The 144,179-nt window shown below is 41.5% G+C and overlaps 4 protein-coding genes across 5 annotated transcripts; 3 read left to right on the top strand and 1 right to left on the bottom strand.

Moving 5' to 3' along the window:
* Positions 1–5,296: 5,296 nt before the first annotated feature.
* Positions 5,297–6,741, bottom strand: LOC139435396 (golgin subfamily B member 1-like). Its single transcript, XM_071206042.1, has 2 exons — positions 5,986–6,741; positions 5,297–5,944 (listed from the first exon to the last, which is right to left on the bottom strand). Exons 1-2 carry the CDS (start codon positions 6,739–6,741, stop codon positions 5,297–5,299), a joined length of 1,404 nt encoding a protein of 467 aa, XP_071062143.1.
* Positions 6,742–28,652: 21,911 nt separating this feature from the next.
* gapdhs (glyceraldehyde-3-phosphate dehydrogenase, spermatogenic) lies at positions 28,653–40,295 on the top strand. Its single transcript, XM_034102152.1, has 11 exons — positions 28,653–28,703; positions 35,631–35,689; positions 36,037–36,133; positions 37,207–37,313; positions 37,844–37,934; positions 38,020–38,138; positions 38,250–38,331; positions 38,456–38,607; positions 39,212–39,374; positions 39,626–39,723; positions 39,822–40,295. Exons 2-11 carry the CDS (start codon positions 35,661–35,663, stop codon positions 39,889–39,891), a joined length of 1,008 nt encoding a protein of 335 aa, XP_033958043.1. The 5' UTR covers positions 28,653–28,703; positions 35,631–35,660; the 3' UTR covers positions 39,892–40,295.
* Positions 40,296–49,305: 9,010 nt separating this feature from the next.
* On the top strand, positions 49,306–55,252 carry tmem147 (transmembrane protein 147). The gene is made up of 8 exons (XM_034102435.1): positions 49,306–49,408; positions 50,177–50,279; positions 50,615–50,684; positions 50,801–50,866; positions 51,063–51,199; positions 51,300–51,384; positions 52,176–52,297; positions 54,376–55,252. The coding sequence occupies exons 2-8, from the start codon at positions 50,203–50,205 to the stop codon at positions 54,494–54,496; spliced, it is 678 nt and encodes a 225-aa protein (XP_033958326.1). The 5' UTR covers positions 49,306–49,408; positions 50,177–50,202; the 3' UTR covers positions 54,497–55,252.
* Positions 55,253–58,251: 2,999 nt separating this feature from the next.
* Positions 58,252–127,635, top strand: sult2st3 (sulfotransferase family 2, cytosolic sulfotransferase 3). Of its 2 annotated transcripts, none has more exons than XM_034103272.2 (6): positions 58,252–58,430; positions 124,718–124,926; positions 125,125–125,251; positions 125,370–125,464; positions 126,609–126,789; positions 127,147–127,635. In XM_034103272.2, exons 1-6 carry the CDS (start codon positions 58,295–58,297, stop codon positions 127,260–127,262), a joined length of 864 nt encoding a protein of 287 aa, XP_033959163.1. In that variant the 5' UTR covers positions 58,252–58,294; the 3' UTR covers positions 127,263–127,635. The 2 variants fall into 2 exon arrangements, with proteins under 2 accessions (XP_033959163.1, XP_033959162.1); XM_034103271.2 differs by lacking the exon at positions 58,252–58,430 and adding an exon at positions 104,254–104,472.
* The last annotated feature ends 16,544 nt before the right edge of the window (positions 127,636–144,179 follow it).

Below are 144,179 nucleotides of genomic sequence, written 5' to 3'. Positions count from 1 at the left end.
ACTCGAACACAGGTAATGATGACTCGGACTCGGACTCGACTTGGACACTCCTTGGGTGACTCGGACTTGGACTCGGACTCGACTACGACTCTCCCTTGGTGACTCGGACTTGGACTCGGACTCGAAGAGTGGTGACTCGAGGTTGACTTGGACTCGTGAATTGGTGACTTGACTACAACACTGGGTTATACAGTTCAGCTTTGATTCCATCATCTCATTAAAACTTTTTTAAAAGCATATTTTAGTTCTGTGAAGGGATATATGCACTGTACTTCACTTTAATTAATATTGTATGCTGAAAAGCATGTAACGATCACAAAGGGAGTCGGAAACAGTCTTCCAGTTATTAGGCTTTAATAACTCTTCTTATTCACAGATGATCACAGGTTCATGTACTTGTGGGTTCAACCCATATAGACTGTATAAATGGACGTAGGGTCCGTGACGTCACCCATAGGATTCTGCAGAGTTGCCGAGAAGCCGTTAGTAGGCGGAGTCGGCCACTAACGGCTCGACAGTGACGTCAGAGTTCAACTCCCGCCTGCTCCAAATAAGGGCAAAGAGGCGGTGCTGAGGCGGGACCTTCTGCCACCGAGCTGAAAGTTCCAGAGCTAGCTGAAGCTACCAAGCTAAGCTAACATGCTCCCCATCTGCACACTCCCGTCGCATTTTACGTTTCTAAGGTAAGCGGACATGAAACTATTCAACAAAACTATAAATAATAATCTAAGTTATTGAGTTTTTAGCATAATACTTCAGAATCTTAAAACCCCTTAACGTTTGTATGCAATTGTGCTAAATTCAACACTGGAATCAAGCAAATATTAATATGTTTGCATGACATTAGTTATTTATATTTTGATATCACTTAATTACACGTTTAATACATTTAAGTCAAGCTAAGGTACATGTGATGGTAGCAGGGCTGTCAAGTTTTGAACAGAGTTCAGAGTGAGATTTTGGCAGCGGCGGGGCTTTGGGTGGGGACGGTGGTCTTATCTGATAAATGACACATAAATTCATACAAATAAAAACATATTTATTTCATTCTTAGTGAAGGGATGTGTGTGTGTGTGTGTGTGTGTGTGTGTGTGTGTGTGTGTGTGTGTGTGTGTGTGTGTGTGTGTGTGTGTGTGTGTGTGTGTGTGTGTGTGTGTGTGTGTGTGTGTGTGTGTGTGTGTGTGTGTGTGTGTGTGTGTGTGTGTGTGTGTGTGTGTGTGTGTGTGTGTGTGTGTGTGTTTTTTGTTGTAGGTGTTGGTGGCCAACCCTCTCCGCGTCGGCATTAGAGTGAGGGAGCACTAGAACAAGTTGAGCTATTTTAGTGAGCCTCCCAAACTGGCTCAAACCGGTCACCTTTGAAAAAAGGAACCAAGAGACTGTATTACTCAAATGCTTTGCTTTTGATTTCAATTGATTATGTGTATGTCATGTGGTGCCAAATATTTCTTACCTTGCACTTGATTGAGGACATACTCCCCCAAAACTCCTCAACATTAAAGGTGGTGGGATCTTGGGGCATGGGGATATCCATCAGCTGATATTCCAGGAACTCCTCACACACCTTGTCCTGTTCCTCCGGCCCATGGAAAGGTAGTAGTTCCTGAAATCTAAAAAGAGCACCATGTGTAAAGAACTGATTAATGTATTCAATCAAAGTATTGAAATCCTGGAAAATGTTGAAACCCTTACCTGTCTATTAGTGCTGGGGGGAAACGATTATTTCGAAAACGATTAATCGGGCGATTATTTGATCGATTAGTCGACTAATCTAACGATTATTTTTCTGTTGTTCAATTCATAAAAAACGTATTGTAAAAAAAGTAATGTAAACATTTTTTTTTCCACGATACTGTGTCTCAGGGGATCTTAATATTTAACAAACTATTAATGTGTTATACCAGATTAACGGAAATAATCTCAGCTAACTGACGATACAAACCATGTTTACCAAAACAAAACACAAGTCTCATAAGAAGCATCGTGATAGCCGTTTCAGTCTCCATTGTGTTTGAAGTGCGATTGCGAACTGCTTGTTGCTTTGTTTACACACCCACGTGTGTGAAGCGACGCGTCGACGCGGAAATATGTCGTCGACGATATTTTGAAGTCGACGCTACAGCACTACTGTCTATAAAGTATAGGGCAGAATGTCTAAATCCTACCCGGATACAGCCATGTTATTTTCTAATTGGCTGTTCGATAGTTTACATTCTTTTGATTGGTTGATGCGTGGCTACAGTGATTCTGTACTAGTTTGTTTACAAAATTGCGGTACCCTGGAAAGAAATCTCTGCGTGAGAAATACAAGGTGTGGCGTGTGAGCGTGTGAATGGAGTGGAATGCGTGTGTCTCACGCCAAATGCGTGAGACTTGAGAGCCCTGTGGTAGCTAGTTAGTGCTCTTACCTGTGAGGCCTCCTCCAAACAGCATAATAACCAGACTGTATTATTCAAACTAAGTACCAGTTCTAGATCCTTGACTTTAGGCAAACAATTCAAAAGACAACATTTATTTAAAGACCAATCTTTATTTGAATGTGCCTCTTAACCTGAGATATTAGTTATACAGTAATAGTATTGACAATCTAAAAAAACTGAGCAACTCAACAGTCAACTTTATATTTCTTATTGTCCAAAGCATTTATTATTTTCATTTTTCCCCTCTCATATTCAGTGTGGACGGATTGAGACAGCGTGGTGTCCAGAGAGCAGCAGAGACTTCAGGGAGAAACCTCCGTGTGATGGACGTCCTGTCTGTTGCTTTGGAGATTACTGAGGGTCTCTCCTCAGCGAGGAGGACCAGCCCTGATGGAGGAGCCCATGCTGGGCATAGCTGATACCAACTGCACAGGCCTAGTCTGTCACTTTATTTGACTAAATGTGTTTACTTATACATTTAATAGGTTTACCCCTTCTGTCCATATGTGCTTTATATAACATGTTTGATTACGTTTTGGTTCACATTTCAATAAATTGTATTTGTATTTGCATTCCTTTTGTCCATTATTCTTACTGAAAATGTTAGATTACACATTCACATCTGACTGAAGATTGGCCCCATTTATTTGTGACATTGCAAACAAAAGTAGTTTCTTAGTGAATGTCCTGTACTGGTCTTGAAATCTCATAACATCAGCTTTTAATGTTCCTCTTTGATGTTCTTCTTGACCCTCAGAGAAGGAGAAAATGTTGTGTCTTTCAGGCATGTCCTTTCCTAACAAAAATGACAGGAAACATAAAACATATTATTGCAGAACAAGTGTGTTATTTATGAAAGAGGTGTGTTTGTGTGTTTAGGGGCTGTAGATATAATTATTTTGTAATTGTAATGTTTTTTTTTTATTTCAACAGTGAGCTACAAAGACGATCAGATTATGAATGAACAGTATGAAGTTCATCAACATTGAAATATATGTTATTATCAAAACGTAGTGCAACTGTAGAAGCTTGCTCTGTTGTCTCACTGAAAGAATAACTTTTACCACGTTTTTTTCAGACAATATTGAGAGATAAATAGTAGCAGTTCTCACTATGTGTTAAATATCTTTGCCTTCAATACATTAAATTAGAAAGCTCACAAAACCATATTTCTTTAGCCTTTATTTATACAGGTGTAGATCTCATTGAGACACAAGGTCTCATTTTCACACAATCATATTGCTTGTTAACATCTAAATGTGACTTTTTGCATGGAAAAACCCCTCAAACCCCTTAATGGAATGTATATCAGTGTATTCAAGTCAATACTTCATTTATTTAAACAAATATCTTTCTTGATTCTTTGTACAGTATGAAAAATAGAGTCTTTGTACCTGTGCTGAAGTTCACTGCTGTGAGGAGTCCATTTCTGTCTCTCACTCTCTGGTCCAGCCTGTCTGCATCACCTGGACACCTTAAACGAACAGATATATATATATATATATATATATATATGTGTGTAAAGTACCATGTGTACAAACAATATAACTGATTCTCTTCTGTTGAACATGTTGGATTGTGTATTGTCCGAGTCAGGGTCCTTTTTATTTTACTGTAACTTTGGAAGTTGTGTTACCAATGCTTACTGTTTATTTGATACCAATTTGGTAATGCAATTAATAAAAACAACAAGGTTTGGGTTCGTTCTTCAGATGACTGTGACGTTAACGTGTAAGCTCAATAATGAACTCCAGCTCAACCAACCATATTGTAATATCTAACCTAATCATCTTGAAATATGACATTATTATTTGTAATATACACACATCTTATTGTGAGGTTGATTTCACATATACACTACTTCGACATGAGCTTGTCTACATACTTGAGCATAGCCAATTTAAATTAACCTTAGCGATGCATACAGTTCCTACGTATAATAAAATATCTCTCTAAGTTACAAGGATGACCTTATTTCATAACCTCAAACAGAAGCCGTTTGTTCTACACTGTAGAACAAACGGCTTCTGTGTTAAGCGTTAAGTGGGATAATACTGTAAGTATTATCCCACTTAACGCTTAACACTTGTCTATTTAGTTTTAACCTTTATATATAGAGTCTATGGTTTTAACTTGGAGACTACGATTAGCATCGTTAGCACCGATGTAGCTACCACTCACTTACACGCTAACCCAAGCCTTAACATTCATTACGTAGCTGAATCAAATCATAAACACATCAATAAGTACTCGAATTTCACTTACCGCAACAACCGCATTCATGCACCGTCTGTTTCAACCGCAGAGCGAGTCACAATAGTCCGATATATAAGCATGAAGAACAAACAACCACGGCCGGCTTCAAGTTGTGTTCCCTGGATGAACTGAGCAGGCAGAGTCCCTGTAGCAGAGAGACAAGAAGCTAGCAGCAGCAGTCACTTGACAGAGCTGTCACTCAATGTGACCACGCCCTAATATATGAAAAAAAAATCACCCCCCACACAGTAGTCATGAAGGGGGAATCTAACTATACAGAGAATATGGTTTTTTTAACCACGATGTAAACATGTTTATTTCTGCTGTAAAGTTGGGCATTTTAACAGCCTGCTCCTGGCCACTAGATGAACTGCAGTGTGTGGCACTTCCGTATTGGCGTCCCGGCTCTTCCCCAGAGTTTTCCGCTTGGTTCAACCTCACACTCACTCCCACACATACCCATATATATATCAGTGTCTACGTCACAACTTCCCGCCCTCCCCCGTCTGCTCCCCCAACCACAGGCCCGCACCTCAACCAGCATCACTGTGCAGCTCTATGATTGGCAGAGAGACGGGGGATGCCTGAGTGACACCCTCAGCATCCTATACAGGGTCGCTACACTACCCCCCTACTACAAAGTTCCTCGCCCACGAGGAACAATTAAAACTCAGCACAAACACTACCCCCACCCTCTCCAGTACTCTGCAGGGACAAACACACTGGCTGTCCAGTTTTGGGCACCGGCCTTTCTTCCGTTGTGGGCTGTAGACCCAGACCAGCTCCCCGTCCCGGAAATGCTGCCCTCTTGTCCTGGTGTCCAGAGTTCCGCTTCTGTCCACCTCGTCCAGTCTCAGCTCCAGCTCCTTCAGTTCGCCTCCGAGTCTGAACCTCACAGAGTCCAGGGTCTGCTCCGCCTCTGCCTTCATCGAGGCCTCTCTGTGTTGGGCGTTCTGCTCCATGGTACTCCTCTCCGCTATAGCTACGCTTGCCTGCTTCTGGGCCTCATCCAGCTGAGATTTACAGGTATCCAACTCTGCTTCTGTCCTTTTCAGGTCTTCTAGAGTTTTCGAAGTCTCCAGTTGGGATTGTTCTAGCTTATTCTGGAGCTCGTTGTAACCTTGCTGCAGTGCCTTAGCGTCTCTACCCATCTCGCTGATCCTCTCCTGGTACTTGATGCAGTCCCTCTGCAGCTGCCGGACCTCCAGCTGATTCTCCCTCAGCAGCTCCTCCAGCTGCCGCGCTCTGCTCCGGCTGCCTTCCCTGACCCTCTGAGCGGACCTCAGCTGCTGCTCCAGCTCCCTCTGCTTACCAGACTCTGCTTCTGCTCTGAACCTCTCTGTGCTTGCCTCATGTCCTCCTCCAGCCTGGCGGCCCGGTCGCTCTCGCTCTGCGCCTCAGCCTCCAACTCGGCCCGCTCCCTCGCCAACCGCTCCACCTCCCGCTGCAGCTCGGCCAAGTGCTCCCGGTTGTCCGCCGCCTCCTGCTGGTAGTCTGCGATGCTGCCGTTGAGCTGGGACAGCTGGTTCGTCAGACGCTCCTCCAGGTTGTCCTTCTCGGCTTCCAGGCTCCTGAGCAGCTCTTTCAACTGCGCCTCCCTCTTGGCACCCTCCTCCACCAGGCTCCTTTCTCTCTCTTTGCCCTCTTGGAGACACTTCTCCAGAGAGGCCACAAGGCTCTCCTTCTCTTTACTCTCCTGGAGATCTCGTTCAAGAGAGGCCAGCTCCGCTTTGAGTCTAGCCTCCTGTTGCTGCCGCAGTTCCCTCTCTGCATTGACAGCTGCTTCCATCTCCCTCATTTTCTTCTCTAATAAAACTTGAACACTTTCAGTCATTTCGGTAACCCATACAGGCTTCTCCTCCTCTCTGCAGCTCCTCACAGCCGGTGGTACCGGCCCTCCGTTGCTCCTCGCCGCTACACTCCACACAATCTCTCTCTCCACAGCCATCTCCAAGGCCGCCTGTAAGGACTGTGGATGCTGCAGCTGTACCCCAACCCTCAAGTCCGCAGGGAGGAGAGCCCTGATGAATTGATCACGTGCCAGCTCACTCTGCACTCCGGGTGGCATGTGTGCATCAGGGTTTCCGTTAGCCGGTAATTACCGGTTTTTAGCTGGTAAAATTTATAAAAAACCGGTAAATTCAAAACCTGACGGTCAAAATGTCTGGTAATAATTAGGGAGGCTCCGATCGATCGGCCGCCGGTCATTATCGGCCGATATTCACTCTTAATAGTTTGATCGGTGCTCTCTATAAAGGCCGATCAGGAGAGCTGGATCTGATCGATATGGACATAAACGCGAGTGAAGTGTAACCGGAGCGAGAGAGAGATCAGATCAGCTGCTGAGTCTGACCGAGACACGCAGCTCTGCAGGATCACCTGAAGCCCCGCCCTCTGTTTAGCGAGCTGCATGAGAAACTGACGTGCTGTCAGGAGAGAGAGAGGGAGGGAGAGGATCCGTTTCTCCCGTGTTATTATTCAAAGTTGATGTAAACTTCTGAATAATGTACGTTATCTACTACAAGTAGTTTGTTTGAATGTAATAATTATGTTGTTTGTTGTTTGTGGAATCATTTATTGAAAAATGAATCTGAATTTTTCGATCTGTTACGATTATAAACTGAAGCAATATAAAAATGAGCCCCGTGAACTGAGTTTTAAACTGAAGCATATCTGCTCATAGTCCGGTAATTACCTGCTAACGGAAACTCTGCTACACAACTATTATTATTATTGAAATATGACCGGTAAGTTTCAAATTAGTCCGGTAAAATAAATTCTGCCCGGACATTTGACCGGCGAGAAAAAATCCTAGCGGAAACCCTGGTGTGCATATGCCCTCCGCGTCAGGCTCTCCACGTCGTTAGCCAACGCACGCAGCGTCTCTCCAGACTTCCTACAGCGGTTACTCAATTCGTTCCGGAGCAGCTCTGGCGGGAAACACTGTCCAAATCGCCTCTTCAAAGCCCCCGCTAACGCTTCATAGCTGTGTCGGTCCTTAGGGCTAAGTAGTAGCAGACATGAAAGAGCCTCGTCTGTGAGGCACAAAGCTAGCTGTAGTGCTTTAGTCTCTATTGACCACCCCCCGGCATGTGCAAGTAGTTCAAATTGGGCATGGAAAGCCTCCCAGTCTGCCTTACCCGAGTATTTGGGTGTTTTCACGGACACGGCGGCTGCTACTGGTTGATGGGCGCCGCCATTGTTGTTTACATCCAGCTTGGAAATGGCGCGAAATGCCGCTGTAGACGGCGACATTCCCGCGTCTCTAGCCATCTTCACCGACGACTCTCTCAGGCGCTCTCTCGCCTCCCGTGCACTCATGAACTCCCCACTCATGTCCTTCGACCACCCGCATGCTCCATCTTCCACTCCATCACTACTTTCCTGCTTCACTCCCATCTTGCTGAACTTTTCCATCTCCGCTAGCTTACCGGCTAGCTCCGTGACGCAGTTACGAACTCCCGTCAGGATAGATGTCCTCCGTTCGAAAAGTCACTTCTGGCACCAATGTAACGATCACAAAGGGAGTCGGAAACAGGCTTCCAGTTATTAGGCTTTAATAACTCTTCTTATTCACAGATGATCACAGGTTCATGTACTTGTGGGTTCAACCTCACACTCACTCTAACTCCCACACATACCCATATATATATCAGTGTCTACGTCACAACTTCCCACCCTCCCCCGTCTGCTCCCCCAACCACAGGCCCGCACCTCAACCAGCATCACTGTGCAGCTCTATGATTGGCAGAGAGACGGGGGATGCCTGAGTGACACCCTCAGCATCCTATACAGGGTCGCTACAATCATATATATTACAGCACGATTTTTTTTTTTAATAGATTTGAGTGGTTCAACATTTCGGGTCGCGATGTATTGCCCCGCCTCCGAATCCCTGACTCACGGCCAGTCTCCCGTCAGTCAAATCAACGGTGAGGGAAAATAACTCTAATAACTATGAACTCTTTAAGAGCATTTTACAACTCAAAGGCCCTAATGACTTTAAAGGTCCCATGTCATGGCCATTTCTACTGATCATAATTCCATTGTTGAGGTCTACTAGAATATATTTATACTGTGCAATTTTTCAAACTCACATTGGTTTCTCATACAGCATCTCTGTATACTATGTGTATTCACTCTCTGTCCTACACGGCTTGTTGGAGCTCCTTTGAGGGTTTTTGACTCTGCAGACCAGAGTACATGTATGTACATAAAAACCTTCATAACACACAAGGGGACGGGTAATAACCGGAAAAGCATGATATGGGACCTTTAATAAGGGCTGTTCAAGTGTTCGTATTGGGTAGTTAATTTACCAAAAAAATATATATCCGCGGATATACAGTCCTCTCTTTCCCAATGGAAATCAATGGCAAAAAGTATTTTTGGGACCAAATGACGTCACCGACTGACACGGAAGTGAAGTACCACTGTTTGGCCACTACAAAAGTTTGCTCCAATGCCTGCACTCTTTCTCAGGGTTTGTCTCTGCGTCTGAACTGCCAAGTACTGACAACCTAAAATCTATACAATACTTCAAGCGTCCTGCTGTTCAATACGATACAAATGTTTTTTTAGTCCATAAAAACCAAAGCGATAAGAGTTCAGAAGAGCTGGGGGAAACTTTGGGAGATGTATTCAAATTTGACTATGAGAGGTTACTTTGCAATTTGTGCATTTGGTCCGTTGACTTGCTTTGAAGTACAAAGTGTGACACTTTTAGCTATTTCCTAACAGCATAAGGCTTTTAAATGTGTGGTCATGGACAGTGTGATGCAGAGTAAAGCAGTAGCTTAAACACTTCAGCCAAAAAGTAATCTTCTATCTGAATATGATGAGAAAATTGGTAGAACCCTTTGGTCCCAATTACAGCCCAGAGCCTGTGATGAATAATATCAGCTTTGCACATCTGGACAGTAATTTTTACCCAATCTTTCTCACTGCGCTAAATTGCTGGATCTCAGTGAATTGGAAACATTTGAAAAATGAAATTGTCAAGGCCTTGTCTACACTCCGTTCAGCTGCAGTTTGGGCTCTGCCTCCACCTCGGCTGTGTGTTTGGGGTCAGTGCCCGTTGGAAGATTGATTCTCTGCAGCAGGTTTTACTACAAAATTCCCTGATAAAAACTGCAATCATTTTTGATTTGTTTACATTTCAGTGTCAGTGCCAACTAATCTACATATTCTAAGCATAGCAACATCTTACACTTGTTTTCATTGCCTTCTAGCTAGAAATTATTATAACGCAATTTATACCTCTTTTGTTCTCAAATTGCTGGTCCATAGTAGGTGAGCCTGAAGTAAGTATTTTTACAAGCCCTGGCTGCAAAAGAGGCGCATAAACAAGCCAAACTATAGGGAAATCTCCTAAAGATCTGTTCCATATTGTATAGCTTTTTCACAGAGTTTATTTGTGCAAAACGCTTGCAGCCTGCAAGTCAGAATCTAACATTCTGAAGTATGAAACTGAATTGGAACGGGCATCTCGGTCCAATTGTTTCTTTTTAAAATAATTTTAGCAGGATTGTACATTGGCAGGGGCTCAAATGGAAAAAGGGGCATCAGTCGCAGGAGTGTGGTTGGAAATTTAACATCCAGGACTGTCTGCATATTCTGAGCGACTTAGGAATTTTAAATGTTCCTCACTCTGCTGTATTGGTCATTTTACAGGACCAATAACACTTGAGGCCTCAATGTGGATTAGTTGTCTTTGTCCCTGTGGAGAGGTTACGTTTCTTTGCTATAAGAGTGTTAACCTGGCTTCCAGCATTTTTGCTCTTTAGCCAATTCAGATTCCTGTGTGCATTTGTATAAAATACATTTGTCATGGACACAAACTGAGTGGATTTGTTTGGTCCAGATACCGTGCCAACAGGTAAGAAGGGTTCAGGTTAGCACATTATCTGATTTCAGAGTTGGTGATTTAAAATAAAATTGGTGGTAATGTGCTACAGCTGTGAGTGCTGCGGCTCTAAAGGCTCTCAGTTGTATCACTATATCACCAAATGTTCCGACAGACTTCTACAAATGCAACACAGTATATCACAAAGTTGTAGGTAGTGATATGCAACTTCATTTATAAGTTACTGGCACGAAGACAAATGTGACAAAGTTCAGATACTCATGCACTGGTGAAGTGCTTGGAATGTCTGCATGGACATGTATTTTATAACTTATATTTATAACTTATTTCTAATATTATATTTTTCCAAGATATATTAAAAGGATCTCATGAAATATGTGAAAAATGACATCACTGAGGGGTTAAAGACCAAGATTTATGGGGAAATATCCAATCCCCGCATCTCCATCATATAAAGAGAAGTTGTTGAGTTGGGAAGCAGCTCCAAAGAAGATACTCTCAGAAAAGGAAATACATTTGTACTTGGAACGACTCCAGATAACTCATAATTCAAAGGACATGAAGGTCCAATTCATGCTACAGTAGCCCAACAAAGCAGAGGAGATGAAAAATGTGAAATGTCTTTGAAAAGGATCGGGAAATCTAAGAAAAACAGCACATTTATAATCCTGCACTGTCAGCATCTGCCACAGATTTGAGCTGCTGTAGTTGTCCGTTACTCTAGAGCAGGGGTCTCAAACTCAAGGCCCGGGGGCCAAATCCGGCCCGCAACTTCATTTTATGTGGCCCCGCAAGAGCTTGCAAAGAATATAATACGTTTATTATACGGTTACATGCCACTTTACACCACTAAACTACATGTCCCACAATGCATCTCGTTTTGTGACATGCACACTGAAGAGACTTGCAATTATTTGCCCTGGACTTCTGCTTTCAGACGTAGTTAATTACTAAGTTATTATCCTATCCGATAATAATCCAATTCAGAGGCAATAATGTAATACATTATTTTATATATATATTATATATTTATATAGTTACAACCGGCCCTTTCAGTGCAACCTTTATGCGAATGTGGCCCGCGATGAAATTGAGTTTAACACCCCTGCTCTTTAGCCTGTGTACTTTGCAAAGCTCACTTTGCTCTAGGAAGATCTAGTAGAGGACTTGTACTGCGTGAGATGAAGCTGTAACAAACTCGCAGTGAGCTTGAAGTGCAGGGTACGCCCTGTGGACTTTGTGTGCCACGGATTTGTTGCCACTTCCACGAGCAGTTTACCCAGGCAGTTAGAGCAGGGTTTGTGGTTAGGGCGGAGGTCAGAGCGGCACGCTGGGCTTCCCTATAGAGGAGCCACTCTGGGTAGGAAAAGAAAGGCCAACCCTCGGAGGCTTATACCATAACAACATTTGATCTTACATATCACTTGATAGCATAACAATGAGATCAAAAGCTTGTAGATTGTAATTGTTTTATACATAGTTTCAAACCGACGGCTCGAGCATTACACCACGCTGATGTAACCCATCTGTACCGCATGAACACACAGAATTGCCCATTTGTCTTCTTACCTACGTGATTCGACCGGAGATTGTGTTCATGGTAAAAAAGAAGGAGGAGAGAGGTTGTTGTTTCTTTAATCACACGGTTGGCGGCTCTCAGCCACCAAACCCTAAGTGGCCCTCGGCAGGACATTTGATCTCCATGGCGACTGGCTGTAGGTAGTGTGGTGGTGTAACAGTCCGAAGGTTGGGGGTTCAATCGCAACCCCTGAAGTGTTGTTGGGCAAGATACTTTATAGAAGTTGCTCCTGATGCCATGAGGTTGCGGTGAGTCACCATTTTTGAGAAACCGATAATGACCTCTGTTTTCTACCACCATTGTCTGCTGACTCATCACTCCTCTTAAAGGGCCGGTAGGGTCAGAAAGCGATCAACGGCTTTGTTTCTGCTCAGTATTTGTAATTGGTATCATTGAAAGGCCCCCTTGCTTGATGTGTAACCCTGTTTCTGACAGTGTGCAGGATGGCCTGGTTGCTCCTGTATATTTCAGCACTGCATCAACAACACCCCAACACAGGATGGATGAGTTTAGTCAGGAGCTAGCAACACACTCTCTGCATTTACTTGACATATGATTTCATTTATCTTACAAAGCTTTATAACTTCTTTTTGCATCACAGTCGGCCATTAAACGTTATCTTGTTGTCAATGCACAAGCGCACACTCAGAAACATATGAAATAAAGCTGAGGTTAACGGGGGAAAGGATTAGAGCCTTCAGAAATCTTTTTCTCATAAGAAGAACTACCGACTCCTGCACATACTCAAACGAAAGAACAGACAGGAAGAGAGACGTAAGAGAAGCCAGAACCTAATAATGAATGAAAGACGCTTGAAGTAAAGACAATGATGGAAGTGACAACCAAATATATGTATTTACTTTTAGTAAGTGCTTATTCCGGCTTTAGCACAATGGGTGCCATGGTTGCAAATGTTATGTTGTCGTACACGAATTTGATTATGTTTGGAAATAGGAGAATACATTGAAAACGTTTAGAGAAACAGCAGCATCGGATTACGCTGCGTACAGACTGGATTTAAAGTGAATTGACCTCAGCAGTGAAATAGTGCAAACATGCCCCTGCAGATGTGGAGTGATGGGATTTCAGGTCCCAATAAGTTATGGAATGTGCTTCTGCCACTTGTCTCTGTATGGACCATAAAGCGAGCGTCTCCTCTCTGGACAATGGGCCCCCTTGTGAGAGAGGAAAGATGTTCAGGGAGAAAGAGCTGCCAACAGAAATAAAGGATGGAGGAGATGGAGCGCTCTGCAAAAACGTGGAAGCTTTTAAATGAAAGAAGAATAAGATCCTTGCTCCGCTGTGAGACATCAATCAGTCCTGAAGTCTCTTTCTTTTTGCTACAATAACAAATGATAATATTTTGGTCAGCATAAATTAGAAGCTCTACAGAACACTGCAGAATGTTTTATTTCGTCTCCATGACAAACATGTTAAGTGGTAGTTCTAAATGTGAGACTTTTAATATATCTTATACAATGTATAGATACATCTAAATAGGGAGTGACGTTAAGTCTTGGCTTTCTACTATTTCTCTTTTGCCTAACTTTGTCTCTTCTGTGTTGTTAAAAAGATTTGACTGGCTCCAACAAGTAATCCTGTTATGTATATTCTTGCCTCTAAAACTATGAATGTTGGAACTTGCAGTATAGATTTAGTCAACATAAAAGTTGCCGGTGTCATGTTCAGTTGTTGACAGTTTTACAGTGTAAAAACAGTCAGACGCACTTCAAGGATTAAATGTACCTTTGCTGAGCACAATGAAGAACAATTATCTTTAAATAGCTATCACTGTGATGTAAATGGTTTGCTTAATGTAAATACTTTTGAATAATGATACAGTCAGCGTTTAGATTGGTTCACTTTAAACCACGCTTTCACTATACACATTTTATGCCATTGATGACGTTCTCCCGGGACAATGAAGGCTTAATATAAAGCACAAAGGAAGTGCATAACCCATTGCACAACCAAAGCAGGAAGAATATATCGCTTTAGTTTCCCAGGTAGCTATCAGTAGCTATCCCCAGGTACCGGAAATGCCGAACATTGGAACAACCGGATTAACTGTGGAAACTCTACGCGGCTAATGCAAGAGAGCCCCATTGACAGAGAAGGCAAAGAAGGCGCAGAGGGAGAACGATAAAAACCGAGGTAAAACAAGAGCGAACATCATTCACTCATTGGACTTGAGAGGGTTCCAAACCGGCATCCAGTTGGCATTCCTTCTACTCGATCAGCATGTAACGGAAAATAAGTAAAAACGGAAAGTGATCCAGTTGTCTTTGTGCAATGGCGCCAATGACAATAATACCACTTGAAAACGTGGTCTTTCTTACACTATAACACACAAATATGAAGGTGGTATAAATCTTCTCATCCAACTCTCTGAAAGAACGTTATATCATACTGAAAAATCCAAGTACAGCAAGCACTGAAAACCCAGGTGGATGGGTGTAGGTCAATAAGCATTAAGCAACAGTTTGACAGTTTGCGGTCTTGCTGTTGTTTTTAATGGAGGGAGTTATCACTGAGGTTTCACAGCAAGGCTGCGAACAGTTCACGACAAAAACAAGCTGGAAGTGGAAAAAGTAGTGAAGGAAAGTTTGTAGTGGGATCCTTATGGGAACAAATTGGCTGCGTTAGGGGAGTTTCCGTTAAGAGGTGTAGATTCAAATATGCTGTTTAGTGGCAGCTGCAGCTGACTGGTGGTTATGGAAACAAGTGAGCAATGCATGACACGCTTTTTATCAGCACGACATATGGTTAAGGCAGCAGTTTTTCTATGACAAAAAAGCACACGTGAGCGTGCCCAGTCAGGTCAGCCATTTCTGGTGAGGTTATTAGTGAGGACGGCATTTTCTTTTGATTCGCTAAGGCATATTAATTTGTCTTGTGTCTTGCCAATGGAATACAACATAAAACCTGTATGTTGCTATTGAGGATGGTTTACCAGGATTTTCAGGATTATTCTTGCTCTTCTCTTCTCTATACTATACAATTCTCTCACGTCTTTTATTGTTACCCCTCCCAACTCCAATGTCATACAGGGAAATTATAGGGCTAGTGTTGCTGCTATATGGCTGTGGGTCCGAGCACTGGGACTAGTGCCAAACCTACACCAAGCTGCTTTCCTTTTTTTCCTTTTTCTTTTCTTTGTTTTCTTGACCCTTTTGATAATGTCTCTCCTATTTCTATCATAGGTTAGGTAATTGGTTGCTACCTTTAGAGACGTACAGTATAATACCATGATATTTTTGCACATAGGTGAAATAGTTATGCCAAGTCAAAGTGAATAACAGTTGGTGCAAAGCATTACATCTGTTTAAAATTAAAAAGAGTTGCCACATTATGGAAAATTCTTTGCTTTGACCGATTGAATGTGATGATTGTTTCCAGTCATTATTTTCCCTCAAGGTACGTAGCACCGAGTTAATGTAACTTTTACTTTGTACTTCTGTGACGTTATATACCTTACATTTTTTCTTCTTTTCATTTAATCTATCACCAAATTTATGTTTTTTCAGTTATCACTAATTACTTTCCTACCCGTCAATCCACAAATCTCCTTATAGCTTAAACTAACTGCAACAAACTATCATTTTCTCCCTTTGAGGTTGGTTTCAAATATGAAGTTGGAGCATATTTAGTGATGGAAACCACCAGAAGTGCTAAAAATACCTCTGCCAGTCTGCTAGCCACGAGGCTCCATCACACACTCATTACCACACGACCTGAGGTTGGGAGGAGAGGAGAGAGGAGGGGATGTGGTCAGGAGAGAGGCACGTGTGTGTGTGTGTGTGTGTGTGTGTGTGTGTGTGTGTGTGTGTGTGTGTGTGTGTGTGTGTGTGTGTGTGTGTGTGTGTGTGTGTGTGTGTGTGTGTGTGTGTGTGTGTGTGTGTGGGTGTGTGTGTGTGTGTGTGTGTGTGTGTGTGTGTGTGTGTGTGTGTGTGTGTGTGTGTGTGTGTGTGTGTGTGTGTGTGTGTGTGTGTGTGTGTGTGTGTGTGTGTGCGTCTGCCTGTGTCTGCACAGAGTCAAGAATGGCTGTGGTCAGATACATTAGTATTATATGATATTTCCTATGGTCTCCTGGCATTTCTGAATGACGGCACATATTGCAGCCTACTGGGCTATTATTGAGATCTTGCATCACATCATTTCTGAAGAATTTGCAGTTTGTTTGTCTGGACAAATCCCCCTCTTCTCTGAGCCCCCTCATCATCTCTCCCGTTCTCTCTGTCCTCCGCACTTCCAGCCTCCTTCCTCTTCCCCTCTTTTCTGATTTATTCCCCTGTTTCTCTCCATCCGTCCGTCCGTCTGTCTGGTGTTCTCCGTTCCAGCTGCCGAGTCCCTCCAGGACCATCAATCCTTCTCCTCAACCCATACCTGGCCCTTGTTCAGCAAACACACACACACACACACACACACACACACACACACACACACACACACACACTAAGCATCCACACGTGTACAAATATAAAGCCCTGATGTGCACGCATGCAGACACATGTAGTATGTATGCACGAACAAGCACTAAAAGATACACAGGAACACACACACATCAGGAAGCCAGAGGGGCAATCTGATCCTTCAGTCGACCTTGGAGTGAATCACACAGATGGAACTTCCAGGTTTGGTCCCAATCTGAAATCAAGACTAGCAAGACGATGTGCGGCTCCGTGCGCTGGCAGCAACACGGTCTGAGCTCGGCCCACGGACAGACACTGTCCTCCCCCACGTCTCACACCGGGATTTTTTTTTTATTTGAAAAAAAAAGAAAGAGATGGAGAAGAGAAATAGAATTGTAGTCTTCACTAAGTTATATGATGCAGTGTGTTACCTAATTGTATTTATTTGTATCAATGTACTGGTCATAAAAACACACACACACACTCCCACACAAACATATAAAAATAATGACACATGACATGAGTAAAATAAAATATGCAAGAATATAATATAAATATAAAATTAGAGATTCAAAATAGATTAAACACATCTTCATATACACATATAATTGATACAAAGAATATACACCAGGGATCAAACAAAGCAATATTGTGCAGATGTCAGTGATATGAGCATATTCACATTAGGTTTGTACCTGCGGTCAACCTAATCGTGGTGAACCTCATGAAAGATTAATTTGTGTGTGTGTAAAAGTAATTGGTATTAATATTTGGTAACTGAGCCATTATATTTCCGTTAACGTAGACTGCAGGAGAGGAATTGTTTTTTATTTCATTTATTTATAGTTATATTTGGAAGTCTTGAAATGCTTTGCAGGTTACATTTTTTTACTGTAAATATGTGTGGACCCTTATCCCTGCTGTTGCCTGGCTGGAATGTTGGGAGGCAACCTGCCACAAACAACATGTCACAAACAACATGTCACAAACAACATGTCACAAACAACATGTAACGGTGCATAACACAACGGATCTCTCTGTTCTCGTTATGGTTGTGTTTGGATAGCGTGTTCGGACCTCTGCTGGACGTCTGCAAGTGATCATTCTTGTCATGACCCCAGTTTTTAGTGTGTCTGATGTATTTTGAAGTCTTTCTGGGTTCTCCTGCCTGTTTGATTGTCTGTCCTGGTCTAATTAGTTTCACCTGTTCCCATCAGCGCTGCAACCACCTGACCTTCTGTGCGCCTTTATCCCCTCATTATTCAGATTATATTCAAGTCCTGCTTTTGACTCCAGTCATTGTCCTATTCTTGAGCATTGTGCATTGTGAAGTTCTGTCCTTTCCTGTTCGGGTTTACCTCGCCTTGCATTGTTCTATCTTGTCTGGGCTAAGCTTTAAATAAAGGTATTTTCAGTTAAGTGTTTCTGCGTCCCGCATTTGGGACTTACCGTGAAAATCACCATCCAACCGCTTGTGTTTGATGGAGGAGGGAAGATGTTCGTCCATGAAAATCAGTTTCTCTGTACAACATAGATCAGGTGCAGCAGCTGCAGAGAGGAAGCATCGCTCGGTCTGTGAATTAAAATCCCTTTGCTGCTCGTGTGCGGCACCATGGGACACGACTAACAAGAAGACACATCTCTTCTCTATTCTCAGTCATTCAAGGTAACACGAACCAGAAGTGTGAATGTTCACTTATTTGTTGGATGCTTGAGGCGCGGAGATGTGAGAGCTGTCCCACACACACTTGGTCATTAGTCCCTCTCCCCAGGCGTTTAGAAGTGTAAATGATTGTATTTGGACATTTAAACAGGCAATTAAGGGAGTTGTCTGGGTAAACATTATCACATATTTTGGCACATTTCCATGTCAAAGAGCGCAGAGCAGCCCAATGCAAACACATGACATCAGAGAGAGACACTTACAGACATCTGTGTCGAAAGAGTCTGAGACATGAAGTGTGAGACAAACAGGTGAAAGAGACATACATATAGATATGTTTCTTGGTTGGCCAGCGGCTCAAGGGTGCGTTTAATACACTTAATAATAATATACCTTTTTTAACAGTTCCTGATTTACTAAGTGGGAGAGGTGATAGTGCCGAGAGAGAAGGAAAGATGAGGAGTGAAATAAAGAAAAGAGGTCACATACAGGACCGGGTGTTGATACGCTCAACATCAACATTGAAAGAAGAGAAGAGACACAAAGGGAAAAATACAGGAGAGGAATTGGAAGCAGAAAAACAGTGTAGAGGAAAGGAAAGAGGAGATGAGTTACATTTAGCTGGGTATTGTGGAGAATTACTTGAGTTAACAGCTGTTTAAACATAATAGTATTTATAGCGCTTTAATAGCATTGAGTTAAAGATTGGAAAAAACATCTAACCCTATTTAAAATGGAAAACAGACTCAAATCCATAATGCTGTCACATATAGTCAACCCCTTGATTTGTTTTTACAATACTTTATACAAGTTTTCTATATATCCTTTATTGTTTTAAATTGAAATAGCCCTTAAAGAAAAGAAGCTAGGTTAGTACAGAATGCCGTCTCTTTGAATATATATATATTCTAAAAAAAAAATTCCTTTGGTGGTTTCTTTTATGGAGGAGTACAGTCATACATTTCTCCTTGAATTCATACACAGCGTGTTATTGCATGCAACATTTAAAGAAAATGCATATTAGGGATAAATACAAAGTGCATGAAGTAATTTTGTGGAAACAACCTCTTCTAAGGATTTTCTAAAGGGAAAAAAAAGAAAAGCTTAGATGTATGAAGGCCTGATGAAGCCTAGACATATCACTTTTTACTATACCTTAAAAGCCAAAGCTGTAACTTATGGTCCATAGTAATGACATATATCAATTTCAAAGAAAATGATATACGTATACATTACCTTTTTTTCCTTTATGAATACTGTGATAACACACTTTACGGTGAGACAGTTTTGAAAATAATGTATTATTTGTAACTTGAGTTATTACATTAATACAACTAGCAATGATTTTTGAAGTTGTAAGCACTATGAAATGCTGTGGTTAGGATCGGATTGGGATTGTCAGATTTCTACAGCTGTGGAAAAAACCTTAATAAATAATATGTTTAAGTAATTTAGCAATTCTAGTTTTGGTGTTATAACTGTTCTTACAAAAGTATGTCTCATGAGTCAATTCCCTTGACTGTGGATTTGTACGCTGGGTACTTTCAGTCTAAAAAACACTCATTATTTATTCTGGTAAGAGTTTGCTCGTCTCTGTCTCTGACTCCTTCTCTCTCTGTTCCTCCAAGAAACGTTGCTCATCCCTCCAGAGACCCACCTGATGTGTTTGACATGAGGTGAGCGAAAGAGAAGAGACACGTTGTACTCTTAAGAATGTCCTCCTGACTTTGCCATACCACGTCCTTCACTCACAGACGCATCACATTTCCCCCTCTCTGTCCTCTGACTCTCCATTCTTCAAACCGTACCACTCGCCCAAACCACTGGATGACTGAACTTTTGCTCCTGCGCTCAAAACAAACCGCAACAAGTGGTCGTACATACCTACAAACACACTCACATGGAAACACAACGTTGATGTAAGCACTTCACATCTCCCCAACTGGAAAGCCCGTTGGACGTAGAACATGCAGTTAAATGCACAACATATATCACACACATTTCCCCCACGCAAACACACACCTGCTCGGAAAATAACCATCTTTTATGCCAAAGGCGAATATCGTCATCATAAAAAAGGAGTGAGAGACGGGAAGGAATTGAAACAACGAAAGGAAGTGGAAGATCAGAAGCAGTAACGAAGATAAGAAAGTGAAAGGATGTAAACATTGGAGAGATTAAGCTCTTCTTGTATAAAGTCTTGCTGTGCTCATCTAGTGTAAAAATACACGTTTTTATTCACTGCAACTTAGTTCAAAGAGCACTCCACCGATTCAGTACCATACTGGAGGATTATTTTATCTAACAATTTTACTCTACTTTATACTTCCATGAAATGCTATTTTATACTTCCCGACTACATTGTACTTTTTACTCCACTACATTTATTTAACCCTAACAGTTACTAGTTACTTAATACATTTGTAAACACATTATACAGTAATGTAATACAGCATTAGAGCCATTCAGCATAACAAGTACTTTTGATACTTGAAGTACATTTAGCTCGAAAATACTTCAAAATGGTGTCATTGTACTTTTACTTGTTGTACTTTAAGTATATTTTAATGCTTACACTTTTGTGCTTTTACTTATAGTATAATCTTTAATTCAGGGATTGTACCTGTAATGGAGTATTTTAAAACCATAGTGTTTGTAATTTTGCTTAAGGACAGGATCTCTAAGTACTTCTTCCAAACTGCATGTTATGCAAGCAGCAGCTAATTTAGCTTCGAGTCTCAAACATCGATGAGAAGCAGCCTGACTCACTCTCTTCATCATTTAAGGACATGTATCAGATGTTGCACCTTCTTTCAGGAGCCAGAGAAGCTTTTATTCAACTTTATTCACATATGCTAAAAGATTTTGATGTGAAAAATCTGTGGAGCTCACTTTTACTTTATGTAACTCTTGGTGCTGTTCTTGTATAGTAAAATTAAAAATAAAAACAAAACCATAAAATAAAATGGTGGCAGAATTAGCCAAATCCATCACAGAATAGGGTTTACTGCTGGGAAAACCTTTATCTCACCGGTTACTGTCATGCAGCTAAACTGAATTCCTCTAGAATTCTACATTTGCTCCTTTTTACCACTAAATTCCTGTTACTGTTGTTATGTATGCACCATTATACACCAAAGCAAATTCCTTGTATGTTCATTCCTAGTTGGCAGCAAACCTGTTTCTGAATCAATATTCTTTGCCTTCCGTGTATGAGTGATAAATTGCCCGCTCAACAGTATTGTATCACTCTGCCAGGTTGTCAAATGCATCGCTGTGGTAGCTCAGTGGAATTGGAGAGCAGTTTATTTCACAATACCTTGTTGCCTTCACAGTGAAACCCGGCCAAAGAAAGGCAAGGCTCAAACCTCAAAGTCCCACGCAGCGCTGAGGCTGATTGTAGAGTTATTACAGGCAGTCTATCTCTCAGATAGACATCGCTGTGAGAAGAACTTTACAGTTGTTCCAGAGCCAACAGTGTTTGTAGGAAGCTGCCAAATCCAGGTTGAGGATTTCAGATCAGATTAACAGACATCCTACTGCGGCCTCCAAGGGAAACAGAGCACTGTGTGATGAGGTGACACTTCCAGTCCCTCAGTGGCAGGCCAAAGAAAACAGGGAGAAAGGGAGAGGAAGTGAGGAGATATATGCAGGAGAGAGACAGGTAGGATGAGAGGAAGGTAGGAATGAGACATTGATCTCTCTCTGCTCACTGTGGAAATAATCTGAATTATTCCAGAACATCAGAAGAACATTACATTACATGACATATCATTTAAATGACGGTTTTATCCAAAGTGACGTCAAATGAGGCCATTCAACCATGAAACAAATTTAAAAAGCAAAAATCCTGCAAGTACATGAGCTTCTTATAAGACAAATCGTTCTATGTGCTACTGTCACGGAGGTGATCTCTGGGCCCATAGATCTCGGCCTCCGTTACGTGTTGTATAGCTTCATTGTTGTTGATTATGTTCCCCTGGTGCCCTGTGTTGTCTCCTCCCCCCTCACCTGTGTCTTGTTGGTTGATTAGTCTGTGGGTATTTAGGCTCTGTGTTTCCTGTTTGTGTGTGGGAGATCCTTGTTGCTGGTGACTGTGTAAGATTGACAGTAAGATTGAGGCTGTGTCATGTACCACAAGGAGTAATAAATGCCCACACCGAGTTATATTTGAACTCTCCTTGCTTGGTCGGGCCGCTCAACGGTCAGTCTGTACCTATACAGAAGTAAGATAAGTGAGAATTTAGCTATTACTCAATATAGTATGAAAATAATAATAATGTCCATCTGAGTTAGCACTTACATTCTCTGCATCGAGCTTCACATTTTTCAGATGCCCCAGGTTGGTTTTCTGCTGCGGTGAATCAGGAGGACATGGAGAGCAGCACCCAAACCACCAGAGCCCCACATCCACACTGAAGTGAACTAAACGCTCACCATAGCTCACATTTCCATCCTCAATCTTTCTTTTTTACTTTTGTTTTAAAATATATTTACATCTTTAATTAAAACAGGGCTGGGTTAATTTACACAAGAGGGTATTACAAATATACAGTTTCAATTTGGAAGGGCCTACACGACTTACTGTACTCCATATGTTATCATTATCATCCTCCATTTGTACCCAAAGAATATGAATACTATGCTACAAAAAATACCACATCATTGTTTCAGATTGGTTTTCACCGCATGCTTGTACATATTCAACTTTAATGAGTTTATAAATGCATTTATAATCAAATATTTGATTGTGCTCCTTGTAGTATTTAAGATATGTATTCTCTACACACATGGGATATGGAAATATGTAGAAAAAACAGTATGTGCCCAAATAATTCATAGTGTGAATCATTTTGGTCTATTTTCAGCCAAAATGCTTCAAAAATGTTTAACGTTCAAAATGTATTGCGGGCAAAAAACCAGGCTGACCTGCTAACAATAATTAGCTTACTTGTCAACACTTAAGAATAATTTGGCCAAAAAGATATGTCTCAGTTGTTCATTTGGACATGAATATATGTAATTCCTCTTAAAAACAAAAGGCTTGCAGAGTTAATAATGGTGCTCTGCATAGTGTTGTTAGGTGTGTGTTGCCCTCTGCTGGACAACAATGCAATGCAATACACCTCTCTTTGTTTTCCGTGTTGTGGCATTAATGGAACATTTCTGTCACAATGAAGACTCATCTATCAGTTTTAATTGCAACAACAGTGTGTTCTGTATTGAAAAAACTGGTTTGTATTATTAATTAGCCATTTATAAGTATTCTGTTAGCTGTTCTGAGGGAAGAATCTTAGTCAACCATCCCAAGGATTCAAACCATGTCTTCACTTTTTACCCATGTGGCTACCGTCAGCTTCCTCCACTTTCAGGGTCTGACAGACAGTTAGGAACATTGTTGAAATGTTGCATATACGGTATGTATAAGTGGTGTCAAAGGTTTGAATATGACTTAAGAAGGCTACTTCACCCCCTATCCATCCCATCTTTCCTTTTATGTTCCACTATATATTTTCTTAAAAGGCATGATAGGCCATAACAAATAATTGTTGTAATGAATGTTTTAACTTTGGCTAAAATCTGGCCCTTGAGGCTCTCTGTCCAGACTTTGTGGTTTACTGATGCTAAGCAGCTCTTGGCATGAGTGTAACTCTACGATTAGTGCCCCTTTAAACACTTATAATTCACAGCCTATGAAAATATTATTAGAGAGGGCCAGCTCTCTGCCTGAGGGGGTCAGGAGGTTGTTTTAATGGTACCATGGGCTCAGTGTGTTGAACTGTTGGAGCTCTCGGCATTAGTGTTGTCTTAAATCACTTTCAGTGGGTTGAGAATGTGAAGAAAACTACAACATATAATCATGTGTGTATGGAGTAATGTAAACGTGGAAATTATAGGCCTAATACTGTGGCTATTAAAGACACGACATAACTGGAACATGTGGACATTCTTTTAAAAGTTTGTATTATAATGACAAATGGTTTGTTTTTCCAATGTTGTGTGTGAGACTGAATTCTCATATGTTCACATCTGCACACACACCTCTGCTCAGACCTACATTTCCTGTTAAGTAGTGGTAGGAGGAGGTGTATATGACACTTTTGTCCTTCAGCTGGTGGCTCATTTTAGCCGACAGTTTACATAAGGAAGCTTAAATGTCAATAAATACTTTGTTCTGCTACACAGGTGTTTTCCGTTTCCATGACTCAATCTTTGGTGTGTGGATGAAAGAAATAATGAAAAATAACTGAGAAGAGGTTCGACTTTATGATTCGACACCAAAGCCAAAAAATGCAATAAAGCTTTTTTTACCTTATCATCACATACCAGATGAATAAACAACCCTTATTTGCGTTCTTCTTTTCTTATTTACTGGTAACATCCCGGAGTCATAAAGTCGACTAACTGGACTTTGCATTTTGCAAGGTGGATTCAAAAGCGTATAATGTTTTTTCTGTTAGAAGTGTTATTTTAGAATCCCTGACAAACGTGTTAAATTACTTTTCACAGATTTATAATACTGTTATGAGCCAGACAAAACACACAAGACATGGTCCATATATGAAAAGTATCTATAGCCTGATGAACATCTGCCTTACTTCAAAATAGTCAAAATAGGGATTTTCAGTTTCACAAAAGAGATGTATCTTAAAACACTGATTACCTTTACACCTTGATGGTTTTGTGCATTCATTAGATACTACTTTACAATTTAATCACTTTAATATCTGTTTCCAGATAGTAGATATTAACATGTTATGTTCAACTGAAGGTGACTGGACACAAACTCTGTACCTCTAATGACGCTCCATATACTGTAAAGGCAAGTTCGCCCTCTTCTGTACAACAATGACATTGCATGGATAGTGTAACTGGGAAATGATGGTTATGTTCACATACTTATTTGGTTATTAAAATGTAAATCGATCTTTTTCATATGGGTGTTTTAGAGTTGTACCCCCATCTAGTCTCTAGTAATTGTGTGCTCAAAGTGCACCAGATTGAAGCATTTTACTGTAAAATGTTAAAAGAAATCTTTCCGGGGGGCATACCCCCGAACCCCCCAAGAGGATGTGATGTCCACCCCCCAATTAAAACATGTTCATACAACAATGAACACATTTGAAACCTTACGTATGTCAATACGTTTCAGTTTTTCTAGTGTATTGGTCTGTTGTAGAGATTTTTCATTTATTCTTTATATATTATATTGTGTATTGCTTGGAGGGGGGAGGCACCAAAATGTCTAGGGCCGGCCTTGCGTCCAACTGACGGCCCACAGCTGAATAGGTAAGACTGGTCCAGTGTCATCCGCCATGCAAGGTCAGGGAGATAAAAGTCTTCAGACAAACGTCAGGGACATCTTTCTTGCTGAGAATATGTTGTCTAGGAAACAACTTTGTTTCTATCGGTAAATACACATCTGAGTTGACAAATATGACATGTGGGGTTCCTCAAGGCTCCATCTTGGGGCCTCTTCTCTTTAACATCTACATGCTACCACTGGCTCAGATAATGAAGAACAACAAATAAGTTACCATAGCTATGCAGATGACACACACATTTACGTAACAATTTTACCAGGAGACTATGCTCCAATTCAAACACTGAGTAAGTGCATTGAACAAATCAATGACTGGATGTGTCAGAACTTTCTCCAATTAAACAAAGATAAAACTGAGGTAATGGTTTTTGGAGCCAAGGCAGAACGTTTAAAAGTTAGCGCTGAGCTTCAGTCTGCAATGTTCAAACCAACAGATAAAGCCAGAAATCTAGGTGTAGTCATGGACTCTGACCTGAGTTTCAACAGTCACATTAAAACAGTTACTAAATCAGCCTACTATCACCTAAAGAACATATCTAGGATTAAAAGACTAATGTCACAGCAGGATTTGGAAAAACTTGTCCATGCCTTTATCTTCAGTAGACTCGACTACTGCAATGGTGTCTTCACAGGTCTCACTAAAAAATCTATTAGAAAGCTGCAGCTGATTCAGAACGCCGCTGCTCGAGTCCTCACTAACACTAAGAAAGTGGATCACATCACTCCTGTTCTGAAGTCTTTACACTGGCTTCCTGTGTGTCAAAGAATAGATTTCAAAATACTGCTGCTGGTTTATAAAGCACTGAATGGTTTAGGCCCAAAATACATTACTGACCTCCTGCTAAACTATGAACCATCCAGATCTCTCAGGTCTTCAGGGACTGGTCAGCTTTCTGTCCCCAGAGTCAGAACTAAACATGGTAAAGCAGCGTTCAGTTATTATGCTCCAAATATCTGGAACAAACTCCCAGAAACCTGCAGGTCTGCTGCAACTCTGACTACTTTTAAATCCAGGCTGAAGACTTTTCTTTTTGTCGCTGCTTTTATTTGAACTATTCATATCTTAAACTGCACTGTAACTTTTATCCATGTACTTTTTCTTGTAATGTTTAATTGAACTATTTATATTTTAGACTGCACTGTAACTTTTATCCATGTATTTTTTTTCTTAATGTTTATTTGATTAGCTTTTCTTTTTTAATGCTTAATGTCTTTCATTTTTTTTTTTTTGTAAAGCACTTTGAATTGCCTTGCGTTGAAAAGTGCTCTATAAATAAACTTGCCTTGAAACTTGCCTAGGACTTAATGCGCCATCCAAGTTATACAATTGAAGATAAACAAAGTTCTGGTTTAGGGTAGATATCGAGAGAATTTGGCTGTGTTTCAGAAATGAAGATCTATTTAACCTTCACCGTTGAACATCACATTGATCTTCTGCAAGCTTCATGCGTTTTAATTGATATGCTTCCCCTATTGCTAAATTCCCCTTCTGCATTTGTAAGAACTTCTGTCTTTGCCAATCTGAACACTTTCCACATTTGTTCTAGTGTTTCCACTGCAATGAATCTTACAAACACAAAAGATCCACTGAGAAAATGAACCATCGTAAAACCTTCTCTGTGCTGCATGTTTATAATCCACAGTGTGCTGACAGTCAACAGAAACAGTAATGTCAAAGAGTGTTGTTAGGACAAGACACAGGAGGACTGCCTCTAGAACAGCTATGCACAACATAGTCGACAACATTGTCCAGCCGATGGCGCCATAGATGTATTCCTGATCGAGAGTGGACCCTGTGATTGTGCAGGAATAAAAGAATTATATTTGGAATTACCAAAACATAAGTAGCCCACTGTGATGGTGATTGTTTTATTTCATAAACTAAAGAAAACGAAATAAAATAACATTGATTTAATTCAAAATATAGGGCATGGGCAAACTGAAAGAAAACGACGAGCATGCCATGATTTTGACAATTTATTTTCATTTTCGAAATGTTTTGCAGAGATACTTATAATATCTGCAGAAACTATCTACTGTTAGATTGATTTCTATGATAGATAGATAGATAGATAGATAGATAGATAGATAGATAGATAGATAGATAGATAGATAGATGGTTTTATCCTATACTTTACAAGGCAGAGATTCAAAGCCAATGCAACAGGGGATGTGCAATGTGTGCAAATCATATTGGTCAACGACTTCCTGCTCACTGCACTGCAGGGATCTCCCCTGTTACAGCAGTGCACGCATCCTCCCTCACGTAGGCTCGTTCCGTCTAACACGTGCTGAAACATGAGGAGAGGAGGGAAAGCAAAGAAGAAAAATAGAATAGCATGAAAAATAATAGGATATCATTCAAAATAAGTCTAATTTAGATATACTCTTAAATATTATTTGTATTGTTAGCTCTTTTTATATGTTTGTGTTTACTTCTGTAACATTAGGTAAACAAATTGGTGTCACAGAATGTAGAACGTGTCTCCATGGGATCCTGGTTGGTTTCATGATTGCTTATAACAGTGCTGCATCCATCCATATAGGCACACACACACATCCACACACATGCTGCATCCATAGGTGACCCAGTCTACAGTCCTTTACAGTTCACTGCACAGTGTAGGGCTAAACATGTGGTCTGTAGAGGGTGATCAGCCACCAAATAGACTGCATTGTGTTATTTTGACTATTGTAATCTCCAGCTGCTATAGTTTAATGTCTCTATTAGCTACATATAAAGGCTGTCCATGCATAATCTTTGATTCTTCTGTATTTCATCCCATGCATGTGGCCAATCCATCGTGGAAAAGGGGCAAAATGCTTCATCATTCCCCACTTCCACACTGGCATCCTGCCAGTGTCTCTGTCTGTCCTATCTCTGGCTTGTCCTTCATCTCTCTGTCTGCTTGCCTGTTTTTCTCTCTGCTTAATATCATCTTTCATCATCACACCACCCTTGTCATGTATTAGTTTATGAGTAAGATGTGTGAAAAAGTATGTATTCCCTCTGTAGTTACTATGGCAGCCGTGACCAGCCGCTCGTTCAGAATGGAGCCGAGCAGCATCGGATGAGGTGACGTCACGTCGTCAGGACGACCAGGCTTCCCGAGGCACGTGTCTTGTATAAAAGCGGAAGGCGGCACCTAGTATTGCGCACCCAGACTCAAGAAGCATCAGCAGGAGGTAAGCTCAACACCGATTTACCGTAAACTGCACTGTGTATAAGCCATTATACAGTAAAACAAATGTGATTTGATAGATGACGTTACCAGTATTTGACACTACTCAGACTTCACTACGGGTTTATATGTTAGCTTATGTCTGTATACACATGTAGGCTAGTCGTACAGTAAGTAGGTTAACTATGCCGCTTTAAATATACATATGTACCCTTATCCCGAGACTGAAATTATTAAAAGCTGTAAACGATTTATAGCTCCAGTAGCCACCCTGGAGCCATTACAGTGCATGTTTTAATCGGCCATGTAACCGTTTACAGTGGCGAGAAACAGCCAGGCGAGAGGATGAGAGAGTGATGTCACATTAGCTTATATCACATTTAATGTTGCATTGGTGAAACAGCCTAGCAGTAAGCACCTTTTATGATGGTCTGCAGGAAGAGAAAAGCGAGGATGATAAATGGATGCGGAAATGGCCTTTCAGTCAGGAGAGAGGCTGCTCGTTGTTCTCTCTACTTGAGTTTTTCGTTGCATCATATAGCCAGCATCCACATCCTCTATCTATAAACTCCCAAGAGAATCAAAAGCAATCGTGCCTCATTGTGAAGAAAAGGTACATAATATGGAGCTGTTTCATAACGTTTAATTCATTCATCTGAAGCTGAGCTGTTTTACTGAGTGCGTGACGTGACATTGGCAGCGCCTCCCATTGCTGCATCTTTGCGGAAGTGGATTAGTCTCCGTGTTATATAACCTCAATACAAAAATATATATGTCCGCGTTTATCACAGAAGAAACGTAACAATATTCCATTGAAAATAGCTATACAGTGAGTTTGAATGTGTTACATGTAAAAGCTGTAATTTGACTGCAGGTACATTTTTGTATTGGGCTGTAATGGACGAAATGTACGGGAGTGTACGTGCATGAAGGGTAAGCTACGTGCTTTCCCCAGACTGCATGATGAAACCTGTCGTTCCGCCATTAGATTTCAGAGATGAGTTGTACTTGACGGGAATTACAGATCACAGTGATGCAAGAACCGAAACGGGGGGAAATGAAATAACCTTGGCTTTATTTAATGTCGAAAGATGAGAGAGGCGTGGTGCAACAGGCTTCAGTGATGGCTGTGAAGGGCACAGGAATGTGGTGTCGCATTATTCTGTCGCAGTTTGACTCGACAGACCTGTTGACGCGGTTCGCAAAGAGGCCTGCACTTTTTAAAGCAGCAATACCACGCCAAACTAATTGCAATCTGTTAAGCCAATCAGCCTTACAGTATAAACTATTAACTCTTTATTGCCTTATTTAGTATTCAGCATTATTTATAATAATAAAAATAGTGTACATAATGTATTATTACTGTTGCAATGCCTATTTGCTTGCAGTTACTTCCATACGTCCCATGTAGGTGTTGGTACATGCAGATGCAGCCATGTCTGGCCTTGTCTCCCTGTTGAAGGTCATCACTGCAGCTGAGAAGGTCACAGCAGGCCCAGTGCTGCAGCAGTGATGCTGACCAGCTGCTAAGCTGTATTCTTTAACTATATATTTACTTGAAATTGTGTTTTCCCCCACTGTACTCGTGGATGGGGAGTAAGGCCTCTTATCTCAGGCTCTGGGTGACTGAAGGTCACTCATAACAGGCCCAGAGCTGCCAGGGAAGATGCTAGTATAGTCAAAGCTGTAGAAGTTTCCAAACTGAAGGATCTATTATCATAGTTTCGGGGAAATTGAACAGCAATTTGCCATGCATCAGAATCTTTTTAATTTACATAATTTATCATTATAACCCCCTGTGTATTTAATTTATCAAAAAATTATTTGTATTGCACATGTATAACAATGAGATTATCATTACATGTTCAAGTATATCAGTGATTACAGTCATGTTATTAAAGAGATATGGACAACCCACATACACACATCGTGATATATGCAAGTATGAGGGTCATGGGGTGTCTATTACATTGGTGATAGTTATGGTCGTGACTCTCAGGTTCTTGGTGTTACAAGTCGTTTTGTTGTTCTTCTATTAGATTAAAGTCTGCACGTGCTACTTATGTTGGACAGAAGCTCCTACTCTTTCTTCTGTACACACTTAAAGGTGGGGTAGGTACGTTTCAGAAACCGGCTCGAGTGCACTAAAATTTGAAAGTACACAGCCGAAAAGAATCCGCCCCTTCCTTCAGACTTCCTTAGAGCACCTCCTCCAACACACATGAACGCGCACATGACGTCAGCAGACGGGTGAAAGTGGCCGCCTGTTGCTGGCGAGTCATTGAAGTACTGCTGCGATGCACGCCCAATGACGGCACGCCCAATGAGGGTATCTGTATCTTGGGAAATGGAAGGCTGACAGACAGGGCGGCAATCCAATCCGTTTAGCCGGGCCGGCTAAACGGATTGTACTGATTGGTTGTACTTTTTACAGTACACGGCTTCCACAGATTTTTTGTCAAAGCACTTCAGATATTCATTGCTATCGGGATGTTAAGAGCATTCCATGGAATATAACAAAGTGTATCTCGAGCCGGTTTCTGAAACTTACCTACCCCACCTTTAAGGGAATGGTTGTATAGATGGGGAAGAATCCCTCATACTCAAACTCCTGAGAATATTTCATACAGTCATTAGTTCCTCTTGTGTTGATTATGACTTGTTTTTCACTAGATTAACACACGTTTTCCACATAATGTGATGTGGTTGTTTCAAGGCCAAGGTTAACATGAGTGTTCCTCTCCATTCTGCTCAATGATCAACCAGCCATCTTGTCCAGGATGTGTGTCAGAGAGAAGGATCTCAAGAGTGACACAGCACTTTGCACCTAACTGTCACACAGGAAAAGGGAAATAAGCCCTCCAGTAGGTAAGGATAGACGTCTGGGACAAAAGCAGCCCTTACTTGTGAAACAAAGCAGTTTTGCATAGCTTTTTTTATACAGATATTGATAGGGCCAGGTGTTTGTACAGCAAGAACATAGCAAACGCAGCATAACACTGTAGAACTGTAGCTTGAGGAAAAGAGGCCAGTCACAGGGTCTGAGCACGAAGGGAATCTGTCATCTGCCTGCCGACAAAAGCTCTTACCGTGAGTGAGAGTGTCGTCCAGTATCAGTATTACCTCTGCAGAGCGGTCACATGTGTCCCTTATATTGAATCCTTTGCATTTTGATACGACACACCTTTAACTAATTCATGTACATACATACATGTATCATATCACCTTCTTTATCATCTATTCTTATCTTTGATTATCAAAACGTATTCATTCGTTAACAGTATTAGCACTGAATATAGTGTCGGTTTATCAGGTTATTTTGCCACTGGTGAATTGTCCAATAGAAAGATTGAACTTAATATCTGCCTATTCCTGTCAGCAGGACGCCATGCCTGCTGACACAGCCGACACCCTGGGGTGGTGTGTGTGTGTTTACTTGATGATGTGATGGCATTGGACATTTAACTGACTGGTTAATAGCAGAAAGTGACATTGCCTCAGAGGTGACACTGTAAAAAGGGCAGCAGCAAAAGAAGAAGAGGAGGTAGAGGAAAAGTTTTGAACACAGAAAGATTGAATCGATTCTATTAGAGTGTTTGTATCTAAGAGGCGTAAAGCATGATTTGTGATTCAGTCTGTAATGTATTTCTTTTTTAAATTGCGACCAGAAAGGCGGGCAAGAAGGGGAAAGCTAATTGGATAGTCTGCCTGGCCTTTAGCCAATCAGCACTGCAGTGGAAAAATACTGGAGGACGAGGGTGTGACAGAAGGAGGAAGGTTTTCAAACGCAAAAGACACTGAAAGGAGAGCGGGGGAAGGCAGGGGGAGTGGGAAAAGGGCAGGAGCTCTATCTTTACTCTTAAACTCTTTAAAATGACCCACTCTATACCAAATAAGTAGCCATGTAAATGGTTTATTTATTTAATCCTCTCAAAACTCAGGTACATATTAGGTTAGACTGGAGTCCACACACTATCCAAAGGCTCTTCAAATACTGTTACATAAAAGAGAAAAGAAGAGGTATTCTTCCCCCTCACATGTCTAATATATTTAGTCTCAGCTTTAGTATTCGACCACCTGATGCAGAATTATTTTTCTGCCCAACTAGTCATGAGTCATCCTTCCCCCAGTGGTCTTTACGGTGGTTACACTCTGTTTGTGTGAGGAAAGTGGGTCGCAGCTCGGACAGGGGGGACGAGGGTTGTGGTGCTAAATGAGGGGGATCAGACAGACAAAGAGTGGCGCGGACAGGAGGGGGTAGGGAGTTGAATTGTAATGATTAGTTTGAGTGGTGTGGGAAAGGGGGGGAGGGTCTGATATTCTGAGTGTCAGCTGATTTCAAGCTGCAGCTAACAGCATGTCACTTCATTGCTTTGCATGCACAATACTGCCTCTATGAGCTGAGACATGTCTGTGTGAGTGTGTGCTGAATGCCAGATCAGACTGATTGCTCTGCAGCCAAAAGAGACAAGCCTCCAGTGCTGAAGAAAGTTTACTGCAATTGAAAACATGAATGTTACTCGACATTGAGAAATTGGATGATTTAACAGTGCTGAACCAGAGATTGAACAAAATGTACACTATCAATGCCCAAGTACATTTAGCACAGTTTATACCTAAACTAAATGCAACTTAGCACTACATGGGGAAGCTGAACAGTGGTGCTACGGTTTCATTCCTTATGTGCATTCATTAAAACTGCATTGGCAAAGTTGTTTTGGCTTCTCGTATAAATGGGTAAAAGCCAGACACTGTTGCTAGGCATCAGGGGTTGCACACAGATGTATTCAACTCACATTTTCATAGTTTAGCCTTAAACAATTGTACTATTATTCTCTGTACACTGCAAACTAGGGAAGTTTAATTATCCATCAACAGATCTCTCTAATGTGGCCATATTAGTCTTTGTCCAGGCGCTCCCCATGCTTTAGTGAATCAGAATAGCCTTCTCTTTTAAGTAGTATCATTTGTCAGTAGAGCAACCATTTTACATTGAAAACCCAGGGAACCGGCTCTGTGTAAAGAAAACGGAGAGAACAGAGAGAGGGAGAAAGCCACCAAGTGAGACAAATGGTGAGAAGTGCACAGGGGGGAGGAGAGTTCTGTGAACACACAATAGGACATGGTGGGAAAGACATAGAAATGTGAGAACTGCATGGTAATACTGTATGCACCCTCTTTCTTTTCTCTCTACCTCTCTCTCCTTTGGCGACCTTGTATAATAGATGCTACCAGCATAGTTCAAAATGGCTGCTCAGCTCTAAACAAAAGGCACATGAGACCAATCAAAAAGCAAGCACATACACTACAAATCACCCTGTTGGAAATCTGACAGTTGAAACGGTGGCAGACAGTTCAATAAATAGATTTTAACTGGCATCAGATTGGCTTAAAATCCCAATTAAGAACAAGTGAATACATTAAAGTAAAATTGCTCCAAGCTTTATGGAGAATTGTTCACATTTGAGAGCGCGTGTGAAAATGAGAGAGAGATTTATCCTAATTTGCTTGCCCATTTTAGTCTATTTAAAGTGCTCCCACAATGCATTTCACCAGATCGACATCCTGTCCTACAGGCTCCCAACTGGGACACACACGACTCACACTCAGTGAGATGCATACACACAACAGATTAGGAGATTACTATAGTCTAAAACGACAACCAACCAAAGTCAAGGACAATCAGCGTTAACCTCGGTCACTCGACCACTATCTGTTCACCTGTATGAGTAAGTGTTTGGGTACATGTTACAAACCGGTTTATTGACCTTTAATACATCTTAAATTAATTTGTATATTCATTCTAAATTGTGTAATTGTCTTATAACAATAAATAGTAAACATAGCTCAATTTGAATTGTAAATGGCCATATTAGTTATCTATGCCAAAAGGTGCAAGTCCCAAGACATGATTTGCGAAGCTAAATAAGATATCAGAGTGTATATCCCTTCGAGCACAAACAGATTCAAAGACAGCAAAGGAGAAGAAGGGGTGGAGTCAGAAGATGAAGGAGGAAAAGGAATTAAAGGAGAAGGGATGCAAGTGGTAGAAAAGTAGAAGGCGTGGACAGACGAGGCGTTGAGAGGAGAACCGGCAAATGAGTGCACAGCATGAGAAGGAGAGGAATGCAGAGGGCAAAGGAGGTCACATAGTTGAGTTTGAGCCAGGCTTCCTCTGTTCAGTCGGCAAGTCTTTGTTTGTCAAGTTGCGTGCATTACCTACAATTTCTCTCTCCTTTCATTGTTGTCTAAACATCTCCCTGCATGATGTAAGACGCCCCCACTTTTGTTTGTTGAACATAAAGCAGCCTGTACCGTCACTGATAACAAACGGTCACACCCAAGCTGGTATTCTAACTTTGACAGTAGTAACCAGCTCATCTTGACATTATAACTTCAGAAACAAACCCTCATGTATACAATGCAATACAGCTTTATTTATATAGCACTTTAAACCTCCTCTCGGTGTTTTCTTCCTCGCTGTAGTGCTAATGCGCCACACCGCGCTTCTATTATGCTGTGAAACTACTGCTCCCTGCCCGTCTTCATGTTATTGTAGGAGCTGACGCCATGCAACACATTTAAAACATAGAAAGTAGTCTAGATGATGATATTTGTTGCACAGAGAATTTTGAAATGCTTTAAGCTACATGCACAGGCCTGCAGTCGATCAGTCCGCAGGGTTTAATGCAGAGATTTAATTTCACTGCTGTGAACATGTTGGATTGGAATCCTCCATTCCCCCAAATACAGACTTTTAGTCATTTCTGGAGCCTGTCCAGTACGGAGCGCAGATTGGACATGGTGACAGCTGCAGTGATTCCTGGCACTGTTCATTCATTAGACTGGATGTGTTGCATGTTTTTTCCATCAATCGGTAGCTGTAGTTCTAATGCCCTTGGTCCCTCTGTTTCTTTCTTGTATCTCTCAGGTATCTCAATCCCTCTAAACAGCAGCAGCCATGTCAGACCTCTGTGTTGGAATCAATGGGTGAGTTTAAAACACACACAAACAGGACTGATTTTGTGATTGTTAGGTTACGATGTCAAGTAAAGCAGACTTTTGTAATAATCAATCAATAATATCATAATAATGGCACAGGAAAAGATGAACTTACTCCGATTAGATGTCACAAAAAAGCCTTGAAGTCAGGTTTTATTGTCAATTTCATCATAGCTTAACATCAGTGGAGCTGTAGGAATACAATAGTGGAAACTCATGATTTCATGTGTTTTTATAGAAGATTCTTGTGAGGTCGGTGACATTCTGAAAAAGCATACCACCATTTTTGCAAAACAACTATTATTGATCCCCCTCCCTCCTCTCTCTCCCTGCAGATTTGGCCGTATTGGCCGCCTGGTCCTGAGGGCTTGCCTCCAGAAGGGCATCAAGGTCGTGGCCATCAACGACCCCTTCATTGACCTGCAGTACATGGTGAGAAAGCGTAGATCTACATATTTGCATACAAAAAATTAACAACAATGTATTTAAATTAGGGCTGTCAAACGATTATATTTTTTTTAATCAGATTAATCACAGCTTAAATATTAGTGTAGTACTTCGTGACCACAGAGTGTGAACGTTGTGATCAGCTGTTTTAGCGCAGTTCTCCAGTGAAGGGGGGAGTCTCCCTCCGCAGCCGGTTGGCGTAGTTTTGGCACAGTTCCGTTGTACAGACCGACGTTAACAGCAGCCTGTCTGTGCACACGGAGACCGACTCTGTCGTCCGGTGATCTAACCGCCTTCTGGAAAAGCTTCACAAGTACGTCGGTACGCAAATGCGCTTTGTGACACAAGTGACGGTACGCATTTCAGATTACGCACATAACCTGCGTACCAGTTATGTGCACCCCTGTACCAGAGCCATATTATTACTATTATATGGCTCTGCCCTGTACTACAGCAAAAGTATTCTGCGTCAGGACTTCCTGCAACAACACCACGCCGTTATCAAAGATGTTCTATTGAGAAGACGATCACTACGTGACAAAAGTTTTCAAAACCGTGGGTACTGAAATCAATCTTACTAACTGCTGTCTGTGCAATTTACTCCACGCGAGTTGGCGGACTTTATTTTGCTTACTTTAACATCATTTTTCATGGTGGGGCTAAGCCATTTCTTGGTATGGGTGTAGCCTACCCCAGCCATACCCTGGCGCTGCCACTGGTGGGGTGTATGGGGCGGGCCATTCTGCACATGCGTTAAATGCGCTAAATATTTTAACGCAATTAATTAAAAAAATTAATTACCGCCGTTAACGCGATAATTTTGACAGCACTAATTTAAATATCACAGGAGTATCTTAGAACTAAAACATATGTATATTACTCACTTTTATTAAATTATAACATTGGGTTGAAACACAAGCTGTAATGCTTTAAATGTTTATTTCTGAATGGGTTTGGTTAACAAAATAACAAACCGAAAACTGACTCATAGATTATGTTTTTAATTATACCTAAATATACTAATTATACTAAACTTGTGTTATCTTCCCGCCTCCAAGGTCTACATGTTCAAGTATGACTCCACCCACGGCCGTTACAATGGTGAGGTCTCCAAAGAGGATGACAAGCTCATCGTCGATGGCCAGGCCATCTCCGTCTTCCAGTGGTAAGTGTGGGTGATGTTTAGTGGTTAGTGGCAAGCAGATTTATTTAATATGATTTAGTGCCAGTTTCACCTTCTGTTATTCAGTATCCTAAATAAAGGCTTTGTGCTGACTCAGCGATCACACATGGGAGCTGGCCCTCCACCCGTGGTGCCGGCTGTTGTTTTAGTCCATTCAGCAATGGTGCTTCCTCATCTGCAAAATGCAACGCCATCAGAAAGGATAGTTAGAGAGTCCTGATCCTCTGAGCACTGAGCGTCAATTATTATTCAGTTCTCACCAAATAACATACTAAATATGGCAGGATCTGAACCTTAATTGCCTAGGTGTAAAAAAACTAAAATGTTTCATCACTGGCATAACATGATCCAAAGAGGCTCTGTAGTGTTTTGGTGTTACTTCCTTTTGTTAACCTTTTTATTTTATTAGTATCGACTCGGAAAAAGAGTGCATACAAGTGTATCAAAGTTTTTCTTCATCCTCCCTCTTCTTAATTTTCCTGATCATCATTTTATTTTTCCCTTGACTACAGCATGAAGCCACAAGAAATCCCCTGGGGCAAAGCTGGAGCCAAGTACGTTGTGGAGTCCACCGGAGTCTTCCTCAGTGTGGACAAAGCCTCAGTATGTACCCACATGCACACACATAGAAACAGACGGCCTAATGTCTCGGTTTCTAACCTGTGCCCTCTTCCTTCTCCGATCGCAGTCTCACATCCAGGGTGGAGCACAGCGCGTGGTCGTGTCCGCCCCCTCACCCGACGCTCCAATGTTCGTCATGGGAGTCAACGAGGACAAATACGACCCCTCCACCATGACCATCGTCAGGTGTGTTTGGATATGGACCTTTCATTTTTCACAAACATGCTCATAGATTTGGGAGGAGCAATTCCATTACATTTGAGTCCTATACTAAGTGACCTGTCTTTCTGTTGATAGCAATGCCTCCTGCACCACCAACTGCCTGGCCCCCCTGGCCAAAGTCATCCAAGATAACTTTGGCATTGAGGAGGCTCTCATGGTAAGTCGCAGTGTGTCCAAATGTTATACTGTAAGGACTTTAACATAGAAGACCCTGTATTTTAACTCATGAATGTGTGTCAGAGTTACTGATGTTCTGTTTGATGTGACACTCCTCTCTTTAGACTACAGTGCACGCGTACACAGCCACCCAGAAGACCGTGGACGGACCCAGCGCCAAGGCCTGGCGTGATGGCCGCGGTGCCCACCAGAACATCATTCCAGCCTCCACTGGTGCTGCCAAGGCTGTCGGCAAAGTCATCCCCGAACTCAACGGGTAAGGACACACACATCTTGATATTGTTACTTGGCTTAGATGAAAACTTAATTCTGATCGGTCAGTTTGTACATTCAGTGGCCTGCTCACCATCAATAGCAAACTGCTAGGAAGGACACTCAGATCAAGGGACCTTTGGCAAAAAATAAATAAAACACATTTTTGTTTTTTGTTACTCCATCAGAAAAAATACTTTTTGATATAAGCAAATAGCACGCAATGCAATAAAAAGCAGGAAAGAGTTTGAAGACTCATAAAGTAAACACTAAAGGAAACAGCAGAGGAAGACAAACAGGAAGTAAACCCTAAAGGGAACATGTTATGGGCAATGGCATTGCTTAAAGACAGTTTAATGTAAAGGAAACTGTGAACAGTCTTGGACAGTTATGTTGCGGAAACCTCAATCAGTTACATAAAGTTACATTGCTATAGCTGCCGTTCAGTCTTTGGTGCGCAATTGAACAGATACTTTTTTTTAAGTCAGGGTCCTGCTCACATTGTCGGGATACTTTCGCAATAATGACCGGGCCGCTGCATATTATCCCTTCCACTACATGCAGTAAGAAGAACATGTCTATCTCTTTTATGTCCGTCCTCTCTCCAGGAAGCTGACCGGCATGGCCTTCAGGGTGCCCGTGGCTGATGTGTCTGTGGTGGACCTGACATGCCGTCTGACCAAGCCTGCGTCTTACGCCGATATCAAGGCAGCCTGCAAGAAGGCCGCGGAGGGACCCATGAAGGGAATTCTGGGTTACACCGAGGACCAGGTAACACCCAGAGTTACTTCACACACACTGTGAAGCTAATACATGGCTCCCAGAACTACAATTGTGAATTACCGGTAGCAACGATTCGACAAAGAACTTCAGTTCAGTCCACGTTATGTGCATTTGTCCATTTTATTTGGATGCATGGATAAAGATGAACAATTTACAAGATAATTATTATGATTCATTTTGCATAAAAGGTGGAAATGGATGTTTCCTCTGTGACCTCTGATTCACTTTGTAATTTGCAGGTGGTTTCCTCTGACTTCATTGGCGACACCCACTCCTCCATCTTTGATGCTGGTGCCGGTATCTCCCTGAACGACAACTTTGTCAAGCTCATTTCCTGGTATGTTTTCAATTGTCTTGATCAATAGTCTACACAGTTCTATCATTTACAAACCAAACAATTTATTCCTCTTTCTTCTGTCCGCTCCCTCTCTCCAGGTATGACAATGAGTTCGGCTACAGCCACCGTGTCGCTGACCTGATGCTGTACATGCACTCCAAGGAGTAAAACTTCCTGGCCAAGAAGGAAGTCAGAAAAGGGACCATCCTACCACACTTTCCCTTCTCTTTTACACACCCCACCCATAGCAAATTCATAGCATCACGGCCCCTAACTCTACTACATTAAACGTAGGCAGCCGCTACTGTGTGTTTGAGTGTTCTGAGTTTATCTGTTTTCCTTTAACGATAATCGGTCGGTGACAGTATTTGTGTCTGTGTGCCCCCTCTGCACCTCCCCCTGCCTCTTTAGATGTGTCCTTATGGCTCACTACTATGGTAACTACTGTATTCATCTCCCTGTTGGTGTGTTTTAAAGACTTCATCACCAGTGGAAGGAGGAAGCTGAGGGGAAGAGCTACTGTAACTCGGCTTAAGAGTAATGAGACAGAAATAAAACTTCAAAAACCTCAAGCTGTCACGTTGTCCTGTTTGTATTGGTATTATCTGTTCACTGTGTCTCATGGAGCCATAACACTGTCATAATGTTGTAAAAGGTCAGACACGTAAAAAATATATAATTGAATACATAAACAAATTATATTCACAAGAACTTTAAAACGTTGTGCTTTTACCTAATGAGTATAAAATAATTGTTTTTATTATTGCTAATCAAATTCAAACATAATTAATTACTTTTTTATTGTTTTTATCCTTAATTTTCTAATTGTGTTGGCATAAGTTTAATTTGCCCTGTTTTATTTCCACCATGCTACATTTTAAAATAGTTTTGACTACTTATTTAGGCTGGAGACATTGGAGCAATGAATGGACCTGAAATAAAGAAAGGGGGCATAGTGAAGTAGTATCCTACCTGAAACAGCGTGCTCCCAATATTTATTCTCTCCATTTTCTGCATTTGAACTGTCACCTGTCAAACTAAGGAAAAAACATGAATAATTGGGTTACATAGTATGTGGAAAGCACAGCAGTTTGCATAGTCATACGTTAAATTACTTCGGGGGGGGGGGGGGGGGGGTGTAGCAGGAACCTTCAGAGTCACCTGCTGCCTTGTACTGCAGCGGGACTCAGCATGAAGGCTGCATCCTTATATAGAAGAATTGCTGCCCTGCTGTTTTTTCCCGCTCCGGCCCAGCGCCGTCTCTCTATACTGCGATGCTTCGGCCAAGTTACTCGCTATTAAAAGGAAATTATATGAAAAGCTTAGAACATTTGTATAATGATTTTTGCTGCAGTGCCCCCTGCTGTTTGATTGGGTGCACTAAAATAGGAACAACCCATTCAACAAGGCTGTGGAACTAGCATATTTTCCCATGCATGCATGGAGACTGGACCGTTTTGAATGTAGAACATTTGAATGTAGCTTTCAGATGAAAACAGAGCTTTCCCCTGCTTCCAGAACAAAATGACTCGGGGCGCATCTGAGATTAGAGAGGGTGCAGTGGTAAAGTGCTATTTTTATAAGTGGGGAGTGGGCTTAACACCCTCTAGGGGGGTCCTACATAGAGGGGTCCGGGGGCATGCTCTCCCGGGAAGATTTTTTTTTAAATACTGAAGTTAAAAGCATCAATCTGGTGCACTTTGAGAGCAACATGAAGAGATCTATGGATTGGATACATCTCAACACCCATATGAAACAGAACTATAAACAGATTTACTTTTCCTTTATGGATATTTTACAAATCACTCCCCTTTTAAGACCGAAATGTCTACATGCATAGCAGAAGATGGCATCTTTTTTACAGGAATATTCCAGCCAATCTCTGTTTTGAAACCATGAGCTGCAAAATGAGCGCCTTACCCCACTGTACAGGCTCTGTTTTGCGAGGTCCTCTGGCACTTGCGGGCCGCCGAGGGGTGGCGGTGTTTGGGGCAACGAAGACGGCTCCTCCGCCTCCGTGGGCGAGGCGGGCAAAGCCGGCGAGTCGGGCGGGAGGACGTTAGTGTCCATGACAGTGGCCGCGGGAAACGTAATGTCCCCATGATCTGAACTGTTATTACCTGCAATAGATGCAGTGTTACTGCTGGCGATAAGGACTGGTTGTTTTAACCATTTTCTGATGTCCACCATTGACTGCCGTGTAAGCACCTTGCAGATGATGAACGCTCAGAGGAGACTCGGCACGTCACATTTGCACGCCATAGGACCCTGACCAAGCGTCGCTCCTGGACGTTCAGGGAGTGACACTGTGTTGGCACAGGTCATGCACACCTGACATAATAACGTTACTTAGGCTACTGTTTAAATTGACCAAATAAATGCAGCAGACAATGTTATTTAACCACAATTACAATGTATTACTATATTCTTCTTCTTCTTCTTCTTATTACTATTATTATTATATATGTAATATCTTTCACTTTTAATTTTGTTATTTTTTTTTACTTTTAATAAAAAAAAAAAATTCACTTTTAATTTTTCAAATGAGGGTGCATAACGACTCAACTGAGGGTGCAATGCACCCTTATGCACCCCCGTAGAACCGGGCCTGCCTGCTCCACACATGAGTTGGGTCCACTTTATGTTTTATCTCTTTGTTTTTGTAATCCTTTTTGTCTTGTCATTTGTTTATTCCAAGGCGACATGCAAAGCAGATAGAAGCCAAACAAACTATGGTACTCTGGTTTATTTGTCACCACTCCAAAATGCCAGTGTTTCCCATACTGTAAATGTGACTTGCTATTGGGTATATTGGATCTAATTACTTATTGTTGTCCCTATTTGCACGGATATTTTGTTTAGGGAAAAACAGAGTTGTCTCTTTGGGATAAAGAAGAAAAAACAATAAGTTGTCTCATGAGGAAATCATGAAGGAAGAATAGGACATCGTTTTTTCCATTTCCCCAAAACATTGTTAATCATAGTATTCATTCACATTATGTACCTTATGAACACAGAACAGACTAAGATGGACACTAACACACTTCATTTATGTGTGTTACTCATGGGGCCAATTGATCAATATATTCAGTTTACATTTGGCACTAAGTAGTTTCAACAAATGAGAAGTTAAAGTTATTTCTCCTATGATTGTAATAAAATGAAGACCCCCTTTTATGGCCTATATTAATTTCTGCAATAACCATTTAATGAACTCTCTAAATAACAGTTTCAATTGTTTGTATTGATGAGTTTCCCTCTGCTCAAGGAGCCTTTGGCTTATAATCAAAATTAACCGAGACGGAATTCGTACACAAAATACAAGCTTCAGGTGATAGAGCTTATTCAGGTCACGGAGAAATTGAGGCATGATCTGTGTTGTCAGATTATCATAGGCAAAGCTGACAATGTGACAACAAGCATTTCTATTCATCATAGAATTGGAAGTCTACTCTCCAGCTCAGAGGATGAACTGGTCAGAGGCCAGACTGTACTACCAGAGGAACCACGTTGACTTAGCTGCTGGGAACATAGTGGATATTTCTGGCCTGAATGGGTTTTTGTTGAACGTCAGTCAAGTCTGGATGGGTCTACGCAGAGTCCCTCTGAACGACTCAGCGTGGAGGTGGATTGATCCAAAGTGAGTATTCTGACGCAAATATCATGTAATATTGAGGAGATAAATTGTAGTTGCTGAGCGAGACATTATTCATGTATTTTCAGAGGTGGAGAGGGGGTCTCAGGAGGAGACTTCTCACAGAGGGTCCTCTGGGCCGATGGAGAGCAGAGCGACCACTGTGCACTTGTGGATGCAGATTTAAAGTGGCACAGTGTGAGATGTTCAAGTACACATCCAACGAGATTAAATATCATTCCCAAAGAAAAGACTGGTACGCGGCTTCTGATTCCTGCAGTGATCAAAGTGACAGTTACCTGGCCACCATCACCATGGATAACACAGGCAAATTGAAGTCTGCTGGCTGGATCGGGCTGCACCGAAAAGCTGGTGAGACCTGGAGTTGGATCGGGGATCAGCAGTCTGACTTCAGAAACTGGGCCCAAGGAGAGCCCTTCTACGCCGACTGTGGCTCTTTTGATCCTGTAAATCAAAAGTTTCACTGCAAAGCATGCTCCACAGAGCTTCCTTTTCTCTGCTATGATGACAACCTTGTGGTGGTGAACGAGAACAAGACATGGGAGGACGCCCTGAAGCACTGCAGGAAAATGGAGAGCCCATGTGAGGACGAACCGAGCCCCTGCATCTACAAACACGACCTCCTGAGCCTGGAAGTCCTGGCTGACTACAACTACGTCAGAGATAGGATCTACAAAGCCACCACTGATGAGGTTTGGGAGTATGGTGGTGGGTTTTCGATGCTGGCTTGTGACCATTTAGAGTGAAGCAATGTCCACCATGTATACCCGGTTGAAGTGCTCGCAATATACAACCTGTCATAAAAGAGGGATGATTTCCCCCTATGTAATAGTTTATTTCAAAAATGTTAAGACCTCTGGAAATAAAAATATCAAATATTTCTAGAAACAACATGTATTTGTATTAACTCACAGCCCCCCAGATGTTCTTGCAGTTCTTTAATAGTCTGAATTATGAAAGACAGATTCATCATGAATAGGATATTAAGAACTTTTTTTCTATTTCAAAGTTTTCAATGTTAATGTTTAATAATTATAGCGACAGCAGGACACAAACAAAGTCGCTGAGAGGCTGAGGCCGGGCCTGTTTGATGTTGTATGACATGCTAAAAAAGTACTTGCTGAGATCAAAAGCTCTGTTTTGTAGTATTGTAGTTTAATGACAAAAAACTCGGTGATCAGACATATACATTGTTATAATAATCAAAGCAATCGTAAATCTTGCGGTCAACAAAAAAGTACAACGGCCCTGTGTCACCCTCTCTTCCACACACACACACCTCACGCAGGTGAACAGGATTATAATGAGTGCCGCCCATATCCATGTGACCCAAACCAACCAATCAATAGTGATCAAACAAATATCTTAAAACATAAAGGATTACTAAACACGTTTCATGGCTCCTACAATAATTGAAGGACAGAATAAGTAGTTGATTCATTAATTGGCTTATTAATTGTTCTACCTTTTGAGATATCATTTAAATGCAAATGTATTCACTGTTATAATAGCTCTTTTATAAGCACAGGTGTATTGTTACTAAGTAATATAAAATAAATGCAGGGGTGCCTTAGTCCTGTTTTTTTATGGTTGTTACCTTTTGCTAAAAAATAAACTAACCGTTAGCTTGTTTTTTAAAACTGTATCTTCAGCTTTCAAGGTCAGTTAATTGAGTTACGAGAATATCATTTTTGGGGTTTTTCCATGAATTAACAACCTTATTGTTTCTAAGCTTAATAAAACTACAGCTTCATCGCCAGGCAAGTGTAATGTGAATGAAAGAGTGAGCAGTTACAGGTAAAACCATTTTAAAAGGGGGAGTCACTCTCAAGGCCTGTCTTATGTTTCTCAGGTTTGGACGAGCCTGCGCTTCCTGGGAGGGGAGTGGCGGTGGTCCAACGGACAGCAGCTGGAGGACCAGAGTCAGACCATGCTGCCGGACTGTCCGTCCCAGTGGAAACACTGTGGAACCCTGTCCAAACATGACACCAACCACTGGATCACCAGGAACTGCTTGGAGAGAAGAAACTTCATCTGCTACAGATATAAAACGGTCAGTAATCAGACAGACTATCTTGGGGTTTGAGAGCTTTTCGGTGCTTCATTTCTGCCTGTTTTGTTTGTATGTTAACACACTGAGCTCTATATATTAAAGGGTTTGATCAGATAATTAGAATTAGACTAACCTGGTTTATTTTTGCCAGTGAGTTAGAAAGAATATTGGCATACAGTGGGAATGAAAAATGTAAAACAAAAAGGTTTTTGTTTTTTCTGATGGTTTTCACAATATTAGGCTTGTGTGATCTGTAGCAATCCCAACGGACAACACATATCATGGACATATGAATACTCCTATGTTTTGTTTAGACTTTCATCATTACCATGAAATCAAACCTTGATTCAGCTGAAGCCCATTAGCTGCTGTAGTTCCGTAAATGTGGCAAATAAAACATGGTCTATCTACTCATGTATACTTTTTTTGTTTCTTTTTTTAATTTTATTAGCTCCTTTATTTAAAAGTAAAGCTATACATGAACACTGTGATCAGTGTTCATAACAAAATAAAAAATAAAAAGTTATCATCAGATATTACAACAACCACCTCAAAGTCATTGCAAAACATATTTTTTTTATACTTTCATACTTTTGGAAATAAAATCATCCGTTGATATCAGCCTGTCCTCCTACAAAAAACGACCATATAGGTCAGCAGCTAAATACGACCCAGAGTCACGTTTTAAAGTGTAGCACCTCTAGTGGTTGTGTAAGAAACAACATGCTGCTGTCGATTGCAAACGCTCCGGAGGGTCGTTTATTCACAAATAACCCTCTCTGGAAAATCCTAAATTGTGGAATAGTTTGGCTATTAAAATGCTTTTTTATTAGATTTCTAGCGAGAAGTGTATATTGTACTTTTATAATCTACGTCCAGTGGATGTGTAGGATCTACAGTTTGATAGATATACGAAGATGATTTGAGGTCTCGCCAGGAGAACGTGTATATGGGGCAGCTTCCATGTAAAGTTAGCATGGGTGAAAACAGTTTTTCCGGTCTTGAAGTTTTCATAATAAAACCGGAAGTATTCCCCACACTGTCAAATGATTACACAGTGATATCTCCATTACTCATCCACTAAAAAACATCAGTTTATCCTTGTTAATTACACAATATTGATTGGTTTAAATTGTGTACAATGCTTTTGTGTTTTTAACCTTCGATTCGGAGAAACAAATTGTTTTTTCGGAGTTTAGACACTACAGAGTTTCCGAAGACACTACACTACCCAGAATCCCCAGCTATCGTTTGGGACTACAACATCCGCCTTGCTTTACAAACCCCGTGATTAGCCCTCAAGCTCTGTGATTGGATATTGGAGTGGCAGTGCGACAAGGTTACGCTGAGCGTCAAAGCTCTTTGAAATGGAATGGAACCACGCCAGACTATCCAAAACTGGACTTGGACGGGTCCAGCCCGGCCCTCCCCTCCAGAATTACACTTGCTGGCTATTGTGTGTTTCGCAACAGGTTCTATGGCACGTCTCTACTGGGAAATGTAGTTTTAAAAGACGTTTTCATATTTCCCACAATTAGAAGTTGCCAGTATTAAACTGTATACATCCCTGGAGGTTTAGGGGATACGAAACACATTGGTGTTATCAAATTTAAAACATATAATTAATACATGGGTGAAAATTGCTTGTGTCCATAATGGGCAGCATTAATACCACATGACAGCTAAGATCAGAAGAGCTTTATTTAACAGCTGGTCTTATGTCTGTGACCCCTCCTGTTGTTAATTGATAAGCCTGAAACATGCACTTGTCAAGGTTCAGATGCACATTTAGCAAATATGGCAGTAGCCATCGATCATCTTAAGATAAGATACTTTATTGATCCCAAGTTGGGAAATGTTTTTGTTACAGCAGCATGTACTACTTTGTTCTACTCCACTACAATTCAGAGGTTAACCTGGTATTTTTACTCTACTACATTTATTTTTGTTACTTTTCAGATTCTGATTAATGATGTGAAATATAAACAACCCTTAAATCAGACTTTAGTTACACCTGAGTAAAATTCAGCCTTATCAGTTTGTCTGTTTTGCACATCCTCCTGTTAATATCTTTGGACGTCCTGCACTAAACTGTTTTATTGTAGAGATCACTACAGTATCTTCTTGATATTTTCCATTCTATATTTCTATTATTGACCCCTATTTTGTATGTACTCTTCATATTTAAATGTTTTCATCAAATATAACTTATTCAACAACTAAATTCAATAACGTGCTTTAACCACTAGGAGGTGCAGTTTAGACCAGTGGTCTAGTTAATAAAACATAATAATATCGTACATAATATGACTATTCACTTTATTGTGAAATTAAAACAGAACGTTAAAGGAAAATACAGTTTCAGTCTCTCGACGTGAAGCTTATGCATTGTACCATTAACTTGTATAGACCTGTAACAGTCAACTGCATGAGGAGTTGGAAAGGTAGTTCATAAAATCAGTAATATCTTTAAAAACTACAAAAAAGTCCCTTTCTATCAGCTGTGCACCGTTATGGTGTAAATACAGACAGATCTACTAATTGGATCAAATATAAAAGTCAGCCGAATTAGTGTTGATACTGCAAGGAGACGTATTGTGTGAAAAGAAATGGAAGATGTTGTTTAATTGTTGATATATTTATGGTCCACGTCACGTATTCAGTTTTGGCGGCATCTCTTCCAGTTTGTCAAAAGGTCTTCTGATCAGGGCTCTAAATACATATCTAGGGCAGGTATGTAATATGTAATGCAGCCGAACCGTGTATTGCAATGCCGTTATGTGATGACTTTCAAAGATAAATTATTATTCTTATTTTTTTTAATGTTTTCAGATTTCATATCACATAAACACTATATCCCGACGTGCATTGCGGCATGATTTTAGCCTATCAAAACCTCTGAAAAAGAAATGTGTCTCTCAGAATCGAAAGAGAAAAACCTATGGGAAAAACACAAAAGCATTGTACACAATTTAAACCAATTAATGTCGTATAATTAACTAGGATAAACTGATGTTTTTTAGTGGATGAGTAATGCAGATATCACTGTTAAATAATTTGATCATTGGTTTTATTATGAAAACGTCGAGACCGGAAATACTGTTTTCAACCCGTAACTTTACATGGAAGCTTGCCGCATATACACGTTCTCCTGACGAAACCTCAAATCATCTTCGTAATATCTATCAAACTATAGATCCTACATATCGACTGGACGTGGATTCTAAAAGTACAATATATACTTCTCGCTAGAAATCTAATCATAAAGCGTTTTAATGGCCAAACTATCCTACAATTTAGGATTTTACAGAGAGGGTTATTTGTGAATAAACAACCCTCTGTAACGTTTGCATTGGACGGGAGCACTAGAGGCCGACAATTTTAAAACGTAATTATAGGTCGTATTATGCGCTTGAACAAACGACATATTTGGTCGTAATAAGGGCTTAAACAATCGACCCATTTGGTCGTATGAGTTGGAGGACTTGTTGGTTGATATAAGTGAACTTACTGTTTTCTGAAGAAAAATCACAAGTTTACACATTTTTGGATCATCAAAAAACATGCACACCCACAGGCAGCACCAGTTATTTCAGTATTTAAGATGTACCTTTATTGGAAATATAGTTTTCAACTCGGCTTTTTATAAACGCACTATTTTTGTTATACAGGTACATACAAATACACACAGTTAAGTTCGTTCGTGCACACATGTGTGCCGCCCATCACTTCCAACATCACTCACAAAACATTTTAAGGATTTAAAATGTTTAACTATTTGTATTAATTTTACAATTTATATTTTTTATATAAACTCAATACAATGCAATATTGTCTGTTACACTCAAATGAACGCATTACATGTGAATTATGGTTCCTATCTGTGAGGTAGTCGGAGGCATTTCGAGGCTGAGCCAAACGCACTTCCGGTTGTCATTCAACGAGCCAGCACTGTGAATCACCCCGGCTCTAACACAGTAAGTACAGGACGGGTTTTCCTTACAGTTGTTGAATTAAACAGTTACATACAACCTTAATGAAGACTCGCTTAATGTGAGACTGCACATACAAAATAACCCTGGAGACGGGTTCTGTAAATACAGCAGCAGCGCGTGTGGCGGTGCGCAGGCGACGGGATTGTAGTTAAGCTAACATTAGCTAATGTGCAGTTTATTCATTTCCGTAAAGACTTCATCATCATTTCACTTGGCGGTAGTAGCCTTGTTATTGCTTTACAAATGCTGTACATTAGCCCGTTTGCCTGTTCGTATAATGTGAGCTAGCTCCAGTGTGAACTGTACAGCAGGATGTGTAGGCTGTTAATGACTGTCGAATAAAGGTCAGCAAGTAGACATACATGCCAAATCAGGAATAAAAAAGACTTCTAAATATGAATATAGATAAGTGGCGTACAAGTGTAGAAACAAATTAATTTCAGAAATTAAGAAACGGCAATACTCATTTAATTACGAACGTCTCTGGTTTAAGCTCATCAAATGCTAGCTTCTTCCCTGTGTTTTATGAAATAATACATACATTAATACATTATTAAAATAAATATATTTTGGTTTTGGTTGATAGTCAGTCAAAAGAAGACATTTGATACCTTGACAACTTTTGTTGGGTACGTTTCAATATTTTGTGAAAATAAAAAATATGTGTTTGTGTGTGTGCCAAAGCCCTTAACAACTGCTGACCTGCTGAGTGGACTCTCCGTGAACTCCTCTTCTTCTTTATTTCTTCAGGGGGCTGAATTCTGTGACCAGACACCATGACCCTGTTTCACTTCGGGAACTGCTTTGCCCTGGCCTATTTCCCTTACTTTATAACATACAAGTGCAGTGGCCTGTAAGTGCTTACTATTAATACACCGTTTTTGGCATTGTTTTTCTATGTTCCTGTGTTGTAGCAACATGCTCTGCGACTAAGAAGTCTGTTAATAATCTGCTTAGTAATGTGTGGGGTTTGGGAGGGGGTCAACATAATCTTCTTAGCACTGTGTAGTGTGCTCTTGGATTTGGCAGTACCTCTGCCTTACCACACATTTTAGTTTTTGTAACAATTATTGCTATAAAGTCTTAAAAAATGGCCTCCTATTTGTGATTTATCCATGTCTTTCTGCCCCCTTATTTTACAGTCCGGACTGTCATTTAACTCTTTCTCTTTGTGTTTTCAATCTTTAGTTCAGAGTACAATGCCTTCTGGAGATGTGTCCAGGCTGGAGCAACGTACTTGTTTGTCCAACTTTGTAAAGTGAGTTGGCTTTCTGGGGATTAAATAATATTCCATTGTGAAATTGGGCAGCGGAGTTTGCAGGAAAAAGCTTGAGTTTCGGAGTGTGTAAACGGGTTAATATGTTTGTGTTGCAGATGCTGTTCCTAGCTACATTTTTCCCCACATGGGAAGGAGGAGCTGGAGTTTATGATTTCGTAGGGGTGAGTGTTCCTTCCTGTCAGATTCCTTTCAACTATTTTAATGAAAATACAAAGAAAACCAGTGTCTTAATATCTTGTGAAGGATGTTATAATGATTGTATTTACTTAAAAATAGCCTCTTGGCTAACTCTGGCACATTTACAGCAATGTTAATTAATGTGCACTGTCCCTGTTAAATAAATAAATGTTCTTTTAGGAATTCATGAAGTCGACAGTGGACATGGCAGACCTGTTGGGTCTCCATCTGGTGATGTCCCGTAATGCTGGCAAAGGAGAGTACAAGATCATGGTGGCGGCCATGGGCTGGGCGACAGCGGAACTTGTGATGTCCAGGTAAGCTGCGACGCTGCGCCTGAAGAAGAAACATTAGCGTTCTTAAATTACTATTGATATACAAATTATGAATCTTACCCTTTGTGTTGTGAATCTTTAGGTGTCTTCCTCTGTGGGTGGGAGCCAGAGGGATTGAGTTTGACTGGAAGTACATCCAGATGAGCTTTGACTCCAACATTAGTTTGGTGAGTAGTCGTCCTATTCTTGTTTTTCACTACTCCACTCTGTCTGCTGCTGTATTTTTTAAATTATCACTTTATCTGTTGTTTTTTACGTCAGCCTTTTCCCCCTCTTCCTTCCATCTCGCTATCCTCCATCGCGTTTTTTGTTTTTGTTTCTCGATGCAATGTTTTTAATCTTTTTTTCAAACCCTCCTATTTTGTTAATTGCAAATGTCGCTATGTTGCTATATCTGATTTTAACTACACAATTATTGTGGCCAATACAATTCAATCATACTACCGCGATATGTAAAGAAAAGAAAAAACAGAAATATGAGGATCACTCTAATTCATGTTCAACTTTTTTCCTCTAAAATGTTAACATTTCTGGATATCTCAAGAAAAAGACACGAGACAGGAGCTTACGATTTTGTTAGTGTTTAATTGCAAGAAAACCATCGAATACAATCCATTTAGTTTATTAGCATAAACATCGTTCAAATAAAATGTTCAGTCGTTTTAATTATGTATCATAAACTGCTTAGTTAGTGTTAGGAGGTTAAACAGTGTCAGTGACTTTTTAAATTAATTCCTCAAATAAATGTTTACAGGCTAGCTTTTATGTGCTTTTTTAAGGCGTTTACTCCTTTTCTTTATACATTTATATTTATTGCTGCGCTTTTTATTGTTTAACTTGTTTACTAATTTTATTTTTCATAATAATTTTTCTTCTTTCCACTATGCTTATGCTGTTGCTGTTAATTTGCCTCCTGGGTATCTGTCCAACAAATGGAACATGTTTTATGTTTTTCTAGGTCCATTATATCGCCATGGCAGCAGTGGTGTGGATGTTCACACGGTACGACCTCCCTAAGAGCTTCAGGCTTCCTGTTACTGTGCTGCTGGCTCTGTGTGTCTACAAGGCCTTCCTCATGGAGTAAGTCTGACACACTCATACACAAACTTCAGATATACACACTAGGGCTGTGCAATTTAATCGATCTTGCGATATATATCGATATTTAATTTTCCGCGAAAGTATCAATATTTCAGCCGCGGGTATCGATACATTAAGTCTGATAACTGTGTTCCAGGAGAGAAGCTTTAAAAAGGAGACTAATTGAGTCTCTGAGAATGTTCAAATGTATACTTTAATTAATAAAAAGCGCGGTAATGTTACAAGCAGAAGATGGTTCAGTCAGAAAAACAGCTGTGTTCTGGCTCTCGTGAGCGAAGGGAAGAGAGCGAGCTCCACCTTTCCAGCTGTTATCCTGTTACTAATATCCTCTGCTGAATCCTCCCTGTGGGCCGGTTGGCGCTGCTGGGGATCGGCCCTCCACGTCTCCAATGTTCGTTGTTGCGCATTACAGAGGATTCAGACATTGCACATTACATATATAACTAAACACGCCTTTTCTCCTCCTTATCTCTTTCGTGACTTTTCATTTAATACATTTTAAACGCTGTAATCAATACTCCAAAAATACCTCACGATTGGTATCATTTCCGGTAGTTCCGAATGTTGTCTCATGCTACCCACGTCTGTAAACAAACGTATTCAAATAAACTGTACCTTCATTTAATATTCAGCAATAATAATATCTCAACGTCTATACAGTAGTTGTAGTGTTGAAATCAGTAGGTTTCGGTGTGCAACACTCCGTGTCATGTCGCTACTAAATTCACTTCTATAGGAAATTGTATATTAGCCACATGCTAAATGCTAACCGGAGATGAAGGATTTTCAGAATAAAAGCTCAACAACTGGTTGTGCACAACAACTTCTGGTTTTTCAGTATAAAACAGCATTTAAACTGACGGTATGTTTATGGTACTTTATGCCATCAAAACATTGATTTGAATTTCTAACAAGTCCCATTCAAATCCCCCGTGTTCCGCCACCTGCTGCACCTTTTCATTCTCCATTCTCCATTGTGATACTGCACTTTACAGCTACAGTTTGCACTGTTTCAATAAATGAAACTAATTTTCTCACCACATCTGTTGATTCATTTTGTCCAGCATTTGCAAGCTGGAGACTCTCTGTCAGAGCCATATATTGTATAATGGATGCTTTCAGTTTTCAGTTGAATTAATTCAATCCAAGTCAATGGAACACTCACAAGATGTCACCAAAATCCCACTGTCCCTTTAAAATCTTTCAGAAAATGATATAAGTGTATCGAATTATATCGAATCGTATCGTTGGCTGAATATCGTGTATCGTATCGTGAGATTAGTGTATCGCCACAGCCCTAATACACACCACCTACCACCTCATCTAGCTTTAGACAAGAACGCACATTTCCAAAAAGGACAAGTATTTGTTTGAGGGAAAAGTCTGTCTGTTTTTACCATCTATGTGGTGGCTGTGCTTTGTTTTTGCAACCACAGGAGGGCACTATATAACAGCAAGAATACTAACTCCAATTTACAATTCAAGTACAAGTCAGAAAAACAAACTTGCAGGTCAAATAAACGACATAAAAGTTGCATCACTTGACAAACCTAAAATATATTTGAAATCTCTTTCCCTGAAGTATAGAGAGTTGTGCAGTGGTGTGATCTCATTTTAAATGTGAGAAGAGATGGTACTGGACCCCGGGTCAGTTGGGTGGACGTTTTGTCTATTGCAGTGATTACACTTTAATCGTGTGCGCCGTGTTGGAGTCCAGAACAAACTGTCCTATGGAAATACATGTATATTGAATTGTAACTAACTAGTACGTGATTTACAGATTTACTGTTTATAGAACATGTTGCTCATAAAAAAATCCTCAAATGTGTTTTGCAAGTGGTTAAGAGACCAACGGGAGGACCAGCAGATCATTTTATTACATTTGGGTTTTCAGTATTAGTGGCTGAAGTAAACCATAGTTTGTACAAACAATACATGCCATTTAACTTTGCGTTTGTACTTGCACTTTGTTTATCTTACGGATGGTTGCAGTAATGCATTGTTGTCCTTTTGTTCCTTCCCATTTTAACTTACTTTGTGTTTCTCTCCCTCTTCAGGCTGTTTGTCAACATCTTCCTGCTGGGCAGTTGGACCGTGTTGTTGGTGAAAGCCGTGCTGACGGGGGCCATCTCTCTCTGCTCTCTGTTTCTCTTTGTCACTCTGGTCCACAGCAACTAAGTCAAACCCTGTACCCCGGGATAAGCCTCCAACGGTCTTTTGGGTCCAGACTGGACCCCAGTTGTCATAACCTAGAAGCTCCTGAGGCCTTTTGTTTTCAGTCAATGTATCACCATACAACACCAAAGACTACTGAAAAATGCTTGTTGATAATGGGTTGCTGAACTGGTCGTAGGTACAATTCTGGCTAAACTACCCTACTGGAAAGCTAACCAGTTCTTCAAGATGTTTAGTCATCAGTCAGTAAAGACCTGTGATGGGAAACTGAAGCTTTGCTTGCTTTCAGTCCAACCAGTACACACTGCTGGTTGAGTGATGACATCAGAGAGCTTCTGTCACATGATTGGCTTTCCATTGCTGTGTTGATTTTGTTACACAGGGGAATTTTGTACCAGGAAGACCACAAATGAATTTATATAACATTTCTTTTTTATGTGTTGTCGAATGAGACCTCTTAGATTAAATAGTCAAGTGAATTTATAAGAAACGAATGACAGTGATAGTTCCTCGCGTGGCCACCAATTTATGAATTTATTTATATATTACTTGTATTACAAGTAAATATTATGTAGTAGTTCAAACGTAACTAGCAAGATTTTTTCTAATTCTTAAAGAAATTGATTTCTGTATTTATAGTTTAACAAAAAAATAAACAGTCCTGCAGTTTGAGTGAACTCAGCATTATGATCACATTTTGTTGAATTGTGAGTATCTGTGATTTTGACATTTAAGTAATAAATATGTCTTTTTGTCTTATCTCTGCTCTCCGAGTCTTCATTGTCAATACTGTTCAATGGCTGTCATGAGTGACTGTCATATTTAAGTGAGTTCACAGGGGCCCTACAAGCTCACATTCCAGTTTTATAATTGTATTTTGTTCTGTGACATGTCTCCATGCTTTAATGTTCAAAAAGCTCTTTATTTCTCTCATACTGCCTGTGCTGCAGCACCTCTTTTCACCCTCTGTCTGAACCCACAGCCCAGTCTGCTCTGATTGGTTAGCTGGCTGACTCTTGTGATTGGTCAACCACTTAGGCTAAGGGGAAGGACATCTCTATCGCGTCCAAAATGTTGGAGTGCTAGCCAATAGCAGCTACATTGTTACATAGGGATGTCACTCATTGTGAATAGTCCCTGTTGTCCTACATTTTTGTAGGACAACTACTACTGACTGCTGTCAGACAAATGTGGAGTAAAATGTACGATGGCAGCATTATTTACACTATTTGGATTAGAAGTATAACCTTTATGAAATAGAAATACTCAAGTAATGTTCAAATACCTTAAATATGTGCTTTAATGCAGATCTTGAGTAATGTACTAAGTCATATTCCACCACTGGTGCTCATAAGAAAGTACAGATTACAATGTCCATAAAAAAACGTTGCAGAACTCTAAAACCATTAATACCATTGGGTTTTGTGATAAATCTAAATATGAACCTTCAATCCAATGTCACACTGCATCTCCAATGAGTCACTGCAGCAACCCAGGGTAAGTTTGCCATTTACTGTTGGATGGTTATACAAGTTCTCCCTCTGTTCTCACACCTCTGCGATTACATTTGACAAAGAGAAAAAGAGTCTTGAATCGGCGGACTGCTGGAAAAGAGATCAACCTCCACACACCTGAATGGATGGTCCTTCTGATGGAGGGAGGGAATACAAAAACTCTTTTCGAAATTAAGAAATAGGAGAAGAAGACATTATATAACGTGAAAGCTTTGGTTAGAATACAACTTTGAGTGTTAACAGAGGGAGATGAAGAACAAAATCACAGACAATGTTTTCTTTACCTGACTAAACCATAATTCCAGACAAAGATCATGTTGCAGACAAGGAATGTTCTTTGTGTACAGTGTTGATGAGATGGAACAGTGCCAAATTGTGTGAGCTATAGAAAAAAAAATATATTTTGAACTTCTTATAACTTTGTAGCAGGTATATAAACGACACGTGTTGTGTAGTCAAAGATAGAAGTTGTTCATTTTTCTTCTGACAACTTCTGTCCAAGTGTTCTGTCCAATCACATTTGAAATAAATTGTGAGTGGAATTTATTTAAAATAAATGACAGAGAAAGTTACTCTACGGTGAACACACAAATGGACAAACATGGCTGAAACATTGTAGCTTTGGGAGTTTGGTTGACTTTTGCAAATTATTATTCTGATGTTAGTTGGTAGTAAGCTTTTTTTTTTAAATAAGGGATGTATTGATCAAATGCTGCCCCTATTTGAATGAAGCACGTAGTCCTGTTGTACACTTTTATAAATGAACAAGGATTTTGCTCCAACACACCTCCTCCGTTGTCACTTAGTAGACTGTCTGCATTCTCTGCTTCTCTCTCCTCCCTCTGTCAGCTGGAGGGGGGGGGGCTGGAGTCCAACAAGGTGATCATTATTGGAATTCAACAATGGGCTCTGCTGTTACCTAATAGTAGTACTGTGTGTTTGCAGCAACACATCGACATTAGCCTGACCTTGTGATTTGCAGCAAGAATTAGAAGAGTGTGACTAACTACCAGGATGGTACCACCCCTGACCCTTTGCAGGTGTACCGGTCATAAGGCCCAAGTCAAAGCTTCCCTTACAGTAGCATTTAATTTGACTAAAGCAGCTGCGTATGCTGATCACAAGTCTGCTTATTGGACCATTTTATTTGAGTTACACAAACAGTGAGAAAACATAGTCTTGTAAAGGGTATATTTTATGTCTCATGTATCTTGTGTTTTTATATTTTTGCCCCACCAAAGGTTGCTCTGCCTCTGAACCGTAGGCCTGGACTGCTTAGATATTCAGCCCATGAAGGCACTGACAAGGGATCTTTTCTTGGAAATGGTTCCTTGTACCTTTTTACTTCCTGGATACATTAACTTACACTTCCTTTAGGTGCAGATCTAACAGTAACCCCAACATTTAAACCTGTGCCCAGTGTAGTAGGCATTGACATCCCCCAATGATGTTGTTAGCTCACTGCTTGATGGTTCACCAAAGTGATCCCGGGATACTCTTCCTGTCTGTGGCACTGTGAAGATCACATTGAGGGATATCTTCAGCTACATTGAAGCTGGCTTTCACTGCAGCATGATTTTTCGGTGGAACTTTTGCAAACATATTCTGTCAGAATGCAATTCTTGGACTTTATGTTGTTTATCTTCGTGGCTGAGGTAAGCATACTTGGCATTGCAATTGGTGTTGAAGTGCCTGCTGTGAATTGTGTCCTCAAGCACGGCCACTGCACAGCAAGTAGACATACAGTCTCCATTATTAATTAATTATGAACCATCTAGAACCCCGAGGTTTTCTGGTACTGGTATTTTAATCTATACCTAAAGTGAAAATAAAGACCCAAAGTGAGGCGTCTTTCCATTACTCAGCCCACAATTGTGGAAAGCCTCCCTGAAGATCTGAGGGGGCAAAGAGTGTTCATACTTTTAAAAGCGAACTAAAGACCCACTTTTTTAATGTGGCTCTTAATTGAATTACATTTATACTTATTCAAATGTTTGATTCTTGTTTCATTCAGTCCTGTGTTTACTGACTTCTATTGGCATTCAATGTTTGTCCTAATCAAAAAGCGATGTGATTTATTACCTGGGAAGGGAGGATTTGATTTAATTTTCCCTTCCCTACCCTGAGCCTCACCAAGATGGCATAAAGGGAATGTGGGTGGGCCCTTCCAGCTTGGAAAAAAGAATGGCTCAGAGAAAAGAGCCTTTATGTAACCAGATACATACACTCCCATATCAACTCAGACAGAGGAAGGAGCAACGTGTAGGCTACCAGACTAGCTAGCATCATGTTCTTCAACGAGTACATTCAGTATCATGGCCTTCCCCTGCCCCCTGTGGCTCACAGCACGGAAAGCTTGGAGTACGCCCAAAACTTCCCTGTGGAAGACACCGACGTGTTTGCTGTTACTTACCCCAAATCAGGTACAGTGCATTCATTCTCAGATCTGTAAGGTGTTTTTATCTGGCTGTTCCACTAATCCCTGGGTGATGCATCACCTTTTTTTTTGAAATTCTCTTTTTATTCAGCTTTTCACATGTTTACAGTCATAGATAATACAATATTCTCTGTAAGCCTTCTGTATTTAACAGTAAAATCACAAATCAAACGTGCATATTTGGGGATAATACAGATGCAGGCCTCACTGACCGTCAAACATGCTATAACATATAGAAAGAACATAAACACGAACAGGGTTATGGGGTGTACCTGCAACTTATTCAAACAAGGGGGGCATAGAAATAAAAAATACTAAACAAAAATATATAAAAGTCCCTTCTAGACAAATGATGGTCGTATTGGTGTAACATATATTATCCATTTTTCCCATCTTGACAAAAACATTCCCTGTTGCAGTCTCAAAGCAAGGGTTATCCTTTCCATCTTAAAAATATCATACACAATGTCAATCCACTCATCCAAAGTAGGTTTTCCTGGTTTTAACCACATTCTGGTGATGGCCTTCTTGCAAGCAGCACTCAGGATTCGAAACAGATATCTATCTTCAGAGGAAAACACTTCTGGTGGTAATGCACCCAAATATAACGATTCAAATTTAAATGGAATGTCTACCTGAAAAACTTTTTGTAAAACTCCATGAACCTGCTGCCAGAAAGGATTCAATGATGTGCAAGACCAGAATATATGAAAATGGTTTGCCATAAGGCATCCACACTGTCGCCAGCATGCAGAGGAATTAGTGTAATGTCTCTTCTGGGCTGGAGTAATGAAAAACCGTATGAGGTTTTTCCAACAAAACTCTCGCCATGAGGTTGAACTTGACGTTTTCCATTGTATCTCACATAAGTGCTCCCAATCTTCTTCCTTCAGAACTACATTTCCTTCCCTTTCCCATTTTTGTTTTACATACAGCGAGTTACCTTTTGTTTGTTGTAAACTCCTATAGATTTTTGAGACAACTTTCTTGTTTGAGCCCTCAAGATAGGCATCTTTAAAAACTTTTAACAAGGTGTTATCCCAGTGCACTTGTGTACTCTCCCTCTGTATTTGATCGATGTAATGACGAACTTGAAGGAACCTGTAAAAATCATCACGTTTCAAGTCAAACTGCCCCTTCAGATTCTGAAAGCTGTTCATGGACCCCTTGTGAAGAAATGTGCAGTAGGCTGTCAGGCCTTTTGAAGACCAACACTTAAATCTTGCGTCCCATCTTCCAGGTAGAAATTCTAGATCATACACACACCATCTTAAACACTTTACAGCCCCCCTCAAGTGATTTTGAGTTACCAGTCTGTTCCACACCTTAAGCGACAGACAGATCCATGGGTTTCTCAGTTCATTTAGTTTATTCATCAAGACCTTATCCCCAATTGCAGCTTGAATTGGAAATTCTTCTGATATAGCACTCTCAATCTCCTTCCATCTAGCAGCGTACTTTGGATTGCACCAGCATATTAATGGTCTCAATTGAGCCGCAATATAGTAATCCTTTAAACATGGGAGTGCGACACCACCCTTGTTCTTAGCCAATTGTAAACTCTGATATTTAAATCTTGGCCTTCGTCCCTGCCAAATGTACCTTGAGATATGTTTATCCCATTCCTGAAATTGTTGGTCAGATAGTTCTAGTGGAAGGGACTGGAAGAGATACAGCAGTCTCGGCAAAATAACCATTTTGACCGATTCAATGCGTGAACTAAAACTGAGAACAGGAACCAGGTCCCATCTCCTTATGTCTTCCCTAATCTTTTGGTTCAAAGGTAGGTAGTTAAGTGAAAAGAGTTTTGTCAAATCTATTGGAATATTTACTCCCAAGTACTTCATGGATTCAGCATCCCACCTCAATGTATAGTTTTTCTTCATATTTACTGAGGGGCAGTACTTAAACCTCAAAATGTGTGTCTTCAAAACATTCAGTTTATATCCAGAGAAGGATCCATATTGTTCTAAAATTGAAAATAACTGCACCAGAGATTGTTCTGGGCTGGATAGATACACCAATATGTCATCAGCAAATAAGGAGATCTTTTGTTCCACCCCCTTCATTATTATTCCCTTGATACTGTTATTCTGAATAATCCACTGGCTCAGAGGTTCGATAAAGATCGCAAACAAGAGAGGGCTAATTGGGCAGCCCTGTCTCGTTCCCCGCTCCAATGGAAAGGAATTTGAAACGTCTCCATTAATTTTGATTCTCGCCCTGGGTCCATCATACAGAGCCTGTATAGTTTTTATAAAGGTACTGTGAAATCCAAATGTATTTAAAACTCTAAACAGGAAAGTCCAATTTACACAATCGAATGCTTTTTCTGCATCTAGCCCAACTAATACTGCTTCCAAATTACTTTCAGTTATATGGTTAATTATATGTAGTGTCCTTCTGATATTGTCCTGGGTTTGTCTTTCTCGTACAAATCCCGTCTGATCAAGGCTAATAATTTGTGGTAATAATCCCTCTATTCGTTTGGCTAGTATATGGGTAAAGATTTTATAGTCCTGGTTCAACACGCTAATTGGTCTAAAATTACTGCATTCAGTTTTATCCTTTCCCTCTTTTGGAATAAGTGAAATGACTGCCTCCTTCCAGGAGGGGGGTATAATGTTCTCCTTAAGAACCCAGTTAAAGGTAGACTGCAACATAGGTACTAATGAACCTTCCATCACCTTGTACCATTCCGAAGGAAACCCATCCGGGCCTGGGGCCTTATTTGATTTAAGATGTGCTATAGCTGAGCTAATTTCTTTCTCTGTTATTTCAACTACCATCTGACTTCCCTGCTCACCAGTCAGTTTAGGCAGATGTATCCCCTTAAAAAGTCCTCCATTTTCTCCCCATCAATTTGAGGTTGGGAGTATAGCTTTCGATAATATCCTTCAAAACAATTTTGTATTTCTTTTGGTTTATACTGTATGGAATTAGTAATAGGATTTTTTATTTTATTAATTGAATTCTCTGCTTGTTGTTTTTTCAGCCTATAGGCTAATAATTTACTGGCTTTTCCTCCTCCTTCATAGTATTTCTGTTTGGTGAAAATTAGCTTTTTTTGTATATCTTTAGTGTACATCTCATTTATTTCATTCTTTTTCTTTTTGAGCAGTCCTCTTATTATCTGATCATTTGAGTCTTTATGATTTTGTTCCAATTGTTTTAATTCTCCTTGTAATTTGTCTAACTCTTTTTGGTTGGCTCTTTTTAAGCGAGCACTGTATCCAATTATCTTCCCTCGAAGCACAGCTTTACATGCATCCCATAGTACTGGAGGGGAAACTTCACCATTATCATTTTGTTCCAAGTACTCAGTGATATCCTTCTTCATTTGGTCCTTCATATTATTCAGTAAATATGTATTTAATCTCCATAACGTGTTTCTTTGATCCTGCTCCAGATTACATTTTAAATAAATAGGGCAATGATCTGAAAGGTCCATGATCCCCATGTCGCAGCCCCCCACCCTGTGTAGATCTTTACCAAAGGTTAGAAAATAATCAATCCTTGAATAAACCAAATGTGGATTAGAAAAAAAAGTATAGTCCCTCTTTGAAGGATTTATTTCTCTCCAGATATCTACCAACCCAATATCCTCCATTGCCAAATTAATTTTCTTGTTTATCAGCTTGGGCTGCCCAATATGCACATTTGAAGAATCCAGTTTAGGATTCAATCTTATGTTTAGATCCCCCCCACAGATTAGGACCCCCTGAGTTTCTGCTATAATTAAATCAAATATCTGTTTAAAAAATGTCCAATCTGAATTAGGAGGAGCATAAACATTTAGTAGAGAAATCAATGAACCACCTAGATTTCCTCTCACTAATATATATCTCCCCTCTGTGTCCTTCTTTTCAAACGTGGGTTCAAAACTAATATTTTTGGAAATTAATATTGCCACCCCCCTCCTGTGGCCAGCCGCATATGATGATGAATACTGATGTTTAAAGCCTAGTCTTCTTAATTTAGCATGCTCTGTATCCGATAGATGCGTTTCCTGCAAGAAGGCCACCTCAACTTTATCTCTTTTTAGTTTGGTTAATATCTTACTTCTCTTGATAGGGTTTACAAGACCATTCACATTGTATGTGGCTACTTTAACAGCTTGCATTCAGAGTCTGATAAGGACAACATCAATGAAAAATACCAACCCAAGTTGTTACAGGTAACGAAATATGTATCATAGGTAACACCCCATAGACTGCAAAGAACAGCAGCAAAAAAACAAAACAAAAAAACAGGAACATAATAAGAAAAAAAAAATAATAAGACTTCCAACTGTGGGGTCATCATATTGACCCGGATTAAGCCCTGATGGTGATAGGGCTCTGAGGTAATGCCTCCCCACCTGGCAGGTGTGAGAGGGCCTTCATATCCTACTTCCATGTTATTGTCCATCTGTCGGTTGCATGGCTGAAGATTAATACCCCCGACCCTTACAGAATATTCTTAGTTATTGCCTGTACAATGCTTCTTTAGTGTGCAGAACGTTACTATAGTCTTAAGTCTCTCTCTTGTGGGAGCCAGCTCTTCGGCTTCCTCTACTGAAAATAAAAACTCACCCGTTTATCGGCAAACAGCAGCTTTCAGTTCACTTCCATTCACGCTGAGTCCTTGTGCCTAAAGGCCTCTAGCTTCTCCTTGTAGTTAACATTCCCGCCGGCTCTGTCCCGGGTCCCCGGTCTCTTGCTGGTGCGCCAGGTAATTCGCTGGATCCGTTCCAAAAGTGAATCTGGGTGCTTAATGACCGAAACCGGGAGCCCCCTCTTTGCCATATCCTCAGTCGCTTCCTCCGCCGAACCATATACGATAATTCCCTCCTCATAGAAGACTCTAAACCTGGCCGGGAACGGAGTTTGAAATCTTATCTTCCTCAGCCTCAGGACCGTTTTCGCTTCTGCATACGCCTTTCGCTTTCTTAACACATCAGGCGCGTAGTCATGATCCAGATTTACCCTCCTTTCGAGATGTTGAAATCCTCGCTTTTGCCAGGCCAGTCTCAGCAATTCTTCTTTCGTCCTATAGCTTGACAGTTTGACTACGATAGACCTCGGCGAGACTTCCCCAGGCGGCTTCGGCATCAGGGCGCGGTGCGCTCTCTCAACTCGTAGTTCAAATGTAGCCGGGAGGTCCAAACCCTCCCTCAGCAAATCCTCCACAAAAGTTCCCATCGACGGGGAATTATCCTCCGCCCCCTCTTTAACGCCGTGGATTCGGATATTTTCCCGTCTGGACCGACCCTCCATGTCCGTTAGCTTAGCATCCAGATGCACCTGTAGTTGTAGCAGCTCCGTCACCGCCTCCTCCGCCACCTGTAGCCGTGTTTCAGTCGCCTCAATCCGCCCTTCTGCCTCGGCAATTCTAGTGTTAGTCTTGTTTATTTCTTTACGAATCTCTTTCAGCTGCTGGCCGTTGTCTTTCCTGAACTCTCTCAATTCTTTCAGTATGAGACTCATGTCCGCTCTCCCAGTTTGGTCTTCCTCGAGGTGCGTTGGAGTGTCGTCGTCCCCCACCACGCTGCTAGCAGAGGAAGCTAGGCTAGCTCCGTCTCCGTCAAATAACGCCGTCTGCATTAGTTTTTTACTCTTTTTTTTAGACATTATCAAGACCAACACTCTTAAGCCAAATTGTATAATAAATGTTTTATATATTCCGGTTGTAGTTGGTAGCTTTTAACACCGAATGTCGGGAGCACGATCTTTAAGCAGCCATCGTGTCACTCACCAAACCGGAAGCCATGCATCACCTTTTAATAACTTTTTTCCGGATACATTGTATTTTTTCAGCTGTTTAGAAAATAAACTCTTTTGACCATTACCTATGCTCACCCTTACCATTAAGGTATATGTCTAACCTCAACCATCTGCACTTGTGATGTCAGGAGTTCCAACGGGTGTGACGTGTGAGGTTCATCTGTTTATGATGCAGGCCAGGTCTTAAAAATGATGTATGTTTTGCCAAAGATTTAGAGAAGAAAAGACCCAATACTGTCCACATACGACCCAACGCAAACAAATAAATGTCATGCGTATTTGGTTGACGTCAGAGCGTATTTGCCCATCCACACATAAACATCTAGTTTTTGGTTCAGATCAGGCTGAGACAGTTTGATCAGCATCAATACTGCCTGACAAAGAGAACTGATCTGTGTGTCATTGTTCTGTATGCTTTGGTACTGTGATGTTTAGTAACTTCATTTGCTTCTGGTGCTGCGGCAGATTATGAAAATCCCCTTTGATGGATCAATTAAGGCACATCTGAACTACAGTTCTGCAGTTTTGTATACACTGGTGTTATAGGCTACTATGTATCAGATTTTATTTGTTCTGTTATCGCTCGTTATAAAAACTTGAGCACGTCCTCCCAGACCAGAACATCTCATCACCCCCTCCATCAGTTCATTGTTACTTCTTGCAATAAACCTAGAAACATCACACTGTTGTCCCTACTAGTGAAAATGGTGTTAAGTGGAAATCATGACTGCTGCAAAAAAAAACGTGTCAGAATCACAAGCGTGTGCTTGTGAACCCATTTGGCGATTGTTGGGAAAAAAAGTTGTTATGGTCCTATATTTTGTTCTGTTTATCGTTTTTTGGAGTGCCTGTAAAGGCCCAGACACACTGGGCCGATTTCGGCCGTCGATAGATGTCTGGCCGTCGATGAGCGTCGTGTCACCCAGATTGGTGTGTCCCGCACCGTCGTGCCTTTTCGGCCTTTTTGGCCGAAAACCTACCGATTCGACAATCGGCCAAAGGCTGTCGGTCAAATAAATCACTCTGATTGGCTGTTCAGCTAGCGAATCAGTGCATGAGAAGCTAAATGGAAGTGAGGGACCCAAACAAACAATTAAGAAGGCACACACAGACGGCTATTCTTTTTCATTTTCATCTCAGCTGGATGCAAGAGTTTATTTTTCATCATAGCGATCTGGAATGAAGAAACCGAAGACCAACGCACACGCTATTTGTTGTTTGTTTATATCACGCAGTCTGTTCTTCTTCTCTCGGTGTATCACGCAGTCTGTTTTCCGGTTGTTGCCTCTTTTTGAATGACGAATACACACTATCGCCGCCTGCTGGTAATGATTATTATTGCCACTCAGTTCGTATGTGCTACTTGGCCGTTGGCTGAAGTCTTTGCAGTGTGTTCCAGTGCGACTGTTGGCCAAGACGCAGGAGACACAACAGTCGTGTTCCGTCGGGACGTGTTCTTTGGTGTCAGTTTGGTGTGTCTGGGCCTTTATATCCAACAACACAACAATGCTTACTGACCATGTGTATAGGGTTAAAAGAGAAAACAATTGGCTACTTTGTTCACCGTACAGGTTAATTCAATTGTGTCCGCTGTTATCCTCTAAAGATGGCCGACTGTTAAGAACTCAGGCACTCAGGAGGTAGGACCCAATTGCACGACCCGGGAGACAGAGGTAAAGTATTGGTAAGATACTTTATTTTTCCAAAACACGATGAACAAAAAATGGTCACTAACTAATCCCAGATTGAGATGACAAAAAATTGAGAACAAAATCAAAATCGCTCACGTGGTGAGGAACAAAACTTTTCAAGAGCACAGAGAGCATAGACCTAACGGCCCCTACACACGGCGGCGTGCGTTGCCGCTTCAACGCTTCTACCCATTCACTTTGAATGGGGTCACGATTCGCCAAACTGCATTGTGGGAGCAAAGCGTAGCTTCTCTCGCGGTGCTCGCTGCAAAAGTAGAGCAATGTTCTACTTTTGCCGCCTCGACGGAGGCGTCAGCCAATCAAATCCCTCGTATGAAAATCTAACAGTACAAGCACTAGCCAATCAAACCACGTGTATGTTGGGAGAGCTAGACCGCAGTTATTTCCCATATGTCAAAAAATGGAGGAGAAAATTATCGTGGCGGTAGGGAATCACCCGGTACTCTATGACCAGTCCCTCTTTACATACAGGGATACAAACCGGAGGAGCCAGGCATGGGGGGAGGTGGCAGAGACAGTGGGGGAAACTGGTAGGTTTTCGCTTGTTTGGGGAGTTTATATCCAGTGTACTTCGTTTGAATGGACAGCTAGCAAGCATAGACAGTATATTTAGCCAGCATGGATGTAGCATGAATGCTTTGTATGTCCGGGGCGGGACATTCATGTGATTGGTTGTTGGTCGTGTTGCTCGCGTTGACTCCCCCAAGCTCAAGACACGCCCACCGCAAACGCACGCCGCCGTGTGTAGGGGCCGTAACGGTACGTCCACACAGCAGCTTCAGAAGAATCTTCCACCGCTTCCAACGCTTCTCTGCCCATTGACTTTGAATGGGGATTACGTCACTTTGCCTCGCTTTTCGCCGAACTGCATTGTGGAGGAGCGAAGCGAAGATTTCCAGGATGTCCAGGATTCCAAAGTTGAGCAATGTTCAACTTTTGAAGCTGAGCTGGAAGCGCCAGCCAATCAAACACGTTTATGCAAATCTGACAGTAGAAGCGCTAGCCAATCAAACCACGTGTAAGCAGGGAGAACCAGACCGCAGTTCATTTCCTCATATTCCAAACGAGAAATTACGGTAGCAAATCACCCGGTTCTTTACGACCAGAACTATTAACGGGATACAAACCGGAGGAACCAGGCATGGAGGGAGGTGGCAGAGACAGTGGGTGAAACTGGTATGTTTTCGCCTGTTTGGGGAGTTTATATATATATATATATATATATATATATATTGCTCGCATAACATCCCCGGGGTTTTTTGATTTGTATGTCGGGGGCGGGAGATTCATGTGATTGGTTGTTGGTCGCATTGCTCGCAAAAAATCCCCAAGCCGTCAGACACGCCCAGCTCCAAGATTTTCAAGATTTTTGAAAAGCTGCTGTGTGGAGAGACAGCAAGCGCATTTCGTGGCATCTGCAGGCAGTGGCAAGTCCTTCCGGCATATGCCACAGAGGCCGCGACTCTGCCGCTGCAGCTGCCGCTGCTCAACGGGAGTTGCCGCTGCTCAACGGGAGTTGCCGCTGCTCAACGGGAGTTGCCACAAGAGTAAGAGAAGGTTTACTGTAGCTGCCACTCGCCTTCCGTGGCAAATGCAGCTATTTAAACCCGTATTTATCGTGTAAAATGTCGCTGTTTAGGCATGACTTTATCGAACTGATGTGTGATCTCTATTTTTCAAAAAGATTATACATTATCATTTCTATTCAATTTTACTTGGAGCATGGTTTGCTAAAATAAACGGTTGTGGCATCTGTGGCATATGCCGGACGGACTTGCCACAGCTACCACAGAGTAGCGGCCTCTGTGGCATATGCCGGAAGGACTTGCCACTGCCTGCAGATGCCACGAAATGCGCTTGCTGTCTCTCGCCAGAGGAGCGCAAACAACAAAAACAAGCAAGGTGTCCCGTCATGTACCTGGAAGTTTGGGTTGGCAAAATGGAGTAAGAGAGGGACTTGAAAAACCTTGGTGGCTCTCTACTCATGTTGTTACAGTTGTCTTGGTTACAGCTCTCAAGTTTTATTTTTTTGCCATTTCCACATCTTTAGAAAATATGAAATAAAAAATTGAAGTGAAATCAACCTCTTCTCTGGAGAACAAACTTTGATTTCTCTGTCTTATGAGTTTGCAGTCTTGCTCCTCCACCTGTAACATCACTGTCCCTCCACCTGCCATACAGTAGGTTACTAACAAGATTACTTATATAATACAGTGATATAATACATGTTTAGTATGCTTACTTATATAAAACAGTAGTATTAAACTTACCTTGTGTTTTCACTCTCACTTAAGTCCCTCTCCCTTTGCCATCAATCCAAAATCAGCTGAGCTGCAACATTATACAGACAGGTAATAATCAACATAATCACAAGGACACAAATATGGCTCTGCTAAAAACACTCACTCTTACACACACCAAAGTTATATTTATCTAATATTTAACTCCCTCCACCCCCGCATACAATCCCGTTTAGAAGCCCCTCTTCTCTAATTCAACAACGTTGAACGAAATGACATTAAGAGAACGGAATTTACAATTAAAAGGCTGTTCAACGTGTGTTGCTAACTTGCTTCGGTATGCTAGCTTAATCTGTTATCTGTAAACGTTCCCTAAATCTACTAATTTAGGGATAATCCACTGACATCCTTTAATACACATGTTAATTTGAATCAGATATACTGATAATATCCGCAATATAAATCTTTAAACTTCTTCTTACCTTTAAAAGTCCGTCACGAACGGTCTATTGTGCTGCAACTCCACAGCTCTGCTAGCCTTGGCGCTAACTTCCGGGGAACGATTGAGAGGCTCCACGATCCGCCATTGCTGTAAAAAAGTGGTCCATTGGAGTGAACGGAGATGTCGTAACTCTCAGTCTATATGGCGCTGCCACAGAGTAGCGGCCTCTGTGGCATATGCCGGAAGTACTTGCCACAGCTACCACAGAGTAGCGGCCTCTGTGGCATATGCCGGAAGAACTTGCCACTGCCTGCAGATGCCACGAAATGAGCCAGGCCCTACTGGCTGTGTGGACGTACCGTAACCATGGCAAGAGACAAGACGAACTGACACTGAACACATAGGCGGCGCGTGAGGCTCAGGTTTGGGAAGGCTAAATCACTTTATTTTTACCTGACGCTGCCCGCCTCCGGCGTCCTATAGAAAAGAGATCAACTCAGTGAAAGCACCGCCTGCTGAAAAATCAGAGCTCAGTGTGCGGAGTTTAAATCTATCAAGTCATATTACAGGATAAAGGAAATACAGTTTAAATTTCTGTATGCAGAGAAGACGCCGACGTGTCGCACTTATCATTCATATCACATTCAATCAGATCATCGATCATATAATATCATAGCCTATATTATGTCCTTATCTGACTCAGCTGAGCCGTATCTGACCGTGCAACACTCACAGTATCACCTACTGTATGCAGAAGTATTATTATTATTAAGCAACACATTAGGTTGACGAAACACTCAACTCGAATGTAATTAAAGTCAGATCCACTCGTGTCTTAGATGGGGCAGTGATATCATAAAACTGTTACGCTTTCAAACACTCGGTAGTTTATTTATTTTTTAACCAGTTGTTCTGTATTCACCTTGCAGGTGGCTTGTATGGATTATTATGTTTAAGTCATGGATGACTAATATTAGACAAATATGAACTTTAAAGTTCATATTTGTCTAATATTAGTTTACTTTTCATTAATGAAGTATGACCCTGCGCTGTCAGTACACTTGTCCCTGTTTGTGATTGGTCAAATGTTGCTAACCCCGCCCCTTTCACGTGAACGCGCTCTCAGCTGGTGAGAGAAGCCCTGGCTTGATTTACCGAGTTGATATTAACCAGCGTCGAGATCTCGTTTGTTAGTTTAGATAACTCAAACATATCCAGGGTTTGAACTGGCTTCGTAGTACAGGGCACAGGTGGCTGCATAGCAGTGCTAATGTCAAAGACACAAACATTATACATTATATTTTTATTTTACCAGGATGCAGTGACACAAATATTTGGGAAGGCTTAGCCTTCCCTAGCCTACAGCACCCGCCGCCCCTGACTGAACACTGGGAGACTGGGGAATTTAAACACACCAACAAGACACAGGTGAAAACAATCAGGGGCGGGGCTGGTGCTGATGATCACAGGACAGGAGACACACAAAGGAAACAGGTGAACACAATCAGACAATTAGACATACCAGGGAAACTAACGACAGGGAGGAAAACACAGGGAGAGGGACCAGACAATACACAAGGAGGAAAACATGACAGGGAAAACAGAACAGCAAAAACCCATTACCAGCAGTGTTGGGAAAGTTCACTTTCTACATGAACTAGTTCAGTTCACAGTTCACACATTTTAAAATGAACTAGTTCAGTTCATAGTTCATAATTCAAAATTTTGAACTAAAGTTCATGGTTTCAAAAATGAACTAATTTATAGTTCATAGTTATTTTTTCAATACGTTGCTGCGAGCTATTATTTGTCTCCTGTACGATGTTAATGGGATTTGGGTGGAAGTGGATCTGTTTTGGCTCTCTTTTTTATTCGCCACTCGCACATACCGTGAAAGGCTAGTCGTGTGCTTATTCTCAATGTGCCGTTTAAGGTTTGTTGTCGACGTCGTCGATGTACGGACTTGCTTTTTCAAACCGGGCGGACACAGTTTACAGGCAAACGTTAGATTTTTTCCGTCTGAGTCAGTAGGCTACTGACTTTAACGTAAAACTCTTTTAAATGCTCATACGCCGACGCCGTAGAGCAGGGGTGGGGAACCTTTTTCCTCTCAACGGCCATTTCAATTTTTACAATATCCTCAGAGGGCCGTACAAGTTATTGACCTCTGCTTAAAAAAACTAAAATGACAGCCCATTCATTTCATTCTGTGCAAAGAAAAAGCAACCTCTTAATCCAGATATCTCACCATGACTCGCGTTAGTCGCGTATGCGTGCACGGTGTGGCCACCAAAACAGAAATATATGGACACAAGATGTGTGCAAATGTATTTAGTTTCCTATCCATGTGAACATGATTTAAGTGGGGGGGGGGGGGACCTAACCTCCTCTAGGGGGTCCGGAGGGCATGCTCCCCTGGGAAGATTTTTTTTTAAATGTTGAAGTTAAAAGCATCAATCTGGTGCACTTTGAGAGCAACATTAGGAGATCTATGGACACATCTCTCAACACCCAAACACAACTGTAAGCAGATTTTCTTTTAATGTATGGATATTTGACAAATCACTCCCCTTTCAAACTGTATTCTTCTTTATTAATAACTGTCATATAGTATTTTATACCTGTTTACTTTATTCTCTTATTTTTTAATATTCTTCTTATATGCGTTAGCATAGCTAGCTAACCAGATGCTAATGATAACAACACAGTTATTGACTGTCTGATCAGTATGAGAGATGAGCAGATCGCCACTGGGCTTTCAACTAAAGACACAGACACGCAGAAACTGCGGCATGTGTATGGACTTATCGGTACTGCAATTTCTGAAGTGCTGGAGTGGCGTTCTGGTGCTCTCCGTCAGAACTGCACCCCTGTCAGTCGAGACATATACCACGTGATGACACGTTAGGCTCATGTTGTGTTCAAGGACCCTGACCTTGGCCAGGAAAAACAGGCACTCGTTGTTTAATTTTTTTGCGGTCTAGATTTCTTTAATTTTTTAATTTTTTGCGTGTGTTTATAAATTACCTCGAGGGCCGTACCAAATTGTCTCGCGGGCCGTATACGGCCCGGAGGCCGAAGGTTCTCCACCCCTGCCGTAGAGTCTCACTCTGAGCGAGTGCTGCTGCAGCTGCTCTCGGCTTTGTCCATACTAATTCATTCATTCATTCAATGCTCGCCGGTTCCGCGGTTCCACATTGTTTGTTGTGAGGAGTCTGATATATTTAGTATATTTATATTTTAGTGCGACAGCCAGGGGTGACAGGCGCGTACGCGTCATAAGCAGCTTGCTGTTGCCAGATTGGGTGGTTTTCCGCATTATTTTGAAGCCTGTTTACGGTGTGTTTTAACTGGGTTTTCGGCTGAAAGGCATATGAAATCTGGCACACTTTTGAACGCCGTTATAATACAGTGCTGAGAATGAACGCACTTTTGAACGCCGTTATACAGTGCTGAGAATGAACGCGTTCTCAATTACGTTCATCTAGCGGAAATACAGTACGTTCAGTTCCCGTTCGCCCAAAATATGAACGCGTTCATGAACGATCGTTCATTGAACGATCGTTCATTGAACGATCGTTCATTGAACGCGTTAGGGTTAGGGTTAGAGAGAATGGAGACTAGCGATGGCCGGATGTTTGGCCGGATATAAATAGAGATGGCCGTGATTAGAGATAGGGTTGAGGCAGGGGCGGACTGGGACTAAAATTCAGCTCTGGAAACTGACCCAGTCCGGCCACATGAAATGTCAAATGTTAGAAATCTGCTGTTTATTATTTAAAGTTTTATGTCCGATTCGCTAATTTCTTCCTCTCTGTACACAACTCCAGTTTGGGCATTGGCCTGTCATCAGATTTAATTTGTAGTTGCTGCTGTGGCGGAAGTTTAGTAAAATATGTTTTGATGAAATACTCCAAATCTCCACCCTCCATAATTGCACTTGCTTCAGTTGCTTGCTACTTTCTAAGGGTGGTGATGAACTGAAGTTGATGCGATTTGATTGGATTGTGAGGCATGACGTGAGCCTCATCTGATTGGTCAATCCCTCAATTTTTTTTCACCAAGGGAAGCCAATTTCGGCTAGCCTCCTCTCGCAACAGAGAGTGCAATCTACTGTTTCACCATAACATCTAAAGGGGCACTGTTTCACTCTTTGTAAAATACTCATTGAGAATGGGGGAGAGATGGGCCAGCAGCAACACACAGCACAGAAAAAAAAGTGTTTTTATTTATTTATTCTCACCAACCTCTTGCTCTTGCCCTGCACTTGTATACGTGCCAGTTGAGCTGGTTCTTGCACCAGCTCAACTCTGTCTCTCATCATGACCGCAGGAGGCTGGCTGTATATCTGAACTTGCGCCCTCATTATCCTCTTCATCATCTTGCACTTGTTCTAAGCTGCTGATGATAGTGCTTGTAGCAGCGCTGCTGCCAACAAGGTATGTCAATTTCTCATTGACTAACATTGGGAAAGAGACGCCTGTAAATCGTTGGATAATTTGTTTTAAACTAAATAAACTACCCAGTATGAACATTTGTTTAGCCCTTATTAAAAACATTCGGTCCTCAAGTTGTAAAATGTGCTAATAACGTTATTTTCCTCTGCATTATGAACGCCCATCTAAACCACGGGACCGCGCCGCCCGGCACGTTCATGTGACGTGTTCAGTACTACATGAGTTTTACCTTTACCCATGGATGCACAATAAGAATGGATTATATGATTATATTAATACTTTCGTGGCGTTTTGCTCTCTCAAAAGTTGGGCCATTTTGTCTTCATGCGCCAATGAGCAACTCTCATAGGAATGAACAAGGCCCCGCCTCCCACGCTGTATCCAGTTCTTATTATAGAGAGGCGAAGTCCCTCCCTTTCCGGGGGACCTCCATGGGACCTTATTTTCTGAAAAATGATGTATTGAAGTCAATGGGGAGAGAAAGATTATCTTTCGATCCCGTTTGAATTGTGCCACGAATTACACATATGATGTTTGTCAATTTAAAAGATAATTTTGCAAATTCTGAAATTTTTGCCAATCCGATCAGAAATGAAAGAAAACCGTGGATGTTTGGATCTTCAAAGAGCCCGATTACGATGGCCAGTCAGGCAAACAATTACATTAAATCATTGGAAATCGACGATCGGTCTCGATATAAGGTTAAATTAAAATCAGTAGGAGAGGCCGTAATTTCGCCAGCTGTGACTCATGAGCGAGGCGGAAAATAATTGTTTTATCATGCCAAAAAGCTGCTGTGTCGTTTATTGCACCTCAAACATTAAAACAAATCCAGAGGTACGTTTGTCTGTACTTCCTCTAAGAATAAAGGACAGTAAAAGAAGAGCTTTGTGGCTCCAGGCTTGATCGTCAATCAAATGACAGCATTGTTGCCCCCAAAGGTGGCGAAGTCCCTCCCCTTCCGGGGGAGCTCCATGGGACCTTATTTCGGAAAAAGTATGTATTGAAGTCAATGGAGAGAGAAAGATTATCTTTCGATCCCGTTTGAATTGTGCCACAAATTACACATATGATGTTTGTCAATTTAAAAGATAATTTTGCAAGTCAAAAAAATAAAAATGTCGTAAAACTGTGAAGTAACACATTTTTTGTGTGAAACCGCTCAATGAACTACATCTCTGGTCTCGCAGACTCTCACAACAACACACGTCACCAAGATGGCCGTCACTACTGTCTTGCCAAACAAGGGATTGACTACCCTCACTATCACCACAATGAAACACGTCCAGAAGAATGTCAAGCAAAGCTGCCTGCCTGCCTTCCTTTGATTCTCTCTGAACTGCCTGATCTTTTTAATGTTTAATGTCAACCATTTGTGCAGATAGCATGAAGTACAAAAGATCGCCGATGCTAATGTAGCGTTAGCATTAGCATTTCTCCCCCGGGCTTAAATGGTGTATTATAGAATGATCACACCGGTGTGACAGTACTCTTCAAAGGGTTCACGAAATATGACTACTACTCTTACTGTTTAACATTTTTGGGTTACTTGATGTTACTTGATGTTAAGGCTACTACAGGCCTGTCTCTCTACTCCCGTTCCTGTCTAAAACACTTGAACGCGCCGTCTTTAAACAACTCTCCTGTTATCTCCATCAGAACAACCTTCTGGATCCGCACCAGTCTGGTTTCAAGGCAGGTCACTCCACAGTAACTGCTCTCATTGCTGTCTCTGAGGAACTGCACACTGCCAAAGCAGCATCCCTCTCCTCTGTCATCATCCTGTTGGACCTGTCTGCTGAATTCGACACGGTGAACCATCAGATCCTCCTTCACACTCTTCAAAAACTTGGAGTTTCAGGCTCTGCACTTTCCCTCCTCACCTCATACCTCAAAGACCATACCTACAGGGTAACTTGGAGAGGGTCCGAGTCCGACCCTTGTCAATTAACTACAGGGGTCCCTCAGGGCTCTGTTCTTGGTCCCCTCCTCTTCTCCCTGTACACAAATTCGCTCGGATCAGTCATTAGCCCGCATGGTTTTTCATACCACTGCTACGCTGACAACACCCAATTAATCCTGTCCTTTCCTCCCTCAGAGACCCAGGTCGTCACACGCATCTCTGCTTGTCTAGCTGACATCTCTCAGTGGATGTCTGCTCATCACCTCAAGCTCAACCTTGACAAGACTGAACTGCTTTTCCTTCCGGGAAAAGATTGTCCCACTCTTGACCTGACAATCAACATCGGCACCTCTGTTGTTTCCCCGACTCAGACTGCAAGGAATCTGGGTGTGATCCTAGATAACAAACTGTCCTTCACTGCAAACATCGCTGCTACAACCCGTTGCTGCAGATACACACTTTACAACATCAGGAGGATACGTCCCCAGCTGACCCAGAAAGCCACGCAGGTTCTGGTCCAGGCTCTCGTCATCTTACGCCTAGACTACTGCAACTCCCTCCTGGCTGGTCTACCTGCATGTGCCATCCGACCTCTGCAGCTCATCCAGAATGCAGCGGCTCGTCTGGTCATCAGCCTTCCAAAATGTTCCCACACCACGCCGCTCCTCCGCTCCCTTCATTGGCTTCCGGTAACTGCTAGAATCCACTTCAAGACACTGGTACTTGCGTACCATGCTGCGAATGGATCTGGCCCTTCCTACATCCAGGACATGGTTAAACTGTACACCCCAGCGCGTGCACTATGCTCTGCATCAGCCAAACGACTCACTGCACCCTCGCTGCGAGGGGGACCCAAGTTCCCATCAGCAAAAACACGTGGGTTTGCTATCCTGGCTCCAAAATGGTGGAATGAGCTCCCCATTGACATCAGGACAGCAGAAAGCCTGCAAATCTTCCGGCGCAGACTGAAAACTCATCTCTTTCGACTCCACTTCGAGCGATAGAATTACTAACAAAGAACTGCTAACAGAGCACTTACAGTATATACTAATAAAGGACTGGCTTATCTATAGCCAGATGAGTAGCACTTGAAATGTTTGGCTCTATGAAACCTGATGTACTTATATGATTTTGTTTTCTTCAAGGTTGTGTCTTCCTGGTCGAATGTACTTATTGTAAGTCGCTTTGGATAAAAGCGTCAGCTAAATGCAATGTAATGTAATGTAATAATATTGACAAGGCTAAGATTGTAATGCTAACTAACGTGCTTGCTACTAGCTAGGTAGCTAACTTGATCCAGCCACTCCTGGTCCTTTCATCAGATGGGAAGCGAAAGACCCATTGCTGGTATGATAACAACCTGGTACTAAGCACACAGGCATCTTGTTAAAGTTATCTTATCTTAGCTATCTCTTATTTGGTGGAGGAAAACAATTGTGACATTAGTTATGACATCACTTACGCGACTCTGGGATTTGTAGTCTTTCTAGTTGCGTATTTTTCAGTCTTATATTTCAACAGTTTTACGACAAACTGTGACTTTTTTTACATGGAAATGATTTGTTAAGATTGACAACCATCATATGTGTAATTCGTGGCACAATTCAAACGGGATCGAAAGATACGTTTTCTCTCCCCGTTGACTTCAATACATAATTTTTCCGAAATAAGGTCCCATGGACCGGAAGTAGATTGGCGTGACTTCACCACTCTATGGGCATTGATTGCCAACCAATAGTATGAAGCTGCAGCGTCGGAGATTGCAGTCCTGGGACCGCACTCCTGGGACCGCACTCCTAGGACCCTAGTTGTTTTGCAACATCGCCACCTAGCGAATTGGATGCCCGCAAAAGTACAACCAGCGAGTATTGAGTCTCATACACAGCGAGTCTCTTTAGACATTGTAATGCTTGTTATTAACGAACTAAAAATGCATGAAAATATGTTTTTCTTACAGAAATTAAATTATTATTATTAACAACAATTTGTTGTTATTATATTTTTGTTTTTTTTAATAACAAATGTATTTTGTATGTCAGATGTAAAAATATAGTCTTATCAAATTTGACATACAACGTAAATTAATATATATATATTGTAGTAATAATGATATAATCTATTTATAACTTTAATACACTGATATACGTTCCATTAAACAATACTAAATACTAGATCACCTATACACATGAGTTAAGTTGAGGGTTTTTTCCATGCAAAAAGTTACATTTAGATGTTAACAAGCAATATGATTTTGTCAGCTTTCTAATTTAATGTATTAAAGGCAAAGATATTTAACACATAGTGAGAACTTCTACTATTTATCTCTCAATATTGTCTGTAAAAAACGTGGTAAAAGTTATTCTTTCAGTGAGACAACAGAGCAAGCTTCTACAGTTGCACTACGTTTTGATAACAGTTAAATATTATTTTGATAATAACATATATTTCAATGTTGATGAACTTCATACTTTTCATTCATAATCTGATTGTCTTTGTAGCTCACTGTTGAAAAAATCTTATATCTTATATCTACAGCCCCTAAACACACAAACACACCGCTTTCATAAATAACACACTTGTTCTGCAATAATATGTTTTATGTTTCCTGTAATTTTTGTTCGGAAAGGACATGCCTGAAAGACACGACATTTTCTCCTTCTCTGAGGGTCAAGAAGAATATCCAAGAGGAACATTAAAAGCTGATGTTATGAGATTTTAAGACCAGTACAGGACATTCATTAAAAAACTACTTTTATTGTAAAAACAGTCAGCTGATCGAATGCACCTATTTCCACATCTATTTCATTTCATTTCAAACCTTTAATTAGACAGATTGGTCCCTTGAGATCATGGATCTCTTTTACAAGGGAGACCTGCATCAATTTAGTTTCACATGAAACATAAAAACAACATAAAAACAAACAATAGAGGACATCATATTTACATATTCACCAACACTTACAAACACCCATCCGCTGATTATTTCTATTCGCCTCGCTTTATGAGCTTCACATCACTTGTGCCTGTGGTGGTTGCATTCTCCAGCCACCTTCCTTGTGTGTGTGTTTTTCCTTTCCCTGTCTGTGTGGGCGTGGTGCCTGTCACTCCTGGCTCCCGGCTCAAATCTCCACCAGCTGCAAACAGTTGAGCACTCTCCTCTGCGACACACCTGATTCCCATCAGCCATTACGGATGGTATATCAGCGGAGGCTCCACAACCTGTCAGCGCCAGATCGTTGTTAAACCCCAGTGGATTACGCTCCAGTGGATACTCTCCAGCCGGATTATCTCCTCCAAATAAAACCTTTATAACACACTGCCGTGTCCTGCGTTTGGGTTCTCTCAGATAACCGTAACAGAACGATCTGGCCAGTATGGACCCAGCGGACACCGGCTACCAGGCCAAAACTACGGACGAACTCTGCCAAGTCCTGGCCAGTCAAGGCGCTCTCGTGGGGCATCATGATACAGTTCTCCGTGAGGCATTGGAGACTCTCCGGAACCTCTCCGTTAATGTGCAAAGAATCGGCACGCAGGTAGAACTGCTCACTTCACAGGCTTTTCCTCCGCAGCACGCTGCACAGCCGACAGCCCCTCCCCCCCCCTCCTGCCGCACTCCTCCATCAGCTACGAGAGGCTGTCATGCCCACACCTGAACGATACGGTGGAGATTTGGGTATTTGTAGAGCCTTTTTGTTCCAGTGTACGTTAGTTTTTGAGCAGCAGCCTAGTACTTATCACACAGATGGGGCTAGGGTAGCATATGTAATGAGCCTGTTGAGGGAGAGGGCTTTAGATTGGGCTACAGCTGTTAGGGAGAGCCAGCCACACATTTGCTGGTCATATGATACTTTCATTTCCGAAATGAAAAAAGTTTTTGATCACCCGGTACGGGAGAGGGATGCTGCTAGGCGCCTTCTTTCTCTCCGGCAGGGCTCCCGTAGTGTAGCTGAATTTTCAGTGGAGTTTAGAACAGTGGCTTCCGACTCACGCTGGAATAACGAGTCACTACAGGATGCTTTTCTTCAGGGGCTGAACGAAGCAATTAAAGACGAGCTAGCGGCTAGGGATGATCCAGGTAGCTTGGATAATTTAATAGCCACAGCCATTAAGATTGATAATCGCCTCAGAGAGAGACGTAGGGATAGGACTAGCCGTCACTCCAATCCCAGCGACTTCTCACTTGATCCCCAAATTGGAACCGCCACTACCCCTATTCCCCGATCTTTCCCGACTCCTTACTCAGCCTCATCCCATGGAGATGAGCCCATGCAAGTGGGAAGGGCCCGCCTCTCACCATCTGAGCGTGCTAGAAGGATCCATGCTGGGGAATGTGTTTATTGCAGCCAAACCAGTCATCTCGTTTCCTCCTGTCCTAGTCTGCCAAAAGGTCAGGCTCGTCAGTAGCTGTGGGGATTCTGGCGAGCCCTTCCTCCTCTCTCAACCCCGACCCAGAACGCAGCTAGAAGCCATGCTTTGCTCCAACCAACAGTCCCTACTCCTGCTCGCCTTAGTGGACTCGGGGGCGGATGAGAATTTTTTGGACATTGACATTGCAGCTCAGGCAGGAATTTCCTGCGAAGTGTTCGATTCACCTCTTAGTGCTAATGCTCTAAATGGAAAATTCCTGGCCCAAGTCACTCACCGCACCAAGCCAGTAAACCTCATTCTGTCTGGAAACCATCGTGAGTTTATTCAGTTTCACCTAATTTCCTCACCTCAGGCCCCCATAGTGTTGGGCCATCCCTGGTTAAGAACTCACAACCCCCAGATTGATTGGGTAACTGGCAAGATCATTAGTTGGAGTTCTTTTTGCTTATCCTCATGCCTGCAGTCTGCCCTACCGCCAGCAGAGGCCGCCTTTCCACCACTCAAGATCGAGCCGCCTGACCTGTCATCTGTTCCCACTGAATATCATAACCTAGGAGAGGTGTTCAGTAAACAGCGAGCTCTTTCTCTTCCTCCTCATCGACCCTACGACTGTCCCATTGACCTCCTTCCCGGGGCCCCTCTGCCTTCCTCACGTCTGTTCAACCTATCTCGCCCTGAGAGAAAATCCATGGAAAATTACATCCATGACTCCCTGGCTGCTGGTGTCATTCGGCCATCCTCCTCCCCGGTCGGTGCCGGGTTTTTCTTCGTCTCAAAGGACCGCTCACTGCGGCCCTGCATTGATTACAGGGGTCTCAATGCCATTACTGTAAAAAACAAATACCCACTACCCCTCATTAACTCCGCCTTTGAACCCCTCCAGGAAGCCACCATTTTTTCCAAACTGGACCTCCGCAATGCCTACCACCTCGTCAGAATCCGAGAAGGGGACGAGTGGAAGACGGCCTTTAACACACCACTCGGTCACTTCGAGTATCTGGTGATGCCTTTTGGACTGACGAATGCCCCTGCAGTCTTTCAGTCAATGGTGAACGATGTGCTCCGTGACCTCCTCAACCGATCAGTCTTTGTCTACCTGGATGACATCCTCATATTCTCTCGCAACAAGGAGGAGCACATTATCCATGTCAGGCAGGTGCTGCAGAGACTCCGGGAGAACAGACTCTTTGTAAAGGCGGAGAAATGCGAATTCCATGTCAACACAGTCTCATTCCTGGGCTACATCGTTGAGGAAGGAAAGCTTAGGTCCGACCCTGAGAAGATCCAAGCGGTGGTGGGGTGGCCCAAACCAACCTCAGTCAAACTGCTTCAACAGTTTCTTGGTTTCGCCAATTTCTATCGGCGCTTCATCAGGGACTACAGCAGAGTGGCGGGTCCTTTAACCAGACTCACTTCCCCCACAACTGGCTTTTCCTGGACCCCAGAGTGCGATGCAGCCTTTTCAGAGCTAAAGAGACTCTTCACCACTGCCCCTGTGCTCATCCACCCTGATTCCTCTCGCCAGTTCGTTGTGGAGGTCGATGCCTCCAACACCGGGGTAGGAGCAGTTCTTTCCCAGTGCTCGGAACGAGACCGAAAATTGCATCCTTGTGCATTTTTCTCTCTCCGCCTTACCCCAGCTGAGAAGAACTATGACGTGGGTAACAGAGAGCTGCTGGCTGTCAAACTTGCCCTAGAGGAGTGGAGGCACTGGCTGGAGGGAGCTGAACTCCCTTTTATTGTATGGACGGACCACAAGAACCTAATATTATCATTTTAGACTTCTTGAAAGTTCTGTTAGTACATTCAAGCGCACAGCACGACATTTTAATTGTCTGGTATTTGTAACAATATTCCCTAAAAGGCACAATCACCACGAACACGGCTAAAGCTAAAGGGTCAAGTACAGTACTATGACTAACTAACATTGTAGCCTCTATGGTTGTAGTCTAACAGAGTGGACAAGTTGCTGTTAGCTGACAGTGAGGCATGTACGTGTCCATCAACGTGACCACGCCCTAATTTATGCAAAAACTTTAAGACCTAATATAAATAAAAGGGTCGTGTTAAACAATTCACTCACAGATTCATAATCATGAAGGTGGAATCTAACTATATCGATAATAATATTTATTGCATCCATGGGTAGAAACATGTTTTTTTCTGCTGTAAAGTTGGGCATTTTAACATGGGGGTCTATGGAAATTGCTCCTTTCTGCAGCCAGTCCCTAGCGGCCAATGTATGAACTGCAGTGTGTGGCACTTCCGTATTGGCTTTCCGGCTGTTCCCCAGTTTGCCGCTTGATTTATATACACAGTCTATGGTTGTCGTCCTATGGTTGTCGTTCATATTCATGTCTCCTACTCGCTAGCTGGCAGTGTCACGAAAAACTAGGGTCCTAGGAGTGCGGTCCTGAAACTGCAGTCTCCAACGCTGCAGCATCATGCTACTCCTGCCATCTGCTATATTTAACCTTATATCGAGCCCGCTCGTCGATTTCCAATGATTTAATGTGATTGTTTGCCTGTCTGGCCATTGTAATCGGGCTCTTTGAAGATCCAAAAATCCAGGGTTTTCTTAAAGGGGACCTATCATGCAAAATGCACCTTTGTACGTCCTTTATACATGAATATGTGTCCCCGGTGTTCCAGGGAACTCACCAAGTGTCAGAAAACACAACCCTCTCTATTTTCCTCCTTTGCCAAATCTCTAAAAAAGAGGCTGCAATGGATCTGAAAAAAACGGATCCAGATTTCAACACTTTTCTACGTCACAAAGAAGTGCTCCGCTTATTGGTCAACTCTCCACCTATCATGGGAATGAGCCACGGCCACGTGCATTGCCAAACCTCTCATTCGCATATAGGCTATCGGCAGGCTAAATAATCAACACCCCAGTCACATCTGTGTTTTTGCCTGCTTTTGCCAGGATGTCTAAGCCAGTTAAACGTTGTGCTGTGGGACAGGGGACTGCATGCAATGCCATCAGTGGAAAAAGAAAATAATCTGTGGCTAGACTTCATTTTCAAGGGACATGTGCCAGAAGACCCCGGCAGATTTCTGTTTGTGTGTTCCAAACATTTTACCACGGACATGTTTATGAACTTCTCTCAAGTCCAACACGGATATGCCTCCAAACTAATGCTAAACCCGGGATCAATACCAACCATCCGGGACCAGGCCAGTGAGGACACATCCAATTTTGAAGCTAAGTTTTTATTTAGCGGTGTTTTTCCTGATAAAGCTATCTCTAGCTTGTATATGTAGCATGTAGCTTCGCCGTATAAATATCACCTCAAACCCAAATAGTAATCTGTTAGGTGTTTATATGTTTTTGTAACATTTTATTTTATTTTGTACGCTCCGCAGTCTTTGCTTTGTCTTTTATTTTAATTATCAGGCATTTGCTAACATGTTCAGACATACTGCCGTAATGGCGATCTGTGTGAAGGCTGTAAAGCCACGCCCTAGCCGATAACACAAGTATTTATTCTCCTATTTATTAGTATTTAGTATCCTCTAAAATCATATTGAGTAAGTTATAATAACAAACGTAATCTTCTGTAGGTAAGTGCCGTTTTTTCCAGCGTTATATGTAAAAGCTTTTGTGATTGTAGTCTGTAAGAACGATCAGATATCATCGATCTGTAAACTAACTACGCTACGCTGATGAGACATGCCGTTTTTTCCAGCGTTATATGTAAAAGCTTTTGTGTGTTGTTTGCGCACATGAATATAAATGGGGGTGTGTTAGGATACAACACTGTATGTATGCGAGGGGGGACACACACCACGAGTAAAACTGAGCTAAAGCCCCGTTGGTCTGTTGTTGACAAGGCCTTACCTCTAGCAACAGGCTAATTAGTGGCTAGCACTCATTACAGTCAGTCTACTGAGCTCAGCCACTCTCCAACACATCACCTGTATTGAGTCAGAAACACAGCATGCACGTTACGGTTCAAAACTAACTCTGATTGGAAAAGACTAAGCAAAGAGCTTTGCTAAATAGAGAGTTTTAGGATTTTGGGATTTCAGACTATATTTATCCAAATAGTATTTTCTCATCCTGAATACTAAGTTGAGATGATTTTGTTCTATGTGTTCTTCTTTACAGGCCAGCACCTCACATACTTACTAATTAGTGACAATTTGTACATCCTTTGCTATTATTTAAAAAAAAATTATCATGGCGGAAATGAAAGACTGTACCTGGCAGCCCTGCACTACAATGAAAACGCCACTACATCCACTGGAAACCCTCTGTATAAACTGCAGTTCCCAAAGGCCAGGAAGGGAGAATGCAGAGCAAAACCAGTAAAGACTGACCCCACATTCCGTAAGTGTTTAAAATATTTATTATACAACTATTTACAAATATAAAATTAGAAAGAACTTTCAGTTTTTTACATGCATATACTAATCTAAACCACATTTTTTACCATTGCACAGGCTACGTGGCCAACTTGATGGACCTCATCTTCGACCAAGTCTTTGGACTCTGCACCATTATGAGCGACCTGACAGGGAGGAGGTCATCGCCGGGTATGCTACACGGTTCAATTTGGCTGCTGTCTGAAGCCAACATCGACATTTCACAGATCAGGAAACTCCCTGCGTATCCTGAGGACAACGCAGGCCGGAAACACCACTCTGATCCTGCGTCCAAGGAAGCCCCAGCACCAGCTCACAAAGCTTCTGTAAAAATATTTAGTGTCATTTATACAAAATACAAGTAGGCTACATTTAGTTTTTTTTTATGGGTTTTTTTAACCGTTGATTTTGACAATAAAGTTCCGAGTTGATATCAAAATGTGTCGTGATTATTCATGTTTGGATGGGTAAAGAATATTCTGATTTCAAAAGCATAAGGTTGTGTGTGGACTTTTTTGTCGTACACATGGGTGTGTTATGCCATTGCTGTGTAGTATATAATATAATGTACAACAGAATGAAAGATTGCATAAAGCCATATACACCAGTATTTATTTCCATGAACAATATTAGCATTCGTTTTACAATTTCAGTCAAAACAAACAAACCACTCACTGCTCTATTTGCCTCAACTGTAGTCCACCATGTTCAGCTCTGTACATATTCAACGCATTCTGCAGGGAGAACACATTTAGGCCCACAGGCTCCAATCCAGTATGGTCCACCATACAGGTTACAGAGTCCTCAAGTTACTGCATCCGTCTTGACACCTAGTGTGATTGACATGTGTGAAAAATGTATTCTCTAAACAGACAACTTACTAAAGCTATCAAAAATGTTACCTGTGGTATCTCCATGCAGCACACATTCTCCGTTCAGAAGGCATCGTGGCGCAATTTGCACAAAGAAGTCAATAACTGAGCTTTTAAAAACACATGAAACTACACACAACTGACAACTGAGGTGTTGTTGGAGTTATACTTTTTATCACCGTAAGTTATTCAACTTTCCAACGGTTGTTGCACGATGTTGGAAGAAAAGGACTGTAAACTATTAATAAACGCAATGAGGCCATTGTATATATGCTGAAAATATGAATGTCTCCCTTTATAAATATATATATATATATATGTCGCTGTTTTTGCGTTACAAACTATAGGCCTACACATTGCATTCTTGCTAATTAGCCAAAATATGAACGGAATAAGGAGTAAGCATCGTAACAGAGTAAAATAAATAGGGACAACAGCTTGTCAGCTAACCATTCAGAAACGTCCTGCTGCAACCGAGATTTTTGCACCTCTACCAAAACCTCCGCTGCTTCAGGGTCAGTTTCTGGATCAAATTGATAATATGCTTGAACACATGCATTGCTCTGAGATGACATGTTTATTCCACACTCGTAATCACAGCAAGCATGGTAACGTGACTCTCGCCGGCTGCTCTTCTGCAGGGGGGCGTGGTCAGCTGCTCAGAATTTTCAAAGACGGGCTTGGAATAGAGCGAAAATGAGCAAAACGAGGCATGTCTAAAAAATGATCTGTTTGGTATTTTGAAAAATAAAATGTATAAATATACCTTATATAGGTATGGTCATACACTATATCATTTAAATATAGCATGATAGGTCTCCTTTAAATTTCTGATCGGATTGGTAAAAACTTCAGAATTTGAATTGACCGCCATTGAAATGACAGCTTTGTTTTCCCCCAAAAGTGGGCGGAGCTGTCATTTTTGCCCGTAAGTGACGAATGTGCTACTCTCATCCATGGTTGAGGCATGGCCATGCTCCTGAACCTAGGTTAACAAATGAACTTCATTGATCACTTCGAAAGCGTAAATGTATATAAATTAATGACATCACAGTTGCATGGTCTTGTCACCACTGCTATGCTAGGGCTAGGCAGACTTGTGTTCGGCATGTTGAAGTCAATAGTCACTGTTTTATAATAGTGTAGGACATGGGTCGGCAACAGGCGGCCCATTGTTGGCCCGCCAGCAATACTATTTGGCCCGTAATTTTGAGAATCAAAAATAAAATATTATTGAGTTTTTTTTTTTTTTTTACAACATAGGACTGACAGTCGCACATCAGGGTTTCCGTTAGCCGGTAATTACCGGTTTTTATCTGGTAAAATGAATTCAAAACCGGTAAATTCAAAACCTGCTGGTCAAAATGTCTGGTAATAATTAGGGATGCTCCGATGCCCTGGCGGACAATGCTGCAGCTCTGTAGGCCCGTTCCGTCATGGTAGACTGGAATCGGTCCGTTTTCGCTGGCAGCGTGGGGTTCCTGCTTGGCGGCTGGCCCATCCTCGGTAGGAGGTGGGCTGCCTCCAGCGGTTCCATAGGTGGTATGTGGAGCAGGCCAAGCCTCTCCATACCGTCACAGTCAAGGGAGTGGGCACCCTGGATTGGGGCCTTGTTGCTAAAGGGCCGGTCTCTCCACGAGACCGACACCTCATCCAACATCTCCGGGAAGACCGGGAGGAGTTGCCTCTTTGCCCCCGTTGTTTGGGAAAAAAGTTTTCCCTCGTAACGGGACCTGGAGGTCTCCTTGGCCACTTCGGGCCATGGGATGTCTAGTTTGGCCGCAGCGCGCTGACACACGGCTTGTAGGTCCATACTGAGACAGGGCGAAGCTGGTGTGCTGTCGCCCGGGGGAGCAGCCATCGCTCCCGGCTTTGCAGCCTGAGTCGATGACATGAAGATGCCGTCTTCCTGCTCATCCGAGTCAGACAGGAGGAACTCAGAGGTGTACTCTTCGTCCTCCATGCAGTCTAACTCCAGGACATCTTCCGCGGGTGAAACCGTGGTGAGGTCCAGTCGGGAGCCCCAGCTTGGTATAGCGTGGGGCCCCGTTCCCGCGTTTCTTTCCGCCACCGGATCTCGGCCTGATATGGCGCGGGATTCCGGTTCTGCGGGTGCCGCTGTCGGTGAGCCCCAGACCGCAGTGAGGGGCTCCATCTCTGCGGCAGACGTCCCCGTGTCTTGATTGCCGGTCGGCAGATCAGTGGACATGAGGGGGTCCCGTCCCGACCTTCGGTGGAGGCTCTTCACGGTGAGGCGGGCACAATGTCCGCACGAGCCGGGGTTGTCGATGGCCTCCTGGGCGTGTTCCAGCCCGAGGCAGGACGAACAGATCTGGTGTGAGTCTGTGCCTGACACTTTCAACCCGCAACCGCAGCGCCGAGCCTCCGAGTTCCTGACTCCTCTGGTGTGAGGGGGAGAGGCATCCATCTCGTTCGCCGTGAGGCGTGGAGAGGGTCCACTCATGACAGGTACGTTCGAGAAAAAAATCTTTACCGATCTGTCTTTAATCCGGGGGAAAAAAGGACAGCGTGGGTCTTTTTTTCTCTCAAAGGATATTACCTGGTATGGTAATATTCCTGTAATCCTTTTCTCCTCCGTGGAAGAGAGAAGAAAAAAGTGTCCTCGCTACCGTGGTGTCGGTAGTGAGGGAAAAAACACAAGTTAGCAACTGGTGTGTTGCTAACTTGAAGTCAAAACCTTACCTTACTCCAGAGGAAGAACGGCGAGGTTGACTATAATACTCTTCTGTGAGAGAATCGGGTAGCCGGCTAACGCCCGTCGACCGAAAATTAGCTTTGGGTTCAGTCTGTGGACTGTTAAGCTAGCCCGGCTACCGTTCGAGATGTGCTCTGAAGCGAGAAGAGGTGTTTGAATGACGCATGCGTCGTGGCGCAGGCTACTTATAGGGGGTGATTTCCCCTGACGTTTAGCCGATAATGACTGGCGGCCGATCAGGAGAGCTGGATCTGATCGATATCGACAGAAACGCGAGTGAAGTATAACCGGACCTGAGAGTGAGATCAGATCAGCTGCTGCAAAATCACCTGAAGCCCCGCCCACTGTTTAGCGCGCTGCATGAGTAACTGACGGGCTGTCAGGAGAGAGGGAGAGGGGAAAAGAGAGGATTCGTTTCTCCCGTGTTATTATCCAAAGTTAATGTAAACTTTTGAATAATGTACTTCATCTACTACAAGTAGTTTGTTTGAATGTAATAATTATGTTGTTTGTTGTTTGTGGAATCATTTATTGAAAAATGATTATAAACTGAAGCAATATAAAAATGACTCCCATTAACTGAGTTTTAAACATCAGCATATCCTGTCATAGTCCGGTGATTACCTGCTAACGGAAACTTTGCTACACCATTCTTCAGGGCCGGACTGGGACAATAAGTCAGGCCGGGAATTATACACCCAGCCAGGCCACTACCAGTTTTGTGTGCCATTAAGCTGGATTTATTTGTCAATATTTACAGCGTTGCTGCCCGTAGTGATAGCCCTAAATATACTACCCAACAATAAACATATGGAGATGGATTACTATTTTAAAAAATGTGCAAATCTATTTAGGAACCTATTCATGTGAACATTTTTTTTATGTTGGACTTAAATGCATCAATCTGGTGCACTTTGAGGGGGAAATAAGGGAGAGACTACACCCACATGAAGCAGAACTGTATACATTTAAATAATCATAAAATCATAAGTACATGGCCATAATCAATAACATACCATATCCAATATGAAAAAACATTAAAACTTGTTTATTTATTTGTTTTTGGTTCATTTATAGTTGTGAGTGTGTCTGTGCTCCTGAACCAGCCTCTCCTGTCTCCCTCTCCTCCCTCTCCTCCCTCTCCTCCCCCTGCTCCTCTTTGAGGCAGCAGCAAAGACTAGTTTTAGCTCTCAACACGTTTTTAAAGTGTATCTTACATTTTTTCACCTAGTTAACGTTTTATTTTTTTATTATTCATGCATATTTTACTAATCACTCCCCCTTCAAATGGAAATATGTGTTTACATGAATGGTGACCAAACCGTGAGACCCACTGAGAACTAAGTTAACTATCTAAACACTCAGCAGAGTCCTTTACCTCACCTGAGCTGAGGTTATCAGTCTCTCAGTCTGACTGGAGAGGACTCTCCTCCACCTTGTTGTTGAAACAGCCGTTAGCGCAGCTAGCTAGCACCAGATGCTAACAACAACAATAGCCTACACGTAACCGGTGCGCGCGCTTTCTCTCTCTTGCTCACTTGCGCCACACATACACACACACCCTCCCGAGCTTGAATGACACACATGCGGCTTTCACACCAGCGCTTTTCAGTTTCTAGCTCCGAGCGGGAGCTTTTCTGGTTCAGCTCCGGTTTCCCTTTTCAGCTCCCGCTCTGTTCACACGGCCCACTGGCGCCCCAGAGCTGCTCCTGCAGCGTCATGACGTCACCGTTTACATCGCTGATTTGCTCCCCAACGGCAGCCATTACGGCGCTCACAACAACAACAACTGCGTCGGGTCGATGATCGTGTTGCTTTTAATCACACGAAGCCAGAATAAATTGAATAACGACTTCTCCAACCTTATACTTTGCTCCAGAGTGCCGTGGTTCATTGTTTATTAATGTGTTTCTGCAGCCTTTACCGACCGCTGCAGTGTTGGCTGCTCTTACACGGGAGTTTATTCTCCCGTTAGCTCCCGGTTAGCTCACACTGCAGCGGCCGCTCTAAAGTATTCACTGTCCGACTCACACAAGCAGCTGATGCATATCCCCAGTTCCCCTTAGCCTAAGTGAATGTGTGTCAGTCTGAATTGACACTGTTTGGTATCACAACGCTGTTATGAAAGTTTCTCTGGTATAAAACGGGTGATGTTAGCATAGCAACCGAAGCTAAACTGACTACTTGCATCCGATAGCTGCAATAATACAAAACAACACGTCTGCCTCTCTCCACAATGATCGATAACAGTGAACGGATGGTCAAAGTAAGGTACAAATAAACAGAATCACACGAAGCCTGGTTAGTGTTGCCTGACTTTATAAAGTGTGTTTATAGGCACTACTGCTTGTAGGCAGGCATAACAGTCGACTCATGTTCAGGGGAGGTGGGTTTAGTTTCCTGCACGCCTCGACGTAAGAGAGACGTAAGCGACGTCGCCTCTTAGCTCCAAAGCTCTTGCCTCTGGACCGACAATTTTTTGGAGCTGGAAATGAAGCGGATTCCAGAGCTAAGAGCCGGCGCCGCTGCGGTGTGAACAGGAAAACCCGGCGCTTTTCAGGCTCTAGCTCCGAGCCGGAGCTGAAAAGGGGCTGGTGTGAAAGGGGCATCAGAGACCAATCGAGGGCATTAGTGTATGGTCTGTATGAAAGTGGCCATGTCGGCAGGCCACATCATGTAGACAGCCAGTCACCCTCTGTGAGGCAGAGTCAGACCCACATTTGCGCAGCGTTGCGTTCACAATACATAGGCTACATACAACAAATCCTCAGGCCACTTAGCAGGCCAGGCCATCGGGAAACCTCCCGGTGCTCCCGATGGCCAGTCCGGGCCTGCCATTATTATTATTATTGAAACATGACCAGTAAGTTTCAAATGTGTCCGGTAAAATAAATTCTGTCCCGACATATCCGCTTACATTCATAATGTCAGCGGAGGGAGGCGAAGCGGCGCTGTGGAAGAGCAGAGTGGCGAGGGAGAGCTGTCATCTTCCCTTTACAAGCTTCAAACATGTATTTATCGTGTGATTTTGGAAATAAAAGTTTCATATTCTGAAAGCCAAGACTTTGTTTATTTAAAATCAAACAAAACACCCAAACCCCGAAAAACTATTTTTTTACGCAAATCCACGTTTATTTTGAAATGAGCCGTTGCGACTTTCGACTGATTTCGATAGAGCGGGTCACATATGGCAAATGTGTGGTTGTGGGGAACCAGGTCAATTAAAGTACTTATTTAACTATTAAATACATTGAGTTTGAGTAAAATACTTGGTTACTGATTAATTTAGGTTATAATATATTAAATTGCAAAGCAAAACATGCTGTAATTGATTTATTTTGTCCTTTGATATTTTTTAAAGGTTTTCAACCTGAAAGAATCCTAATTTGTCCTTGAAAAGTTGAAATAAAGAAAAGGAAAAAGGATTCCAGTTGTCCATGCGTCCTCTGTTGCCCCTCAAGCCTCTCAAATGTGGGCAAACACTCAAATAAATGCCAAAAACCCAGAGAACTTGACAATACTTATCAGAATAATGTTAAATGTTAAATAACACTACCTAGTTAATAACTCTACTTAACTCAGTGGAGGCTCGTCCATTGAGGAAAGGGAGGACCATCCTCCCTAAAATGTCAGAGGAAAATTAACTTTGAAGAGAACAATAAACACCTCAATTTAAAAGATAAGTCTGTTAAAATACAGATAATAGCCCTGGCTTTGGGACTGAAATGGGGCTAGAGCAGTGGCGTAGCCAGGAATTATTGTGTGGGTGGGCCTGGAGAAATGTAGGTGGGTCAGGGGGAGACATATTAAGTGTGGGGTCTGAGCTGAAACTTCATTAATGATTTTAATGATTTTTTAATGCACTAATAGAACATAAGCATAAATTAGCAGTGAAAACAAAAAACATAGGCCCGGCGGCCTCAGAATGTGTGTAAAACTGACATCCACATAGGGATCGTTAAGGTTTTAACGGTACTACTACTTTTATCGATAGTGCTTATCGATCCGGTCCTTTAACGGTACTTTTATCGGTTCTTTTGGAGAAAAAATAAGGTAAACTAACTAAACAAATTGTGAACAAAACTAACATTGCTTTTTATTTAAATTAAATTCATAATATTTCACATTAAAAGAAACAACAATGTTTTAACAAATCGTATTAAATAATGTGATAACAGAACTGTAAACAGAATAGCTGAAACTTTAACAAAATAAATAACTCAGTTACCTCTAATCATTAACCCATGTTTGTATCATGTAGTTAACTCCGTGTGTTGCTGCTAGCATACAGAACACCTGACGTGGAAACGTTACTCGTGGATGGAGCTACAGAGCTGCTAGAAAGACAGTGGAACCCGGTGCATTCCTCCGTCTGGATGTGGAGCACTTTTGATAAATGTTTAGACACATTGCTCGTGTTACCGCCCTGACATGATAAACTCTTATTGCACTTTAGGCAACGAGTATTGTCCACATCGACACGGCTATAGTTTAACCACACCTCGGAGCGCGTTCTCTCCGCCATCTCCTCCGCGTGTGTGTGTGTGGCTGCATGTAGCAGCTGCGTGTGTGTAAACTGCCCCGCCCCCTCGCACACAGACGGGGGATTGGAAAGATCTAAAATACTAAAAATAATCAGACGCATTTTGCTGTCTTTTTGCATATTAGAAACGGAGTTGGCGACACTTAAACTGCAATGTAATGTTTGTTTAGCAATAATACATACGACATATATCGGGGGCCACAGGTTGTTTATCCTTGACAGTCGCACAGTGGGCACACACTGAGTGTTTTCATATTCAGCAAATGTGTACACGCTAAACTGCAGACCTCAAGAAGAAATAATACTTTCATTCACTCACGCCAAAAGTTACTTTACTTACTATAAAAACTCACGGTAAAAAAATGCACTCCCTATTCCATTGTCATGAAGGTGGAATCTAACTATATCCAGAATAAGTTTTATTGGATCCAGGCTAGAAACATGTTTATTTCTGCTGTAAAGTTGGGCATTTTAACCTGGGGGTCTATGGGAATTGCTCCTTTTTGCATCCATCCCCTGTTGGCCACTAGATGAACTGCAGTTTGTGGCACTTCCTTCTGGGCTTCCCAGCTCTGCGCTATGGAGCGCTGATTGGCTGTGGGTGGGCCAGACGTGCATGTGGGTGGGCCCAGGCCCACCCGGGCCCACCCACAGCTACGCCACTGGGCTAGAGAGGACGAGCCTCCCTTTGGGCGGGTCTAGCCAGAGGCTCTGGATTGGGCGCCTATATCATCAGTGAACCAATCAGCGGATCTGACTGCGCATCTAACTTGACCAGGCAATTGGCAGGTGCATTCATATAGACCAGATCCCCATAGTCCAGCACAGTTAAAAAGGTCACAGTGACTAGCCTTTTCCTGGCCTCAAGCGAGAAACAGGACTTGTTTCTGAAAAAGAACCCTAGCCTAACCCTCAGTTTTTTTAGCAGGTTATTGACATGAAGTTTAAAAGAGAGACAATCATCAAGCCAGATACCAAGGTATTTGTAACAGGCAACAACTTCAAGTTTTGTTCCTTGCGTAGTTACAATATCTAAAACAGGCTCTGGTGTCTTTTTTGCTTTTGAAAAGAGCATTACCTTGGTTTTATCCACATTTAAAAGAAGCTTTAATTCAGAGAACTGAGTCTGAATAGTGTTAAAAACAGCCTGTAAACAGCCTCCTTAATGGTGGGACCTGCACAATACATCACAGTATCATCCGCATAAAAATGTAAAGTAGCTTCATCCACATTATCACCTACGCTGTTAATATATATGGAGAATAAAAGTGGTCCTAAAACAGAACCTTGTGGTACACCATTAGAAATGTTTAACCACTCAGAAGACAGTCCATCAAAATGAACACATTGGGACCTTTCAGAGAGGTAGTTCACAAACCACCCCACTGCAAGGCTGGATATGCCAATACTGAGTAGCCTCTGCTTTAAGATGCGATGAATCAACGGTGTCAAACGCTTTGGAAAGGTCAATAAACAGAGCTGCACAACTCTGCTTATTATCTAAAATACTAGTAATGTCATTCACCACTTTCATTGTGGCAGTGATGGTGCTGTGTTTCTTTCTGAAGCCTGACTGATGTTTAGACAGGATGTCATTTGTACATAAAAACTCCTTTACCTGTTCACTCACTAGGCGTTCAAGAACCTTAGCCAGAACTCTCAATCAATCAATCAATGTTTATTTATATAGCCCAATATCACAAATGTTACATTTGTCTCAGTGGTCTTCACAGTGTGTACAGAATATCAGTATGACAATACGACACCCTCTGTCCTTAGACCCTCACATCGTACAAGGAAAAACTTCCAAAGAAAACCCAGTTTAAAGGGAAAAATGGGAGAAACCTCAGGGAGAGCAACAGAGGAGGGATCCCTCTCCCAGGACGGACAGACGTGCAATAGATGCCGTGTGTAAATTGAAAAGATAATACATTTGCAACATAGGTAGTCCAAATGTTTGGAAATGCATGTGTGTATATAATAACACAGAACTGACAATTTAGAGATTGGCCTATAGTTATTTAAAATAGTTGCCTCCCCTCCTTTCAGTAAAGGCAAGACATAAGCAGACTTCCATACTTTTGGAATTGTATTTGTGCTGAGGGTGAGGTTAAAAAGAGAAGTAAGAGGTGGAGCAATAAAATCTGCAGTTATCTTTAAAAAGAAAGGTTCTGAGTTGTCCGGGCCAGCCGGTTTCCTAGGATCTAGCTTAGATAAGGCTTCATGAACAACATTGACAGTAAAAGGAGTAAAACTGAAAGGGTTTTCCAGACCACGTTGTTCAGAGTCACAGACTGTAGCGTTCACAGAAGCAGAGTTAGTCACAGAATCAAACATAGAACCGCAGGACACAAAATGCTCATAAAAGCAATTGAGCATAGTGGCCCTGTCCGATATTGGGCCAGATGCTGTGGTAAGGCACGGAGGTAGCTCATTACGGATCTCACCGGTTGATATCCATTTTATTGCTTTCCAAAATTTCCTAGGATTATTTAGGTTTTCTGTGGTAACTGACAAATAGTACTTCGACTTTGCACTTTTGACATTTGAAGTGAAGCTATTCCTTAGCTGCCTAAAACGCAGCCACTCTATCTCTGAGCCTGATTTCCTAGCCTTTGCCCAGGCCTTGTTTCTCTCATGAAGGAGACTAGACAGCTCAGCAGAAAACCAAGGATTGTCTCGTCCCTTTACTCTAAATGTACGCAGGGGTGCATGTCTATCAATGATCTCCATAAAACCAAGATAAAAATAAGACCATGCGGTTTCCACATCAGCACACAGATCGATTTTACCCCAATCAAAACCAAACAGATCATGCACAAAACCCTGCTCCACAAAATGTTTTATGTCTCTCTTGATGATAATGCGAGGTTTAACCTTTTGGACCTTAGTGTCCCTAATTGTGGCTACAACACAGTGATCGCTCAGATCATTTGCAAATACTCCCACAGAAGAATATTTATGGGGAACATTAGTTAAAATGAGATCAATTAGGGAGGATTTATTAGGGGACTTAATATTTGGGCGAGTAGGACTGTCCACAATCTGAGTAACATTCAATGAGATACAAAGGTTTTTAAAATCCTCTGACACTGCAGTTAACCAGTCCCAGTTAAAATCTCCAAGTAGGACTATTTCCTTGTAGTCTAGCTGCGATAAAAGATTTGCTAGTGAAGACAAGGAGTCTTTGACAGCTGAGGGGGGTCTGTAACAACTCACTACCATGACCTGTTGACCCTTTGCCACTTCTATATTTAAGGCTAAAAATTCAAATTGCTTACTGATCGATTTGGAAACTAATGTGGTTACACTGAACTTATTCTTAACATAAATTGCAACACCACCACCTTTATTAGGCCGGTCGGTACGATACACATTAAAACCATTTAAGGCAATGTCAGAGGCCAAAATAGTGCAGAACCTCCTCAGTACAGCAGGATAGGCGAAGCAGGACCAGCTCGAGGCGTAGAGGCGCTCCGGTCTCTCTGCGATATCCCCGTGGTCAAACGTCCTCGGCACCGTAGAGCACGACAGGTGGAGCAGGTGGATACAGACCTCAACTACAGCAGGTGTAACGGCCCGTCCACACAGCGGCGTGCGTTGACGCTTCACCATTCACTTTGAATGGGGTGACATCACTTTTAGCCGAAATGCATCGTGGGAAGCGACGCGGAGCGTAGCTGGCGTGTCTCGCTGCAAAAGTTGAGCAATGTTCAACTTTTGACGCCTCGGCAGAAGCGTCAGCCAATCGAATCATATGCCAGTACAAGCTCTAGCCAATCAAACCGCTGCTTGTGTGTCAGGGGCGGGAGATTCATGTGATTGGTTGTTGGTCGAGTTTCAGACACGCCCGCCGGCAAGCGTCAGCGCACGCCGCTGTGTGGACGGGTCGTTAAAGGAATGGTATGCTCATGACACTCATTTTTAAATAATTATCATCCGATAAAACAGACCGGTCTCTGCCAGTCTCTCTTTTTTTTTTTTAATCCGATGACATTATCAGTGATTTTAAACTGATTATATACCGAAATAACATCAACACTGTGGGCGCCGCCATTTTCCGGACGTGACGTAAACCATGCGTTTGGTTTTCGAAGACACGTTGATCTCCATGTTATTTACTGTAGTTTCTCTCTTCAAATATGCCTCACTGTATCGCGAAATATTGCCACAATTCTGATAGGAACAATCCACGGAATGCTCGGTTCCATCTGTTGCCAAAAGGTAAGCGTAAGAAGTACATTCGGAGGCAGTGGCTAGCGAAATGTGGCCGGCCCGAATCGAAAGATTCACAGGCTCATGTATGCAGCGAACATTTCAAATTTCCGGACGACTACTCTGAGAGTATGATAAAACATAACATGGGATTTATGGAACAACCATTACTTAATGGAGATGCAGTACCATCGGTCTTTCTGGTGTCATCACCGACCAGGACACCAGTTCGGCCAGTTGAGAAATCGCCCTCTGCAAGTGTGAAGCGACGGAGGAGCAGAAGTAGTGCTCGGAGTAAGAATAAGGTATGTTATAGCGCATTTACATTGCAGCGGCTAGCCCCGTTTTAACGTCCTTTAGCGTCCAGGCCAGGACAGTTTTTGGTGGCCTTTCCATATAGCGTAGTACCGGCTAGTGTGTATTTTACCCCAGTTTTTTCCGGCCCCATAAAATCGTGATTCTATGGCCAGGGACAACGAAGCTGAGTATGCTAAACTAGAGAGGGAATCACTAGCAAGGGTGGTACTACATGCATACATATAGTATCTTATATCATCTTCCCATTATACACACATGCATTTCCAAACATTTGGACTACCTATGTTGCAAATGTATTATCTTTTCAATTTACACACGGCATCTATTGCACGTCTGTCCGTCCTGGGAGAGTGATCCCTCCTCTGTTGCTCTCCCTGAGGTTTCTCCCATGTTCCCTTTAAACTGTGGGTTTTCTTCGGAAGTTTTTCCTTGTACGATGTGAGGGTCTTAGGACAGAGGGTGTCGTATTGTCATACTGATATGTATGGCTGAATTCCCCCATCCAATCTCTTCACATTGGTCAAAACTTGTTCCTCTGCTGACGAGTCCGAACTGAAATACTCCACCATGTTTCCGTGTGTTGACAAAGTGAACGCATGGATGACGTCACGACCATCACGTGACTACTGAAAATGGCAAACATGGCGGCGGCCAGACGGAATATACAGGTCTTGATAAAAAAAAGCTATAAAATCATTATTTACCGGGGAATATCGCTGATTTCTTCAGGTTATGGTTTAAACATAACGTTTCACTAAATACTGAAGTTTTGATTAATTATCTAATGAGTGGACCATTCCTTTAAGCAGGCCGCAGCCCGAACGCGAAGCCGGTCCGGTCTCTCCGTTACGCCCCCCGGGGCAAAATCTCGCCAGGACAGCAGCACACGACAAGTGGAAGCAGGTCCCCGCCACAGCACAACTGGGCAGGTGGAAAAAGGGGGCCCAAGCAACAACGTGCAGCCGCTCCGTCTCTCCGCGACTTCCCGGGAAAAACCTCCCCACAAGAGCACAGGTAAACCTCCTATCCACGCAGACGGAAGAGAGGCAGCCCTGCCCCTCACTTTCCACGCTCCGTGAGGCGGATGAGAAAATGCGCTCCGCTCGCTCTGATCGATGAGTGTAGAGGAGGGGTCTCCAACACGATGATCGAGCGGCGAGCTACTGAAAAGCTGCCCGCGAGCTACCGGTAGCTCGCGGGCAGCTTTTCAGTAGCTCGCCGCTCGATCATCGATTATAGCGTTAGTAACGTTGCTTCCTGATTTTTCGGCCGCGGCCGGACAATAAAGTGTTTTTATTTTAGAATTGTTTCTGTCACACAAATATACAATTGGTCGGTGACGCAGAGATCAAGGAGCAGACGTGACAGCGGCACAGCGACACCACACACAGAGCAGTCCGCTTTCTCCAGCAGCACCAGTCCAGAACCAACAGCAGAATGACCCGCTCTGAATCAGGCCGCGTCGCTGCGGCTCAGAGACACACAGGGAGGGATTTGTGTTTTTGAAAAACACTCGTTATCGCCATGTCAGGTTTTTGGTGGATTTAATCAAGTCTTGGATTGCAGAGTATGAATGTCCTCTTGCTATTTTCAGTTGATAAATACGTGTGCAAAGTTTGTGAAGGCAGGAGGAAAGCTTCCGCGATCACCGTCTCCTCTCCGTTCCTCCAAGCCCCGCCCCCTCCTGAAAATAACTACTAATAAGAGTGACAGGCTGACAGTGACCTGATAGAACCTTTATTATTCACTTAATCACTGATTGAGATGATGAAGATAACTTAATCTCATACATTCATGGGATTCATGTAACAGTAAGACAGAGAATGTAAGTGTGCACCCACATGCACTATTTTAGTTTTCATAATGCTGTTGTAAATACTCCTGTTGTCTGCTGTGTTCAGACTTCATGTGTGTGATGCCTCATTCAAGACATTCAGTGTCCTTTCTTTAACAGAAGACCGTTGCTAGAAACTGCAGCTAGACTGCAGAAGTATTCGTTTTTTGTTTTTGAGGATGGAAAAATGTCACACACAGATATAGGGAGGCTAGACCTATGATTAATTATGGTTTATAATTTCATGTCAACACGAAGAAGAAGAAAAGATGGCTGCACTGTTCAGTGTCAATCCTGTGGAGATGGAGATGGAGATTATAAATCTCCAAAATCATGTTCAGCTCAAGTCTCAGCAAAACACAACATTTCTGGAGCCTTGTGTACGCCCAGAAAACTATAAGAACATCACCAAGCAGCACTGAACACGTCTGCTTTATGTGGTTCTGTATACTTCCCTTTGTGAAGCAGCTTTTTCTGGCATGACTGAAATGTAAATACAGAACAAGACCAACTGATGAACATGTAAATGACTCTATTAGTGAACCTAAGTGGGTCCAGCAGACACCTGTATGGTGACTCCATGCAGCGCCATTCATCTCACTGACTGTGAAAAAGAGTGAATGCACTTATTTTACACGTGCCATAAGATGCTTGCAAGGTGGTGATTAAGGCGATGTATTTACTATGTGGGCCAGGCCCGGACTGGCCATCGGGAGGACCGGAGGGTTTCCCGATGGCCTGGCCTGTTAAGTGGCCTGCTGGCCTGAGGATTTTTTTTTGTATACGTATGTATTGTGAACGCAACGCTGCGCAAATGTGGGTCTGACTCTGCCTCACAGAGGGTGACTGGCTGTCTACATTATGTGGCCTGCCGACATGGCCACTTTCATACAGATCATACTCGATTGGTCTCTGTGTGTCATTCAAGCTCGGGAGGGTGTGTGTTATGTGTGGCGCGAGCGAGTGAGATAAACCTCGCACACCGGTTACGTGTATTGTTGTTGTTGTTGTTAGCATCTGGTGCTAGCTAGCTGCGCTAACGGATATAAGGAGCTGTTTCAACAACAAGGTCAGACTGAGAGGCTGATAACTATAGCTCAGGTGAGGTAAAGGACTCTGAGTGTTTAGTTTAGTGTTTACTCTGTGGGTCTCAAACGGTTTGGTCACCATTTATGTAAACACATATTTCCATTTGAGGGGGGAGTGATTAGTAAAATAAGCATGAATAATAAAAAAAAACGTTAACTAGGTGAAAAAAGGTAAGATAAACAATTAAAACTTGTTGAGAGCTACAACTAGTCTTTGCTGCTGCCTCAAAGAGGAGCAGGAGGGAGGAGAGGGAGACAGGTGAGACTGATTCAGGAGCACATACACACTCACAACTATAAATGAACCAAAAACAAATAAATAAACAAGTTTCAATGTTTTTTCATATTGGATATGGGATGTTATTGGTTATGGCCATGTTATTATGATTTTATGATTATTTAAATGTATACAGTTATGTTTCATATGGGTGTAGTCTCTTTATTTCCCCCTTAAAATGCACCAGATTGATGCATTTAAGTCCAACATTAAAAAAAAAAAATCTTACCGGGGGAGCATGCCCCCGGACCCCCCTATAGGATTTGAGGTCCACCCCCGCTTAAAATATGTTCACATAGGTTCCTAAATAGATTTTTTTTAAATAGTAATCCATGTCCATATGTTTATTTTGGGGTAGTAGATTTAGAGCGCTATCATTATGGGCAGCAACGCTGTAAAAATGGACAAATAAATCCAGCAAAATGGCACAAAAAACTGGTAGTGGCCTGGCTGGGTGTATAATTCCCGGCCTGACTTATTGTCCCAGTCCGGCCCTGATGTGGGCCATAAGAAGAAGTGAAAACATTGTAATTTGCTCTTGGACATGTATGTGAATCTTCAGTGAAGTACTTACTATGTTGTCCAGTTTAATACTGCGGTCAAGCCAGCCTCCACTTGGGAAAACACAGTCAAGCCAGCCCGCACGTGATATTGGGGTGCGCGAATATTAGAAGCATTACGGTAAAATCCCAGCGCTTACTCGGTCAATAACAAAAGCACCTATAAAAACAAACCAAACATATTAAATTAAGAAATATGTACTATATAATGTGATCAATAATTATTTAAAGCAAACTACGTATAACTACCACGAGTAAATGTAAAATGTAAGGAGTTTCAAAATAAAAGTCCTTTGAAATCTCATATTGAAATCCCATATATGAGCTATCAGCCCTGTGTTTAGATAAGAATAAAACGAAATCTCTCCCTGATGCAAGACTCATCTCACTGCAGGGTGATAGAAGGACACCCCATCTACTCACCCAGAAAAAATCAGGACATTCTGATGTGGAGTTTCAAAATAAAAGACCTTTGAAATCCCATATAATGAGCTATCAGCCCTGTGTTTAGATAAGAATAAAACGAAATCTCTCCCTGATCCAAGACTCATCTCACTGCAGGGTGATAGAAGGACACCCCATCTACTCACCCAGAAAAAATCAGGACATTCTGATGTGGAGTTTCAAAATAAAAGACCTTTGAAATCCCATATATGAGCTATCAGCCCTGTGTTTAGATAAGAATAAAACGAAATCTCTCCCTGATGCAAGACTCATCTCACTGCAGGGTGATAGAAGGACAGCCCATCTACTCACCCAGAAAAAATCAGGACATTCTGATGTGGAGTTTCAAAATAAAAGACCTTTGAAATCCCATATATGAGCTATCAGCAGAAACCTCTATGTACAGAGCATAGCCCATAAAATATGTGGTCAAACAATCTAGTATTATGAATGAAGTGTGAATGAAGTGTGAATGAATATGTGGTGCTAAAGTTTGCATTTGGTAAGTGTTTAAGTAGTTTTGAGTGCAGTTCTTCACAGGAGAAATTAGGTGTTTTGCACTTTAGGTGTGTGGTTTTGTGAATTGTGTTTAGTGTTCTGAGAAAGTGAGCAATTTAAAAAAAGATGTGTGTTAGCAATCGAGAAAAATGTAACATAAATTGTACACCTTGAAAACCATCCATTACAAAATAATAATATTCAAAACTAATAAATCAGAATATACACTTTAGCAAATACCACAAGTAAACTATAAGGACTATAATAGTGCATTTCTGTCTAAAATTTGATTTCACTTTTACCTCGCCTGCTCCTTTTTGTTTTTTGTTTTTTTGTCCTCAATATCTGCCTCCCTTGTTTTAACACTGTGTTTGGGTCCTACCTTACCATTTTATTTTGAAACTATATATCAGAATGTCCTGATTTTTTCTGGTTAGGGTTTCTGAGATGAGTCTTGCATCAGGGAGAGATTTCGTTTTATTCTTATCTAAACACAGGGCTGATAGCTCATATATGGGATTTCAAAGGTCTTTTATTTTGAAACTCCACATCAGAATGTCCTGATTTTTTCTGGGTGAGTAGATGGGGTGTCCTTCTATCACCCTGCAGTGAGATGAGTCTTGCATCAGGGAGAGATTTCGTTTTATTCTTATCTAAACACAGGGCTGATAGCTCATATATGGGAATTCAAAGGTCTTTTATTTTGAAACTCCACATCAGAATGTCCTGATTTTTTCTGGGTGAGTAGATAGGGTGTCCTTCTATCACCCTGCAGTGAGATGAGTCTTGCATCAGGGATAGATTTCGTTTTATTCTTATCTAAACACAGGGCTGATAGCTCATATATGGGATTTCAAAGGTCTTTTATTTTGAAACTCCACATCAGAATGTCCTGATTTTTTCTGGGTGAGTAGATGGGGTGTCCTTCTATCACCCTGCAGTGAGATGAGTCTTGCATCAAGGAGAGATTTCGTTTTATTCTTATCTAAACACAGGGCTGATAGCTCATATATGGGATTTCAAAGGTCTTTTATTTTGAAACTCCACATCAGAATGTCCTGATTTTTTCTGGGTGAGTAGATGGGGTGTCCTTCTATCACCCTGTAGTGAGATGAGTCTTGCATCAGGGAGAGATTTCGTTTTATTCTTATCTAAACACAGGGCTGATAGCTCATATATGGGATTTCAAAGGTCTTTTATTTTGAAACTCCACATCAGAATGTCCTGATTTTTTCTGGGTGAGTAGATGGGGTGTCCTTCTATCACCCTGCAGTGAGATGAGTCTTGCATCAGGGAGAGATTTCGTTTTATTCTTATCTAAACACAGGGCTGATAGCTCATATATGGGATTTCAAAGGTCTTTTATTTTGAAACTCCACATCAGAATGTCCTGATTTTTTCTGGGTGAGTAGATGGGGTGTCCTTCTATCACCCTGCAGTGAGATGAGTCTTGCATCAGGGAGAGATTTCGTTTTATTCTTATCTAAACACAGGGCTGATAGCTCATATATGGGATTTCAAAGGTATTTTATTTTGAAACTCCACATCAGAATGTCCTGGTTTTTTCTGGGTGAGTAGATGGGGTGTCCTTCTATCACCCTGTAGTGAGATGAGTCTTGCATCAGGGAGAGATTTCGTTTTATTCTTATCTAAACACAGGGCTGATAGCTCATATATGGGATTTCAAAGGTCTTTTATTTTGAAACTCCACATCAGAATGTCCTGATTTTTTCTGGGTGAGTAGATGGGGTGTCCTTCTATCACCCTGCAGTGAGATGAGTCTTGCATCAGGGAGAGATTTCGTTTTATTCTTATCTAAACATAGGGCTGATAGCTCATATATGGGATTTCAAAGGTCTTTTATTTTGAAACTCCACATCAGAATGTCCTGATTTTTTCTGGGTGAGTAGATGGGGTGTCCTTCTATCACCCTGCAGTGAGATGAGTCTTGCATCAGGGAGAGATTTCGTTTTATTCTTATCTAAACACAGGGCTGATAGCTCATATATGGGATTTCAAAGGTCTTTTATTTTGAAACTCCTAATCAGAATGTCCTGATTTTTTCTGGGTGAGTAGATGGGGTGTCCTTCTATCACCCTGCAGTGAGATGAGTCTTGCATCAGGGAGAGATTTCGTTTTATTCATATCTAAACACAGGGCTGATAGCTCATATATGGGATTTCAAAGGTATTTTATTTTGAAACTCCACATCAGAATGTCCTGATTTTTTCTGGGTGAGTAGATGGGGTGTCCTTCTATCACCCTGCAGTGAGATGAGTCTTGGATCAGGGAGAGATTTTGTTTTATTCTTATCTAAACACAGGGCTGATAGCTCATATATGAGATTTCAATATGAGATTTCAAAGGACTTTTATTTTGAAACTCCTTACATTTTACATTTACTCGTGGTAGTTATACGTAGTTTGTTTTAAATAATCATTGATCACATTATATAGTACATATTTCTTAATTTAATATGTTTGGTTTGTTTTTATAGGTGCTTTTGTTATTGACCGAGTAAGCGCTGGGATTTTACCGTAATGCTTCTAATATTCGCGCACCCCAATATCACGTGCGGGCTGGCTTGACTGTGTTTTCCCAAGTGGAGGCTGGCTTGACCACAGTATCTCAATACGTGAGAAATTGTCGTTTTCTTGGACCTTGATGTGAAGTTAAGATTTTAGATAAGCTTTAGGTATTGATTTCACACAACAGTAGCTTAATTCAACTGATGAGTGCTATGTGAATACATGTAAGCGATGTGATGCAAGTAGCTCTTGGCCACTTTCATTTTTTCAAAGTAGCTCTCAGATGAAGAAAGGTTGGAGACCCCTGGTGTAGAGTGACGGACTACGACACAACCGAAATATCTGAGGTTCGCCTTTCAGGGTGTCTGTTACAAGTGTTCAAAAATCTAACCACAAAAAAACTTGAATAGATATGGCAAAACTTCAATGCATTTTTTATTTAGTACTGAATTAAGCTACTACATGATTGCCCAACAAAAGTCAGCTCACCATAATAAAGTAAACACAAATCAATCAGAAATGTATAGTCTTGGAGGTTTTGATGTAGGGTCATTAGGTTTCAGTCATTTAAGTGCGTTTATGTGTCAGTTATCATTTTTCCCACAGTTTTGAATGCATCATGGAAGTCACTCCTCCGTGATTAGTTTGTATACATGTGTTTGTGTTTGGCTTTTATGCACGCGAGTTGCCAGTTGCAAACAAAGCTGACAACAGCTTCTAGTTAACGCTCCCAACATGTCTTCTGACGGCTTGAGTCTGCAGTATCAGGGAATTCTGCTTCCTAGAGAAACTCACTCATTAGAGTGCCTGGAGTTTGCACAGGAATTCAAGTTTAGGGACGATGACATCATGGCTGCCGTTTATCCGAAATCAGGTTAGTGTTGTTTTGGGCTCACTGCAGCTTTAACAGCAACTTAATCGGTTCAACAAAATCTGACAACTATTTTATTTTGCACCACTTCGGCTCCTTTTTCCTCTCTCTGCTGCTGGTGGACTTGGAGCAGAGTTGCGAAGTTGTGTTTTCTGCAACTTTCTTAGTTGTGTCAGTTAACCGGCATGTGTAAAATAGTACAACGTTAGCTTCCCTTTCCATTATGTGAATGGCTTTTTATGATCCTTTTTAAGCGTCCTTGAGTTTCCTGAAAAGCGCTATACAAGTCCCATTTTTTTATTATTATTATTATAAGATAGTATATTATGGGCTCAGAACAGTCTCATAATACACACATGAGCACAGAAGGATTCATACTTGTATTTCATGATCCGCAAAAGGATTCAAACTTGTATTTCCGGATCCACACTTGTGTTTTTCAATGCACACACAAATGTATTCCGTTTCATATACATGTAAATAAAATCCAAATACAGAACAAAGTTTTACATGTGTATTTTTGATCCTCACATATTTGTTTTCCGTTTAAAGCCTCTGAACCTGCAAACACAAACAGCTTTCTGTGCACGGATCGCTGTGCATTCGTGTGTGGGTTTTTTGAGACTCCCCTGACGGTCAGCCGATTCGTACTTGTAATTATTTCTATCTATAGCCAATCAGATGTCTCCTCAATTCTAAGCCAATCACATGAGCGTGCCCCCACGAGGGTAGATTTCTTGCGTTCATGACGTAGTGCTTCATGTATGCATTTTGCACAGTCCGGAGCCGACAGGTCCATGAAGCCTGCCTGCAGGCGCTAATCTCAGGACACCTCCACTCTCAGAAACTACATTGCCACTTTCCGAACAGAAAATGCACGAAAATACAAGCCTTTATATTATTAAGGTACAGCGCCACTTTCCAAACCATGGATGAATGCTTGTGTACACAAAAACGGCAGGCAAAACCGTTTTAAATGTGTGTTTCCTGTATGGCGAATATAGCTGCTTTATTTATGTCTGTATGAAGTTGTTGTGAGTGTGGCGGGAGCAGCTACAGGTTAGCTTAGCCTAATCGACCAGTGCACTACGAAGCCAGTGCTAGACAGTGACCTGTTAACGGGGGGAGCCCCGTCGGTCATTATCGGCCGATATTCACTCTCAATAGTTTGATCAGTGCTCTCTATAAAGGCCGATCAGGAGAGATGGATCTGATCGATATGGACATAAACGCGAGTGAAGTGTAACCGGACGCGAGAGAGAGATCAGATTGGCTGCTGAGTCTGATGGAGACATGCTGCTCTGCATAATCACCTGAAGCTCCGCCCTCTGTTTAACGAGCTGACCGGACTGCGCAAAATGCGTATATGAAGTAATCTTACCCTCGTGGGGGCGCGCTCGTGTGATTGGTTTAGAATGAAGGAGACATCTGATTGGCTATAGATAGAAAAAATTACAAGTACGAATCGGCTGACCGTCAGGGGAGTCTCAAAAAACCCACACACGAATGCAAAGCGATCCGTGCACAGAAAGCTGTTTGTGTTTGCAGGTTCAGGGGATTTAAACGGGAAACTAATAAGTGAGGATCAAAAATACATATGTAAAACTTTTTTCTGTATTTGGATTTTATTTACATGTATATGAAACGGAATACATTTGTGTGTGTATTGAAAAACACAAGTATGGATCCGGAAATACAAGTTTGAATCCTTCTGTGTGCATGTGTGTATTATGAGACTGTTCTGAGCCCATAGTATATAGGCCTACCCTAAAGCTGAAAAAACAACAACGAACAATTCGCACAGAGGATTTCAGAGAAATTCATAGGCCTACCATGACCTGATCAGTAAAGTATGTCAAGTCAACCAGTACATCTGATCTAGTGCCAGATCAGATAAACTCTTTGTGCTCTAGTTGTTTGGTTAGGTGAGCTTTTGCAAATGTCACTCTCTTGACTTTTGTCTCTAATGGTAGGGTATATTCAGGTTGTATTCATGTTGGTGATTAGGGGTGTAACGGTTCACAGAAGTCACGGTTCGGTTTGGAGGTCACGGTTCGGTACGGTTCGGTACAACAACAAAAAAGCAAAAGAAAGTCCCAAATGCATAATTCCAGGTTTGTTGTTATTTATGTTTGAACAGAAGTGCAAGTTTCAGTTTAAAAATAAAGAACTCTGACATTTTGAATAATTAACTGTATTAAACAGTTAAAAACAAACCATACACAGTACACTCAGATGGCCATATTATCTATAATGGCTGATGTCAAACACAAAGGTTTCATCAAGCTGTAAAACTAAAAAGGATGTCTTGAAAATATTACATCATAAATAATAAGAAAGTGTTTTAAGAGTGCAAAGTCGTTGAAAAACATATGCCAAAAGCTTCCGTTATTTATGTTTGGTCTCTCGGCTCTCATGTCTATTGGCTTCTTAAAAACAGCGGGGATCAGCTGTTGAACAGCTGTTGTCTTTTGCCGGGCTCTGGTGATTGGCAAATCTGGGTGATGCCTTCTGATATGATTTAGCATGTTTGGCGTGTGTTTTCATTAGCATACCGCACCGCTGTAGAACAACGCCGACACACCGTCCTCGTCTGATCCACCACTCGCACACCTCATCGTTATTGTAGTCCACAGGGAACCCGAAATGTTCCCACACAGCTGATTTAAAAGAAGCAGGTGGGTTCTAGCTCCTGTGTGTTATCTGAACTCACCATACTAACTTTTCTTCTTCTTGTATTTTGTTCGTTTTGTTGTTGTGTTTCTTCTTGTTCTTCATTTGTTGTTTAAGGGCAGCTGGCAAACAGCTTTTAGGCGCAATACCGCCCCCTGGAGTATATATAGTGTAGTGGATACTGCCCTGAATTACTTTTTTCCCACTCGTAAAAAAAAAGGCGTATTCGCCGTGTGACTGCATGTGCCGAACTGTGACGTCCGAACCGTGACGGTACGGGACGAATACGGATACCGTTATACCCCTATTGGTGATAGATCCATTGCGATAAAATAGTGCTATAAATATAAATAGTGTTTCTTTAAAAAGTGTGTATAGACTGACAAACAAACTAAACCCTAATCATATCATCAATACTTCTGCCTACAGATAGCTATTCATATATAAGCGAGGCCTGGCATACAACTTCATGGCTTGACATTGCATAAGCACTGCTAATGCCCATGACATTGTAAGATCAATTGAGATTGTGTATGAGGCAGCAATGTCAGATCACATTCCTTTTGTAATGTCACTAGATTATGATAGTCTCCCTGAGATGAGGTTAAAAATGCCTGTACCACTAAAGTGGACTGGTCCAAGCTCACAAATGAGGATAGGCTATTGTACTATGGGAGAACTGATGTCCTATTGAGTGATGTATATCTACCCAAAGTGGCAACTCTGTTGCCCCTTTCACACCAGCGCCTTTTCAGCTCCGGCTCGGAGCTAGAGCCTGAAAAGCGCCGGGTTTTCCTGTTCACACCGCAGCGGCGCCGGCTCTTAGCTCCGGAATCCGCTTCATTTCCAGCTCCAAAAAATGTCGGTCCAGAGGCAAGAGCTTTAGAGCTAAGAGGCGACGTCGCTTACGTCTCTCTTACGTCGAGGCGTGCAGGAAACTAAACCCACCTCCCCTGAACACTGTTATGCCTGCCTACAAGCAGTAGTGCCTATAAACACACTTTATAAAGTCAGGCAACACTAACCAGGCTTCGTGTGATTCTGTTTATTTGTACCTTACTTTGACCATCCGTTCACTGTTATCGATCATTGTGGAGAGAGGCAGACGTGTTGTTTTGTATTATTGCAGCTATCGGATGCAAGTAGTCAGTTTAGCTTCGGTTGCTATGCTAACATCACCCGTTTTATACCAGAGAAACTTTCATAACAGCGTTGTGATACCAAACAGTGTCAATTCAGACTGACACACATTCACTTAGGCTAAGGGGAACTGGGGATATGCATCAGCTGCTTGTGTGAGTCGGACAGTGAATACTTTAGAGCGGCCGCTGCAGTGTGAGCTAACCGGGAGCTAACGGGAGAATAAACTCCCGTGAAAGAGCAGCCAATACTGCAGCGGTCGGTAAATGCTGCAGAAACACATTAATAAACAATGAACCACGGCACTCTGGAGCATAAGGTTGGAGAAGTCGTTATTCAATTTATTCTGGCTTCGTGTGATTAAAAGCAACACGATCATCGACCCGACGCAGTTGTTGTTGTTGTTGTGAGCTTCCGTTGGGGAGCAAATCAGCGATGTAAACGGTGACGTCATGACGCAGCAGGGGCAGCTCTGGGGCGCCAGTGGGTGGTGTGAACAGAGCGGGAGCTGAAAAGGGAAACCGGAGCTGAACCAGAAAAGCGCCCGCTCGGAGCTAGAAACTGAAAGGCGCTGGTGTGAAAGCCGCATATGTGTTGATGTGGGTTGTAATGAAAGCTCTCACCGTGAAGACCTCTGTAACATGTATGATTGTATTGTGGGAGCTGTATGGGAGGCCAGTAGACCGTGCTGTACCTACTCTAGGAAGAGACACAACGTCAAGCCAGGGTGAGCCAAGAATGCTTTTGGGGCCTGGGTCCAGGCAGGAAGGCCCAGAGAGGGGCCTGTCCTGGATCTCAAAAAGCATACAAATGCTAGATATAAATATGCAGTTCGTTATGTCAACAAACATACAGAAACATTGAGAGTAGGGATGCTCCGATCGCCAATTTCGGGGCCGATCGCTGGAATCAGTATCGGCCGATACCGATCGCCGATCCGATCGAGTGGGCGAATAATTTCGGTACGTGTACCGTTACACCCCTAATATATATATATACATATATATATATATATATATATATATATGTGTATGTATAAGATTAGGGTTGGTGGGACCATATAGAGATGACTGAACATTCTCACATGAGTGACTTGAAAGCTGTCTAGCTTCCTATTATGGCAGATGAGGGAATAAAGAGCATGAAAACAATGAATTTATCATGAAAAAAACTCACAAAATGATGCTTTTTTCCATTTTATATCTTTCATTTATGTGATGTACCCAAACATTGTGTCATATCCGAGATGCAATACAAATATTTAAATTAATCAATTAATGCAGATCTAATAAAGTAGCTCAATGCTGTCTGGATGAACAGTTTGCAGGCTTTTATTTAAGAATCTTTTCGTGTGCCTACGTGTTCCTCCAGCAAAATGGAACTTTGCCTCCAGGTTAGAAAGAGCTATGTTGGAGAAAAAAGAGCAGAGCTGTTGGAGCTGTTCCAACACGTTACAGACCACTGACTCTATCCATTGTGCAATAGTTATAGCACACAGATCAAAAGTTGTGTTTTCTGATATGTACTTTAAAGTAGGGCTGCACGATTTTGGGAAAAAAATCGAATTGCGATTTTTCTGACAAATATTGTGATTCGATTTGCCATATTTCTTTTTAAGCGACCCAGCGGAAGTTTATTGTAGAATGCGGCCATATCTCCGGTTAGGAAGGTCACATCAACATGCTCCCGTCTCTAGCACCCCCGCACCCCAAGCTACGAGTGAAAGAACTAAACTTACATGAAACCTCCGTTGGGTTGCTTTAAAGTCAAGCTTCAGTTTAAGATCCACCCTGTAATAGATGTAAAACATGTGATGGAGCATTACTAACCTGACTCTAGTGTTGTCACGATACCAACATTTTGGTTTCGATACCGATACCAAGTCAAGAATTGCGATTCCGATTATTTTTCGATACTTTTCTTAAAAAAAGGGAAACAGTCTTAAATGTAATTATTGTGCTTTATTTCACACCAGAACCATAACCCTAACACAAACTTTTAAACAATGAGAACAATAAACAAAATAAATGACAATAATTCATATTAAATAAAATTAAGCATCATCTCAAACAACTTTTTTGTTTTATAAAATATAATTTTTTTTATATTTTATTAACATGTATTAGTACAGTAATATAAATAATTATTGACAAAATGTATATTGCAGATGTTAGCCACATTGGTAAGTTAGCTAAAAAGATAGTATTAGACAGTTATCATTGCCATTAATTGCCTCGTCAAACTACGAAAACGTTCGTTTGTCACAAAAATAAATTACACTTATTTGACTTAGATTTGAGGGCATGGGCTTGAGCATGATGTAATTATGTTATCTATCACAGGGGTTCCCAACCCCCGGTCCGCGGAGGTGTTACTGCCGGGCCGCGAAATAGCTGTGAGTTTATCGTAATATTTGCAGAATTATAAATATATAAAAATATTTTATCATAATATTTTTTTCAAAAAGTGTTTAATGTTCGCACCTATAGCCTAGCAGACATATTATTTCATCCAGTAGCCTAGTTAATCTTTCAGCAAAACATTGAAATACTTAAAGTACAAGTATCTCAAAACTGTTGAGTTTATGAACTTAGTTACACCAGTGGCTATGTAAGGGATAATGTGCAGCGATACATTATTATAATGTACACCTTCATGCCGATCTAGATCCCTCCGCTTCGCGTCGGGCTCCTGATCAGCCTGTCGGTGTTATTTTCCCCATAATGACCAAGTCGCTGCACATTATCCCGCTTATTACATGGCCACATTCTCAACAAAAGTAACGTTATGACTCCCAATATTAATTGAAATGCTTTTTATGGATTTAGAAAATTATTTTATTGATTTTAAAAATAGTTGTATTGATTTAAATTGACATGCATCCGCTAAGAAAAATAGTCCGTTGTTACCGTTTGAAGAACTAACGTAGCAACGGCAGGAACTGCTTCGATAGCGTTTTTGAGGAGCTTTTTGATTACAGATTTGAAAACATCGCTGCTTGCTTTAAAAGTAGCACAATTCATTATGTCAAACCTTGGAAAGTATCTAGATATCCCTGCCCTAATGCCAAAGTAACTGCACACTGAATATGTGTCGCCGTTTGATGTCTATGTCTGGACCGCTGCGTAAAAAGGAGGGTTTCTGCCCGTTACTTCTCCGCTGTTTTCTTGTCCCTCTTGTCTTTTTCTTTTCTTCACTGGGGACTCATCAGCCACTAACCATTCCTCCAAATTACTGTGCTCTCCAAATATATAAAAATGAATGTTAAAATCCTCCATGTTGCTATTAAAAGTTACATTTTAAAAACAGTTAGGGCGTCTCTTGTCTTGTCAGTTTGAAAAGCCAACGGTAGGAACTGCTTGCGTTTTTGAGGAGCTTTTTGATTACAGATTTGAAAACATCGCTCCTTGCTTTAAAAGTCGCACAATTCATTATGTCAAACCTTGGAAAGTATCTAGATATCTCTGCCCTAATGATGACAAAGTAACTGGCAACTGAATATGTGTCGCCGTGTGATGTCTATGTCTGGACCGTTGCGTAAAAAGGAGGGTTTCTGCCCCGTTACTTCTCCGCTGTTTTTCTTGTCCCAGTTCGAAAAGCAAACTGCATGCAGTTTGCTTTTCGGCCCAACTGTATACAGTTAAATCGACCGGACTTCTTTCTGAAGATGTGAGGTGAGCGTCCTTAACAACGGTCAATAAGTCCTTGACAGCGGTCTGTCTGTTCGGTATTAACAACGTGTCACATGTTCTGAATTGACCAATCAGAATCGAGTATTAAACTAAGCCATGTAATAAACAGATAGAAAGACTAAGCCTTGCACAGAGGCATGAAAATACATTTTCAAAATGCTCAACAGTGCTGCCAGAATTATAAACTGACTGCTACACAATTAAAATAAATGCTTTTATATATTTCTATTAGATGTGACTCTCAGGGCTCGCAGCTAACAATGTCCCGGGGACCATAACAATTCCTACTGGGACACAAATCTATTTTGTCCGGGACTATTTCGGGACAGTGAAAAAAAAATTAAAAGTAAACTTCAAAATGGGTGTTATTTTCAAAGTCATTTGGGCTGTCAAATCATAGAATGCATTCTACGTCATCCACTCTGCTGCTGACTGCTGCTAGACTCGAGTCGCGCCAATGCAACGGTCACGACAGAAAGAAACAAGAAGAAAGAAATGCTGAGGTGGTTGAATAAGCAGCCCCCTGGCCCTGATGCAAGCCCCAATGCCAATTCTGCCGACTCCAGAAACGAGAAAGTCCCAAGTCCTGGTCATGATGCATCGTCTTCCACTGTGGTAAGTTAGTTGTCTTAAGTGTCAATGTTAGCTAGCGCTCGCGCTAACTAACGCTAGTTCGCGCGCTAACTAACGCTAGCTCGCGCTAACTAACGCTAGCTCGCGCTAAATAGCGCTAGCCAGTTTCCCCACATGCAGATGATCGTAGAGATACTGCTTGTGTTCCCGATGTCAACATCATGCTGTGAGAGAGGCTTCTCCTGCATGAAAAGGATCAAGTCTGACTGGAGAGGATCCCTCTCTAACCAAATGCTAAATTCCCTCCTCCGTATATCTCTGCATGGCCCTGAGGTTGAGGACTATAATGCAGAGCAGGCAGTTGAGAAGTGGTGGCAAAGTGGCCAGAGAACACGACGACCCATGTTTAGCAACTACATACATGTAAATAGTAAATGTGAAGATCTGTTTAGATAGATACATTTATTAAACTGTATTATGGAACTTCTGTTTTTTTATTATCATTCATACCACTTTTATTGCCAGATAGGGGGTTCCGATCATAAAACACAGAGACCATACAGCCATACCATATTGAATTGAAAAATACAAATCAGAATTCTTCAATGTTGACATGACAATGATACATTAGTCTGGATATTGAGAAACAATAGAAAAACATGTCTTAAAACAACTCTCTTCCCTTCTACTCTAGGAGAGGCAACAGATCAGACTAATGGCTGATCTGTATATGTTATATGATATGTTTGATCTGTATATGTTATATGATATGTTTAAAAGAATACGTATTTTAAACTAAACCTTATTTTCCTGTTCCATGTTCAAATAAACCATTTTCAGTGGTAATTTTTGTTTTGTCATGGAAAATTAGGTAAAGTTCATTGAGAAGTCCTGGAAAAGTCATTGAAAATCATTGGTGAAAAAGTGTATGAACCCTGACTTTTGTTCCGTGCACAACATTACTTTGTGCAAAAGTTTTCCTTCTACATTATCAAACCCACACAAAACAATGTAGCCATCTAAGTAACAATCAAGCAAAAGCAATGTCACCCTCATCACCCATCTACCTGTATTTACTATATACCCATACAATATTCAAGACATGAAGGACAGTATGTTAAATTAGGTTTATAGCTTGGTTTCACTTGACGTCACACCGCTGCGTTCCTTTGGCGCGAAATTCCATTGGAGGTCAGGAAGTAATTTTCTACAGAGGATCTAGCTGCTGTTACCATTGTGAAAATGCCGGTGTGTTGTGTAGTTTACGGTTGTTCCAATCGATCCGGCCGAGAGAAAAACAAGAGGTTTTACCGAGTGCCGAAGGTTGTCGTCCATAAAGCTGAGCAATTTAAGAAGCTAACCGAAGAACCCCAGAAAAAATGGCTTTCAAACCTAAATCTGCGGTCGGGAGCAGCATAGTCGTCTAATGCAGTGTCTGCAGCGACCACTTCATCAGAGGTATTGGCTAACTTGGTTTTTGTGGCTTTGTTTATGTATTATTGGGTTGTGGTTAAATGCTTATTTACTTAGTAATACTGATCATGTTTAAGTTACCTGTAGTCTAATATGGACTTTGTTGGGACTTTATAGGGTGCCCTAGCGCTTTGGGTGACGTTGAGTTGGAAGACTGGGCTCCCACTGTTAGCCTCGGTTACCACACAACAAGTAAGCCCAGATCAGAGGCATCTCTTCGACGAGAGCAGAGGATGGAGCTCAAGGAAGACCAACAAAGACAATCAGAATGTGCAGAGGCTTTGTTGGATCTCCTGCAGACAACCGAGAGCCCAGAACCGACGCAGCCCCTGTCTGACAGCCCACAACCAGAGGACACCAGTGGGATATTAAATGACCAACTAAGGTAAATTAACCACCAGCATTATTATTAAATATTACAAATGTGATTGTCAGAAAATCAATGCAAACTTTGAATTAGGTTTAGAAAATAGAGTACTAACTTGAGAATCTGCAATAATTGGAACAGAGAACTTGCATGTCTGTAAAAAGGTTGTCAAAAAGATAACTTCACAACAATTCACATTCATATTTGACTATTTTAAATAACTAATTATGCTTGCTACTGCTATATTGTATGCAGATGCAGGATGGCAGACTGATTTAACGATGGAGGACATCGAGAGGATGGAGGATGTTCTGAGACAGAACACAACAGAGCTGGGAGATCTTCGGACAAAGGCACTGGACACAAAGTTCAACCAGGAGTCCTTTGAGAACAACGAAGAGAAGACAAAGTTTTACACCGGGCTGCCCAACTTCTTAGTTTTACTTCAGGTTTTTCAACTGTGCGAGCCCTACATCACCTACTTCATGAGAGTACAGAATTTATAATTGAGTGGCCAGAGCGACATGTACTTCAAACTACAATGTCAATGGGATTCAGACAGGCATTTGGATGTAGAGTTGCTGTGATTGTTGACTGTTTTGAAGTTTTTATTGAGAGGCCCTCTAATTTACTAGCTCGAGCACAAACATGGTCCAACTACAAGCATCACCATACTGTTACATTTCTGATTGGTGTTGCTCCACAAGGCTATGTCACTTGCATATCTTGTGCCTGGGGAGGAAGAGTTAGTGATAAACAGATCACAATACAGAGTGGGCTCCTAAAAAACCTGTTACCTGGAGATATTGTCCTAGCAGACCGTGGGGTCGATATTGGCGATAGTGTGGGATTTTATTGTGCTTCACTAAAGATGCCTGCATTCACCAGGGGGAAAAGTCAGCTGTCAGCATACGAGGTGGAAGAGACAAGGAAAATAGCTAATGTGCGTATTCCTTTTCGAAAGAGTCATAGGATTAGTCAGAAGAAAATATCAGATTCTGCAAAGCAGGGCTGTGCCCATAGAGCACATGCTAACAAAACCAGGTGAGGCACTAGCATTAATTGACAAGATTGGGGTTATTTGCTGTGCCTTGTCTAATCTGTCAGTGTCTGTCGTCCCATTGGAGTAAAGTCATGGAGCTGTAGTCTTGTAAATAAGAAACCATGTATTATTCAGTATCATTTAATCTTTTCAGTAAACATCTTTTTGTGTTCAAACATCTTGTGTTCAAGTCTTTTCAGTAAACATCTTTTTGTGTGTTGTAAATTGTGTAGCCCTACTCAATATACAACTTTCATCTACATTCAGGCTTAATTCATTCAACAATATTCTAGAGATGACAATTGGTCTGGTGAAGCTCCCATGTATGGCCATTGAGGGTTATTGTAAATGTAAATAAGAAACCATGTATTATTCAGTCTTCTTAGTATCATTTAATCTTTTCAGTAAACATCTTTTTTACAATAGCAATATATCACACAGCCCTACTTCCTCTAGTGAGTGTGGTCAGCAGTGATGTACCTGAACGAGTTCAATGAACGATCGTTCATGAACGCGTTCATATTTTGGGCGAACGTGAACTGAACGTACTGTATTTCCGCTCGATGAACGTAATTGAGAACGCGTTCATTCTCAGCGCTGTATAACGGCGTTCAAAAGTGCGTTCATTCTCAGCACTGTATTATAACGGCGTTCAAAAGTGTGCCAGATTTCATATGCCTTTCAGCCGAAACCCCAGTTAAAACACACAGTAAACAGGCTTCAAAATAATGCGGAAAACCACCCAATCTGGCAACAGCAAGCTGCCTGTGACGCGTACGCGCCTGTCACCCGTGGCTGTCGCACTAAAATATAAATATACTAAATATATCAGACTCCTCACAACAAACAGTGTGGAACCGCGGAACCGGCGAGCATTGAATGAATGAATGAATTAGTATGGACGAAGCCGAGAGCAGCTGCAGCAGCACTCGCTCAGAGTGAGACTCTACGGCAGGGGTGGGGAACCTCCGGCCTCCGGGCCGTATACGGCGTGTACGGCCCTCGAGGTAATTTATAAACACACGCAAAAAATAAAAAAATGAAAGAAATCTCGACCGCAAAAAAATTAAACAAGCGAGTGCCTGTTTTTCCTGGCCAAGGTCAGGGTCCTTGAACACAACACGAGCCTAACGTGTCATCACGTGCTATATGTCTCGACTGACAGGGGTGCAGTTCTGACGGAGAGCACCAGAACGCCACTCCAGCACTTCAGAAATTGCAGTACCGATAAGTCCATACACATGCCGCAGTTTCTGCGTGGCTGTGTCTTTAGTTGAAAGCCCGGTGGCGATCTGCTCATCTGTCATACTGATCAGACAGTCAATAACTGTGTTGTTATCATTAGCATCTGGTTAGCTAGCTATGCTAACGAATATAAGAAGCTTTTTCTACAACCAATGAGGTAAAGGCACATCTTTATATGATCATTATAGTTATAAAAAAATAAGAGAATAAAGTAAACAGGTATAAAATACTATATGACAGTTATTAATAAAGAAGAATACAGTTTGAAAGGGGAGTGATTTGTCAAATATCCATAAATTAAAAGAAAATCTGCTTACAGTTGTGTTTGGGTGTTGAGAGATGTGTCCATAGATCTCCTAATGTTGCTCTCAAAGTGCACCAGATTGATGCTTTTAACTTCAACATTTAAAAAAAAATCTTCCCAGGGGAGCACGCCACACCCTGCACGTGCATGCATACGCGGTAGTCATGGTGAGATATCTGGATTAAGAGGTTGCTTTTTCTTTGCACAGAATGAAATGAATGGGCTGTGATTTTAGTTTGTTTAAGCAGAGGTCAATAACTTGTACGGCCCTCTGAGGATATTGTAAAAATTGACATGGCCGTTGAGAGGAAAAAGGTTCCCCACCCCTGCTCTACGGCGTCGGCGTATGAGCATTTAAAAGAGTTTTACGTTAAAGTCAGTACTGACTCAGACGGAAAAAATCAAACGTTTGCCTGTAAACTGTGTCCGCCCGGTTTGAAAAAGCAAGTCCGTACATCGACGACGTCGACAACAAACCTTAAACGGCACATTGAGAATAAGCACACGACTAGCCTTTCACGGTATGTGTGAGTGGCGAATAAAAAAGAGAGCCAAAACAGATCCACTACCACCCAAATCCCATTGACATCGTACAGGAGACAAATAATAGCTCGCAGCAACGTATTGAAAAAAGAACTATAAATTAGTTCATTTTTGAAACCATGAACTTTAGTTCAACATTTTGAATTATGAACTATGAACTGAACTAGTTCATTTTAAAATGTGTGAACTGTGAACTGAACTAGTTCATGTAGAAAGTGAACTTTCCCAACACTGGTGGTCAGTGAATATGAAGGTGCTGTAATGCAGGTTAAAGAGCTGCCACTGTGCAAATAATAATGCAACAAGGAGAGAACCACAACTTCCGGGACCAGGACAGACCACAGGTGCTGGTAATCACGCCTTCTCTCCCTCCTGATCATCTTGCAACTGAAACTGAAAAATGGAACATCAGACAGGGAGAGGAGGCTTTTAGTCACCTGATAGTTAAGCACTATCATGTTCTTGTGGAAAAAAATGAGCACACCAACTCTTTATGACTTTTACCTTTCCCCTTGTAAGTTGCTAACCCAACACTTCAGGGAGAACACATAGTCTGAAGAAACTCTCAACTCTGGGAATGATGTTGTCCCACAGGTCCACATCACGCACAATTCTCTCTACAAAGAGGTCATTTTTAGTCCTGACAACAAAGACGCAGTAGTCAACGTCAACGACGTGGAGCTGAGCCTGTACTTGATGGTAGTAGGCATGTCTCCTGTCCAGCTTCACAAGGATCCGAGCCCCCCGACCCCACGGAATATCGGCTCTAAAATGAGGAATAACAGATGATTTTAGCAGTCAGAACAACTAAAGCAGCAGTGTTAATAAAAGAAACGCCAAAGAGTCACATCTAATAGAAATATATAAAAGCATGTATTTTAAGTGTGTAGCAGTCAGTTTATCATTTTGAAAAATTATTTTCATGCCTCTGTGCAAGGCTTAGTCTTTCTATCTGTATAGCCTCCACTACATGTATTTAATCCCTTTAGTTACTTCACAGATCTGGATGAATGATGTGAAATATAATGTTGAATCGGACTTTAGTTCCACCTGGAGTAAATCCACAAGCTACCCTGCAGTATACAAAGTCATTCAAACTAGCTGCACCTTTACCAGCTTTGAGAACACTTTCATGATCTATCATTATAAAACATATCATATATATTATTCTGAAATGGACCAATCTGCACAACGACTACTTTTACTGTTGCTACTTTCACTATATTTTCATGAGAATACTTTTCTACTTTTACTTGAGGAACATTTTGAATGCAGGACTTTTACTGTAACAGAGTATTCCTACACTCTGGTACCTCTAGTACAAGACCTGAGTACTTCTACTTTTACTCAAGTAGGCTACAAGATCTGAGTACTTCTACTTTTACTGTCGCTACTTTAACTATATTTTGATGATAATACTTTTGAGGAACATTTTGATTGCAGGATTGTTCCTACATTCTGGTACTTCTACTTTTACTCAAGTACAAGATCTGAGTGCTTCTACTTTGACTCTAGTACAAGATATACCACCTCTGTTTATTGCCTATGAAAAAAACTATTAGAAAACGAAGGCTAAAGCTAACGTTAGCAGATAGTGACAATGTATGCTAGTTATCTAGCTCAACGACAATATTGCGACAGAAAGACTTTTCAGTTCACATCACGCTCTGCCGCTCCGACAGGGAGCTCTGCTCTGAACACCTGAACGGCCCGTTCTAACAGCTGTTCACCAGCGATCCAGTCTGTGCCACAGTGATTCCGGACCGCACAGTTAATAATAACGAACAAGGTAATGTTACGGTGGCCCTGAAGTGCAAGACACCACAGCATTTCAGAAAACACAACAGCATTTCAGAAAACACCACAGCATTTCACATTGGACGGAAAGGGTATTCCTTTAGGAGCCAGAGAAGCACTGCTGTGCTTGGTTGTTTTTGCTGCCAGTCAAGAAATGACGCTTAGTGATTGGTCAACACAGCGAAATATGTCCCAACACATCAGCCGTTAGCACACACTCAGAGCTCACAGCTCCTCATATCTGTTCAGAAACTGGACACAAGTTAAACAAGTACAAACCACAGACTGTCTATGTCATGGCGAATACAGTCGCTGCTTTATTTATGTCTGTATGACGTTGTTGTGAGTGTGGACGGAGCAGCAACAGGTTAGTTTAGCCTGATGGGTCCGATTCCATTCAGAAAACAGGCATTTTAAAAGCTTTTCGCCTGCCGTCTTATCTGCAGACTTGTCAAAGCGTTAATTCATGGTTTTTACTAACCGTTATCAGTATGTAGTTACTTCGGCATCACTTTGAAACGTGTATTACAATTAAATCACGGTCAAATATGTTCATTTTGTTGTAGTTGATATCTCCCATAGAATTTACATGGAGATACGCCCCGCTCCCTCTCCAGCGCCTCTTGTTTGAATGACAGGATCAAACACAGCTGACAGCCGCGGTGAAACTCGAGCGATTAGAGCGATGCGAATATTGGGTGGTCTACCATAGTATTTACATGGAGATAAGCCCCTTAAAAACCATGAATTAATAAAGCATTAATTCTGTGTTTACTCCTGTCATTCAAACAAGACGCTGGAGAGGGGGCGGGCCGTATCGGAATCGGATCGATCAGGCTAAACTAACCTGTAGCTGCTCCGTCCACACTCACAACAACGTCATACAGACATGAATAAAGCAGCGACTGTATTCGAAATGACAGACAGTCTGTCTTTTGTATGTTTAACTTTTGTCCAGTTTCTGAACAGATATGAGGCGCTGTGAGCTCTGAGTGTGTGCTAACAGCTAACGGCTGATGTGTTGGGCCAATCACGCAGCGTCATTTCTTGACTGGCAGCAAAAACATCCAATCACAGCAGTGCTTCTCTGGCTGGCTCTGTCCAATCACAAACAAGAAGTGTTCTCCCTAAAGGAATACCCTTTCCGTCCAATGTGAAATGCTGTGGTGTTTTCTGAAATGCTGTGGTGTTTTCTGAAATGCTGTTGTGTTTTCTGAAATGCTGTGGTGTCTTGCACTTCAGGGCCACCGTATAATGTAGCTGCTGAAGCTAGACCCTCGTCGCGGAGCAGCAGAGCCTTATTATACATCCATGAGCAGAGCCGATAGGTAGGAAGACTCGAGCACACAGCTCGCGCTTCATTATAATATATAAAAAAAGAACACCTTGCGTGTCATGATGGCACATAACAGCTCGCGGCCGCAGATTTTATTGCAGATCTACATGAATCACACAAACGACCTATTTTGGATTGAAAACGGCGAATTTCGCCGAAAGGTGACAAGTTTGCATCCCTGATACACACACAGAACACTCACAGGCCAGTTAATGCTGAAGGCAAGGCGACAGCCGTAACACTGCCTTACATGAGTCCATGTAGCTAAAGTTAGCTAGCTAGATGTCTCCTAATAATGCTACTTAGAGGTAAGAAGCTATGGGTAGTTAACACTCACCCGGGCAAAAACAAGGCGACATTTGTTTAATGCCTTTTTGGTGCCGAGGTCATTCACCCATCCACACACGAAGTAGTTGAAAGCTTCCAGGCTTGTATACGCTTTCATTTGGCTAGCCGTGTAGTAGGAGGTATGAAGGACGAGGTAGCTGGCATCGCCTCGACAGCGGGCAAATCTGATAAATCACGAGAAAAGTCGCTCATTTTCAGCTGATACGGATCGTATCCGATGTGTGCTGTGATTTTTTCACGATATCCGCGGCGTGCAGGTTCATTTAATTGTTTAACATAGTCTGTGTCCTCCATGATTCCTACGTTGATGAATGATTGCGTTTTCACTTCCTGACCTCCACTTGAATTTCGCGCGTCGTAGAAGTCACGTGACTGAAACCAAGCTATTCTCTTCAAAATAAATAATACAAGCGAACAAAAACAACTCTTTACAACATCAATAATCAACATAAAAATGGCCAATGGTGGGACGGGGGGGGGAAATCAATTTTTTCGAACAGGGTTAGAAATGTCTCTGAGTGCTGCATTATTTCTCTGTGGCGTTCGTCCTCTTTTTCTGCCTCGCTTTCTAGACACTCCAGAGGCATGTACTACGAAGCAGGATTTAGCCGGCTAACTTCAGGGAAAACTCGGGCTTTCCGGTCCTACGACACTGGTTCTCTTTTTAGCAGGCTAGATCTCCATGGTAACTTATGCTGTGCGGCTAACCTGCTCCGGAGCAGGTTAGGTTGCAGGCTAAGAGCTCAACTCAGTGAAAGCACTGCCTGCTGACCAATCAGAGCTCAGTGTGCGGAGTTTAAAGCGATCAAGTCATATTACAGGAGAAAGGAAATACAGAAAAGCTGCCGTCGCAGGAAAGACAGCCGGCAAATATCACCGACTGTGTGAACGTGAACATTAATAGAATATCACCTCCCATCTTCAGAGCAATCTGACTATTATAACATTAGCGTTAAGAAAGCTTAATTAAATATCTGCCACAACATAAACCGGATCAAAGTAACAGTACAGTCCGCGGCATATCACATCATAATGTATCATATGTCCTTATCTGAGTCAGCTTCTTGAGCCGTATCTGGCCGTGCAACACTCAGTGTCACATACTGTATGCAGAAGTATTATTTTAAGCAACACATTAAGTTGACGAAACACTCGAGTCAAATGTAATTAAAGTCAGATCCACTTTTTCTGTTACCAGCTGTATTCACCTTGCAGGTGCAACTATGTGGCTTTTATCCTGGATAAAGATTTTAAGTCATGGATGTTTAAAGTTTAACTTCTTCATGTCTAATATTATAGTTGACTTTTCATTCAGGAAGTATGACGCGCTGCGCTGTCAGTATGCTTCTCCATGTTTGTGATTGGTCGAATGCTCCAAATACCACCCCTTTCATGTGAACGCGCACCTAACTAGATAGGACACGGCTGGCTTGAGCGATCCACTTGATAACCCGCGTCGTAGTACAGTTTAGCGAGATCGCATATGTTTTGGATTAGGCCAACCGGCTAACTCAAACATATCCAGGTTAGATTGAACCAGCTTCGTAGTACAGGCCTCAGCACCTTTTCTTTTTTTGGGGGGGGGGCTGCTGGGTGGTTCCAGCCTCAGACAGTGATGAGGGTGGTGAGGGGTCTGGATCATCAGCCACATTTGGGGGGGGGGGAAGAGGAGCAGGAAGCAGCCTCCGGATCAAAGAGGATAGTGGGGTTTGCCAAGGCTGAGGCAACAAGGACAGAAGGATTAATTGAAGGCTTTGCACCTGTGGCCTCATCCATGGCCATGAAGAAGGGCCATGTTGCACGGGTTTCTTCCCCCTGATCAGTCCCTGCTCCAGTCCTTGGCCTTTTAAGTTCCTATTGCAAACAAACGCATGTTAGAAATCTTTGTCCAGCTTTTTAAAAAACAAACAAATGTTTTACAATAACAATAAACCATTTACCTTGTATTTCTTTTTTAGGTTCTCCCATTTCTTGGAGGCCTGTTTGTGAGACACATGTTGACCAAGGTCCAGTTCCTTAATGATTGACCTGTTATCATAGCATATTTAAACAATATATATTGGTGTTAAGGCAATGACCCACAGTGCATTCATTACTTTCATTGCAGAAAATATGAATTGAGTGCATAACTCACTCCCAAGCTTCCTTAATGCAATAAATGCCTTGGTTTTTACCACAGTCCCTGCAATTACAAATCACACTTAAGTTTAAACCGATTTTGTAAGTGAATGGATACATGAATTGACACGTGTTGTTAGTTTGATTCCGATTTAGATTTGTACATCTTCAAAATAAAAATCGAATGTAATCTTGCCAAATCAAATTAACACGTGTAGAGTTCAAAATACATGTTCACAAAGGCATGTTTTAGTTAAGGCAACGTATTAATTATCGTTTAAAAAAAATAACCACATGGAACTCACATTTGTATGACGTTGTTTCCTCCATGCAAAAGTGAGATTATCAAGTTTGCGTCCATGAAAACTCGCTATCGGAGGCTTTTATAACCCACTACCCCTCTGCCCTGATTGCTTTGGAACAGCCGTCAATGTGGCGGATCCTCCGCGCGAACACGCAAACGGAGGGGGAGTGTGTAGGGTGTAGGCCGGGGGTGGTTTGGGATTGGGCCTGAGAGTGCACTACCCTCGGCATAGAGTGGTGCAGTGACGCGTCCTAAAACCCGGAAGTAACCTGCGCATGGGTTCCCTCCATGGATATATAATAAGAACGTTCCCTCGACCAAAAATCAATGGGATTTATCCGTAGGATTTCAGAAAATAGCTCGAAATAAGGTCTGTGGAAAACGAACCTGCAACGATCGTAAATATTGCCCGGCACTGCGCTCGTTATCGCTGACCTTTCGGTGCACAACCGATCAGATCACAGCTGTATGAAGTGGCCCAAGCTAGCAGAAGAGGTAACCATAGAATGAAGCATAACTAGCTGTTTAACATCAAGGTATTGAGCCCAACATCGCGATGAGGAAAGAGCATAGTGTGTTTCACTGCACCATTCTGTATCACTCTTCTGTAAACCCACTTGAGCCCAGTGCGGTTGATGTCAACTAAAGCACCACTGAGTTTGGGTACCATCATTAACTGTTATCATCTGACATAAAAAATTAACTCAGGTCAACTCAGACCTTCCTTTCAATCATTTTCCAGCATGTGTGAACAGTTCTGTGGGTGAATGACAGTAGTCACTGCACTACTTATTACATTTAGCCCTTCCATGTGTATTTCTTTAACAATGAGAAGTCCTTCTTGCATGGGAATGTCTTTCAGAGCCATTATTTCTAAATGGCATAGGAATATTTTTGAACAACAATTCCTATTTTGTTTGCACAGAGGAACACTTCACACATAACGATCAGTTCTGTTTCCAAACTTTTCCAAGAGATATGACCTCATTAGGGTGAAACAAGCCCATAGTGTCTGTTATTGAGATGTCTGCTTGAAATGGAATGTCCTCTTTTGCACATTCATTCAATCTACATTCCGTACCTCCTTATTACTGTTCGTGTGTCATAGGAACCAAGTATTTCTGCAGAGTAATATCTCCTAGGACTATCGTAGATAGGTAAACATTGAAATCATAGTGAATAGTTGCTCCTCAAACCCCAGTGAAATCTTGTCAGCTTCTTTATTTGTGCATTAGATACTATAGTTGCAGCAGCCATTTTATCTACTGTTCTACTATTTTTTATTTTCTGCAGGTACAATCTGGATGCAGGAAATCCTCCCACTGCTGCTGAATGGAGGCGATCTGACCCCAATCCAAACCATCCCTAACTGGGATAGGGTCCCCTGGCTGGAGGAGAAAAGATTAGCAGTGATTGCGGATACGTTGACTGCTCCACGGGCAATGGTCACACATTTCCCTTTCCGACTCATGCCCCCATCCTTCCACGCCTCCAAAGCAAAGGTAAAAGAGTGGAGGCATTTTATTTTATTTTTGAAACATCTATGAATTGAGCTCCATATTGTGGTGTTTCTGTGAAAGCTTCCACGTATTTGTCTGTTATTAAAATGTTTTTTTAACATGCTGGCCTTCAATAATTAATATATAACACACATTGTATCTAGTGTGTTATTGAATTAGTCTCTCATGTCTCTGCTATAGGTGATCTATGTCATGCGGAACCCTAAGGACATCCTAGTGTCTTCATTCTACTTCCATCAGATGGCCGAATTCCTTGATGATCCAGGGACCTTTGATGAATTCATCGAAAAATTCCTTGATGGCAATGGTGAGTGGTTTCATCCCCAATAAAGAGAGCTTCAGAATTATAATGTGAACACATTTTGAAAGGAAGTAAAAGTCACCTTTGTATTTATGCTGAGGTCTATTTTCCATGTTGTCTGCAGTGATGTTTGGAAAATGGACCGACCATGTGAAAGGCTGGAGAAGTGCCGAGCTGGGAGACAGAATACTGTTCATCACATATGAAGAAATGTGTCAGGTAAAACATAAACATGTGGAGACAGCTTATTCACCAAAGGCAGTGATCTTACTCACTATTGCAGCTGAAGGCAGTCCAAAACAAGCCGCAAGGCACTTTGACGGCTCAAACAAAACCCCTCCACTCCTTCCTTTCGTTTGACAATCTTTTACAAACACATGCAAACAAATAAATACAATCCAATACCAGAGGAAGTGAGATGGCGATTGTGATCGTGATTGCGGTTAGAAATTGGCCATCCTTTCTCTATGCAGGGCGCGATAAAATGGTATTATTTGAAATAGTTCAGATTATTTCACTAGATCAGAATACCTTCCATGTACGCATTTGCTCATTTCGTCCCCATGAAACACCATTTTTATACTCCCATTTAACCTTTATCTTATGTATTTTTAACCAGTTACCGTGATTTTCCCATGTATTATTTGCTTTATTAATTCCCTTCTCTTATATTGTGTTTCAATTTGTGCCCGTGTCGGTTAAGTTAAGGCGGTGTGTGCGGCGCAGTGGGTTTTGCGTAGGTGTTCGGACTAGGGGGTCATAGGTTCAAACCAGTCTATGGTTAAAACCCAACTAACAAGTGACATGTAATGTAATGTAATTAAGTACTTATTAAACATGATACAAATATAGATGGGGCCCTCCCAGCTGAATGCCTCCTAAATCCTAACCTCCGGGGGTTTGCCGCCAAGTTTATATTGGATGATTAAATGACTTAAATTGAATTGATTGAACGATTGTGTCGAGATTCCATGAATCCATTCATTGAAATGCAGGGTTTCACCATGGGAGGGCGCTTCCTATCAAAAAGCACGTACAGCTGCCAAGCTATACTGATGAAACTTTGGTATTTGTTCATGCCATGGTTGACACTGTATGTTAACTAAACATACAGTACATTAGTTGCTAACTTCAATAATGTTTGCTGCCCCTCAGTTGTCAATCATTCACATGTATTGACATGTATATGTTAATGTATTACAATTGTGGCTAGCAACTGACTACCTGTCTCCTGTGTAAAGAAAACTTAGATGGAGTCCGAGCAAAAATCAAGTAGAAAAGTTCTCCATTAGAGAATGTGCAGTATAACAGCTCCCGTTGCTCCACACACATGAAAACACATGTCCATGTTCCCCGTGTTTAGGACCTCCCAGCAGCTCTCAGGCAGATGTCAGATTTCCTTGGCCGTAACCCGAGTGAAGGCACTATTCAGAAGATAGCACAACATTGCACCTTCAAGACGATGAAGACAAACCGCATGTCCAACTTCAGCTTGGTCCCCAAGGAGTACATGAACTCCGAGAAATCTCCGTTCCTCAGGAAAGGTGAGGCGGCGTGTGCCCTCTATTAACCTAACCTCTAACCTCTATTTTATTCAGTTTGCATTGAACTGTGTGAAGTGTCAACCTGGTTTAATTTGCAGTCGTGTGTGTGTGTGTGTGTGTGTGTGTGTGTGTGTGTGTGTGTGTGTGTGTGTGTGTGTGTGTGTGTGTGTGTGTGTGTGTGTGTGTGTGTGTGTGTGTGTGTGTGTGTGTGTGTGTGTGTGTGTGTGTGTGTTTGTGTGTGTGTGTGTGTGTGTGTGTGTGTGTGTGTGTGTGTGTGTGTGTGTGTGTGTGTGTGTGTGTGTGTGTGTGTGTGTGTGTGTGTGTGTGTGTGTGTGTGTGTGTGTGTGTGTGTCTTAGGTGTTCCGGGAGACTGGAAAAAACATTTCAGCTCAGAGCAACTGGCCAGATTCAATTCAGCTATTCGCAAAGAGCTGCAGAGTGAGAGCTTCACTCTGCCCTACACACTGGATTAACCATCAACTGGGGCAAAGAAGAAGATATAACATCCAGACAAATAAAAAAGATAGCAGTAAACTACTGAGAATTAACAAATAACTATTGTATTTTATTTTACACATCAATCGAATTATGCTGTTAGTCGGCTTTATTCCTACACATTTATATCCTTTCATTGATGTTAAAATGTTTTTAACTGGGCTATTGTTGCATTTGAGCAATTTAGTGACATTTCTTTCAGTAATGAAACATAATTAGTATAATTGGTGTAGGGTTTCAATTTTAAATGAACTATTATTTAATTATTACTTGATTGATATGCATCCCTTCTTGTATTACTGTGTGCATGCTTGCTTTAGCCTTAGTAAAGTAAAAGAACATTTGAACCTACTTTGTAAACTTATTTTTTCCTATGAGTGTTCCCTTTAGGAAATATATGACTGAAGACTGTCTTGGTGTTCTTGACATTTGGTTCTGTTCTTCGTACATGGGTAACCAAGTTATCGCTTTGTCCTAAAAAAAGTCACTCAGACATAAATGGAATTAGCACCATCAATACATTCCATTCAACTTTAAGTGAATCTCTAAACCTGGGGAAAGAATCACGAGTGGTCAATCTGTCACAAATCGTTATCACAGGTTAGCAGTATACTCAATACCAGGACTTTTTACACCAGCACAGGCATTTAGTCTTCTCTCATTTGCCGGCATAACACTTTTTGCAAGTCAAAAACAGCGCCTGACTCGTAAATTGTCAAAGAGCTGGGGTTAAGGAGTAGTACATTACTAAAAAATGAGAAAGAAATGTCAGGCCTTATCCCAGTTAGACAAATGAAAACACACAGCTCATTATCAAAATTCATGAATGTATGAATGTTCAGTTTTGTTTGTCTAACCTTTAGTGAAGGAATAAAATGACTTCAGGCAAACATGTCTAAGCGTGTCTGCACCCTGAAGCAACCAAAAGGAGAGGCAGAAGATACTATCCCCTCTGACACACACAGACATACAGACGGTGAAGTCAAACAAATGTTGCAGCGCTTGTATTTCATTCAGCCACTAGCTGGCAGTGACACATCATCAGCATTTCTGCAGACTCTGTTTACTTCAGTAGCCAATCCTACACAACATACAAAAACATAATTGTCTCATATATATAGGAAATCGATCATAGACACACTATGCATCATCATTTTATATTCCTGCACAATGTTCTATTATGCATTTTATGTTTTTCAGATACAGAGATGTGTTGATCACACAATCAGATGCACTGTGCTCTTTTTTGTCTCTTTAGAGAGGCTTTTTTTCTACAATTTGTTTTTCAAACAGTGTTTGTTATTGAAAAAAGTTTGAGGAACACTGCAAAGAGAACTAGACTGTACAACAGTTCACCTGGATGATGTACAAACAGCCAGTTAAACACACAATCAGCAGAAAGGTGGTTTCTCAGAATAAGTGTTTAGCTGCAATTCAACTAATCAGCTTTCAGCCATTATCTTGCCCACCGCTGGAATCAGCTCCACCTGCAAATATAATGCTGTAATGTTTAAACCAAGCTTAACACTGTTCTCTTTTAAAAACATTTAATTAAAACATAGTTTATAGTTTATTTTTTATTTTATTAATTAGGTTTTAAATGTATCTGTACTTGTTTTTATCTTGTTTTTACTTATATTTCTTACCTTCTACCATCTAAAGCCCTTTGAATTACCTCTGTGTTTCATAAAGTGTTGAATAAATAAATTACCCTTAACTTAAAGTGGACCTATCATGCTATATTTGAATAATATATTGTAGGACCATACCTATATAAAACATGTCTGCGAAGTTTTTTTTTCAAAAAAACAAACGGATCATGCATTTTAGCTATTTTCTCTTTTTTAGCCCTGTTTTTGCACGGGCTGATTCTGTGAGAAGTCTTCTTCGCTGCTTTTGTGTTAGACTACAGCGCCACCTACAGGCCTGGCATAAGTACTAAAGCGTCTCTAGCGCAATGGCCGTGGCTTTCTCCTCCTGATTGGTGGAGAGTTGGCCATATAGGCGGATCTCCTCGTTTCTGACGTCAGAGATATTTCAAATCTGTCTCAGTCTGTATCAGATCCGTTGCAGCCCCGTTTTTAGAGATTTGGGTATGGAGGAAAAGAGAGAGGGTGTGTTTTCTGACACTTGGTGAGTTCCCTGACACACCGGGGACACATATTCATGTATAAAAGACATACAAAAGTGGACACATCTCTCAACACCCAAACACAACTGTAAGCAGATTTTCTTTTAATTTATGGATATTTGACAAATCACTACCCTTTCAAACTGTATTCTTCTTTATTAATAACTGTCATATAGTATTTTATACCCAGTGATGTACCTGAACGCGTTCAATGAACGATCGTTCATGAACGATCGTTCATGAACGCGTTCATATTTTGGGCGAACGTGAACTGAACGTACTGTATTTCCGCTAGATGAACGTAATTGAGAACGCGTTCATTCTCAGCGCTGTATAACGGCGTTCAAAAGTGCGTTCATTCTCAGCACTGTATTATAACGGCGTTCAAAAGTGTGCCAGATTTCATATGCCTTTCAGCCGAAATCCCAGTTAAAACACACCGTAAACAGGCTTCAAAATAATGCGGAAAACCACCCAATCTGGCAACAGCAAGCTGCCTGTGACGCGTACGCGCCTGTCACCCCTGGCTGTCGCACTAAAATATAAATATATTAAATATATCAGACTCCTCACAACAAACAATGTGGAACCGCGGAACCGGCGAGCATTGAATGAATGAATGAATTAGTATGGACGAAGCCGAGAGCAGCTGGAGCAGCACTCGCTCAGAGTGAGACTCTACGGCGTCGGCCTATGAGCGTTTAAAAGAGTTTTACGTTAAAGAAAAAATCAAACGTTTGCCTGTAAACTGTGTCCGCCCGGTTTGAAAAAGCAAGTCCGTACATCGACGACGTCGACAACAAACCTTAAACGGCACATTGAGAATAAGCACACGACTAGCCTTTCACGGTATGTGTGAGTGGCGAATAAAAAAGAGAGCCAAAACAGATCCACTACCACCCAAATCCCATTAACATCGTACAGGAGACAAATAATAGCTCGCAGCAACGTATTGAAAAAAGAACTATAAACTATAAATTAGTTCATTTTTGAAACCATGAACTTTACTTCAACATTTTGAATTATGAACTATGAACTGAACTAGTTCATTTTAAAATGTGTGAACTGTGAACTGAACTAGTTCATGTAGAAAGTGAACTTTCCCAACACTGTTTATACCTGTTTACTTTATTCTCTTTATACTATAATGATCATATAAAGATGGGCCTTTACCTCACTGGTTGTAGACAAAGCTTCTTATATTCGTTAGCATAGCTAGCTAACCAGATGCTAATGATAACAACAAAGTTATTGACTGTATGACAGATCGCCACTGGGCTTTCAACTAAAGACACAGACACGCAGAAACTGCGGCATGTGTATGGACTTATCGGTACTGCAATTTCTGAAGTGCTGGAGTGGCGTTCTGGTGCTCTCCGTCACTGCACCCCTGTCAGTCGAGACATATACCACGTGATGACACGTTAGGCTCGTGTTGTGTTCAAGGACCCTGACCTTGGCCAGGAAAAACAGGCACTCGCTTGTTTAATTTTTTTGCGGTCTAGATTTCTTTCATTTTTTTATTTTTTGCGTGTGTTTATAAATTACCTCGAGGGCCGTACCAAATTGTCTCGCGGGCCGTATACGGCCGGAGTAGTGTTAATTTCGTTGACTAAAACTATGACGAAATATGTTCGTCAACGACCTTTTTTTCCATGACGAAAACGAGACGATGACGAGACGGCACCGACGGCAGTAAACAATAACTGTAACGAAATCATCATGCAATATCGTTGACGAAAAGTGACGAGACGAAAATGTAGTTTACTAAATAAAAACTATGACAAAATCTCTCTTTACTTTCGTTGACGAAAAATTAGGAGACGAAATATTATCAAAGATAACGTTAAATCTCTGATAGTCCGTTTTTCTCCCAGCAGTTCCATTTCCGGTGCTGCGGCAGAGCAGCAGCTGTTTCTGTGCTGCGCGCGGCGGTACATTTGAATTACACCGGGCAGCGGCACAATATGAACTGTCAGGAAGACTCGGGTCATGGTCTAACTAACCTTATTTAACAGAAAATAAAATGGCAACAACAGGGCTTAGGAGCAGTGGTCGCGTTAACCGAATACCCCCCCGTCAGCGCGAGTGAGTGATACATTGTGCACTCGACGGATAATAATGGATTATGACGGAAATGTTACAATCCTGTCCGTCAAAATGACTGACAACGAAAAAGTCTAAAGCTACCACTGCTTGGGAGAAAGAAACGATGTGATATTTGGGCCCATTTTCGCTACAATGAGGCGGAGAAAAAAAGCGAATGCATTGTTTTATCAGAAGGGAAGCAATGTGGCCATAACACAGCTGGTAAAAACACCACAAACCTGAGCAGATACTCTCTGCAAAGCTGCTTTCTTAATCATTCAACCTGTGTTTTTCATCAAATAAGGACAAGATAATCTTATTTATTTATATACTAAAATGACAAATTATTGGTTTTGGCTAGACTAGTTTGACTGAAATGTTCTATATAATCTGATGACTAAAAAAGACTCAACCGTTTTCATTGACAAAAATTAGTTTTCTTTGACTAAAATAAGACTAAAATGCTCAGACTTTTAGTCGACTAAATCTTGACTAAAATGTTTACTGTTTTAGTCGACTAAAATAAGACTAAAATGCTCAGACTTTTAGTCGACTAAAACTTGACTAAATAAAAACAGGATGAAGGTGACTAAATATGACTAAAACTAAAAAGGAAATTTAACACAGGACTAAGACTAAAACTAAATTAAAAAATAGCTGACGAAATTAACACTAGGCCGGAGGTTTCCCACCCCTGCCGTAGAGTCTCACTCTGAGCGAGTGCTGCTGCAGAGCTCTGCTCTCGGCTTCGTCCATACTAATTCATTCATTCATTCAATGCTCGCCGGTTCCGCGGTTCCACATTGTTTGTTGTGAGGAGTCTGATATATTTAGTATATTTATATTTTAGTGCGACAGCCAGGGGTGACAGGCGCGTACGCCTCACAGGCAGCTTGCTGTTGCCAGATTGGGTGGTTTTCCGCATTATTTTGAAGCCTGTTTACGGTGTGTTTTAACTGGGTTTTCGGCTGAAAGGCATATGAAATCTGGCACACTTTTGAACGCCGTTATAATACAGTGCTGAGAATGAACGCACTTTTGAACGCCGTTATACAGCGCTGAGAATGAACGCGTTCTCAATTACGTTCATCTAGCGGAAATACAGTACGTTCAGTTCACGTTCGCCCAAAATATGTAACGCGTTCATGAACGATCGTTCATTGAACGCGTTCAGGTACATCACTGAGTAGGGTAGCTGTTTCTTGTTCTATCTTGTCCTAGCTAGCTAGGCTGAGCTAACATGAGAGTATGTACAATATCGAAGTGTCATCTCAATCTTCTCTGCTGACAATACATTACATTGTTACATCTCAATACTTTTTAGTGCCCATAGTAATCTCTTTATACCTGCACGGTGGTAATCGTGACAGGACTCAGGAGGAAATCAGGTGAGGGACAACATTTGTGTAGGTAGAATGGGTCAAACAAACAAGACTTTCACCCAGCTGTTCGTGTGCCAAGCGAAACCAGGTCGTAACATACATAACTTACATCGCCTACATACCAACTAATTAATTAGTTCCTCAGACCATTTTCTTTAACCAACTGAGTACTTTTGTTGCCTAAACGTTACACCTTTAACAACATGTTTGAAACTGCGAAACTTATGTTGAGGTATGAGGATGTGTTGACCCCCATTCATCTCGATGTTAGAAAAAAACAACCTTTGGATGGTAGGCTATGGGTTGGAGGACATTTAAGGTTTTTAACAACACAATAAAGATACACACACCACCTTAAAAGTCTTAAAATGGGCCATCAATCTCCTAATTGGAATGTTATTTGTTTTGTTCTTCATTAAACCCGTAAATCCTATTGAATCTATGATGCTTTGGTATCATGTGTGTAGCTAAGTTGTCCGGGATGTTTTTTTTAGATACATACAGCCCTCCCCTGGGTCATATAGCCTGCTGTAGACATCTGCAGATAGACCAGTGATAACATACAGTGTCACATATAAACATCCTGCCCTTCATTATTGTTAGAAACAGGAAAGTCATCAAGTATGCCTTCCAGGTAAATGCATTACATGACATCAGTGTTTCTCTTTATTCTTATGTATATATTTTTTTACCAGATACCTCATCACAGTGTTCCGACACTTATTTGCTTCAGGGATAAGCTTACTTTCCCTTTGTTGATTAATTAGGCACATATTTCTTATGTTGCTCCAGAATATTAACCTTTTTATAACACTACTAATATTGTTTTGTGACTTTCTTACTTACTTTATTGTTGCTGTGTCCTATATAATTTGTTTGCATTGAGTAACTTATAAATCTGTGTGATAGCAATGTAATTTGTCTTTAGATTTAACATACCATCCCATGTATAGTTATTTCTTAACTTACGTCAGTTCAGAACTATTAAGCCAGTTTTGATGTCGGGCCTTTCCTCTTCCGCTTGGTTAGACAACATACACGCTACATACATACTTAGAAAAACATATACATTATCTTCGGCTTCTTATACTATCGCTCCGATCCATCTCTCCACTGTCTGCACACTCAATATAATATTTTTCTGTTTATTATGTATGACACAACACATCACCCATATGTTTGCCCCATGACAAGGGACATAAACAGTGATACATTCAGCCATGTAAACAGGTATGTAGCATTTACAAACATGCAAATAACCAACATTTCCCACACACACACAGACACACACCAACACACTCTCACTCCCTAAGCGTCCAATAGCGACATTTGGTCAGTGTCCGTGGCGTCCAATTGTGACGCTCCTAGGCTCCTTCAGCTTCATAAAGGGACACAAATAGCTTTCAACTGATTGCAATGTATTCCCATCTGCGTCGGGATTTGACGCTCATGGAAGCACGGCATTCGTTTATGTCGGCTGCCCTTAAAGGTAATGTGAGCGTCCGTTCCCAGGAGTAAAGGATGGCAGAAGACACTACACTACCCAGAATCCCCAGCTATCGTTTGGACTACACCATGTGCTCTGTTTGACAAACCCCGTGATAGTCCTCAAGCTCTGTGATTGGAGAGTGTGCTCCGAGGGTTAAGCCGATTCTCGAACAGCACTTGAAATGGGATGGAACCACGGCAGACTGTCCAAAACTGGATTTGAACGGGTCCACCGCGTCCCCCCCTCCCCCACCCAGTCCCCAGAACTACACATGCTGGCTATTCTGTTTCGCAACATGTTCTCTATGGCACGTCTCTACTGGGAGTTGTAGTTTTAAAAGACGTTTTCGGATTTCCCATAATAAGAAGTTGCCAGTATTAAACTGTGTACATCCCTGGAGGTTTAGGGGACAGGAAACACTCACATTTAAAACATATAATTAATAAATGGGTGAAAATTGCTTGTGCCCATTATGGGCAGTATTAATATATATACCCACATGCCAGCTAAGGTCAGAAGAGCTTTATTTAACAGCTGGTCTTATGTGTGTGACCCCTGTGATAACATTACATTACATTAATTGATAAGCCTGAAACATGCACTTGTCAAGGTTCAGAGGCACATTTTGCAAATATGGCAGTAGCCATCGATCAGCTTAAGATAAGATATACTTTATTGATCCCAAGTTGGAACATTTGCGTTACATCAGCATGTGTAACAGTTAAATATGCAGTTGTGTTTATTTGAAAATCATTTAGTATAATCACACAAATTCTGTGTTTTATATTCAACAATTCTGTGTTCTTTATTTATTGATTGTTCAATACCTGACAAGGCCGGAGATGAAATATCTACATACATCTTATAAGAGTATAATACATTATGTATAATATCAGTTAAAATAAGTGCTTCAACATAGTTAACATTGCTGGAGGTATGCACACATATTGATAGATGTCTTGTAATGCACTATTGAGGAACCTGCAACCCAAGTTTTTCATTCAGTGCAGAACTACACCACAGTTGTGTAGGCCTATAATATATGATATGTCAATAAACCTTAGAAAATCTTGAAATCTTGAAAGGGATGTGCAAAATAGTCATTACATACAGTCTTTAATTAACTATTAGTAGAGAATAACGGGTAATGAATATACTTTATAGGGATCGTATTAATATCTAATAATACAAATAATTAAATTCAATAACATGCTTTAACCACCAGGTGTCCCTTTATATCAGCTGTGCACCTTTATGGTGTAAATACAGCCTATCTACCAATTGCATCAAATATAAAAGTGAGCCGAATTAGTGTTGATACTGCAAGGAGACGCATTGTGTGAAAAGAAATGTAAGATGTTGTTTAATGGCTGATATATTTATGATCCACGTCACGTTTTCAGTTCCTCATGTTTGTCTTCTCATCAGGGCTCTATAAATACAGAACTACGGCAGATATGTAATATGTAATGCAGCCGAACCGTGTATTACAATGCCGTTATGTGATGACTTTCAAAGAGAAAAGCAAGCACACTCGGAATAAAGTATTATTATTATTTTTAAAAAACGTTTTCGGTCTGTTTCCGGTATTTGTTAATGACGATGTGCTGTGAGATGTGAGACTGGAATTGCACAGGGGGGAAATAACGTAGTCTATCTTTAGATGCGGATTTTGTTAAACTAATATGTTTAGGCTGTGGACCAACACTATACATTGACGGGGAAGGGGGTAGCAATAAATATAACACCATTAAACAGTTACACAACATAACAGAAATAATATCGATAGCAGCGTCCCTAGCAACCACCTTGGTAACAATGAAAACGTCGCGATTTCCTGAAGTAATCTTCGTAATAACTAGCAAACTAAAGATCATGTACATCCACTGCACACATAATCTGAAATAACAACTCATATTTCTCGCATCAAATGACATCAAAACGCATTTTAATGGCCAAACTAACTTTAAAATAGGCATTTTCCACCGAGAATAAAACGAATTTCGGCCATGTTTTCTTTTTCTGCAGGGAGAAATTTGAAGATCATGTGACATAGACGCCAGCCATCGGAATGAATGGTGAAAAAAACGGGGTTTGTCAAACAGAGCACATGGTGTAGTCCAAACGATAGCTGGGGATTCTGGGTAGTGTAGTGTCTTCTGCCATCCTTTACTCAGAAAAAATATTTGTTTCTCCGAATCGAAGGGGAAAAATACAAAAGCATTGCACACAATTTAAACCAATCAATGTTGTGTAATTAACAAGGATAATCTGGTGTTTTTTAGTCGATGAGTAGTGCAGATATCACTGTAAAATCAATCGACAGTAAGAGGAATACTTACTTCCGGGTGTACAATTCTCCGTTATCCAATGGGAATGGACGCTCACATTGCCTTTAAGGGCAGCCGGCATAAACGAATGCCGTGCTTCCATGAGCGTCAAATCCCGACGCAGATGGGAATACATTGCAATCAGTTGAAAGCTATTTGCGTCCCTTTATGACGCTGAAGGAGCCTAGGAGCGTCACAATTGGACGCTTAGGGAGTGAGAGTGTGTTGCACACACACACACTTTTCAGTCACGCCCCACCCAGGGTGTCAGGGCCAGGGGGCAATTAGCAGTAATGGCAGGAAGCTAGTTAGTGTTATCTGCTAACATGGCGGCCTCCATTGGCACTGACAGACCCTGGGCCGGTCACGTAGATACACAGTACACAGACAGTCAGGCAGAGAGCCTGGGGGGAGTGGAGGAGGTGGATAGGGCAGAGAGCCCCCAGGCAACAGTACTGAGAGGAAATCCATATTATTCACCTGCAGGGAAGCAGAAAATACTGTATTCTATCCCATTTTATGTAGGGTACTGCGATATATCGTTAAACCTTAAATGTTGATGTAATACAAATGTTATACACAAGAACACTGCCTCTAGAGGGCTTTAAGATAATGATCTGTTACATACTCATCCTGATTGGACTAAGTGACTACAGGTGTGCTCAGGTCTACTCATGCTCATGGTGAAGTTTAATTTAGTTGAAGCCAGTACATTTAGAGACAGACCTGCAGCCAACTGTCTCCAGTCCTGCTCCCCTCAGGCGTTACTGACAATGTGAGTGGACATTACTGAATTATGCTTCATTTATATGCCTACCTCATCTATGGATCGTTTGATTTGCTGTATTATATATGTTGACCAGATGTATGCATCGGTTTCTTTCATTTTACTGCAGTAAGAAGTAGAATGAGGACAATCATTTGACTACTGTTACAGAGCCTCCTCAAGATCTCTTTTATTTAAGAATTTTAAGTGGATTACTATAACACCTAGCATAACAAATCTAATTAATTTTCTGAAATCTACTTCAATAATATTGTGTAAATAATTCAGGGCCTCTTAATTCATAGTCTGAGGTCATCAGGAACACTTTTGTACAAGCAAAACTGCAACATAGACACATACAAAGCTATTTAACATCAATAAATAAACCAGTTAAAAAATATTGCATGTCATTTAATGTATGTTGATTAGCAAAATGACAGACTGCACCACTGATTTGTCTGCACTGCGGCTCCTGGCTGTAGGTAATATGTTTCTCTTTTGTCTCTGCAGCACGTCTCTCTTGCTGTATGCATGACACTGCACATATGCCTCGGGTTGGGTGGCTGGATGTGTTTCGGGGGGGCAGTGGGTGACGGTATAAGTTGCGCTTTAGAGTGTAAGAGGATGTGATGATCAGGGAGGCTCAGAAAAGACTCAAGAAAATAAACGGCAGAAATCCCTGAATGAGGCCCAGACACAACAACAGTCACGTAGGTCAGAGCAGCTCCAGGTCACATCATCAGACTGGCAGGCGTTCATGCCCCACTGTGATTGTTCTTAATGCACCATTTATATCCACATCTGGCAGGATTGTTGTCATACAGCAAGCCAAGAACCTTCAAAGACTGAATAACAAATAATGAAGTTGGGGTTATCATGTGCACAACAGCTACAGTGTAGTTTTGGCAATAATCATAAGGAGGCTCCTGCAAAAATTAAACATAAATAAAAGACATGCAAAATAGGGATAGTGCAAGAATAAACAGACATGGAAATGCAATAGTGCAATAAATACAACTGTGTGGGGCACCATTGCAAACATTTAAAATAAATGCTGAATGTTCCAGTGGTCTTTTACTTACATGAATGTCAAGTATGGATTAATATATCATTCACGATGACACAAATACACAATAGTCTATAGCTTCATAAACTAAAAATATTTAAATTAGCATAATCTGTAAAAATGAATGCATAATAATTCATTAATAAGTGCAGCCAACCTTTATCTCAATAGATTTGGTTACTAAAATAAAGTGTAACCCTTTTCAGTATTTTTTGTACTAACTTTCCTGTGTGTGTGTTATTATTAATACTCTGCTCTGTAAAGGAAGACTGTCCAGACATAGACCAAGGAGACTGGGACAATGTTTTCTAACATCCGCGTTTGTTTTGGACAATGATAATTATATTTAGTAACATCATTTGAAAATATAACTCTGTTTATATTCATTGTTTTACTTCTTAAAATTCAATAACGGACACCAATTTTGAAAGATCTGCAAATCATTTTTCATGGTATCTTTAGACACGTTTTTTTGTATCTGTTTTCTAATCTATACTGACTATTTGATGAATATCAAACAAAGGATTAACACAAAGCACCTTACTTACACTGTAAACCAAAATGAATATATGACAAGAAATGATTGCATTTAGAGGACAAACATTTAAACCAACAGGATATCTTAAGAATTGCAAATAAGATGTTGCATCATTGCTGTTGTAATGTGCATCAAAGTAATCTAAATACACGTTCTTCTCCTCGCACGCAGAGTTTGTGTTCAGGTCTGTAACATCATCACTGTTACTGAAATAGCCGCAGACCGGACTCTCAACAAAAGGAATACTTCCCTCTTCTATATTCTCTCTTGTTTTCACGTATCAATGTGACAGTGATGCAGCTGCTGGCTATATTTATCCAGCCTATATTTATACTGAGAATAGACAGTAAAATAGACGCCCTGAGGTCATCTAAACCTCTGTTTACGCCAACCATTAAACAAACACTGCAGTGTGTATATCGTATGTGTTTTTACCGTGTATTGTCTTTAGCCAAGACCTCTGCTACCTCTTCAGCTAACAATGGCAGTGACACAGACTATTTTCCTGCTATTCTCTTACTGGACTCTTGAGCCATACAGGAAACTCATAGCGGAGTAGCAGAAGATACAGGTGGGTGGTGGACATCTTCTAACATCTGTCTGTCTATTGGTAGTCCATTAATGGTATACAGACGAGCAGCACGAAAATATATGAGGTATTTCAGCCATGTCCATCATTAAACAGCTGGGCAGTCAATCCTGCATGTTGCCATCAAATCTTTTGTCTGAACATCTGAGCCCACCATGCAGATGTTCCATCGCTCCGATTAAAATATAGCAGTTTGAGAACTGAGAGCTACAGTACACACTTTAGCAAATACATAATTTTGCATGAGGTAGAACAACTGAGGGAACTATTAAAAGCACACCATTCTGATACGTTTAAAGATAATATTCGAAAGTGTAGGTCTGACAAAATCTTTGTAAAATAAACAACATAAGAGCTGTTTTCTCGTGAGGTATCATTTTTGATGGCCTCACGCCATCGAAACAAATGCCCTCTTTGGCTCAGGGATAAACTGATTCGATGTTGGTGGTCAAAGGTCACTGCGACTTCACAAAACACGGTTTTAGAACAACTTCAGAATTAAAATGTGTATAGTGTAAGGGGAATAATTTGCTTAGGTATTCAACCTTCGACACAGTTCATAATTTTCTTCTCTCACTGTCTCCTTTCCCATGGCATTGGTCTACATCAGTGGTTCTCAAACTTTTTCTGTCATTCCCCACTTTGAACAGGTGGGCCTTTTCAAGCACCACCTGTTCCTCATCGCTCCAATAAAATGGTAGGCCAAGCTTAAAATTGTCAAATATATCGTTCTATAACAGGGGTCTCCAACTTTTTTTAGGATGAGGGTTACTTTCAAAAAATAAAACAAGTCGTGAGCTACTTTTACTCCTCTTTTTTGTTTTTTTGCAATGTATATATTTAGCACATTTTAACATTATTATATGCTACCTTTAACCTTTGAGTGCTGTTTGGGTCTGTGGGACCCGTTTTCAGTGTTTACTAAAATAAAATGTATGCAATTTAATTATTTTAACCTGCTTTATTTGGTGGTGGACGTCACATCCTCGAGGGTCCGGGGGCATGCACCCCCAGGAAGATTTTTTTTAAATGTTGAAGTTGAATGCATCAATCTGGTGCACTTTGAGCTAGGGCTGCTCAATTAAATCGTATTTTAATCGCAATTACGATTTTGGCTTGCAACGATTATGAAAACAACATAATCGAAATAAAACGATTTTATTTATATTTTAAATAGGTTTTTCAGTTGAATTATACTTAAAGTTCAGGGTAATCAACTGTTAAAAACATACTTTTCGAATTATTTTCTTCAATAAATTGATGTTTTTCAAAGTAAATGGTTAATCGTTTTTAATGAGAATCAGATCACATAAATGACATACCTCTGCTACCACTTCAGTTCATGTTTCGACTGACATTTTGAACTGAAGGGGGAAGTTGGAAACAACATCCCATCTTAACAATATAAACATAATTTTACCAGAATGGAGCCGTGTTTATTTTACTGATAGTTTATTTTGCATTCCATCACATAAATTAATTAATTAATTAATGTCCAAACACTGCAAGAGGTCGTGAGCAGTGTGCAAGGTTGTTGGTGTTTTTTTTGGCCAGTTTCCTTTTACCTGTTAAGCCCTGAGCCTGTTTTTCAGGTTTCAGGCTCGAAAATGACATTCCCAGAACAAATGACTATATCTTCACTTCTAAAAAGGGGTAAATTAATAATCTTTTTTCTCAAAGCAATGATACACCTGTGAGTTGGATGTAGAAAAGTCAGAATCAATATACATTTTTTTTTATTTTAAAGTAAATTTAGATTGAACATCAGATTGAAATGATAGTGTCCGTTCAAAAAAAACAACATTACTTATAGTGAAAACCACCCTTGAATGATGGGATAGTAGACTAAACGCTTTAGGAATCCAAACTATAACATAATAAGTACCCTGTATCAAGATTGAGGCAAAACAAGTGACATTTGACCTTTTTAGAGAAGTTTAGCACCAAAAAAACCACTTCTGGGGTTATTTGGGTGTATTTGCCGTTTCTCTGGAACCCATTGGTCGATTTTGGTGATTGACATCTCTTTTGAACCGTTAGAGCCAATAGAATCGAAGGGGAAGTTGAAGTTCCTAAATCCACCTTCCCGTTACCATTGAGGAGTGAGAGTGATGCGCACGCAGTTGGCCCAAACTGAAAGCTATGTTACGCTCTGAAAATTGAAAACTGAAAACTAGGTTTATTGGCATAAATATGATGATGGATTATCAGTAATCATTTCAAAGTGACAGACACATTAGATTAACCATTGGATTCACCTTCAACAGCGTTTTTTTTATCATTTTAATGCCATTGAACACAACTTTTGATCAGAATAACAGCAAAGGTAAGACTATTTGCCATTTTGGCTCAGTAAAGCTAGGTTGTGTGTTGTCTGGGTTTGCCTTCGCTGCCCTGAGTTTTGATCGCACAGTGATGATACTTATAACTCTAGAATCTGTGGAATATCAGCTTTAATCTGATATGTTGTGCAGATCCGATAAGTAATAAAGTATTTCTACCGTGAGTTCTGTGCTAAGAGCGATAGCATTTTTTCCCTCAGAGCCAATTCAGAGGCTTGGTATTGCTCTTGTGTTTCGTTTAGCTAAAAATTGTTCATATCGTCAGTTAGCTGAGTTTCTTCCCGTTAAGTAACAATAGGTTGTTAAATGTTAAAGGAATGGTCCACTCATTAGATAATTAATCAAAACTTCAGTATTTAGTGAAACGTTATGTTTAAACCATACCCTGAAGAAATCAGCGATATTCCCCGGTAAATAATGATTTTATAGCTCTTTTTGATCAAGACCTGTATATTCCGTCTGGCCGCCGCCATGTTTGCCATTTTCAGTAGTCACGTGATGGTCGTGACGTCATCCATGCGTTCACTTTGTCAACACACGGAAACATGGCGGAGTATTTCAGTTCGGACTCGTCAGCAGAGGAACAAGTTTTGACCAATGTGAAGAGATTGGATGGGGGAATTCAGCCATACATATCAGTATGACAATACGACACCCTCTGTCCTAAGACCCTCACATCGTACAAGGAAAAACTTCCGAAGAAAATCCACAGTTTAAAGGGAACATGGGAGAAACCTCAGGAAGAGCAACAGAGGAGGGATCCCTCTCCCAGGACGGACAGACGTGCAATAGATGCCGTGTGTAAATTGAAAAGATAATACATTTGCAACATAGGTAGTCCAAATGTTTGGAAATGCATGTGTGTATAATGGGAAGATGATATAAGATACTATATGTATGCATGTAGTACCACCCTTGCTAGCGATTCCCTCTCTAGTTTAGCATACTCAGCTTCGTTGTCCCTGGCCATAGAATCACGATTTTATGGGGCCGGAAAAAACTGGGGTAAAATACACACTAGCCGGTACTACGCTATATGGAAAGGCCACCAAAAACTGTCCTGGCCTGGACGCTAAAGGACGTTAAAACGGGGCTAGCCGCTGCAATGGAAATGCGCTATAACATACCTTATTCTTACTCCGAGCACTACTTCTGCTCCTCCGTCGCTTCACACTTGCAGAGGGCGATTTCTCAACTGGCCGAACTGGTGTCCTGGTCGGTGATGACACCAGAAAGACCGATGGTACTGCATCTCCATTAAGTAATGGTTGTTCCATAAATCCCATGTTATGTTTTATCATACTCTCAGAGTAGTCGTCCGGAAATTTGAAATGTTCGCTGCATACATGAGCCTGTGAATCTCTCGGTTCGGGCCGGCCACATTTCGCTAGCCACTGCTTCCGAATGTACTTCTTACGCTAACCTTTTGGCAACAGATGGAACCGAGCATTCCGTGGATTGTTCCTATCAGAATTGTGGCAATATTTCGCGATACAGTGAGGCATATTTGAAGAGAGAAACTACAGTAAATAACATGGAGATCAACGTGTCTTCGAAAACCAAACGCATGGTTTACGTCACGTCCGGAAAATGGCGGCGCCCACAGTGTTGATGTTATTTCGGTATATAATCAGTTTAAAATCACTGATAATGTCATCGGATTAAAAAAAAAAAAAAGAGACTGGCAGAGACTGGTCTGTTTTATCGGATGATAATTATTTAAAAATGAGTGTCATGAGCATACCATTCCTTTAAGAAGCCCTGAGACACAGTTTCTTGAAAAAAAAGCCGGGCTTAAAGGTGGGGTATGTAATTTGAAGAAACCAGCTCGAGTGCGCTAGAATTTGAAAATACACAGCCAGAACAAATCTGCCGCTTCCTTACAGAGCCCCTCCTCCAACACACACGAACGCGCACACGACCAATGAGGGCACGAGATAAGTTTGTGCACAGATGGAAGGCTGACAGGCAGGTAGGCCATCCAGTTATTTTAGCCGGGCCGGCTAAAATGATTGGTTGTGCTTTTTACAGTACTACGGCTTCCACAGATGACTTTTTTTTATGGATTTGTTGTCAAAGCACTTAAGATATTCATTGCTATCGGGATGTTAAGAGCATTCCATGGAATATAACAAAAAGTGTATCTCGAGCCGATTTCTCAAACTTACCTACCC

The sequence above is a fragment of the Pseudochaenichthys georgianus genome, chromosome 16 (assembly GCF_902827115.2).
Source record: "Pseudochaenichthys georgianus chromosome 16, fPseGeo1.2, whole genome shotgun sequence".
NCBI classification, from domain to species: Eukaryota; Metazoa; Chordata; class Actinopteri; order Perciformes; family Channichthyidae; genus Pseudochaenichthys; species Pseudochaenichthys georgianus.
This window is presented reverse-complemented; position numbering and strand designations above follow the sequence as displayed.

Bases quoted from the DNA above. Each gene is read 5' to 3' on its own strand.
- LOC139435396 (XM_071206042.1), bottom strand. From the start codon at position 6,741: ATGCCACCCGGAGTGCAGAGTGAGCTGGCACGTGATCAATTCATCAGG. The intron at 5,945-5,985 runs GTAAGCAGAGGG...AGGTCCGCTCAG, and splicing joins CAGAGCAGAAGCAGAGTCTG to AGGGTCAGGGAAGGCAGCCG.
- gapdhs (XM_034102152.1), top strand. From the start codon at position 35,661: ATGTCAGACCTCTGTGTTGGAATCAATGG. The intron at 35,690-36,036 runs GTGAGTTTAAAA...CTCTCCCTGCAG, and splicing joins CTCTGTGTTGGAATCAATGG to ATTTGGCCGTATTGGCCGCC. The intron at 36,134-37,206 runs GTGAGAAAGCGT...CCCGCCTCCAAG, and splicing joins TCATTGACCTGCAGTACATG to GTCTACATGTTCAAGTATGA.
- tmem147 (XM_034102435.1), top strand. From the start codon at position 50,203: ATGACCCTGTTTCACTTCGGGAACTGCTTTGCCCTGGCCTATTTCCCT. The intron at 50,867-51,062 runs GTGAGTGTTCCT...ATGTTCTTTTAG, and splicing joins GAGTTTATGATTTCGTAGGG to GAATTCATGAAGTCGACAGT. The intron at 51,385-52,175 runs GTGAGTAGTCGT...ATGTTTTTCTAG, and splicing joins TTGACTCCAACATTAGTTTG to GTCCATTATATCGCCATGGC.
- sult2st3 (XM_034103271.2), top strand. From the start codon at position 104,334: ATGTCTTCTGACGGCTTGAGTCTGCAGTATCAGGGAATTCTGCTTCCT. The intron at 104,473-124,717 runs GTTAGTGTTGTT...TATTTTCTGCAG, and splicing joins TGCCGTTTATCCGAAATCAG to GTACAATCTGGATGCAGGAA. The intron at 126,790-127,146 runs GTGAGGCGGCGT...TGTGTGTCTTAG, and splicing joins ATCTCCGTTCCTCAGGAAAG to GTGTTCCGGGAGACTGGAAA.